General features: G+C 31.2%; 27 protein-coding genes, 1 non-coding gene and 1 pseudogene across 28 annotated transcripts; 15 read left to right on the forward strand and 14 right to left on the reverse strand.

The window, feature by feature from the left end:
• Window positions 1-2933: 2933 nt before the first annotated feature.
• On the reverse strand, window positions 2934-5885 carry LOC124939611 (receptor-like protein kinase FERONIA). The gene has a single exon (XM_047480072.1). The coding sequence runs from the start codon at window positions 5649-5651 to the stop codon at window positions 2934-2936; it is 2718 nt and encodes a 905-aa protein (XP_047336028.1). The 5' UTR covers window positions 5652-5885.
• A 377-nt stretch (window positions 5886-6262) lies between these two features.
• LOC124939612 lies at window positions 6263-7202 on the reverse strand (annotated as a pseudogene).
• A 72-nt stretch (window positions 7203-7274) lies between these two features.
• On the reverse strand, window positions 7275-9274 carry LOC124939613 (transcription initiation factor TFIID subunit 8-like). Its single transcript, XM_047480073.1, has 3 exons — window positions 8393-9274; window positions 7474-7592; window positions 7275-7387 (listed from the first exon to the last, which is right to left on the reverse strand). The coding sequence occupies exons 1-3, from the start codon at window positions 8944-8946 to the stop codon at window positions 7275-7277; spliced, it is 786 nt and encodes a 261-aa protein (XP_047336029.1). The 5' UTR covers window positions 8947-9274.
• An 11693-nt stretch (window positions 9275-20967) lies between these two features.
• Window positions 20968-22334, forward strand: LOC124938440 (ninja-family protein AFP3-like). The gene is made up of 2 exons (XM_047478881.1): window positions 20968-21672; window positions 21756-22334. The coding sequence occupies exons 1-2, from the start codon at window positions 21090-21092 to the stop codon at window positions 22049-22051; spliced, it is 879 nt and encodes a 292-aa protein (XP_047334837.1). The 5' UTR covers window positions 20968-21089; the 3' UTR covers window positions 22052-22334.
• A 42-nt stretch (window positions 22335-22376) lies between these two features.
• LOC124939614 lies at window positions 22377-23332 on the reverse strand. The gene is made up of 2 exons (XM_047480074.1): window positions 22656-23332; window positions 22377-22566 (listed from the first exon to the last, which is right to left on the reverse strand). Exons 1-2 carry the CDS (start codon window positions 23330-23332, stop codon window positions 22377-22379), a joined length of 867 nt encoding a protein of 288 aa, XP_047336030.1.
• Window positions 23333-27077: 3745 nt separating this feature from the next.
• On the forward strand, window positions 27078-30471 carry LOC124938439 (serine carboxypeptidase-like 25). The gene is made up of 8 exons (XM_047478880.1): window positions 27078-27363; window positions 27803-28006; window positions 28080-28258; window positions 28325-28624; window positions 28691-28821; window positions 28892-28987; window positions 29068-29173; window positions 29267-30471. The coding sequence occupies exons 1-8, from the start codon at window positions 27081-27083 to the stop codon at window positions 29408-29410; spliced, it is 1443 nt and encodes a 480-aa protein (XP_047334836.1). The 5' UTR covers window positions 27078-27080; the 3' UTR covers window positions 29411-30471.
• Window positions 29533-35331, reverse strand: LOC124938438 (protein RIK). Its single transcript, XM_047478879.1, has 12 exons — window positions 35049-35331; window positions 34630-34855; window positions 34311-34409; window positions 34152-34186; window positions 33997-34072; window positions 33317-33412; window positions 33149-33235; window positions 32582-32675; window positions 32366-32495; window positions 31671-32085; window positions 30050-30305; window positions 29533-29944 (listed from the first exon to the last, which is right to left on the reverse strand). The coding sequence occupies exons 1-12, from the start codon at window positions 35126-35128 to the stop codon at window positions 29814-29816; spliced, it is 1725 nt and encodes a 574-aa protein (XP_047334835.1). The 5' UTR covers window positions 35129-35331; the 3' UTR covers window positions 29533-29813.
• A 1616-nt stretch (window positions 35332-36947) lies between these two features.
• LOC124937480 (UDP-glycosyltransferase 83A1) lies at window positions 36948-38517 on the forward strand. The gene is made up of 2 exons (XM_047477745.1): window positions 36948-37449; window positions 37520-38517. The coding sequence occupies exons 1-2, from the start codon at window positions 36969-36971 to the stop codon at window positions 38395-38397; spliced, it is 1359 nt and encodes a 452-aa protein (XP_047333701.1). The 5' UTR covers window positions 36948-36968; the 3' UTR covers window positions 38398-38517.
• A 59-nt stretch (window positions 38518-38576) lies between these two features.
• Window positions 38577-41580, reverse strand: LOC124937479. The gene is made up of 8 exons (XM_047477744.1): window positions 40573-41580; window positions 40423-40471; window positions 40241-40336; window positions 39895-40014; window positions 39453-39551; window positions 39285-39344; window positions 39089-39183; window positions 38577-39008 (listed from the first exon to the last, which is right to left on the reverse strand). Exons 1-8 carry the CDS (start codon window positions 41403-41405, stop codon window positions 38888-38890), a joined length of 1473 nt encoding a protein of 490 aa, XP_047333700.1. The 5' UTR covers window positions 41406-41580; the 3' UTR covers window positions 38577-38887.
• A 9572-nt stretch (window positions 41581-51152) lies between these two features.
• LOC124937895 (UDP-glucose 6-dehydrogenase 2) lies at window positions 51153-53430 on the forward strand. The gene is made up of 2 exons (XM_047478225.1): window positions 51153-51278; window positions 51779-53430. Exon 2 carries the CDS (start codon window positions 51804-51806, stop codon window positions 53244-53246), a length of 1443 nt encoding a protein of 480 aa, XP_047334181.1. The 5' UTR covers window positions 51153-51278; window positions 51779-51803; the 3' UTR covers window positions 53247-53430.
• Window positions 53431-53849: 419 nt separating this feature from the next.
• Window positions 53850-55322, forward strand: LOC124938414 (BAG family molecular chaperone regulator 8, chloroplastic). Its single transcript, XM_047478848.1, has 2 exons — window positions 53850-54470; window positions 54547-55322. The coding sequence occupies exons 1-2, from the start codon at window positions 53913-53915 to the stop codon at window positions 55177-55179; spliced, it is 1191 nt and encodes a 396-aa protein (XP_047334804.1). The 5' UTR covers window positions 53850-53912; the 3' UTR covers window positions 55180-55322.
• An 806-nt stretch (window positions 55323-56128) lies between these two features.
• On the forward strand, window positions 56129-58115 carry LOC124938415 (chorismate mutase 1, chloroplastic-like). The gene is made up of 6 exons (XM_047478849.1): window positions 56129-56377; window positions 56841-57060; window positions 57150-57236; window positions 57307-57450; window positions 57540-57632; window positions 57701-58115. Exons 1-6 carry the CDS (start codon window positions 56178-56180, stop codon window positions 57935-57937), a joined length of 981 nt encoding a protein of 326 aa, XP_047334805.1. The 5' UTR covers window positions 56129-56177; the 3' UTR covers window positions 57938-58115.
• Window positions 58116-59844: 1729 nt separating this feature from the next.
• On the forward strand, window positions 59845-60566 carry LOC124940629 (lamin-like protein). The gene is made up of 2 exons (XM_047481150.1): window positions 59845-60040; window positions 60225-60566. The coding sequence occupies exons 1-2, from the start codon at window positions 59857-59859 to the stop codon at window positions 60554-60556; spliced, it is 516 nt and encodes a 171-aa protein (XP_047337106.1). The 5' UTR covers window positions 59845-59856; the 3' UTR covers window positions 60557-60566.
• A 1614-nt stretch (window positions 60567-62180) lies between these two features.
• Window positions 62181-62810, forward strand: LOC124939615. Its single transcript, XM_047480075.1, has 2 exons — window positions 62181-62319; window positions 62485-62810. The coding sequence occupies exons 1-2, from the start codon at window positions 62181-62183 to the stop codon at window positions 62808-62810; spliced, it is 465 nt and encodes a 154-aa protein (XP_047336031.1).
• A 721-nt stretch (window positions 62811-63531) lies between these two features.
• On the forward strand, window positions 63532-65886 carry LOC124938744 (probable WRKY transcription factor 3). Its single transcript, XM_047479243.1, has 4 exons — window positions 63532-64195; window positions 64286-64950; window positions 65031-65192; window positions 65328-65886. The coding sequence occupies exons 1-4, from the start codon at window positions 63770-63772 to the stop codon at window positions 65608-65610; spliced, it is 1536 nt and encodes a 511-aa protein (XP_047335199.1). The 5' UTR covers window positions 63532-63769; the 3' UTR covers window positions 65611-65886.
• Window positions 65887-66240: 354 nt separating this feature from the next.
• On the forward strand, window positions 66241-68802 carry LOC124938743 (protein IMPAIRED IN BABA-INDUCED STERILITY 1-like). Its single transcript, XM_047479242.1, has 5 exons — window positions 66241-66858; window positions 66965-67249; window positions 67328-67870; window positions 67956-68111; window positions 68181-68802. The coding sequence occupies exons 1-5, from the start codon at window positions 66379-66381 to the stop codon at window positions 68415-68417; spliced, it is 1701 nt and encodes a 566-aa protein (XP_047335198.1). The 5' UTR covers window positions 66241-66378; the 3' UTR covers window positions 68418-68802.
• Window positions 68803-69612: 810 nt separating this feature from the next.
• Window positions 69613-73054, reverse strand: LOC124938486. The gene is made up of 10 exons (XM_047478928.1): window positions 72662-73054; window positions 71929-72236; window positions 71762-71848; window positions 71271-71678; window positions 71067-71202; window positions 70823-70985; window positions 70611-70739; window positions 70338-70535; window positions 70135-70257; window positions 69613-70045 (listed from the first exon to the last, which is right to left on the reverse strand). The coding sequence occupies exons 2-10, from the start codon at window positions 72161-72163 to the stop codon at window positions 69932-69934; spliced, it is 1593 nt and encodes a 530-aa protein (XP_047334884.1). The 5' UTR covers window positions 72164-72236; window positions 72662-73054; the 3' UTR covers window positions 69613-69931.
• A 1299-nt stretch (window positions 73055-74353) lies between these two features.
• On the reverse strand, window positions 74354-75591 carry LOC124940560 (ethylene-responsive transcription factor ERN1-like). Its single transcript, XM_047481083.1, has one exon. The coding sequence runs from the start codon at window positions 75539-75541 to the stop codon at window positions 74417-74419; it is 1125 nt and encodes a 374-aa protein (XP_047337039.1). The 5' UTR covers window positions 75542-75591; the 3' UTR covers window positions 74354-74416.
• Window positions 75592-79836: 4245 nt separating this feature from the next.
• LOC124938082 (vesicle transport v-SNARE 13-like) lies at window positions 79837-80802 on the forward strand. Its single transcript, XM_047478454.1, has 4 exons — window positions 79837-79974; window positions 80070-80264; window positions 80344-80520; window positions 80598-80802. The coding sequence occupies exons 1-4, from the start codon at window positions 79858-79860 to the stop codon at window positions 80745-80747; spliced, it is 639 nt and encodes a 212-aa protein (XP_047334410.1). The 5' UTR covers window positions 79837-79857; the 3' UTR covers window positions 80748-80802.
• An 89-nt stretch (window positions 80803-80891) lies between these two features.
• Window positions 80892-80964, reverse strand: TRNAA-UGC. The gene has a single exon. It is a non-coding gene; the product is annotated as a tRNA-Ala (tRNA).
• Window positions 80965-81060: 96 nt separating this feature from the next.
• On the forward strand, window positions 81061-82692 carry LOC124938081 (uncharacterized protein At5g39570-like). Its single transcript, XM_047478453.1, has 2 exons — window positions 81061-82051; window positions 82318-82692. Exons 1-2 carry the CDS (start codon window positions 81137-81139, stop codon window positions 82402-82404), a joined length of 1002 nt encoding a protein of 333 aa, XP_047334409.1. The 5' UTR covers window positions 81061-81136; the 3' UTR covers window positions 82405-82692.
• Window positions 82693-86555: 3863 nt separating this feature from the next.
• Window positions 86556-87194, forward strand: LOC124939616 (early nodulin-75-like). The gene has a single exon (XM_047480076.1). The coding sequence runs from the start codon at window positions 86556-86558 to the stop codon at window positions 87192-87194; it is 639 nt and encodes a 212-aa protein (XP_047336032.1).
• On the reverse strand, window positions 86975-88753 carry LOC124938475 (SPX domain-containing protein 4). The gene is made up of 3 exons (XM_047478918.1): window positions 88390-88753; window positions 88126-88294; window positions 86975-88044 (listed from the first exon to the last, which is right to left on the reverse strand). Exons 1-3 carry the CDS (start codon window positions 88660-88662, stop codon window positions 87572-87574), a joined length of 915 nt encoding a protein of 304 aa, XP_047334874.1. The 5' UTR covers window positions 88663-88753; the 3' UTR covers window positions 86975-87571.
• A 172-nt stretch (window positions 88754-88925) lies between these two features.
• Window positions 88926-92104, reverse strand: LOC124938274 (cystathionine gamma-synthase 1, chloroplastic). The gene is made up of 11 exons (XM_047478693.1): window positions 91529-92104; window positions 91336-91439; window positions 91196-91269; window positions 90936-91104; window positions 90786-90845; window positions 90507-90710; window positions 90334-90420; window positions 89848-89955; window positions 89550-89645; window positions 89349-89467; window positions 88926-89267 (listed from the first exon to the last, which is right to left on the reverse strand). The coding sequence occupies exons 1-11, from the start codon at window positions 92019-92021 to the stop codon at window positions 89144-89146; spliced, it is 1638 nt and encodes a 545-aa protein (XP_047334649.1). The 5' UTR covers window positions 92022-92104; the 3' UTR covers window positions 88926-89143.
• Window positions 92105-102174: 10070 nt separating this feature from the next.
• Window positions 102175-103265, reverse strand: LOC124939846 (NAC domain-containing protein 100-like). The gene is made up of 3 exons (XM_047480299.1): window positions 103089-103265; window positions 102732-103009; window positions 102175-102650 (listed from the first exon to the last, which is right to left on the reverse strand). The coding sequence occupies exons 1-3, from the start codon at window positions 103234-103236 to the stop codon at window positions 102195-102197; spliced, it is 882 nt and encodes a 293-aa protein (XP_047336255.1). The 5' UTR covers window positions 103237-103265; the 3' UTR covers window positions 102175-102194.
• A 2753-nt stretch (window positions 103266-106018) lies between these two features.
• On the reverse strand, window positions 106019-106728 carry LOC124939617 (casparian strip membrane protein 1). Its single transcript, XM_047480077.1, has 3 exons — window positions 106529-106728; window positions 106318-106441; window positions 106019-106234 (listed from the first exon to the last, which is right to left on the reverse strand). Exons 1-3 carry the CDS (start codon window positions 106726-106728, stop codon window positions 106019-106021), a joined length of 540 nt encoding a protein of 179 aa, XP_047336033.1.
• A 2689-nt stretch (window positions 106729-109417) lies between these two features.
• Window positions 109418-110150, reverse strand: LOC124940653 (probable calcium-binding protein CML45). The gene has a single exon (XM_047481185.1). The coding sequence runs from the start codon at window positions 110019-110021 to the stop codon at window positions 109419-109421; it is 603 nt and encodes a 200-aa protein (XP_047337141.1). The 5' UTR covers window positions 110022-110150; the 3' UTR covers window position 109418.
• Window positions 110151-115482: 5332 nt separating this feature from the next.
• LOC124938742 (aquaporin NIP2-1-like) lies at window positions 115483-119224 on the forward strand. The gene is made up of 5 exons (XM_047479241.1): window positions 115483-115734; window positions 115841-116065; window positions 118505-118699; window positions 118786-118847; window positions 118922-119224. Exons 1-5 carry the CDS (start codon window positions 115582-115584, stop codon window positions 119196-119198), a joined length of 912 nt encoding a protein of 303 aa, XP_047335197.1. The 5' UTR covers window positions 115483-115581; the 3' UTR covers window positions 119199-119224.
• Window positions 119225-122505: 3281 nt separating this feature from the next.
• Window positions 122506-123865, forward strand: LOC124940509 (zinc-finger homeodomain protein 8-like). The gene has a single exon (XM_047481031.1). It carries the CDS (start codon window positions 122673-122675, stop codon window positions 123510-123512), a length of 840 nt encoding a protein of 279 aa, XP_047336987.1. The 5' UTR covers window positions 122506-122672; the 3' UTR covers window positions 123513-123865.
• The last annotated feature ends 8602 nt before the right edge of the window (window positions 123866-132467 follow it).

Raw genomic sequence — 132467 nt, forward strand, 5'->3', positions numbered from 1 at the left:
TCCTTCGACAAAGACATTGAAGAAATCATATCCCATAGGGAGGTTAGAAAGAGGGGCGTTCCACCTTACACCGAGTACTTCGTACGTTGGAAAGGCCTACCAGATGCCGAGAGTAGCTGGGAAAGTGAAGATCACTTATGGCAATTCAAGCAGAAGATCGAAGAGTACCGGTCCAAGGTCGAGACGAGGACGTCCACGACTTAGGTGGGGGAGCATGTCACGGCCCACTTAAGTTGGATGGAAAAATAAGCCCATAAAAGAGAAATATCTAGAAAGTTCTCTAGAACATTCTAGAAGTGTCCAGGTTTTTCATTCCAAAGAATTCTCTAGAATTCTCTAGGAAGTACTTAATGTAAATAGTCCAAAGATGTGTCTAGAATTCTCTAGGACTTGCTATATGTAATTAAATATTAGAAGTCTCTATAAAGACCTAGGATAAAGGAGTATCTAGAATGATCTCCTCCCTTGTATATATAAACAAGCCTTGGTCATTAAGCCAAACACCAAGTAATTGAATACAAACTTATACTCCAAGCTCTCACTCTCACTCTAAAGTTTACTTCTTGCATTCTTAGACAGGCTGACTAGTTAGCATTGTGGCAATACTAACCTAGTACCGCACAAGTCGAGGAAAATCAAGCATTCGAAAGTTAGCCCGTGACACTAAGCTTCTTGTTGTTCTTGTTGCTTTGTGTGCAGACATCCCATATCACATGTAGTCTACTATCTTTTCTCTATCCTCCAATTCTTGCAAGAGAACTGACTGAATTAGCATAGCACACTGCATGTGTTAGGCTTCTCCAACCGGGCTGTAAACGCAAACGCAGCTCCAATTTTTGCTCTAACCGAACGGCTTTTGTAAACTCTCTTTCTAAAAATGATTTTCGGTTCACCCTGTATAATTTTTATAAAATGTTAATTTATAAATGTTAATTAAATCCTTGAAATATATAATTATATTAATTTAAATATTAAACTTGTTTATATAAATTATTTAAAATATTTTATTAGTTCTTTAATTTTTAATTTTAAGATAAAAGATTATAATATTTTTTAAATATATAATTAAATCATTAAATTATATTATACTTAAAATTTTATCTAATTTATTTTATTTTATATTTTTACGTTATATTTTATAACTTAAATTTTATAAATTATAAATTTATAATTTTAAACCTTACGAATAAACATAGAAAATAAAAAAAAAAAAGCAATTATCCGTGAAAAATATATAATTAATTTTATCTTAATTTTATTAAAGGAATAAAAAAAGATTGGGGTTAAATATGTAAAGTTGATAAATATATAAATAATATTAATAAGGTTAAAATGTTAGTGTAAAAAAGGAATATTCTAAGAATGTTTTTTTAAGTTTGGAAATGAGTTTTAAGTTGGAGATGAATTAATGTTGATGTGACATTTACTGCATTTTGGATTTAAGAATGAGTTTGTGAGTTGAAGAAAAAGACCGAAGCCGAAGCCAAGATGTCGAGATCAGTGTGAATCGGAGAGTCGATTTGATGGGTGAGAAGGTGGAGGTTTCGGCGGACCACTCAACCGGTGAATTGATGTGGATTAAAAATAAAAATATCTATGTATGTATTTTTTATTTGGTATAGATAAATATTATATAATTTACAATATATACACAATTTATTTTGAAGTGAGAATAAAATTAAGAAATGGTCCCAATTTCATGATTTATAATTGTATACTAAATCATTCTAATTACATAAAAATTACTTAAAGATTCAAAATTTAATAAAAAAAAATAATTTATAAAATAATAATAAATTAAATATTTCTTACAAATACCATCTATTTCTAATAATTAACCTTGATAGTATTTAAATTTTTAAAATTTTTAAAAAAATATATTTAACTAAGTTAATATATTAATTAATATATTAAATGAACTTTACTCTTTTTTAACTGAATTAATAATTGATTTAGAACTGGTTAATAAAAAAATATTCAAAATCAAAATTTAAATTCCTACAAATTAATAGCACAAAATATTAAAAAAAAGACATATAAACATTATCTTTTACATCTAATAGCACCTAAAAAAATAAAAAATAAAATAAATAAATACATACAAACAAACATTCTTTAAAATGATTATTATAATGTTATTTTGTTTTATTTCTTTTTATACATGGATTAACTTAATCACACCATTGATTGTATTTAATATATTTAACTAACTCTGATTGTATTTAAATAATTAAATATAAATTATATAAATTAAATAAATGTTTCATTATAAAATTAGAAGATTCAATTAATTAAATAAAAAATATAATTAAAAAACTATATTTTCTCATAAAAAAATCCATTACTTTTAATTATATATCCTAATAAATATCATATACTTAACAGTTAGAGGTGTAAATTCATATTTAATATTTTAAAAACGATAAAATTTTCAAATTTATTATATTTAACTAACTTAATTTATTAAACTAACTTAAGTAATTTTTTTAAAATAATTATTTCTAAATTTTAATCACATTTTAAATTATTATTATATATATATTATATATTTTCACAAATTAATCAAATAAATAATTAATAATAATAATAATAATAATATAGACATAAATAAATAAAACAAGATAATTAAATTTAAATACGATTTAACAAGGAAGGAAAGATTAACATAATATTTAGAGCATGAAAACGGGTATAGACTCAACACGATTAGGTCGTGTGATTGGGTCCACACGATGATCATCTCTAATCAAAATAACACGAATTAAATACGAGTTAGCACGACACGAATAAATTTGTATACACGAATTAACACGACAATAAAAACACTATAGATGATAATATTTTTAGTGCATCGAGACATGATATAACACATAAGATTAAAACACAAAATACGAACCTTTTATGTCGGATGTTGTAAGCATTGACATCCACATTCACATGAGTCTGCAACTGTTGGTGTTCTCATCATTAAAGGCGTGCGTGAACGGATCCGGTGTTGGTGTCGGTGGGTCAAAAGTGTAAGGGTACCTCGGCATATAGTTGACAGCCGGCGGCGGCCGAGCGTACATCATCGGATGAAACCTCTCGTTCCCGTTAGCTCTTTGTTGGAGCATCATCGCCATCATCATCTGCTGCTGCTGTTGTTGTTGTTGACGGTATGGATTTTCACCACCCATCGAACCATCTACTCCGCCTCCATGAAAATATCCGCGAACAATCTCGGGAGGGCCCTCCATGGCCGGGAGGCCGTGGGCGGCAGCGGAAATTGGCATGCCACCAACACCCATCTGACTCATTTGACCCATTCCACCACCATCAGGACTGATGTTTCGAGGAAAGCCATTGCTCAAATTGTTAAACCCACTGTCATTTAAGTTATTATTACCATTTTGACCATCTAATTGCATTGGTTGAGAAGAGATGGAAGAGATTGTACTAAGTGGAAGGGAATTACTGATTAGATTTATTTCATCGGTATCATTATATTCTCCATCTGATCCAAAGTCACTAGTAGCATCGCTCTCCTCTTCCTCAACTTGAGAAGTAGCAGCAGCCAATACAGTCTCAAGACCATGTGCGACTTCAGCCATTGTAGGTCGTTCATTAGTCTGGTTATGCAAGCATTGGTTTGCAAGATCAACGTACAATTTGAGGGAACCTGTTGATATTTGTCCCCTCAAACTCGAATCAATGATTCCATCAACTATTCCTAACTTGAGGCAGCGTTGAACCCACAAAACAAGGCTGCGCTGTTCCCTGTCTAATCTATTATCAACGGCTGGCCTCCCACATAATGCTTCCCACAAAACCACACCGAATGCATAAACATCAGATTTTTTGGTTAACCTACGCGTCAAGAAATACTGGGGATCTAGGTAACCAATAGTACCCTTTATATCGGTACTAATATGGGTGGGAGTATCAATCGCAGTTCCCACTTTGCATATGCCGAAGTCTGCAATTTTGGCAACCCAATCCCTATCCAACAAAATGTTATCACTCTTCACATCTCTATGTATCGTGTCATTGACACTATTGGTGTGCAGGTAATCTAACCCACGAGCAGCACCCAAGCATACATTGAGCCTTTGCTCCCAAGAAAGAGGAGTCACGTCTGCATTGCTACTACCATCACGTTTATTCTTGTGAAGGTGATCTGCGAGAGTTCCATATTCCATGTACTCGTAAACAAGAATCATCTCACGACCCTCGTTGCAATATCCTACGAGAGAGACTAGGTGTTTGTGTCGAAGCTTGGAAAGAATATCAATTTCTGACCTAAATTCTTTCTCTCCCTGCTTAGATTCAGAACTTAACCTTTTAATTGCAACTGTTTTGCCAATAATAACTCCTTTGTAGACCTTACCAAACCCCCCTTGTCCAATCTCTAATTCTTTATCAAAGTTGTTGGTTGCAGATTTTATCTGCACAAATGAAAATCTACTGCACAACTCCTCATCTATTAGAGATGGCGAAACGTTTTTACTCCAACTTTTTTTTCTCCATTCACGAATTTGATAAAAGATGACATTCAAAAGAGAAACCAAAATTATAACAATAGTTGCAATGCCATTTCTATATGTTGACAGCATTTTAAGTCTATGGTTTATTGAAGCGTGGGGATTATAGATCACTGGATTTACTCCAGCAAGACTATCATCCAGGTTGCTCAGTTTGAAAACCTCAATTCCTTTAAGAACCGCATCGATGTATTCAGTTGACTGCTCCTCGTGACAAGGGTACAACGTCACTAGTAGATCTTTTTTTCCCATCATTTTGTCTCCTCTTATTGTCACCAAGTAATCTTTAAGAATTGCAACCCCGATTTCACCACCCCATCTGATCAAGTCACCTCGAGACTCAACCATTTGATTGTTTATGAGAATGTTGAACTCTTTTTGTCCACTCTCTTTCACCTCATAATCAAGCTCGCAAAAATGCAATCTGATCAGATACCTGAAACCCAAATCTACGGGCAATTTCCATGTAAAATTAACTCCTTCCCCAACTTGCTTATTTCGGTTCATTGACCAAGACGTCTGGTACAGTCGCTGTGGTGCGCCATTTTTTGTTGTTTCAGTATACTTGATTCTATTTGTTGACTTGATGGGAAAAACACTGGATTCTATCATATGGTTTGAATCGCCAGTCCACTCCCTGAACATACTTGTGTCATGAGCAGACGAAAGGGAGCTGCCACCAACGCTTAACCGATGGGTCATCTCCATTGCAGTGGCTTTACCGATTGGAAGTCGATAGTTCTGCCCTACAACATGCACCCCTGCATCTCCCTCCATGGTGTAGTAAAGTCCAAGCGGCATGGGAACGACTTCAATTCCATTTACAAATGCAAATGTCTCATCATCAGAAGGGATTGCTCTTGATGGGGAGAAAGTAATTGATAAGGGCTCGTCGTCAGGGACATAAAGGGTGAATTCTTTTACAATGGATTTGAGGCCTAGAGAATCGGCTGTTAGGAAAGCACTGAAATTGTTGAGGAGTGTATACGGACCTGATTTTACGGTTATGAAAGCTGCGGACGTCTTGAAACCAGAGTATGAAACTGGGTAGAAGTGAAGGCGGATGAACTTGTAGCCTGAGCCAACTTGGAAGGTGTAGTTGAAGGATGACCGAGAAGCTCGAGCTGTCATATAAGGAGTGGGATCGAGGAGGTTGTCAATGGAGTAAGGGCTGACTGATTTACTTGCAGGTCCATGAAAAATGATCTTGGTGGCAGAATCTGTTTCTCCAACCCATTGTCTGCCGTTTAATGCTGTGATGTTGCGGGGGAAACCGCAGTTGACAGCGATAGCATGGTGTGAATCGTACTGAACAGGTGAGTTGCCTGCGGTTATCGATCGGAGAAGAATAAGAATAGGGAAGAAGAAGAGAGCCGAGCAAACCAATTCAGCAAGCTCCATTTTTTTTTCAGCTACCCAACATAGACAGCCGAGCAAGCCCACTTCAGCAAGCTCCATTTTTTTCAGCTACCCAACATAGACAGCCGAGCAAGCCCAATTCAGCAAGCTCCAAATTTTCTTTCGAACTACCCCATTAGATAATTCAATCTTTATTAGTCCAATCCACAACAATCATCATGAATGGTCTTTTCTTCATTAGCTGTCAGTTTTCAACCTTTCCAGCTTTAGTTTTTTCTTTTCTTCAAAGAAAGCCAATTTAGCATTATTATGGTATTGACGAATTATGTCGACAAATCCATTTCTTTCGGTTATCGCGAGAGAATCTTTATCCACGGCTTCAATCAATTCAATAGCCGCGAAACCGCTCTCTCCAACGACATCTTCACCGCATCAATCACAAGCTGCGTTTTCCTACTAATGTTCACCCACTTCATCTCCGGCTTTGAACCCTCAAATATGATATCAGAAACCAACCTAGAGAATTCCCTCGCCATTAAAGCTTCTTGAGGAAGTTCCGTCTCCACAATGCACTCACTCGGCATCGGTTCCCATCCCAGAGACAAATTAGTACCAATTCGAATCAGAAACTATATAGAACGATGCTCTTTTCTCCTCAAACGGTATTACAAAATCATGAACACGTAAATCTCCTTTACTTCCTAAAACCCTAATATCCATCGCATGATTAGCAAGAAAAGAGCGGTAGAATGTAGTTGATCTCCCATCTCCCCAAGTCAACGAAGCAGAACAAGATAACAGAACGCCTATTTCGTTGAATTTCGGATCTGGAATAGCGGTTACCTTCTTCGGGAGATCGTAGTTCATACACCAAAGAATCGCGCGAATACAATACCAGCCGACATCTCCAAGTACACCGAGAGAATCAAGGTCAGGTTGAACTCGGATGTCGTTCTTTATAAATTCGGAATCGCCTTTGTAAGTTAATATACAGTGAATCGATTTGATTTGGCTGAATCGATCTAGATCGGAGAGAAATTCGTTCATCTTCATCGTTCTCGGATGATGCATCCACATCGTGGAATCCATATCATCTTCAAGAATCTTGTCAAGCTCCGCCGTGTTAAGAGCCACCGGTTTCTCCAATAACACATGCTTTTTCCGATTTGCAGATATTGTGGCCCATTTTTTCAATCTCTTCAACTCTCTCCACTTCATTGTTGATGACAGGGGAAGAAGAGGCAGCGCACAGTAATGAAGAAGGGATGAAGATTTTACCTTTATTTCAGGAACAGCAGGTAGAATCTCATCTTGATCTTCCATTTCAGAGTCACCACTTACTCTTCTCCTTCTCATCTTGATCTTTTTCACTACTTTTGCGAACTTCTTTCTTCTCTATCTTTTTGTCACCATTCTTGATTGTATCATCTCTATTATCAATGTCAACAAGCACCCAGTTAAATCTGGATTACTAACATCAGCATTCTTGATTGCATCATGACCCATATCTTCAACAATGGAAAATCTCTCAATTATGTGCATTCAACTAATTCATCTTTCATTTATTTCACTTCTTCTTCAATAGTAATAATACAATAAAGCCCTCCATCAATGGCTGTTCTGGCCATCGACAGAGGCAGCGAAAAACCTCCAAGAACCTTAACCTTGAAGCTCTGATACCATGTTACAATCTTGAAGAAGAAGAGGTGGAAACTGAAATAGTATTATTCAAAAAATTGTTATTCAACATTACATGTCTCCCTTATATAGAAATTCAATACTAACTAATTAACCAAACTAACTAATCAGTTACTAACTAATTAACGGTTTATTAAACCATTATTTATTATTTTTACAAAGACGGAGCTGAAAGTATTCGGGAGAAGTACTAGTGGATGCAAACCCATGATTATCACGGGGGTATTTTCCGATGTCGAATCGATTCAGCGTTGTAGATACAGAATCGAAAGAAAGACGCCCCTCCTCTTCCTTCCTGCGCACTAAAGAGATCTTGGGTGCACTGTTTTACCTTCTTCCAAATTCCACGCGGACGACTTCGTTACCCCCTATAGTTGACTTCCCAATCCCCCCACATGCTGCAGTCACTTAAAAATTTGTTCTCCAATTTTCAAAAACATGTCTTTCTACAAATTCCAAAATAAAATGACATCTAAGAAAATTGTGTTTTCTAATTAATTCGGATCAATACATAATGTCTTTTGAGTTTTGAGGCATTACATTTTGAGATAAAATTAGGAACTATTGCTCAAATAGTGTCAAAAAGAGCATTAAGTTGATTATGTATTGAAAGTAGTAGGCCTTATAATGAGTTCACATAAGGCTAAGAGACTAGTTTAGAATAATCACATCAGATTAAAAAGTCACAAGAATTTCAATCAAAAAGAATAACAATGTTTCATTTCTGTCCCAATGTCAAACTAATCTAAAATCATCATCTGATTAGTTTCAAGTTAAAATTATACAACTACCTACATCAAACTGACCTAGTTTACATCTGTGGCAATTCATCAATTCTTCTCTTCTTTTTCTTTTCATCGTCATTCTCGCTATCCTTTCCAGAACAGGAAGACATATTGCCATTGGGTTGCTTCTTATTATTATTTATCCCAAGCTTAAATCGAATAAGAGGTCTCGGGCTCTGTAAAACAACGCCTTTACTCCTTTCTTGTTCTTCACATTCATTTGTTGTGGTTTTTTCTGCTCCAGTAACTGGGACTAGTGTGTCGAATAAAGGAATATGATTACGACCCGTATTTTCTTGTACTTCTTTCTCTCCAAATTGAAGAGTAGTAAGAAAAGGATTGCTCTCGACAACTCTTTTTCCTTTGGCAGCATCTCCTGATTCGACAGCTGCAGGAAATTCAAACAACATTTGTTGAAGATTTAAAAAAGACTCTGGATTCTTGTGTTTTCTAACAAGCTCGACGATTTCCCCATTTGTTTCAGCTCCTCCTTCGTTAACCACAGGTGATTGTGTGATGATATCGGGAAATGCTGGCAGCCAAGCAGGTATGTGTTGGTCAGGCGGAGTTTCTCCCAGTTGCATAAAACTTGATCTGATCTTTTGGTCTTTCGAAACAGGAAAACAGGGAACTGAATATGCAAATGCAATCTCACCAGCATCGTGAAAGTATTGAATCAGTTCCCTAATTATACCGGAATTCGCAAGGCAATGATTCACATCTGAAGCACCGGAAAACCCATGTGATGATCCTAACTCTTTCAATGCTTGAATAACATCCAACACATCACAGTCATTCCGATTGGCTAGATTTTAATAGAGATTAGAGGTTTTTCCAATGTCACGAATATACCTAACTGCTACATCTGACATTACATTTAGGGATGATTGCTGGAAGCCCTGAAATCCTAGAGAATCGAATACCTGAGCGACAGCTATCTTCGCAAGCGCTTGAACGAAGTCGTCAGCTCCTGATTTCTTATTAGTGAGATTACATCACGTAGAAAAATGCCATTGCCCTTCAACTCCTAGTTCATCTCGTCTGATAAGAAAGACCAGAACTATTACAATCCAAAATAAACCCTAAATCGGCACAAAATATAGTCAAATTTCGAATACTGAATTAGGAGGGAAAATTTTACAAGATGTCCCTAAAAAGGCTATTAAATGCGAGCGCATAAATTTAATGGTGCAAATGAATTCTTCAAAATATTCTGACGAAATTATCCTATCGCGTAACGCGAAGAGGACAGAATCGTCTCGCGAAAGAAAAGCCTGTGAAATTACTTTTTCACGTAACGCGAATGGCACAACCATTTTGGATTTTTCACAGGTTTCGCTCGTATCAATATATTATATTGACGATTACTCTCTCGTTAACGTTACATTTTTATCACAAATTATTTTAAAATAATTAATAGCATATACGATAAACACATAGTAAAGAGATAGATAATATGACAAATCGTTAAGTTAAAAAGACATATAAGTTATAATTTTACACTTTTATATTTTATTATAATGTCAACCCATAAATACTATTCTTGACAACCAACATTGGTATAGACCAACATTGTTGATACTTAATAAGACCTATTGATATTGATTTTATTTTAAATAGTTAAATTCACATGTTTCAATTAAATTTGTTTGGTTGAGATAAATAAAGACAAATTAGATTTTAAAATATTTTACTTTTTAATTAATGATAAATATATTTTAATGTGACAATAATTAAAATATATAAAAATGATACATTATACTAAAAACTGGATGTTTTTGCTCATTTGAGTAAAATACCAATACCTAAAATTATGATAATTCATCTTCGTATAATATAATTTAAAGTTGATAAAAATGACTCAAATTATAGTCTCAAATAACAATTAAGCCAAATATATAAAGATGAAAATAATATTAATTTGAGGTTACTTGTTACAAATATTTTTTTTGGGGGTTAAAAATCAAAACTAATAATATTTATTATAAAAATTTGATCATTTTATTTTATAACTTAATTTAAAATTTAATAAAAAAAATCAAATCTGAAACTAGGTATGAATTTATAGTACACCATTTCTTAATGCCTCCATCTAATACATGTAATGTTAAAAATATGAGTATGAAGTCAGGCCCATCTAGAGTTGTATCCATTTTAGTAATATAGGATTTAAATTTGATGGGATTTGGGAGTTCTAAAACAAAGCATTATTTAATTAAGAGATGTTAATGTATTAATTTTTTAGTTTGTCAAAAAAATAAAAATCTTTGGTAAAATAAATGTTAAAAAATTATTTAAAAAATGGTATAAAATTATTTTTAATTAATTTTATATAAAAATATATTAATATAATTATTTTTTAAATAAAAATAAAATAAGATTACTCTGATAAAAATAACATTTTTGAATAATAATTTATGACTTTTATTTCTTAAAATTAGTTTAAATTATTAATAGATCAAAATCGAACAAATTCTTAAAGCTCAATGTATAATTATTTTGTTATATTTAATTAAAATAATTTTTTTTTAAATAATGTTTTGTTTATCATAAAATTAAATTACATATATTTTACAACTTAATGATAGAAATTTTATGAGAAACATTTATTAACATAAACACAAAATAAATAAATAAAAGACCAAAAAGTTTAAAAATCAAAATAAGAAGATTCATATGAATAAATAAGAAAAAAAAATATGGTAGGTTAATGATATGAATATATATATAAAGTAGGTTAATGAAAATAGTAAGAACTTATAAATAAACAAATTCCTAGTTGTACAATTATAAATACACAATTTAAGAGTAAATCTATACTATTCAAAAACAAACAAAAATTACACCCAAAAAAAAAAATACAAACAAAGTCTAAATATATTAATATACAAAATATATAAGATTAAGATCTATTAATTCAAATAAAAGTAATTTCTTTATTTCTCTAAACTAAATTTATATTGGATCATGTAAAAAAGATTTTATAACAATTAATAATCTAATTACTCTTTTTTATTCTTAACAATCTTAAGTGTTTGAAATTAAAGTAAAAAATCATATATAAAAAACTTCACCCACTAAAAATTTAGATCACATTACTTACTAAGGCATCTTTAATTTAATAAAATTGAATTGTTAAGTTAGGATTAAAAAAAATAACTTAAGTCTTAAAATAATTTATTTTATATTTTAGAATTAATGATAAATATATTTTTATATGTCATTTTAGGGCTTGTATTTATGTATAAGTAAAAATAAATAGTTTGATTTCGTTGTTGTCAGTCCAAATACCTGTATTTTTTTTTATGGTTCATTGACATAGAGTTAGTGTTATCAAACCGAATTCAAATACAACAAATTAGAATTACTTTTTTGGTTTTTGAGTTGAGTTTTAAACAAATTTGAATTCAAATAAATTTTTTGATTTAATATTCGAGTTAGGGTTAAATTCGAAACCAACTGAAAACTGAATTCATTTTTATTATTTATTTTAATTATATATTATATATAATTATATAAAAATTGTTATTTTGATAACTTAATTAAAATAAATAAATTTTAAATTCGAAATGATTCAAATAATTAATTTGGCAATAAACTAAAAATAAATGTTCGAATTCTTCGAACCAAAAATCAAATTTGAATTCGGTTGAAAATGAGAAAATAAAAGTTCAGAAATTCAAACCGATAAATTCTAATAACCAAAAATGGAACCGATTAACACCCCTACATAGTATCAAGTTATACTTTTTTTAATTACTTATATTTTAATAAAATAATTTAATACATCTCAAGTTATACTCTAACACCAATAAATTTAAAATTAATTTTATTATTTAAATTAATTTGGCGATTATATATAGTCCAAAACAAGAATGATTGTGTTAGTACTGCAATCATTGTTTATTCGCATCGTCGTGTTAGATATATAAATAAATTACGATACAATGATCGATAATCTTATTAACCCCTCAACGTGTCGTGCACTTAATACCCAACCCTATAATTAGTAATTACCTATGGTCATAATAATTTCTTTCACATTTAGAATTTGAAAGTACTTAAATTTATAATAAAAAATATTGAAATTTTATTTTTCTCATTCACAAAGATAATAATATATAGAAAAATGAAACCAAAACAATGTACATTAGAACACAGAAATGGCTAAAACGGTTATGAACTCTTAGCTATATATGTCTCTTACCATAATATATTTGCTTTCATAATGTACATTTTTATGAAATCAAAATTTATATTTCACCGCTTAAGTCGAAATCTCTGCAAGTTACAACTTGACACGTCACTACACAGACATGCAACTTATAACTTGACACGTCTCAATTCAGTTGCGGTGGCAACCCATAACATGGACTCGTGGCAACCAACATGCATTGGGTGCCGACCATCATGGTCTGATTTTAAGCAGCAAGTTGCTCAAAATGGGGTCCACCCTGTTATTTTTTTTTTATTTGTCGAGAAATTCTTTATTATCCCACTTGATCAGATAATAATAATAATAAATCTTCTGATGAAATGATAATTTACTGTGTTTTAGGTTATTTCAATCATTTCAAATTATTCAGTCCATTTGTAAAAATTATTCTTAATAAAATACTAATATATATTTTAAAAAATAATAATTTTATATTATTTATCAATGTGATATAATGTTTTTAATAAAAAAAACTTAACTTTTAATAATATTAATCAAAACAAAATATTTAAATAACTTATAGATTTTACGAAATAAAATTATAAATTATTTTATTTTCATATTTATTCAACATACTATGTTACTAGCAATATATATATTTATATATGAAAATATCAATTTAAATGAATTTATTTATTCGGATTTGATTTCACTAAAAAATTTGTCTTCTTTATAAATTTATAATACATAATTGTTTATTATTTGACAAAAAAAAAATAATAATAATTACAATGAAATAGATTATGAATTATAATTATATTTAAGAATATTAATTTTTTCAATTCTAACTTATGAAGTGTAACAACTAAGATTATTAATAAACTAAAGTAACTGTTGGGTTTTTTGTTTCCTTAGTCCATGAGGAAAAGCCCAGCAAATAGGCCCATTTGGGCCCCCACTTGATTCACTTATTTGGGAGCAATATAAAAGGGGAGAAATCTTCTTTTGCAAGAAATAAGAGCAAAAGAAAGAGAGAGAAAATCAAGAAAGAAAAGAGGGGAAAAACTTCAATTTCAGCAGCCTTAGTATTTTGATGATTTCCGGAGTTTGCACCGTTGGATCGTTCTAATTTTTGGACAGCAGCTTCACAACTTCTGGGCCAACATTCTGAACGGTGGAGATCGGATTCTGAGGTCTGGAGGTCGGGGTTTCGTTGCCGGAACAGTAGCAGTTGTTTTTGGTGATATTCTTCTTTTCTTGTTCTTTGATTGTTTCTATATCCTTGATGTGAATGTTTCCAAGGGTATTATGAATTTGTATGCCTCTAGTATTGTCTAGAGAAGATTTTTGTATTGCTCTCTTACTGGTGATAGTGGATTTTAAGCGGCACTAGGTGTCCCGTGGTTTTTACCCATTGAGGGGTTTTCCACGCTAAAATTCTGTGTTGTTTGTGTGTGCTTGCTTGGTGTGTTACTCACTGTTTTAGGGCTGTGTTGATTGCATTTTGCATACCTATTTGTTAGCTTCCTCACAGGTTTAAACGGTTTGGGAAAGTGTTGCCAAACAGGATAAATTCCGCATTTGTTGTTTACTGTTGTGGTGCATTTCCATCAAAGTGGTATCAGAGCCTTGGTTGCTTATTTGTGAATTGAACTGTTTGAACGATGGAAACTAATACAAGTAGGATGATTAATTTGAATGGTTCAAATTATCATGTTTGGAAGGCAAAAATGGAAGATCTCCTATATGTGAAAGATTATTACTTACCTGTTTTTGCTACTGATAAACCTGAGAATAAAACTGATGCAGAATGGACTATTTTGCATAGACAGGTTTGTGGATATATTCGGCAATGGGTGGAGGATAATGTGCTGAATCATATTATTGGGGAGACACATGCTCGTACTTTGTGGAACAAGCTTGAACAGTTGTATGCTCGGAAGACTGGGAACAATAAACTGTTCTTGATTAAACAATTGATCAAGTTACAGTACAAAGATGGCACTCCTGTTACAGATCACTTAAATGCGTTTCAGGGCATTGTGAATCAGCTTTCAGGAATGGGTATCAAGTTTGATGATGAGATTCAAGGTCTATGGCTACTTGGTACATTACCAGATTCTTGGGAGACTTTTAGGGCATCCTTGTCCAACTCTGCACCGGATGGTATTATCACCATGGAATTGGCTAAGGGCAGTGTTATGAATGAAGAGATGAGAAGAAAGTCACAGGGTTCCTCTTCACAATCAGATGTCTTGGTCTTTGAAAAGCGGGGGAGAAGTCAGAGTAGAGGTCCGGGTAACAAAGGAAATCAGCGTGGTACTAGCAGCTCCGGTAAAGGGAAGTATGCTAATATTGAGTGTTACTATTGTGGTAAAAAGGGGCACACAGTAAAGTTCTGCAGACAGGCAAAGAAAGAGAACAAGAAGAAAAACTACAACAACCAGAACAACAATCAAAGGAAAGATGACGATGGCAGTGACAAGGTTGAAGTGAATACTATCACTAATGATTTCTTTGTTTGTTGTGATGATAATTTGGTGAACTTTGCACATGATGAGGCGAGTTGGGTGATTGACAGTGGAGCTTCGTGTCATGTTACATCACGAAGAGATTTTTATTCATCTTACACTCCAGGTGATTTTGGGGATGTCAAGATGGGTAATAGTGGGCTATCAAAGGTTGTTGGCATTGGAGAAATCTGTTTGAAATTTGATACTGGAATGGAGTTGGTTTTACAAAATGTAAAACATGTCCCGGATATGAGATTAAATTTGATTTCTACAGGTTTACTTGATGATGATGGGTACAACAACTACTTTGGTAATGGTTTGTGGAAACTCACTCGTGGTTCTTTGATTGTGGCAAGAGGTAAAAGGTGTTCAAAGTTGTATGTGGTACAACCGAAGATATCTAAGAGCATTGTTAATGCTGTGGAGAATGCTGACATGACTGAGATATGGCATAAGAGACTTGGTCATATGAGTGAAAAGGGCATGGCTTTGTTGTCAAAGAAAGAAGTGTTATCAGGTGTAAATGATGTCCAGTTAAAGAGGTGTTCTCATTGTCTTGCAGGTAAACAAAACAGAGTTTCCTTCAAGAGCCATCCTCCCTACAAAAGAGAGAGCATACTTGATCTTGTTCATTCCGATGTTTGTGGTCCTATGAAGACAAAAACACTTGGTGGTTGCTCATATTTTGTCACATTCATTGATAATCACTCCCAGAAAGGTATGGCTTTATACTTTGAAGTCTAAAGATCAAGTTTTAGATGTGTTTAAGCAGTTTCATGCCTCAGTTGAGAGAGAGACTGGAAAAAAGCTCAAGTGTATTCGGACAGACAATGGAGGTGAATACATTGGGCCATTTGATGCTTACTGTAGAGAGCATGGTATTCGGCATCAAAAGACTCCTCCAAAGACACCACAGTTGAATGGCTTAGCAGAGCGGATGAACAGAACACTGGTTGAGAGAGTCAGATGTTTGCTTTCACATTCAGGGTTGCCGCGTTCCTTTTGGGGTGAAGCGTTGAACACGACAGTACATGTTATTAATCTAACCCCTTGTGTTCCTTTGCAGTTTGATGTTCCTAACAGGGTTTGGAGCGGCAAAGATGTTTCTTACAGTCACTTGCGAGTCTTTGGATGCAAGGCATTTGTGCATATTCCCAAAGATGAAAGATCAAAGCTTGATGTGAAGTCTAAGATTTGCGCGTTCCTCGGCTATGGCGATGATGAGTTTGGATATAGGCTTTATGATCCAGTTCAGAAGAAGCTTGTTCGAAGCCGGGATGTTGTGTTTATTGAAGATCAGATTTTGAAGGATGTTGAGAAGACAGAGACAATTCCTCGACATAGTGATGATCTTATTGATTTGGGTCCAGTTCCTCTACAACATGTTGACACACAGGTTGGAGATGATGTTCCTATTGAAGACCATGGTGCTGATAATGTTGATGCTCAAGAGCAAGATGTAGATGAAGTTGTTCACCCAGAGTTACCAGTTCTAGACATGCCACCATGTGTTCCACTCAGACGGTCTACGAGAGATCGTCATCCTTCTGTACGTTATTCTGCAAATGAGTATGTTCTTCTCATTGATGAGGGGGAACCTGAGTGTTATGCAGAAGCTATTGAAGATGAGCACAGGAAAGAATGGGCTGAAGCTATGCAAGATGAGATGGATTCCTTGTATAAGAACAATACTTATGAGTTGGTGAAGTTGCCTAAAGGCAAGAGAGCATTGAAGAACAAGTGGGTTTATAAGGTGAAGACTGATGAGTTCACCTCACAACCCAGATACAAAGCTAGATTGGTGGTCAAAGGATTCAGCCAGAAAAAAGGTATTGATTTCGATGAGATTTTCTCTCCAGTTGTGAAGATGGGTTCTATTCGGGTGGTTCTCGGTTTAGCGGTCAGTCTTGATCTTGAGGTTGAGCAGATGGATGTCAAGACTGCTTTCCTTCACGGTGAATTGGATAAAGAAATCTATATGGAGCAGCCTGAAGGGTTTCAGGTAGAAGGTAAAGAAGACTATGTGTGTAGACTTCAGAAAAGTCTATATGGGCTGAAGCAGGCACCGAGACAGTGGTATAAGAAGTTTGAGTCTGTTATGGGGGAGCAAGGCTACCGAAAGACTACTTCAGATCATTGCGTTTTCTTTCAGAGGTTTGGTGATGATGATTTCATCATTTTATTGCTTTATGTTGATGACATGCTTATCGTTGGCAAGAATGCAGGAAGAATTGCTAAGTTGAAACAGCAGTTGAGCAAGTCTTTTGCAATGAAAGACTTGGGGCCAGTGAAACAGATTCTTGGGGTACGGATCACTCGAGATAGAGCTGCCAAGAAGTTGCATATGTCACAAGAGCGATACATTGAGAAGGTGCTTTGCAGGTTCAACATGGACAAAGCTAAAGTGGTTAGTTCTCCTCTTACTACCAACTTTAATCTAACAGGTAAAGATTGTCCTACTTCAAAGGAGGACATTGAAGATATGGATAAGGTTCCATATGCCTCAGCGGTTGGCAGCTTGATGTATGCTATGGTGTGTACAAGGCCAGATTTAGCTCATGCAGTTGGTGTTGTTAGTCGGTTTCTGTCAAATCCTGGCAGGAAGCATTGGGAAGCAGTTAAATGGATTCTCAGATATCTGCGCGGTACTTCCAAACTGGGTATCACATTTGGAAATGAAAAGCCGGTGCTTATGGGATACACAGATTCTGATATGGCTGGAAATAAGGATAACATGAAATCCACTTCTGGATATTTGATGACATTTGCAGGGGGAGCTGTTTCATGGCAATCAAGATTGCAAAAGTGTGTGGCCTTATCGACAACAGAGGCTGAGTATATGGCAGCAACGGAAGCTTGCAAAGAACTATTGTGGTTGAAAAGATTTCTGCAGGAGCTTGGCTTCAAGCAACAGCGCTACGTAGTTCTTTGTGATAATCAAAGTGCAATACACCTTGCTAAGAATTCCATGTTTCATAAGAGAACGAAACATATTGATGTGCGGTATCATTGGATTAGAGAATCTCTTGAAGATGGGTTGTTTGAACTTGATAAAGTTCACACTGATGATAATGGTTCCGATATGTTGACAAAGGCATTGGCAAGGGAAAAGTTGAAGGTGTGTTGTTCGATCGCCGGGATGGCGAACCTTTCCTCATAGTCAGGAAAAGGGGGAGATTTGTTGGGTTTTTTGTTTCCTTAGTCCATGAGGAAAAGCCCAGCAAATAGGCCCATTTGGGCCCCCACTTGATTCACTTATTTGGGAGCAATATAAAAGGGGAGAAATCTTCTTTTGCAAGAAATAAGAGCAAAAGAAAGAGAGAGAAAATCAAGAAAGAAAAGAGGGGAAAAACTTCAATTTCAGCAGCCTTAGTATTTTGATGATTTCCGGAGTTTGCACCGTTGGATCGTTCTAATTTTTGGACAGCAGCTTCACAACTTCTGGGCCAACATTCTGAACGGTGGAGATCGGATTCTGAGGTCTGGAGGTCGGGGTTTCGTTGCCGGAACAGTAGCAGTTGTTTTTGGTGATATTCTTCTTTTCTTGTTCTTTGATTGTTTCTATATCCTTGATGTGAATGTTTCCAAGGGTATTATGAATTTGTATGCCTCTAGTATTGTCTAGAGAAGATTTTTGTATTGCTCTCTTACTGGTGATAGTGGATTTTAAGCGGCACTAGGTGTCCCGTGGTTTTTACCCATTGAGGGGTTTTCCACGCTAAAATTCTGTGTTGTTTGTGTGTGCTTGCTTGGTGTGTTACTCACTGTTTTAGGGCTGTGTTGATTGCATTTTGCATACCTATTTGTTAGCTTCCTCACAGGTTTAAACGGTTTGGGAAAGTGTTGCCAAACAGGATAAATTCCGCATTTGTTGTTTACTGTTGTGGTGCATTTCCATCAGTAACATTCTTTAGATTTTATTGTTTGAAATATATTCAGTCATAGCCCTAGGTATATGGATCTTATCTTTATGTCTTGAAAGTTGAAACTATAATACTAATTAGAATTACAATTTTTTGTAATACTTTATTTATACGACGACTATATTATATAGAAAAACTTATTATGCCCAATAATGATTGATTATATAATTTTATAAATATTTTTCTTTCTTCTCCAAATTGAAAAAAAAAAAATCAACTTTATCTCTTGATTCAAAATTTATCAAAGATATAAAATGCATCGAAAAACTAAACGATAAATAATAATTCTTTAAAAACAATTTGGCTCGTAGCAATATAGGTCGATTATGCTCCCCTTACCATTACCTTACTATTATAATTTACATACAGATGAAACGTCGTCGTTAGGTTCAAATGACATGCAAATTTATATTTCGACACCTGTTTATCTAGGTGTCGTGGCAACCTATAAGATGAATTACGTGGCAACCAACATGCATTGGTGCCGACCCATCGAGTCTTTAAATTTAATGAGCAAGTTGCTCGAAATAGGGTCCACATTTTTGTTTTTGTCGGAAAGTTTTTACTGTCCCACTTGATCAGTAAATAATAATAATTCTTTTATCCACTTGACTAGGTAATCATAATAATTATGTATCAAACAGTTTGATTTGGTGGCCCTGTTTGTTCTTAATCTATAAACTTTGTTATTTTTAGATTATATCATATTTTGTATATATTATAACTTAATCAATTAAATTAAATTATTGATAAAAACACACTATTAACATTATTTATTAATACCAATTCAATATTTTTATAAATAACTTAATTTTATAATCATAATCTAAACATTATTTAAATAACATCAATCCAAACAAGCAAACTTTTTCATAAAAAAGAGATTTATAAATTATATTATCTTCATCTATTCTTTTACATATTATATTCCTAAAAAAAAGCATACTATACACACATGAAAATACAAATTTAAATAAATTTATTTATTAACACCTGATTTCACAAAAAATGAGTATAATTTATGACAATCATAATGTATAATTGTTTTCTATTTCATAAAAGAATTACACTTGAATATCAGTAAATTATGAATTGTGATTATATTTAACATCATTCATTTTAAATTCTAACAAATGAAATGTACTAATTAAAGTAGTATAAGTTTACAATTCTTTTGTATTGCTTTATTTATAAAAAGGGGCTATTATTAAAAAAAATCTTTATAATTTATCTTTTAATTGCTAATTTAATTCAACTTAATATATGTATATTAATAAGTTGTTAGAGTGCAAATAAATAGTAAAATTAATTCAAATAATTAATAAATCGAATAAAAGGTTTTTATAATTTTACCTAATAAACTCATACAACAAGTTATTGTCTATGATAGGTCCATGCTTACTGGAAGACAGCTCATTCCTTTTTGTGTTAAAAGAGAACAACATAAGTTGAGTGTTTTAAAACTTGTTCTAAATGATTTGATATGTTTTTTTTTTTTAAATAAAAAATTATTTAATTTATTAACTAAAATATAAAACACTCTTAAATTACATTTCAATAGTTATCTTAAAACAATGTCAAATAACTAATTTTTTGGATGAATAATATATGTTTCTACAAATTTTTAAACAAGATTAATCAGCTTTGAGACTAAATATGGACACGTGGCTACCACAAGTTTATGTTATCGAACATTTGATGTTTCACAATTTAAAAAAAAAAGTCTTAATTGAATTATTAAAATATATTAATTAAGAAAAGAAGAACGATAATAATGTGATTAGAGATAATTAATAAAAAAATTTAACTCTTTTTTACTTTTACCCAATGACGTTTCTATTGGCGTGTCTCTTCATATCTTAACCAACAAATTCGTGACACCTGTCTACTATCTTCAACTCCACGTGTCAAGCCATCATTTTTTTGATATTTCCTTTAATTTTATTTTTTTATAATGTTAAATACCTCTCCTTTTCGTTTTCTTCATTCTCTCTCTAAGCCGGCGATAATGTATCCATTAAGAACACCGGCTAAACTCTAAAAGCCAAAACTTTTTCTTTTTTATTGGGCATTTCATAAGATCTTGAATTTCTCATCACCAAGTTCCAATCTTTGGATTCTCGCAGTTTTTCAAAATGTCTCAAAATTTTGAAAACAAAGGAAAATTTTCAATCCGTGATAAGTCTATGGAGAATAATGGGTTCTCCAGAGATCTGTTGCAGGGATTTGTAACACCGAATATGATACCAAGCAACTTGGAGGAAACATCGCAAAAAAGTAGTGAAGAAAATGAAAAGGAGGAAGAACAGATAGAGCTAACTCTCGGGCTTTCTCTTAATGGCCGTTTTGGGTTTGACCCAACGAGAGCAGAGCTGTATCGTTCATCTTCAATTCCGGTGAATCTAGAAATTTACGCCGCCGTACCGGAATCTCCTCCGGTAATGGTCCGAACCAGTTCACTACCATCTGAGAAAGGGGAAGCGTGGCGTAAGAGAAAAGAGATCCAATCGCTGAAACGACAGGAAGCAAGAGGGAGGCGTCTGGGGAAAAGGAAAATCGTAAAGACTGGTGTGATCGGTGAACAAATCGGAGTGGGTATTGAATCGGAAGGAGAGATAAGCGAGAAAATCTATACTCAGTGGCCGAATCCTTCAAGACAGGGGTCGACTGGTTCTTCAGGGGTATCTGAATCTGCATCTCCACCAACACCAGTTCAAGGTATTGATATATCTTTCCATTTCAAATTATTTCCTTTTCTGAATTCTGATTTCTGAATTCTGATGATGATAAAAATGAAACAGGGATGGTGAATGATCAAAACAAGAAGAATCGGATTGTTTATACGAGTAAGGAAGAAGAGATAAAGATGAGGAATGTGTTTCTGGAAATGCCATGCGTGTATACTAGAGGAGATGGACCAAATGAGAAGAGAATTGAAGGGTTCTTGTATAAGTATAACAGGGGAGAAGAAGTAAAGATCGTATGTGTTTGCCATGGAAGCTTTCTTTCTCCGGCTGAGTTTGTCAGGCATGCCGGTTGCATGGACGTTGAAAATCCACTTAAGCATATCGTCGTTAACCCTTTCCCTGACATGTGATGATAGTGTCGATCTTCTTTTCATAGTATACTTTAATTAAGGAGAAAGATAGAGAAAAAAAAACAAGACTTAATTAATTTTGTTGTTTGTTTTTTGTTTGTTTCTTGTTTCGTATGCAGTTTAAGTTTAGTACTGAGTTAATCAGGCAATTCAGTTTAAAAAACTGTACTGGGTTGTCTTTTCTTTCATAATTTTGTCAAAAAAGAAAAGAAATTTGGCCTCTCTAGACATGAAAATGATGCATGTTCGTCACTATCATCAATAAGAGAAGTTATTTTTCATCAGACTTGTTCAAAGTTTTAATTTTTTAATTGATATAGAACTCTTAACAACAACAAAAGATGGGTAATTTAAAAGAGGAACAACAGAACCAAGATCTAGTCTTGTCCGCCGCTATGACATCGGTTTGTGGCGGCGCTGCTGGTTGTGGTTCTTTGTGGGCTGTTATCAGTGCCGGTGGGATTTGAATGGTCAGGTTTTTCGATTCTTGCCGTCCTTGCTTATTGGCCGTCAATCTGAAAGAAATGATCAAGAAGATATTAAAGATTAAGTTTTTCTTATCTCCAAACATGAAATTAACGTTGTAAAGAGAAAGAAAGATTACATGGGGAAGGCGAAAGATGTCTTGCTGTTCCAACTAGACTCGGATAGCTGAGTGTTGGAACTGCGGGCCGTATCAGAACGCCGCGTTTCTTTATCATTATCATCATCATCGTCGGAAACGCTAGAACTGCGAACCCTTTCTTTTTCTGTCGTCGTTTTCTCTACAATTATTTTCTTTAATTCAGGTTTCACCATTTCCCCTGATTCAGAACCCACTTCTTCATCTTCATATTCATCAGCGGAGCTTGACCGGCTAGACGAAGAAGATGATGATGAAGAGATCATATCCTCATTATGATGATCATCAGGTAACGCGGGAAGGCTGAAAAATGAATTGCTGGAATCTTCAGAAATGGCAACTTCTTCCGGCTTGATCTCATTTAGAGTTATATCTTTAGTACTATTAGAAGGTCCCATACCAATACTGAACAAGGATTCGTTTGAAGCAATACTCCAATCGGTTTGATTGGATGGTTTATTTGAAAAAACAGAGGCGGGTATTCTTTCAGGATTATATTCTGCCGCCGGAGTCGTCGTTTCCATCATTTTCAAATAAGGTGTTTGCTGCTTTGTATATGAATGATTAACGGTGGTCGTTGTTTCATGAGAAGCCGCCGCCGCTTCCGACGAGATTCCTCCGATGACGAGGACACAATGAGGAGATGATGCGGTTACCATTGTGGAATATCTGGCCGGAGTTAATTTGGGTTCGCCGGAGAGAAGAGATGAATAATAATTGGGAAGGAGATGGAGTTGGTATATAAACGAATTGATTATCTGTTTATAGCCATTGGTGGCTGGTGCCAACTCATTGCTGACTGGAAACACTATTTTCTTTTCCTTTTCTTTTCATGCTGTCTTTGACTGGTCAACGCATTTCCTTCATCTATAATAAGTAGCTATTCCTAGGATGATGTTTTTTTTTTCTTTATTTTTTATTATGATTGTAATATTATTGTTAATTTATACATTGTTTTTAATTATTCAAATAAATTGTCCCTATTTTTTATTTATTTAAAATATTATTAAATTTGTTAATATATATATAATTAAATAATATTATTTTATATAAATTAATTTTAATAAAATATTTAAAAAATATAATTTTTAGTAAATTAAAAAAATATTTAAATATATAGGATTCAATATAAATTGTGTAAAATATATTCTTTATATTTTTTTAAAATTAACAGAGAGAGCCTAACAAATATTAAAAAAATGTGTAGAAAATTATGTTACAATTTAATAGATTATTTTTTTTTTTACTATTAAATTTTCAATTCATTTAGAAGGTAACACGTAATTCTCTACTTATTTTTATCAAAATTTATCTCGTTTATTATCATTTCTCAAATATTTTATGTAGAGTAATGGTAAAAAAAGAATAAATTTGGTGTCATAAACGATATCGGAAATAATGTGACAATACGTGAATAAACTTGAAAAATAAAATTTATTTGATTTATTATATTTCAAATACTCGCGAGCAATATTGTACTCATTTAAATGACATTTATAATACTAGATAAAGTTATATATAAAAAATGAGAAAAAAATAACAAAATTATAATCTAAAACTATATTTTGTGAGTTATCTTTTGATGCATGATGGGAATGTCACTACTCTACTGATGATGAATAATAAGATCTAGTCGATATATAGGGGAAGAAGATCACGCAAAATATGCAGAGGTAGGCAGAGAAAAGAGGGAAATCTTGTTGAAAATTAATAAATGCTTTATTTATTTATTAATTAATAGTTAGTCAGTAGTCATAGACAGACAAGCCAAGAAGAAGAAGAAGACGACTTCAGAGATTCAAGTATGGAAGATCTTCAATAATTATAAATAATTCAATGACCAGTCAAAGGATGCAATTACTTTATATGTTCTTTCAAATGTTTTTATTTTTATTTTTTATACATGATCAAATTCAAATATGGATTATAACTATTAATTGTCATGTAACAACACATCAGAAATCACATTATGTACCAAACTCTTATATGCATGTGCTTTTGCTGCTGCTTCTTCTTCTTTTGTTGTTGCATAAGACATTACAATCGAAAAAGTCTTTATCTAAAAATCTCAAGTTTAATTTATTATAAATATACATAATTTGTGGAAATGTCTTGTGGGGTGGGTGTGTTAATGCTCAATAAATAATTATCTAAAAAATAATTAATAATTTAAATCATTTTATTTTATTAATAAACTGTTTATATATATATATATATATATATAAATTTACCCTATAGTCATATTAAGTGTCCTCCAACTTACAACTTTACATGAAATATTATAAAACAAATTATGACAAATTTATTATATGTTAGTTGGTTTATATATATATACAAATTAAAGAGTTTTTTTTATTATTGTTTTGAAAACCGTTTCGACCGTCGACCCGGTTGTTTTGGCGAATTCATCAAACCGGACAAAACATTGTAACTCTATCACTAGCTATTATACTTTTTCATCTTCTTCCTCAATTATTTTAAAAAAACAAAACTTTTAGTCCATTTTCTCATATACATTACAAACCACCGACAAAGATCAATTTCAAGATTTCGAATCTCTCACAAACAAACTTTTTCAAGTGAAATTCTAGTTCAAAATGACTTATCAATCCAACAGAAAATCATACACAACTGTAGATAAGAATTGAGTTACTTCAAAATAATATATCAAATATTAAAAATGTGGACATAATAGGTTAAACAAATAACCGCAAACACACTTAACCAGACGCGAACTCAGGAACCTCTCAAGGAGCCCAGAGATATCCACTTCTTATTGTTGTTAGGTTAAAAGAGGGAATTATATAAAATATTAAACAATGCCCAATCCATTCAAATACTAGAAACAAATTATTTACACAATTCTTAAGGCCACATCTAACAATTGTCAAAAAAGCGTATGAATCAAATCATAACTACTATATGCAAGTTATAGTTAAATTACAGAACAAAAGTTAGCTACAAGAAACCCTCATATTAATTCAAATTCAAAACAGAGAAAATCAAGCCCAAAACATAATACTTGAATCTGCATATACAACCGTCGAGTATAGAAATCTTCAGAATCCTAAGCAGATCGCCGCGTAGCCCTAACTAGTAATAGATATTCCAAAGTTAGTTCAACGATCAACGTGTTTGTGATATAACTGTTGTGAAATATGTTCAAGTGAAAAATGATGGTTGTATTCAAATTCTCAAACCTGAAGACTTCTATATCTTTCCACCACCAATCTATAATCTTTCTAGTAAGGTCTCAAGATTAACCAAACAAGACGAGGAGTACACGATAACGTACACGACACTTTGAGTGTAAATTTGGCCGATTCGAAAGTTAACCGCATTCAAAATATTTTTTTTTTAATTTAAGACAAAAGTCTAAACGTCCATCCATATCGAGGTAAGACAGGTGGAACTGCGTATTTTAAAACTATCTTTATTTTTTTAGGAATTTTTTTAAATCCAATCATCATTTTATTCACTTTTTTTATCTATTAAAATATCAAAATAATCCTTATTAACTCAAAATATATCTGAGAAAATCAAAATATATAAGATAATTTGGTATTTTAATTCAAAAAAAACTATTTTTTTTAAACATTATCAAACAAGGTATATTTAGGGGAAAAAAAAAACCTCTTCAGACAAATCCCTTAGTGTGGAAAAAATGAATTATGCGAATTGCTTTAATAAAGACTTTAATGTATGGAAGTAGTTAGTTAGTTGGATAAAGCAATTAAATCACTTTTTTTTTTGAATTTTATCTAATGATTTATAAATAAAAAATGATGCACTTTTTGTCATTTTCAAAATTGATACAAACATGATTATACTCACCCATTTAAACATGATTAAAACCTCTGATAAACATATATTATTATAAGCCCTTAAAAAAATGGTAATATTGACCTGTTTTATTATACTATTTACTTTTAAAATCTCAAATATATATGAATAGACTAGCTAGCTAGCTAGTTTCTATATATGCATATAGATGTTTGACTGAATTGGAAAAGCAAGAAACTCAGCTGAAAATAATTTCAGTGTTTACTGTTTTATTAATGGCGGGTGGGCGGGCCAAGAGTTTGAAAGATATATTTAAATGATAGACAGTAAAAAAGAATGAATGAAAACCCATAAAATATAATAGCTGAATTTGCAGGTAGTAAAGGTAAAGGACAAACATTTGCTATAAAATTCAATCCATAGTTCAGACCCATCTCAACCTAGTTAGCTAGCATATATAGAAGCCGTGGGTGACTCTCTTTCTTCTCTTCTTATCGTTGTATTTATTTATTTATTTCAGATCATCACCCATAACGTGTCTTCCTTCAGAGAGAGAGAGAGAGAGAGAGAGAGAGAGAGAAAAACAAGAAACTGTGTTTTAATAATTCTCTTGTTTTGATTTTGATGATGATGAAGATGGGTAAGACTAGAGATCACTACTTTTGGGTTGTCTTTGTTTTGGTGGTTCTTCTTCTTCTTTTTCAGTATGTGGGTGGTTCAAATGTAGAAGATGAAGAAGAAGCTGACAGAATAAGGGCACTTCCTGGACAGCCTAATGTCTCATTTCATCAGTTTTCCGGTTATGTAACAGTCAACCAAGAGGCCGGCAGAGCTCTGTTTTACTGGCTTACGGAATCATCATCAGAACCATCTTCCTCTAAGCCCTTGGTTATTTGGCTCAATGGAGGTACTTATTAAACTGTTCAATTTTTTAGTTTAGTTCATAGATTTGAAATTATTTTCAAAAAAAGATATGGTGATCCTCTGTTTCTTGTTTTGAAAACTGAACAATAGTAACAACAACAACAACAACAGTACCTACGTACGAATGAACATTAATCCATTGTTGGAAATATATTGCGTGACCTAACCACTCTATCTCCCCCACTTTCCCCTTCTATAATGCAATTATGCATGCTCTCTCTCTCTTTCTCTCTCTACATCTTGATATCTGATTGCGTGGTGGAGACATATTAATGTGAAGTACACAGTCCACAGTACATGGACTGTTGAGAGAAAAAAAAAACATAACCCATTAATTAAATTAACCAGCTTTGATCTCATTTATTATGACTCCGACCCACCAAAACTAAGGTCTTGTTTGATTGTATTTGTAATGGTGGTAGGGCCAGGATGTTCTTCTGTGGCATATGGTGCATCAGAGGAAATAGGTCCTTTTCGTATAAACAACAAGGCTTCTGGATTGAATCTAAACCCATTTTCATGGAACTCTGTTGCAAATCTTCTCTTTTTGGAGTCACCCGCCGGTGTTGGCTTCTCTTACACCAACACCTCCACTGATCTAGTTCAAATCGGTGATAGGAGAACTGGTAATTATTGACACCAACAATCCTATGTTTGATAATTTATTGTTCTAAAATTGTGTTTGTTGATTCAATTCAGCCATGGACTCCTTGACTTTCCTTGTCCGTTGGATGGAGAGATTCCCTCGTTACAAAACCCGGCAAGTGTTTCTCGCCGGAGAGAGTTATGCCGGCCATTATGTACCTCAGTTCGCTAGAGAGATCTTGGCCTACAATGCTAACTCCGACAACCACCCAATACATCTTAAAGGAATAATGGTAGTGTACTTATTACATCAAATTAATGTATTCTTTTCTCTTCTACTAATGTCTTCTCTTCTTCAGATTGGGAATGGGGTGATGGACAACTACTATGATAACATAGGAACGGTGAACTATTGGTGGAGCCACGCCATGATCTCTGACCAGACTTTCCATCAGTTGATCAACACTTGCCATTTCAGTGGCCAACAGAAGGAATCAAACGAATGTGAAACCACTTATAACTACGCCATGGATCAAGAATTGGGTAACATTGATCCCTACAATATCTATGCCATTCCTTGCCCTAATAAGTCAAATGGAACAACAACATCAGCCATGATCACCACTCAGACCACACGTTTGCCTCATCGTCCCCACAAGGTAATAATGACCCTAAAACAAAATTAATCAATCATTTTGACTAATTAAGAACAACAACATCATCAGCTATCGAGACCCATCTCTGGATATGATCCTTGCACGGAGAGTTACGCAGAAACATACTACAACAGGCCAGATGTCCAGAAAGCTCTTCATGCTAACACTACCAGGATACCCTACAAATGGACTGCTTGCAGGTAAACTGATTCATTTTCCTTGATTTATTCTGTCTATAACCCTTCTAATTCTTCCTATGCAAAAATCCAGTGAAAAGGTCAACAGAAATTGGAATGACTCGGACATAACCATCTTGCCCATATACAGGCAACTCATTGCAGCTCAGTTGAGGATTTGGCTTTTCAGGTACTAGTTTATCCGAAATATAATTACAATAAAAAGAACTACGACTAGCTAATGAGTTGAAACTTTTGGTTCTTGGACAGTGGTGATGTGGACTCAGTTGTGCCGGTGACAGCCACTAGATATTCATTGGCACAGCTCAGGTTGACAACCAAGATTTCATGGTACCCTTGGTACGTTAGGAAACAGGTCAGTAGAAAAAATAAGTAGCTCTCCCATTTTGACAACTGATGTGTTGGACTCATTTTGTACTTAATTGTGTTGTTGGGGTGTCTTGTTCAGGTAGGAGGATGGACAGAAGTATACGATGGTCTTACATTTGCAACGGTTAGAGGGGCTGGACATGAGGTGCCGCTTTTCAAGCCAAGAGCAGCTCTTCAGTTATTCAAATCATTCTTAAGAGGGGACCCCCTTCCAAAATCTTGAAGGAATTTTCCTGTCTAGACTCTGGTTTAGGGGAAAATTAGCAGCTAATAGAGGGGGGTGGAGGGGATACCATCATTACTTCATTTGACTAGGGAAATGGTAGTTTCTATTATGAACGTTTGTTAAATCCATGAAGACTAGAACATCTTATTATTATTAAGCAAGTAATTGTCTCAAGAAAACTGATCATTGATCCATTGGAATATGCTTTCATCAAATAATACCACATCATTGGAAAGTAATGGATTTTCTAGACTAATTGTGCTGCTGCCTAAAAAGGACAAAATGAACCTTACAACAATAATAAGGGTATATATCTATGGTCTACTAAGTTTCTGAGATCAAACCAATTGGCCTAAAAGCTAATTTAACAAACCAACTGTGTCCTCTTCATGCATAAGTCTCAGATAGCCCAAAACGGTTTAGGAGATACCATTTGGCTTGAGTTACTTTTAGAAAGTTCAGTGGATTTGTCAAGATCATCATCTTCGTCGTCATCTTCATCCCCGTATTCGACCAGCTTGAGTAAAGTATCTGAAACACATTATGAAATTAAACCAATCAAATGAAGTGGGGTGCAATCATCTTTTTTAACATTTTCATAACAAACAAAGAAAATCGGGCTTAATAAAAAACTACCAGTTGTGGTCTCGGGTTTTGTTTTATGGATGACATTGTTATGCTCTTGCACTTTTTTACTATGCAGTAGTGATGCATTGAACTTTGGTGGAGGAGGCGGTGGACGCATTGCTCTAGGAGGCGGTGGAACCATTGTTCCATTACTCGATTGCAGTCCCAACTCTTTTGGCGGCGGCATTGTTGAAATATTTCTTACCCCAAAATCTCTGCTTGGCTTCGGCTTCAGGAATTCTGATGATCTCTGCAGTTCTACCTGCTAAAGTACAATTATTCTATAATTTCAAATATTATAATAGTATATCTAAAGGAGAAGTCAAATCTTTGCTGTCATTTTGTATTGCTACTGTAAATGGTGACTAAGGAGCTCTAGTGTATGTGCTTTTGCCTTTTGGTAATAAGGATAGCAAAATTTACTAACAATTCGTGCCCCTTCAGACCTGCATCTCTAATTGAGCAACTACTGTAAGTTGGAAACTTGTGCATGTGTGTGTGCCTAAACAATTCAGTACATATTTAAAACTAAGGAAGCTTTGAAAACCGCCTCTCATCAAGGTATTTGATAGAGCAGGCACCAATTTAATGTCACACCCCTTATGTATAAGAAACCCTGTGAAACACACAAATGATCCAACAGAAGTCCAGTATCAGCGTGTTAGCTTCATACAAGGTGAGAGAAAATACCTGGAAGATTGAGTAAAACAAGTCAGAACTGAAAATTTAAAAACGCAAAAGAAAAAGAATGAAAGGATATAACAGCAATGAGAATATGTTTTGCATAAATAGTTGAATAAACAATTGTAATAATACTATCAGGTCTGATCTGCTTATCAATAAATTGTACACCACCAAAATTCCTCAAATAGAGGTCATTTATCTGAACTGATTATCAAATTGTACTAACTAGAAAACAATCAGTTTAGACAACAACATTCAGTGAGTCCATTCCATAACAGCATAAGTTTAAGAACAATCCAATAAATACTTCACAAAGGTCAAATTTGTGACAAATAACCTATCCCCAATGTTCTTCCACATAATCTGTTGGAATTTCAAAATGGAGAGGAGAGACTTATGATATATTATTCTCATAATATGTTGAACATATTTATAAACGTTCAGAGTTGATTCTCCTACATTAGGATAAATCAGAATCCCTATAATATCTAAACCAACTTATTTTAATATATATATATATATATATAAATAAAAAAGTTAGAGAATTAAATAATAAACAAATATAAGCCTAGATTGACTATTTCCACATAATCCCTCCCCAAATGATGTGTAAACGAAAGACACAAACTCATCAGGGTAGTTTATTGCATTATATAACTCTTGATATCCACACAGCCAACGTGGACGGGTTATTTTCTTAGCCATGCACAACAAGAGCATTAGCGAGCAGGATGTTCATTGAAGGATACTTTGAGTTCGCCTCTGCACAAGCAGGACATACCACCCTCTACTTTTAACTTTTTAAATTATGTTATTCAAACTACAAGCAAGTTTTCTCATTTCCAGTTCTCTTTTCAAGGACTCTCAAATTGTCTTGAGAGGGTACTTTTTCCGTTAGGAACATCAACAGCATAACCCTTAATACGAGGTCAGAAAATGTTGATACCTGATGGAGGTTTGCAAGCCCTTTTGAAGCCAATGGTAATTCCTTGAATTTCCTTTTCTGTGGAGGACGTCTCTCCTCAGATGATGAGCTTTCACTTTTCTGGCCAGTCATTGCCGCAACAAGTGCTGGACTAGTAACTGTTGAACTGGCAACAGATGGTGACTGTCTAAGTGCCAATGCAACTTGCTGTAAAGGTGTGGCTTGGGGATATATTCCTCCATATCCAGCATAGCTTGTTCCACCGGTTAGTGAATGCTGGGGGTAACCAGCTACATGCGGCTGAGAAGGGACCACACTATTTGGACCAACCGACAATGAGCTGACAACTGATGGTACCAGATTAATAGGATTTAGACCTCCAGGCAACAGATGCTGTGGCGGAGGAACAGCACCATAGACATTTGATGATGAGACTCTGCATAAAGTGGCAGTTAGTTCCTTGACTACATCCAATGAATTGATATAATGAAACAAAATTGAGGAAAAATATTTCTGTTTTAATGAGCAAAAGATGGAAATTTTAAAATAACGTAAGCAACCATGCTTTATTCTGCAACGGAAGACAAACTCACAAACTTCTGTGTGAAAATGGGAAATTTTGAATGTGACCCGAGGTTGAAATAAAATGTTCAAATTAATTTATTCTTTTACAACTGCGTGAAAAAATGAAAAAAAAAATATTGACATAAACTAACATATTATTAAGCCTGGTTGCACCAAACTCTTGGCTGATTGTAGCCAAAAGATTCTCTGCCAAAAATTTGGCACTTTCAAGACTTTTCTGATTGGTACTTGAAAGGAATAAATGCAGAGGCTGCTGTCCTTCTGTAAGAAAAGGGAGAATAACATTAGCTATAGGGAAATGTCTGATCTAATTGTACGCTCTAAAAAAAGTATAAGCAATTTACAACCTTCTCCCAGAGTGACGTCTAATGTTCCGGACCCACGTCCTCTTAATACAACAGTTGCTCCTGTTTCGTTCGTAATGTGATTTACATACTGATCCTGCAAATACAATATCCAACCACCACACAAAAAACAATCTCTCCCAATTGTACGGAGATGTCAAGGAAAGCTTCAAACGTTAGTGTCTCCTCTTTGTTTCTCAACAACATTAAACTAAGCAAATTAATCAAATATTATAAGCATAAGAAGACATTATAAAGATGCAGAATTGTAGGCATAAACTAACTCTAACAGAGAGAAATATAGAACTGTTTTGCAACATTCAAAAGAATAACTATATTACATGTAAATCTAATAACAGTGGATGAAAGGCACATGCCATGCACTTGTTCATTAACTTTCAATTCTATTTGCAATGTTCATATTTTTATGCTGTTCCGAAAATGAAGCACAATGAAAAACAAGGGAGTATGTGGAAAAAACAATGGGCAGTCAACATGTTAAAAATTCCAGCATGGAATCACAAAGCTATTTGTTTTTATTTCACTTGCTACAAAAGTAATTGAGCTCACATTTGGTCCGCGAATTCTTGCAGCTATATTCAAAGATGGGTCTGCTTCAAAGCCCAAGTACACACTTGTACTGAGTGGCTGATTAAGCTGTCCATATAATCAGATAATATTCTATCAGGTATTTGATGTATGAACCATCATTCAGTACCTAAACTAGCATAACGTTACCGTGGAAACACTTCCGGCAGAACCATTTTTAAGCATTTCTTCCACCATGGAAGCTGCACGATCAACAGCTTTAATCCGATCAACAGTTGTTTCCAACTACAGAGACATGCAACATTAAGAATCATTTCCTTCTCAGTAGACATACATAAGGAAATATAATAGAGGAAAGGGCATATAAAACAGTGGGCAGAAAGCAATCCCCTCAACTCTCAAGGCATGAGCGATTAAAATGAAATAACAAATGGAAATGCCTTTATTAAAGGTATAAGCAATTTTTATGAGTAAATTGATGTCAACTGTCAACCTAAGAAGTTCTCTACTATGGATTAGTACCATTCTGACCAAATATCGCCAGCTACCTAGGAAATCAGCTATGAAGAGCCCGTGGAATTCAAGAGCAATTGTATCTTTTCATGATCAGTTGCATAATATATAAGGAGACACATAAGAAAATCAAAATTGAAACAATGTCTTCACATGTTGTTTAGAATTATCCACTGCTCTATGAAACAACAGTTAAGATGAATGAAAAAATAAAGTTCATTTAAAAACAATTTCAACTATTTTCAATAAGTTTCAACCATTTTCGTAGTAAGGTTTTGTATATATCAATACTTTTTTTAGGGGAAAAGTATATATCAATACTTTTTTTTTGGGAAAAAGTATATATCAATACTTACGTGTGCCCCAGCAGAGATATGCAGATAAAGTGGCCTTTCACCATCATTTGGTGCATTTGGAGGACGATACTTGCCCCTGTAAAGGTATTAGAGATCTTTAATTCAAACAATAAGGTGGTCAACTGGTTATATAATCACAAGGTATAAAAAACAACCTAGTTATCACCACAGCACCAGTGCCCCTTTGGATCTGCAAGATCAGAGCAACCAACAATCTATCAATGCTAAAGTTAACTATTACCAATTAATCACTTATACATAACCAGCACACTCTTCTTAACAATTTGTCGTAAAGGAAATGTCACTAGATTCACCTCTTCTTGAGCCTGACGTTTTGTGAGCTTGTAACGGACCAATGGTTCTGCATCATTTATGACAATTTCTCGAGCTATCAACTCATCTTGAATTTTTTGCTAGAAGAGTAGAAGAATGTTATCCCAAAAACAAGTGAAGAAAAAGAAATATCAATGTTAGGAGAAGGAGATTGATGAAAAGAGAAAGTTCATCAGACCATTCAATATTTAATTTTCTATAGCCAGTGGTATCTCATAACAAAATGTTAGATACAGAAGAAGCACCCGCTTAATGGAAGGAGAGTTTTAACCAAATGGTACAGTCAGAATACTCCCATACCTTTGGAATCAAAGCTGTTGTCAGTTGCTGTACCAGAGGAGCTTGAAACACCTGCTGTGTGGTAGCAGAGTTGGGAGCTAGAAAACTTGGAGATCCAGAAACTAAAGGAAGACTATACAGAGATGCCCCTGCAAGTGATGCCATATTACCCACAGGCAAAATCCCTGGAATAGCTAAGCCCATTGAAACCAAGGATTCAGCGGGCTGATCCCACTTTCTCTTCTTCCTGAAAATGATTGAATCATGAAATGAGCAGAATCCTATATCTAATGTAATTTTCTATGCCAAAAGGCAATTAACTGTTTCTTTGAACTTAAGGTTTACTGACAAAACAAGAAAGAACCAAGAAATCGTTTCTAGGTTACAGTACAAAAAGTTAAGTCTAGCTAGCAATCATGGTACAAGAATTAAACAATCACCTTTGTTTGGTAGTGGATGAATCTGAAAAGTTCGCGACATCATCAGGCGGCGATACCGTAGAGCAATTATCATCCGCCATGACGTCTATGTTGCTGTAAATTTTCCTTCCGCGGGAGAAGATAATGTAGTGTAGGTTTTGAAGCAGTTTTTTTCCCTGATTTTGAGCCGATCAAATGTAATTGTCTTCTTCTTCTTCTTCTTCTTCTTGAGGGTTCTGCTAATTCGTGGATATGTGATTCTAATCCAGATTTACGAAGCGCTGAGAATTGAGAAGGGAAGGGGCATTCAAGAAAATTGGCAAGAACACCGATTTAGGGCTATCTCCTGATAATATATTTTTCTTAATTATATTTCATTATTTTAATTTAAAATATTCAAAAAAAAATAATAATTTGAAATCTCAAACTCTTTTCATTGTAGTTAATTAATAATTTTGTACATAAAAAAAAACAATCATGCCAAACTAAATATCATTGTTAACATCAATTTTAAAATTTATAAACTTCTAGAACACTTTCTTATAATTGAAAAAAAAAAAAAACATACTTACTGTGAATTAAATTGTATTTATATAACTGTTTTAAGAAAGAAAAAAAGTTGTTCATTTCTCACAATTTATGATATATATTTGCACACATTTTCCTATTAAACTTTATTTCATTTTTGTTTCTACCTTTCATTTCTATATAAAATCTCAAATCAATTGGTACAAAAGTTTCTATAACCCTATTTATAATAAAAAGTTTGACACCAAATATCTTCAAATAGCTTAATAGAGTTCATATCAAATTATACTATTAAGTAACAAATTTGTAATCAAACCTTCACTTATATTATTAAGTTTCTTGATGCGAATTTACAATGAAACTAATCTAAAGATGAGATTGATCCCGAAATAACTTATCCTAAAAAATTAGTTCTTAATTCCTTTTTATAACCATTATTTATTCTCCTATTACAAATTTTTAATTAATCATTTTTTTTTTTGAAAAATGTCAACTTTTTATTAAAAATAGCCCAAGATGCGTTCAAACAGTAAAAAAAAAACAATAAATAAGAAAACAACAAAAAATTTTAAATGTCAATAAGATAGAAAAATTCTCATCCCGTTCAAGTCTTTATTTTTCGGATTGAAACAAACGCGTGTAACATAAATCTTTTGAGATACTCGTATCATAACTTTTTCCTTCGAAAATTCTTCTATTTCTTTTTTTCAAAATTGTTCACCACATAATGAGAGGAATTTGTTTACAGTCGTCTGCGATTTCATTATTAAAACTCCATTCAATCTATTTGACTTATAAGTCGACGACTTTTTGTTAGTGTAACCCATTAAAATTGAAGGAGATTTTGCAGAAGATGTCATAGAAGATGTCATATGTTCTTGGCAATGTCACAGTAAAGAAGAATATGATCAATGAATTTTTCACTCTTCAAACATATGCTGCATTTATTAACTAGATGAAATTTTTTCTTTTTCAGTTCTTTAATGTCTTTATTGATAGATTTTAATGCAATTTTTTATTTTGAGTATTTTTCTTAATGTTATAAATGACACTTTCATTGGGTCTTGTCTAGTTTTTGTTGGCGCAGAACATATGTCCTGTAATTGATTTTGATAGGCAAATAGAAACAATAAACAATGAGAATTCATAGGTTATATCTCTCAGTGTTGATGATCGATGCTTCCATGGATAAAGAACGGCATACACAGATATGAGACAAACAAACAAGACAACAATAATATCAACTACTTCTACTACACAATTAGATGCTACCATTACCATATATAGATTCCCGCCGCCGCAACAGTAACCAACCAATTCGACAAACACTTTGACATGGGTTTCTCCAAACTCTATATTATATATAACCAACCAACACTAGTATCAATTTACAGTCTAATCTAATTAAGAATCATGGGCAAACCACATGTTTTAGCCATACCATATCCTGCTCAAGGACATGTAATTCCCATGATGGAGCTCTGTCATTGCTTAGACAAACAAGGATTCAAAGTATCTTTCGTCAACAGCGATTACAATCACAAAAGGATCATTAATTCATTTACAGATGACAACAACGTTGGAGATCACATTCACCTTGTCTCAATTCCAGATGGGTTGGACCCATTGGATGACAGAAACGACTTGAAGAAACTGACGGAATCCATTTTCTCCTTCATGCCCGAAAAACTGGAGGACCTCATCAATCAAATTGACGACTCCGACGACGATAAAGTGACATGTGTCGTCGCCGATCATTGCATGGGTTGGGCGATCGAGGTTGCGGCGAAGATGGGAATCAAAACGGCAGCTTTCTGGCCGGCCACGTCTGCGCTTCTCTCTTTGTCGTTCAGCATCCCGAAGCTTCTAGAAGACGGAATCATAAACCAGAATGGTTCGTAATTCGTAAATGAATTCCATTTCAGATTTTCAATGACTGATTTTGAACGTATTGCAATTTGCAGGAACTCCGGTGAAGAAAGAAATGGTGAAGTTATCTCCGACGATGCCTAGTATGAACCCGGTTCATTTCACATGGGCCTGCATTGCAGATTTAGAAACCCAAAAAACTGTGTTCGATACATTCAAAATATGCAATGAGACTGTTAAGCTAGCCCAAACAATAATATGCAACACAAGCATTGACCTAGAATCAGCTGCCTTTTCTCTCAGGCCTGAAATCATACCCATAGGCCCACTTCTAGCCCACAACCGTCTCGGAAACCAAGCCGGACACTTTTGGCCCGACGACTCCTCGTGTTTAAAATGGCTCGACGATCGACCCTTGGGCTCAGTAATTTACGTCGCTTTTGGTAGTTTTACCATCTTCGACGAAACCCAATTTCGAGAACTAGCGATCGGGCTTGAAATGACTAATTTTTCGTTCTTGTGGGTCGTGAGGCCCGACTCGACCAATGGAATCGATTACCCGAAAGGGTTCATTGAAAGAGTTGGTGATCGTGGGCTTATGGTGAGTTGGGCCCCTCAACAAAGGATATTAGCTCATCCTGCATTGGCATGTTTTGTGACACATTGTGGTTGGAATTCTACTCAAGAGGGTGTGGGGAATGGGCTTCCTCTTATTTGTTGGCCTTATTTTGCGGATCAATTTCTTAACGAGAGCTACATTTGCGACGTTTGGAGGGTCGGGTTGCGACTTGATAAGGATGAAACCGGGATTATCAGGAGCGAAGAGATTAAGGATAAGATAGTTCAATTGCTCGAAGATAAAGATCTCAAGAGGCGAGTTTTGAATCTGAAGGAAATGGTGATGAAGGGTGTGAAAGAAGGAGGAACTTCTCATAAGAATTTGAATAATTTTATTCAGTGGCTAAAGACATGAGAAATCAATTTCTTGTATTTCTTTTGTCATGCTATTTTAAAATCATAAATAATTTATAGTCAGTTTCATCCATAATTGGATGGAACATGCCTAAATAAACAAGACGTGCAAACATGTCATATAGATAATGTATTGTAAGAAGTAATTTGCAACAATCACATTTTGTGACTTTTAATATATATGCAAGTTTGAACAAATATCACCAAAGAATGAGGTTAATACAGAAGACATAAAAAATTCGTTTAAAGTACATGCATTGTCGTGACAAAGAAATTCTTCATCTAGTTCACCCAACCGACAAAGAAATACAGTAGTAGTAAAAACGTACAAACAAAAACAGGGGAAGGTTTGTTTTCTGGTCAAGCATTTTGCCATTGTCTTCTTCTTGAATCTTGAGATTCTTCTGTCCGTCAAAAACCTATATACTTCTTCTGTCTCATTTTAAGGAGTTGTCCGATAGAGCAAAAGAGAAGTAGACGTGTCTGTGTTATTACACGGCATTGATATTATTGCACGATGAACAAGATTTGATTCTCTTATGATGATGGTTATGTTTCGGGGATGCTAGATGGAACTTTGGCTCTTTCGGTATGGTTGGTTGTCTTGTAGACCTTTTTTTTAAAATAAAACAACTCTAAGTTAAAGATGAATAATCGAACAGACATCTACATATAGAACAAATAATTATTACCTTCTAGGAACGAAAGGCCTGTCGAAATATGGAAGAGGTTGAGCTCTAGGAACAAGCTCCTTCCTAATTCTTTTAATTTCTTCTTCTTCCTCTAACTGTAACAACAAAATATATTGTATATGATTATATCATTATTAAGTGAAAAAATTATAAATAATACCATAATTACATTAATCAATCATTTTTGTTATTCTACCTTCTGCTGCTTTTGCTTCTCCATTTTGTACTGTTCAATCAAGTTCGTTTTCTCTGTTACCTGCCAACGAACAACAAAAATTGAAGGATCCAAGCCCAACAAATATCAGTGCCCAAAAAACAAGGATACCATTAATCCTTAAAAAGCCAATTTGATGAAAAAATCTACCTGATTATCAAACTCTGCTCGTTCAACAGCCCTAATGTCACTATGCAATTTCAGATCAACCGGGATTGTGCTTTCTTTGACAGGTGGTTTCACAAGGCACTGTAAAAAGACAAAGTCAATCATTCACTTCATTGTTATAAATGTGCAATGAACTCATTCACTTCTCTCATAGCAAATGTGCAATGAACTCGTTCACTTCTCTCATAGCAAATGTGCAATGAACTCATTCACTTTTCTCAGAACATTCACTTCATAGTGTCCACAACAATTATTAACAGAGATTCAACAATTGAACTGATATAGCCTATCTTTTCTTCTCATAAACTATCAATGAACTTTTTTTTCTCATAAAAAATGTGTAATGAACCCATTGAAATCATCACAAGTCCATTAAAAGCAGCAGTCTTTCGCACTAAAACTCCAAACAAATCAATAGTTTTACCTGTGGCTCGTCTGTTGTCCAGGGAAGACCTTGTGCAACAGGTATCCGAAGTTTCTCTTCCTCGATCTTCATCTCTTGCAATTTCTTTGTCAACGCTTCTTCCTTACATCTTCCCCTTTGCTATAATACAAGAAACACAAGAAAATTTGAAATTAAACCATTGAATATCCAAATCAAGTATTCATGCATAACTAAATTCATTATGTATCAATATTTAGTGAAAGAGATAACATGAATCACAGAGCAAAGTATCCTATGAGGGCAAATAAAACTCCATGTTAACTCAATTCAACTGATATAACACATTCACAGAGTATTAGCATTTTAAGAAAAGCCAAACACTCACTTCAGTCCGAAGGTTGAAAGGCTGCTGCCTTGTCAGTTTGAGCTGCCTCTTCTTCTTCCACTTACTTCCACCAAGTGCTCCATGTGATCCAGAGCTCTGCAAATTTGATAAAAATTACATTCAAAGAGACTTTCAATTGTCTTTGCTCGAAAATAAAATAGGGTTAAGGGTAAGGAATTCACATTTCTTCGGCTCCTTCTACTCCCACCAGAAAATCTGTTTGACATGAAGCTACAATTGCAATAATTGAGCATATTAAGAGTGAGCAATGGAAACATATTTTACAACAAATAAAAAACTATAATCGTTTTTGATCGATCAATGTTTCATACCTTCCTTGAATGCTGTTAAGGGAAGAAGAAACCCGAGAATCTAGACCCAAGCTCTCAGAAGTCACCATAAAATCTGATGGACAGAATGAAGAGGATGATAATTGTAGAGGCACATCGGGCTGCTGCATGCCTGGCAATGCCCATCTGATAGCTTTCTTCTTTTCATCTTGCTCATTTTCATCTTTCTTCTGATCAGAATTCTCGGATTTGGGTATGGTGAGAAGTCTCTCAAAAGCCTTAACCAGATGTCTCACACTGCCTGATCCAGTCTCAGGCACACTTGTCCTAGCTTCTTCCAGTACTTTTTCTCTCCTCCTCTTAAGCCCCATTTCCTCAGGTACCAGCTCGGTTGTATCTTGGATTAAATCTTCATTGGAAGATTCAACTTTGTCAAGCTCTCTGTCTTCTCTATCAACGTTCAACACTTCCGAATCAAGTTGATTATCATTGATGTTTCCCTGCTTGAAAAACTCCTCTTGAGAAACTCTCAGACTCTCGTAAGCAGCACAGAGGCATCTCTTCGAATTTCCACCCAATGTATCCTCGCATTTACATGTGATGTTAGGTTTTACGTTCTCCTTCTTCGAATTCCTCTTAACTACCACGAATCTTCTCTCCCGAAGCTTGTTCCTTGGAGAAGGCAAAATGACGGGTTTAGGGTTTTTGGATGCGGATCTGTTAAATTTCGTAGCAGATTTGGTTACTGGTGACTTGGATTGCTTCAACAAAGGACTTCTTGTGTTTGGATCAACATTCTCACAATCCTTGAGATTGGTGGCTTGAGGATTCTTTGATGGTGTCAACACTCTTGTCCGAATGCCTTTCGACTCCATGGACGAACCAAACAATAACGAAACCTATAGTTGATATATATATAGATAGATATATATATAGAGAGAGAGTGATCGGAGTGGTTCTCTAATGGCGAAGAAACGATGGAGTTGAAAAGGGGATTTGGAATTGGGGAAGACGATAACGAAAGAACGCTCCAGGGTTTGTACCGGCTAGTTTTTTCCCTGCCTTTTCAATTTGATTAAGGTCCGTTGGATTGGATTGCCTTCTTAAATTGTCTGATTCATTTTTTATTTAATTAATTCAACTTCTATATAAGATGGAATAATCTAAACCATTATAAAATAACATAATTTAATTTAATATTAAATTGTTTCAACTTATTATTAATATCACAACACTCAACAAAACATAAGATATGAACAAAAATAATGTTATGAATTTTATTTTTATTATTTTTAAAATAGTTGAAATGGTAACACTAATTTTACTAAGAAATAAATATCAAATGATCAATTAAATTTTCACTTAAAAAACAATTTAAATGAAATAAAGTGTCGAAAGGAACGTGCTACCGTCTATATTAAAAATATATATATATAATGTTATTATTCCTCTGTAATTTAATAACTTGAACTTTTTATAAAAAAAAATAGTTATAATTTTTTTTTATAGAAAAGTCAATCTCAATACATTAAGATATAAATGATAATCATTTACCTAACGATAAAAATTAAAAAAAACATGAATGTTCATCTTGTCACAAAATATACTCGAAATTCAATGAGATTAAACATCTGTGAAAAAATAGAAGACATAAACAACAAATGATCACCAAAGAACAAATATAACATAAAATTTAACGTTAATAAACTCTCAAATCTAAAAAATGATCAATAAGTTCACAAATTGCCTTCACCGGTTTTTCAGAATAAATCTCTCGTATCGTTATATTAATAGTGTTGAGGAGTAAACATATCGGTCAACTACGATCACTAAAAACTTACGATTTCTTTTGAGTAAATAGTCTACCTGAAAATAATCGGGATAGAGACTCATCGACTCAATCCAACCGAGCTCGCAGTTTCTATCCAAACATCCTAACAACCGACAATTGATTTAGACATCACTCACTAAATATCAATCATATTCCATAATAAGTTTTAAATCTCACTCACTCATAATAACAATAGACCTATATAGTTATAACTATTTAGTGCTATTGTAATTGTAGGAATTTAAAAACTATGTTTAACCAGTTCAAGATTTATAAATGAACCTAATGCTTTTATCCATAGCAAAACTATAGTGTGCTTGAACTGACTTGTTGATCTAAAAAAAATGTTGATATTTTTTAAGAAGCCTTAATACTATTGATGAAGTTGATTTATAGAAGAATAGGAACTTTGGTGAGATCTAAGTATTGCAATTCAATATACAAATGATTGACTATTTGTATGATTTAGTCACACAAGATTGTAAGTTCTCAAAGATTGCTTTGTTTGTTTTTCACATAATCTAATTTGTACTGATTTATGAGAAATGAAGAATAATATTTGGTAGTAACATAATTAAAATCACCAACTTGTTGTTAAACAATTATCAATCATTTGGCAAATTCTTCAAGCTATTGTACTGTGATTAAGGTTGATTAGGTCAAAGTTAAAATAAGATAGAAATATAAACAATGAGAAAACGTTTCTACAAATAAACATTTTAGTATTAAGATATTGCTCTAAGACTTTCTAAGTTTTTTTAGGACTAAAAAAGTTGTTCAATTTAACTTAAAATAATTTTTATTTTATAAAATTAATTTTTCAAAATCACATACCATCGGGGCGGAACCACGCATGGGCTAGATTGGGCTACAGCCCCACCTAAATTAAAATATTAAAATAAAACATTATATATATATATATATATATATTTATATATATATTTATATATATATTTAACAGTCTCATTGGCTATATAACAAAACTGTGAACTCTAACCTCACCTTTAATTTATTATATTTTAAAATATAATTTATCTATAAACTAATTCATAATTATATTATTTTAATTTTAAATATAATTTTATTAAAATAATAATTATTAATATTTTATTTTATACTAACAATATTTTCTAGTATACAAATATTTATAATAATACATAAATTTTAATTAATATATAGATCAGATTTATTTATATAAATAAAATATAAAAAATTATATATAAAATAATGTAAATCATATAATAATATTATTTATTTTAAAATTATATTTATATAAAAATTATACATTATTTTTATTTATTTCAATATAATTAATAATACAAATTATTTATAAGGATAAAATATAAAAATTAAAATAATAATAGTGTTTTATATTTTTTAATTTTAAACTATTTCAAATATTTATAAGAAAATATAAATTAATATCAATAAACAAGTTAAAATAGTTACATTGGTTTGATTCGGTATTTAAATAAAGAATTTGATATCCCTGTTCAAGAACTTAACAAATCTTCTAGAATTGATGTTGATGTAAGTTCTCTTAAATTTGATCCAGCATTACGTATTCCGATATGGAAATATCTTTTTAATCAAATGGATGAAATTAGACGAGCTTATATCAAGATGGGTCATATCAACCTATTAAGGTTGAGTACTCGCTGACCAAATTTGGAAATCAAAATCGACGGTTCCAAAGTCATTGGTTTAAGAAATTTACTTGGTTAGAATACTCTTCTTTAAAAGATGTTGCTTTTTGTTTCTCATGTTTCTTGTTTGAACATAAGCAACCCCCAAAACCTATATTTACAATAGATGGATTCAAATATTGAAAGCGAGTTAATGATGATGATATATGTTCTTTTGTTATGCATATATGATGTAATATTTCACCACATAATAGGGCAGTTGAATATTTTGATAATCTAATTAATATCCTTGTCATATTGACAAAGTACTGAATGCACAGTCTTCAGATAAAAAACAAAATAACAGATTACAGCTTACAACAATTATTGAAAGCACTCGGTGACTCACTTTGCAAGTGTGTGCATTGAGAGGGCATAACGAGTCTACATCTTCTAATAATCGTGGAAATTTTATTGAAAAAAAAAGCGAAGCATAGAAAGTTAAATCTGAGATGCAAGTTGGAGTCAGCCCCAGGTAATTTTTCATCCTGGCTCCACCCCTGCATACCATCGTTATTTTATAAATGAATTTCAATTATTTCCATGATATGAATAAACCCAATTTTATATATAAACCAAATCACAACTAACAAGATATAATTTATATAACAAAATTTTATCTTTGTTTGTTTGGTTATGGTTATTTAAATAACCAAAAAAATACATCTCATTTATTACTTCACTTAATTCATTAATTAAATTACTAAAATATTTTTTATTTTATTATAATATATTAATACTTTTTAAAAAAAATTAACTATCCTAATTTTTTAAATAATATTATTTTCTCATAACCCCGTTCGAACAAGCCTTAAAATAGCCATATTATAAAAGAAGGTGACAAGCTAGTCTATAATTTAAAAAAAAAAAAAATTAGAACAATTAACCAACTATAACCCAATTTGAAATTGTAAAACAAAAGCAAACAGACCTCAAAGTATGACAAACCAGGACAACCTACCATTTTCTTCAATAATTAGATTTCTAACTTATTAAATAATATCCTTTATAAATTGGTTTTAGGTTATTACGGAACAACTTAATAAACTAATAGGGTAACTTTACTTAATAAGTTTAGATAAAAAATTATAATCAAATATATTTTTACGTTTAAACTCAATTTTTTCTTTGTCTCCCTCCCACCTCATCTCGTTTAAACTTATAATATCATTATTTTTCTCTTTTATCACTATTAAATATTTTTGTATTTATTCTCTCTCATTTATTTTATTCTTTTTTAATTATTTTATTTATTCTATCTCTTATATTTAATATCTTTTTAATTATTTTATTCATTATCTTTTGTTTATTTCATTATTTTATAATTATTTTATTTATTTTCTCTCATATATTTAACTTCTTTCTAATTATTTTATTAATTATTTATCATATATTTCATTATTATATAATTAGTTTATTTATTATCTCTCATATATTTAATATTTTTTTAATTATTTTATTAATTATCTCTCATATATTCTATCTATTTTTAATATTTTTTATATATTTATATAAAATTATTATAATAATAAAACATACATTTAAATATATTTTTATTTATTATTTATAATATATATCTTAATATATAAAATAATTAAACAAATTATGAAATATAAATATACTAATAATTTTTTTTAATTTATAATTGTAATTTTGAAAATCAAACTAATTTTAATAAATTATCTAAAAGTACTTATTACAAGATTAATCAAATTATAATAATAAAATATTTTTTATAGACTATAATCAACTTATATGACCATCAAATAATAGGTAATCATCTAAATATTTTTAAAATAAAAATAAAATATAAATGGAGACAAAAAAAAATTAATATGTTTATGAACACCTCAACTAGAAATCACCCTCACGTTTAATTAAATTTAAAATATATATTAATAAAAACTTATAAAAAATAATATATTTATATTATTTATTTAATAAACTATTTTTTAGTTTAATTAATTTATAATATAAATGAAAAAATTGATCATAATATTATTAAATATTTATATATATATATATATATTATATCATTTTTATATTAAATATATTTAAAACTATATATTTATAAAAAAATGAGGGATAGGAGGAGAGAATGACTTGTCACCACATTTCTGATAAAAGATAAAGGTGAGTAAAGAGAAAATAGATAAAATTTGTTATTTTTTCAGTGCGTCACACGTATTTCTTCTCAAATTCTATCTCAATAATTTGGGGAATGATATGTTACCACATCATTGATTGGGAAAATGATATAGGCAGTGCCTGCCGTATCGAATTAATCAAGAGAAAGACATAAATTTTGTTATTATTTCAGCGAATCCACATCATTCTCTCTCTCACTCATTTCTCAAAATTAATATATATTCATATCAATTGTTTTAGAATATATTGTTTTTTTAATTTAAGTTATTTATTAATATTTAAAATTATATATAAACAAAAACTTATAAAAAATAATATATTAATATAATTTATTTTTTAATAATTTATTTTTTAATTTAAATCATTTATTAATATTTAAAATTAAATTAATAAATATATATATAATATTCATTATTAAATAATATTATAAATATAAAACATAAATAAACTACGCATATAATCTGAATTAAATATAATCAAGTTTAACGAATAAATAAGTTGAATATATTCATATCAATTATTTTAGAATATATTATTTTTTTAATTTAAGTTATTTATTAATATTTAAAATTATATACAAACAAAAACTTATAAAAAATAATATATTAATATAATTTATTTTTTAATATATTATTTTTTAATTTAAATCATTTATTAATATTTAAAACTAAATTAATAAATATATATATATATAATATTCATTATTAAATAATATTATAAATATAAAACATAAATAAATTACACATATAATCTGAATTAAATATAATCAAGTTTAACGAATAAATAAATTGAGATCATATCAACATAACTGTAAATAAATTAAATAAATTAACGTGAATAAATTGAATCAAACTAGCCCATATTTAATGGTTAATGTTATTATTACGTCTTGAGGCCAAAAATAAAACTACTTGAAAATTAGTCTAACGTCAATAACTTGCCTAAAAACATTTAATGTAAAATTAATTAATAGCTTAATAGGTAATAATTGTGGTTTGTACACCCAACAATATAGATGAGGTGACTTTAATTATTTCCACATAGATATTTAAAATGAAATATTATGTAAATTAACATACAAAATCTCATTCTTATGTACACATTTTATTTTTAAAAGAATGATAAAAGTATATATATTTGTTTAATAATGATACATGATGATAATTTTTGTATAAAATTTTATAGAAATGATAAATATATCATTCCATTAGTGGGATGAATGGAATGAAAATTGATTTTTTTTTATATGTTGTATTTGAATTTTAATACATTCATAAAATGCCTATCATTTCTTACAAAAAAAAAAAAAAAATTAACTGCATTTTATTTATTATAATATTATAGATTTACTGAAAATTTTATTTTAATGTAAATATTATATCAAACAGTAATTTCTTAAAAAAAACATTTTTTTAAACCTAAAAATATATTTTTATAATATTTTTTTCTTACGTTAACTATTATAATTTTTTAATATCACCCATATATATTTTATAATGTTACAAATTACACCACAATATTATTTTAAATTTGATTATAAATTTATTATAAAATAGTAAATTTACATTAAAAAAAATTATAAATGAAATTTCATTACACAATAAAAAATTACAATATACAAGCTAAAAAAATACAATTATATATTAAAGTAAAATAAAATTATAAAAATAGTATTAATAAAATTATTTATATGCTTATAAAAATATCATTTTGTAAAATTATTATATGTATTAATGTAAATATAAAAATACAATAAAATAATGAAATCTAAAATAATTATATAATATTTATATAATTTATAAATTAGATGACTTAAATATAAATTTGGAAATAGAACAAGGATTTAAATATATTTAGATCATATCTTTGTGTTTTATTTTTCACAATCGCAGTTATGAGTCTTGATCGGGAGAGAATATCGAAAACTCAAAGTAATGTGTTTGAGTTTGAAGTTGATATTATTGGATTCTTTCATTTTTTTTTTTAGTTTAGTTCGGATGGAGTTACTTTTAAGACTGGTTCGAATTTGTGTTATTTTAAAATTTAGAGGAGAAAAAAAAATAATGAGTAATGATTTTGTCGAAATATAGTTATATATATATAATATAATGATGCTTAATTTTTAAAGTGTTCGGATTATCGGGTCGAGAGCTGTGATTAATTTGGATATATATGTGAGAGTAAATTGATATTTGAGTCGGATTGTAGGTTGACCCGCCCATAAACTTAAAATGGTTAAAAATAAAATAAAAAATGATATAGGTACAATCTTTTAACCAAATCTTTTAACCAACTAAACTAATAACACTTTATATTTTAAATTAACACCAAATCTGATGAACGCGATGGTTCATAAATAATTTTTAACCAGTCATAATTATCTTTTGACTCTGCGCTATAGATTTCACTATTATTAGTGAGCAATAATAGAAAATTTCTGTCATATTTATAGAGATACGAGACATAATTCATATGAATATAGTAAATTTTGTCTGAGTTATTTTAATGATAGTCTTTACATTTTCCCTTTATTCGTAATAAGTATGGGGAAGAAGTGAACTTTAGAGGTCAAACTAATTTAGTTGAGAATCAAATTGTATCAATTGTTTTAGAGATCGTTCTGGAATGTGAGAGTAAATGGATACTTTAGTCGGATTGTGGGTTGACCCGCTCATATAAAACAGTTAAAAATAAAATTAAAAATGCTATCACATTTTTACCGTAATATTTTTTTACGTTATTTTATATTATTACTCGTGCATATGCACGTGTTACATGTTAGTTTTTTTTGTAAAAATACTTAAAATGTATTGATATATAAATAAAAAATAATAATAATTTAAAATATATGATATTTTAGTATTTTAATTAATAATTTAAGTAATACAAGGAATGAGATGAGAGTGAAATTATGTTTGATTTTATTTAAATTATTTAAAAAATCCAAACTGAACCAATCCTTAAACATGCAAAGAGTTTGTAATCGACTAAGAGAGCTTAATCGATATAAATTATCACAAAGTCAAACTAGCTTAATCTATATAAAAATTACTTAAAAGAGCCTCTTTGTAAGAGTCTTTAAAGGGAGACTTAAAATTTAGGCAACCTTTATAGGAATTCCAACTCTGGTATATATATATATATATTAAATTAATAATAATTTACATATCTTGAGATGCAATTTAAAATAAAAAATAAAGTCGGCGGGCTTGTATGTATTCGATTTATTACAAAATCATTTTTTTAAATAAACTTATTTGGTATATATTAAAAAAATGAGTTTATTTAATGAAAAAACTTAAATTATATTAATATATAATAAAATAATATATTTTTAATAAAAAATCAAACAATAAACATTTTAATTGATAAATTAAATGGAGTGATTAATAAAATATGAATAAAAAAATGCTAGCTTTTTAAAAATTTATAAACAAAACTTAGAACTCATTAATGTTCTTACTAAACAAATATTTTATCATATTTTATTTTTTTCAATAGTTAAATTATTTAATTTATTAATTAAAATATTAAAAAATATTATTTTATTAGTATAAAATGTAAATATTAAAAATTCAGATAACTTATTTATTTAATTTTGTTAATAAAAATTTTTCTTTTTAAAATAAAATTAATAAAAGTCTTAAAATATATATTTATTTATCGTTGAAAACTAGTTCAATTTAAGTGAAAAATCAATTCATCATTTTTTTTCTCTTATAATTCACCGTTATGATTTCAATTCTTTGTTAAACTCCACAAGAGGAAACAAAATTATTTTTCTTATTAATTGTTTCCTATAAAATATAACAGGTCAACAATTTTTTTAAGTAGAAACAAATTAGGAATTTGTTTTCCAATAAAATAATAAAGTTAAATTTAGGCAATTCAAATTTTAGGGAAAAAATCCAAAATTTAGTAAAAGCTCTTGTCATATTTTGAATAAATTAGTCAATGATTTTAGAGAGTAAGAAATTTATAAGTGGAAATGAAACAAATAATAAGAAAAAAGAAAAGTATATTTTGATGGTCCAAACTCCAAAGGGTCGGCGTTAATCCATTGGTGTCACAAACAAAGTCAAATTGCATAACCAACGGTGGAGATCATATGATGGGTTGTCTGCCACTGCCAGACCATCAAATACCGCGTAAATTTCATACACTTGGAAAATGGAATTCATAAACTTATAATATATTAAATTATTTATATTCATTTTTTTAATATTAATAATACCAACTTTAAATGAAATAAAATATATTTTAATATTTTGATTTACTTATTAATTAATAAGGTTATATGTGAAAAGATTAATGAGATAATCTATACTTTCTTAAGTTTGATGTAGGAGATCATTTTAAGTAAAAATCAGATTTTTTTAGATATATTTATTTAAACTTTTTAAAACTGACTTCCTTTTTGTTTTATCAAATTTTCTACACAAATATTAATAAAAAGTGATACTTATATTATTTTTAAATATTATTAAAGTAAAAAATAAAAATATTTTTATTTAGATTTAACATGAAACTTTTTGTTTAAGGTAAAAAGAGAATAAAAAAATAAAAATAAAATATATATATCATGTTACATTTTTATAAAAAAAAAATGTACCAGCAACATGATTGAATAAGGTGCGCCAAACGTGGAACACGCGTAAACTCCATTTTCATCTTTCATTATTTTTTCTTATTTTTTATTTTCATATATAATAATAATAATTAAGTTTTCAATTAAAAAATATATATAAATTACTGGGTAATGTCACCTTTAAATATAAGCTTATTTATTACACTTTTTTTTCTTTCATTTTTTATAAATTGATCTAAAATTTTATAAAAAAATTAATAATTTTTTACTTAAAAAAAAAGTTTCATTTAATTTAATAAAATCTTTTAAAATTATTTTTATTTGTGATGATAAATAATTTGATGACATATTAATCTTATAGTAAAATTTGGATGACCTATCCGTGAGTTTAGCAGAATCTTGGAAGGTAGATCTGAAATTCTGCCAACGGGTATATAAACCCCCCCTGCTTCTTCTTCTCAAGTAGTTGTTTGGTCGTGACTCTTCTTCTCAGCAGGTACTCTTCACTTTCCTTTCTTCATCTCTCTTTTCAGATCTACTTTCAAGCATTTACTTGCATTTTGTTTGCTTTTATGTTAAACTTTTAATCTAGATCTTGCATCTGAATTCTTGCTCTGTATAAGCTCATATAACTTCGATCATATCGACAAAATTGTGGACTAAATGAACCACGATTTGGGTTTACTAGCATTTTATGTTTATGTACTGGTTGTTGTTTTTTATTACCTGGTGGAATTGTGTGCTTGATCTGTAAAATTCTCTTGAAAGATCGGAACATGGTTGGATATGATCTGAATCTGTTTACAGGAATCTCATATGCATGTTCATCTTTCTCATTCATTCTGTGATGCGCTTTTATGCTAATTTATGTTTCATGGGATTTGATCAAATCAAGTATTCTTTATCATTTGCAACCACTGAACCTAGATCTTGGAAATTCTCTGTTGCATCTATTGTTTATTAACGATGCTGGTTTTGTTTCTGTTCATTGTGTAGGTGTTAGACAAAAAAGAAGTACAAAATGGTGAAGATTTGTTGCATAGGAGCTGGTTATGTAGGTGGACCAACGATGGCAGTCATTGCCCTCAAGTGTCCAGATATTGAGGTAGCTGTAGTTGATATCTCTGTTCCTCGTATTAATGCTTGGAACAGTGAACAACTTCCAATCTATGAGCCAGGTCTTGATGATGTGGTTAAGCAGTGTCGAGGAAGGAATTTGTTTTTCAGCACTGATGTGGAGAAGCATGTGCGTGAGGCTGATATTATTTTTGTTTCTGTTAACACCCCAACCAAGACTAGGGGACTTGGAGCAGGGAAAGCTGCGGATCTAACTTACTGGGAGAGTGCAGCTCGTATGATCGCTGATGTATCTAGATCAGATAAGATCGTTGTTGAGAAATCAACAGTTCCTGTCAAAACAGCTGAAGCAATTGAGAAGATCTTGACCCATAACAGCAAGGGAATTAAGTTTCAAATCCTGTCAAACCCGGAATTCCTTGCGGAGGGGACTGCGATCGAGGATCTCTTTCAACCAGACCGTGTCCTAATCGGAGGCAGGGATACTCCTGATGGGCAGAAGGCAATTCAAGCGCTGAAGTCCGTTTATGCCCATTGGGTCCCAGAGAGTAACATCATATGCACCAATCTCTGGTCTGCAGAGCTGTCTAAGCTGGCTGCGAATGCTTTCTTAGCCCAGAGGATCTCATCCGTCAATGCCATGTCTGCCCTCTGTGAGGCCACCGGAGCTGATGTCACCCAAGTGTCTTACGCTGTGGGTAAGGACACTAGAATCGGTCCAAAGTTCTTGAACGCTAGCGTCGGTTTTGGTGGGTCTTGCTTCCAGAAGGATATCTTGAACCTGGTTTACATCTGCGAATGCAATGGCTTACCTGAAGTGGCGGAATACTGGAAACAGGTGATCAAGATCAACGACTATCAGAAGAGTAGATTCGTTAACCGAGTGGTATCCTCCATGTTCAACTCTGTCTCAAACAAGAAGGTTGCGATTCTTGGCTTCGCGTTTAAGAAGGACACTGGTGATACTAGAGAGACCCCTGCTATAGATGTTTGCAAGGGTCTTCTTGAGGATAAGGCTCGCTTGAGCATATACGATCCACAAGTGTCTGAGGACCAGATCCAACGTGATCTGACCATGAAGAAGTTTGATTGGGACCATCCTCTTCACCTGCAACCTATGAGCCCAACTACTGTGAAGCAAGTGAGTGTGGTGTGGGATGCTTATGCTGCGACTAAAGATGCTCATGGCTTGTGCATACTGACTGAGTGGAGCGAGTTCAAGACTCTTGATTATCAGAAGATTTACGATAACATGCAGAAACCAGCATTTGTTTTCGATGGAAGGAATGTTGTTGATGCTGAGAAGCTAAGGGAGATTGGTTTCATTGTTTATTCAATTGGTAAGCCTATTGATGCTTGGTTGAAGGACATGCCTGCTGTGGCCTAGACAGACAGACAGACAAACTCAAAACAAATCTATGATGGGTTCTTTGATATATCTAATTTTCTAGTTTCTCTGATTATTGTCTTTGTTGATTAAGTAAAGATACTTGTTTTATAATATGGTGATTTCTGTTTTGTTTTTTTAGTGCACAAGTTTACTTGTAGCATTGAGATTAAATTGATATTAAATACACCTTCTTTTTCTTCTTCTTCTTTTTCTATTTATGATATTTACCATTTGATTCCAATTAGTGATTTATTTGTTAATCTCCATATTTTGTTCATCATATTTGATCATTTTGAAAAGAAAAATAAATTATTTGTAAAGGGTTGTTTGTCAGACACCATGTGCGTCAAAACATTGACAGGAACTTGCTGTCCCAAAACCTTAAAGATTCGATATTCTTGATTTAATTTGAGTAATTAGGAATGGGTTATTGAAAATTGACCATTTGTAGCTAATATTTTTGTAGATATTATGCCTAATCAACTGCTAATCTGAGATCCTTTACAAAATAATCTTAATTTATTTTTTTTAATCTAAGATCCTTTATTAAAAATGGGTTTCGTTTTTATCTTCAAATTTAAGCACAACTTGGACCCATTTCCCTTTTCCATTTTCCCTTTGCTCTTGACTTGAAACTAATCACAGAAGAAGCAAAAGGTCCCGATGGCGTCTCACCACCACCACCACCCTAACCCCGCCGTCGCCGCCGACTGCTGCCGTCCTCATACCTGTTGTTGCCATCCTCCTCCACCGCCGCCGCAGCAAACCCATCTGTATCCCTCATGTCATCAATATCCATCTTCTCAAGTCGATCTATACCACCATCTGGAATTGGAAGCTCAAAGTTACCCACCTCCGCCGATCCGTCATTCTCAACAACAATTCATTCACCTGCGTCGCAAGCCCACGCCGGAGGAGACCCATCCCAGCGTATCCTCTCTCATCCGCCGCATTGCCGCTCTCGAATCTTCCCTCCTCCGACATCGTCTCTCATCCGCTCCCGTCTGGAATCTTCGTGATATCGCAGCTCGTACGATCCAGACTCACTTCAGAGCATTCCTTGCTCGTAGATCAAGAACCCTGAGTCAACTCAAAGAACTCGCTTCCATCAAATCGGCTCTGCACTCTCTCAAAGACTCAACTTCAGGAAATGCTCAATTCGATCCTAAGTTAATTTCTCGCAAGTCCATGGCTTTGCTTCAGAAACTTGAATCCATCCAGGTAAATAGTTTCATTTGTTGATTATAATCTAGATGTCTCCGTCAATTGCCGCATCTAAGCCCTAGATCGTTTGCAGGGCGGTGATCCGATGATTCGAGATGGTAAACGATCGATTAACAGAGATTTGATCAGGTTCATGGATTTAATCGATAGGGTTTGCTTTAAAAGGGTTGTAAGATCCACCACTCAACATCATCGTGGTAACAACAACTCTAGGGTTTACTCCCGCGTTGATGCCGGCAAATTGTCTGAAGATGGTAGAGAGTTAAGAGGAAGGTCAAACGGCCCAGCTGATAAAACTCGTCGCTTCGTCGGGGGAGACGAAGAAGGTTGCGACTTTGACATTGGGGATCATCCGGTTAAGGGATTACTGAAGAGGGTCGGTGGAGGTGAAAGCAAAGTGAAGAAAACTGTTACCTTTGCTGATGATAATGGGAAGCTTTACAGGGCTACCATAATCCCACGAGAGACAAATTCGAGTGGAGAAGAGGATGATGATGATGAGATTGAGCTTGTAGACAATCTTGACAGGAAACTGGAAGCAATAGAAGGAGGGAGCGAGGAAGATGAAGCTGAATTGGAGGAAGAAGATGATGAAAATTATAAAGATGATTTAGTGTTTTCTGCTCCATTGCCAGTGAAGATGGATCGAAGAGGTGATCTGATGAAGAAGATGAAGAGGAATGCTGCAGGCAATGAAAATAGGTGATGATTGATGAGATGATGATTTTAATAAGAAAAATTGTTGTGATTTTGGTGTTTTGTATTGTAGGTCCCAATTTTGAACCCCTTATTGTTATTGTGGAATAATTAATTGTAACATTTCATGTCTAATCTAATTGAAATTTGATATATTAACTTGTATTTGATTCAAGGATGTCGATTTTAAATCATTTTAACCATTTTGTTCCGATCAAAATAAACCCCGAAATGTGTTTGACCTATTTGAGGTGGAATGATATTTATATGTTTCATATTGAATCTCCGAATCCAAATTTTGTTTTAGTATAGTTGTTTAAAATAATTGAAATTTTGTTTTAGTATAGTTGTTTAAAATAATTGAAATTTGATCTATTAAGTGAATAGATAATCAGATATTGCTAAATTTATTATGAACATTCAATATAAGTATATATAACAATGTGTTTTCAAATAAACCTAACTATATAATCATTTCTTAAACTCTTATTTTTGTTGGGGTACCAAGCTTCAATATTAATGCTGCCTGCTGGTCAGTTGTGTTTTTATTTCAAGAATAGAAAACAGTACAAAATATTTTTAATCCATTTGTGTACTTACAATCAAATTATAGTATTTAATTAGAAAGCATACAAGTCTAACTTTTCTATTTCCCCATTAACACATGTTTTCTAAATCTTATAATCATTCTAATTTGGGTAAAAAAAATGGGATTTTTTTTTTCTTTTATTTATCTGTACTAACAGCTTTAGTTAATATAATTATTTTGTAAAATTAATATTTATTTCATTATTAAATTTATTTTATATATATCTTTTTTTATAATAAGGAAAACTGGAGTAATCAGTTGGTTTGAAATGTTTGGTGCCGGCTCCAGTGAAGATTAAAACATTAAGACGGCTGAAATCTGATTTGATTAAGCTAATCTCCCTTTCTCTCTCTACTATCTCTTATATATATAGAGAGAGATTCTTTGAAAATCTCGTCATTTTGATTTCTTCTTCTTCAATGGAGACGACGGTTTTCTTGAGAATTGACCAGCAGCTGCATGGATATGCTGGGGCTGTGAATACCACTTTCGAATCTTCAAAGCAGAGCAGTTACTTTCTCTTGCACAAGAGCATCCGCGGTGCCAGTTTCAGATGCTCCAGTTCCAGTCCTTCCAATCGTTTTGCTCGATCGGTTCAGGCTTCTTCAATGTCGATCCCGTAAGCTCTCTCATCTCTTTCTTAGGATAAGTTCCGATCAGTTGCTTTCTGATACAGATTGATTGATTGATTTTACACAATCTGCGTTTGCGATTTGAGATTTTCTCAAGGCGGCGCCACAGCTTTCAGCTTTTAACTTATTTTGATTTTGACTATTTTCCTCGTTATGTGTAGCAGTGAGTAAAACATTTCCTCATCAGATAGGTTTTTGATTTTCTTCTTCACTGAGAATGGAGCAAATGCTTAGTTATGAGTTTTGTGTATGAGGATCACTATTTGTGAGGATTTTTTGTGTGCAAATTATGAATTTTTGAACCATTTGCACTGTTCATGTCTTAATTTGACTTGTTCAATAAGACAGTTCTTGTACATCATTTAACAATGATATGGGTAGATAGAACAAGAAGGAAGAGTAAATTCCAGAAGATTTTATTAGCTAAATTAAATTGTGTTTCTTCTGTAGATTGCCTAAAGAAAGGATTGATGAGACTCAGAGCTACACTCTAGAGGGTATAAGAAATTGTTTGGTTAGACAAGAGGACAGTATAATGTTTGGTCTCTTAGAAAGAGCTCAATATCGTCTTAATCCAGAGACATATGAATCTGATGTTTTTGACATGGATGGCTTCAAGGGTTCTTTGGTTGAGTTTATGGTGAAAGAAACTGAAAAGCTTCATGCTGGAGTATGTCATCTTCTACTTCATTTTAGCCTAAGATAGAACTTAGGAGGAATCTTATAATTGTTATTGACGTCGGCTTACACAATCATCAGGTTGGAAGATACAAGTCCCCTGATGAACATCCTTTTTTCCCAGATGACCTGCCTTACCCAATACTTCCTCCTCTGAAATATCCCCAGGTAAGTTATAGAATGATCCAAACATATATTATAGAAGCTCCAATTTAATTGACTTCTTTCTATTTGATAGGTTCTTCATCCAGTTTCGGATTCAATCAACATTAATAAGAAAGTGTGGGATATGTACTTTAGAAATCTTCTTCCAAGATTAGTTCAGAAAGGAAGTGATGGTAATTATGGATCAGCTGCTGTTTGTGATACAATTTGCCTTCAGGTATATAATTGCTCTCATGTTCATGTTCATGTTCAAGTTCAAGTTAACCTTTTCTGCTGTTAAACACTCTATTAGCTACTTGCTTGCAGGCACTTTCGAAAAGAATTCATTATGGGAAATTTGTTGCAGAGGCAAAATTTCTGGAGTCGCCAGAAGCTTACGAGACATTAATTAGAGAACAGGTGGGGGTGGTTAATATAGATTAAGTTGAGGAATGTGGGTGATTGTTGATTGTTGTTGAGATTTACAGGACAGGACAGGGTTGATGGATTTGCTGACATATCCTGTTGTGGAGGAAGCTGTAAAGAACAGGGTGGAGATGAAAGCGAAAGCTTATGGTCAAGAAGTGATTGGAGTGGCTATTGAAGAAGAGACAGATCCGGCCTACAAAATTATACCTAGCTTAATTGCTCATCTGTTTGGAGAATGGATCATGCCCTTGACTAAGGAAGTTCAAGTTCAGTATTTGCTTAGAAGGTTGGACTGAAAAGGAGGAAGTGAGTACTTTATTAGATACACAATCAGTTGTTGTTTCTTTGTTTCATACATGACCTTATATCTTTCTTTCTTCTTTGTTTGATAATTTGGGATCTTATCTTTCAATGTTTGAAGAATTGCTAAACAAACACCTAATGCTTGAATTTCCTACTCTTTCTTGGGATTTTGCCTGTGTTGTGCTGCTATCTTCTTGCCTGATTGTTTGGCACATTTGCCTGAAAAGAAATAATTGTTTTTTTTCCACTCATCATTGATAACAAAAAAAAATTATATTTATTTTTGATAAATGGTCTGTATACTTTTTAAGTTGAACGACAAAAGCATTACAAACATAAATTTTAACGAGCACGGAGATGATAAATGAGTTCTCCAAATAGTTTATCCAATGAAATTTCTTTGATTGTCATAATAATAGAATTATGAATTAAACGCATGAGTAATGATAGGGGGAGCGAAAAATTTGTAGCGAATGGGGCAGCGAACGACGTGGAGAGCTGATTAGATTGCTGACTAGGTATCTATTTATTTTTATCTTTTATCTTCATTAATAATTTTCTCTCTCATCTTATTACTTACATTTTCTCTTTCTATTTTAAATAAGACTGGTTCAATAAAACAAATTCTTAATAATTTATCTTATTAATTTTTATTATTATAATTTTTTTTTAAATTATTATAAACACATTTTAGTTATTTCTCTCTCAATAATTTATTTTCTTTTATTTTTAAAAAAATTAAAATTCATAATTAAAATGACTAAAATTAAAATAAATAATAGTTAATTGTGTTATATTTAATTAAAAACATTTACTTGAGTTAATTTACTATTTTATATTAATAAATTTCATAATTTAAAGAGTATAAATAAAATAAACTTACCAAAAAAACATGATCCAAAATGTAACATAACATCTACTTTTACAAAAACAAACAACATAATATCTAGTTAATTTTTTGTAAAAGTAGATGTTATGTTACATTTTGGATCATGTTTTTTTGGTAAGTTTATTTTATTTATACTCTTTAAATTATGAAATTTATTAATATAAAATAGTAAATTAACTCAAGTAAATGTTTTTAATTAAATATAACACAATTAACTATTATTTATTTTAATTTTAGTCATTTTAATTATGAATTTTAATTTTTTTAAAAATAAAAGAAAATAAATTATTGAGAGAGAAATAACTAAAATGTGTTTATAATAATTTAAAAAAAAATTATAATAATAAAAATTAATAAGATAAATTATTAAGAATTTGTTTTATTGAACCAGTCTTATTTAAAATAGAAAGAGAAAATGTAAGTAATAAGATGAGAGAGAAAATTATTAATGAAGATAAAAGATAAAAATAAATAGATACCTAGTCAGCAATCTAATCAGCTCTCCACGTCGTTCGCTGCCCCATTCGCTACAAATTTTTCGCTCCCCCTATCATTACTCTAAACGCATTGCTCGATAATGATCACGAAACATTCTTTCCAGTCAAATTGTCCCCTACAAATTGTTCTTAATAATTTCTTTTTATGGGTAAATAACTCTAAAACTAATTAATAAAAAAATTAATTTTTAAAATTATATTTATTAGTTTTATTTTTTTTTTAGTTAAAAAAATTAGATGCCCCCTACTTCTTCTATTTAAAGTGTTATATAGATATTATTAATTCTGGGTGACTATAATTAATAGGAGATAGCTTATTAATAGATTATACAACATTTCAAATGATCCACTGGGTCACGTTAAATAAAAATAAAAATGCTGACTGGCCCACGTTTTACTTTATTTGCTTATATATTGCGTGTGAGCGTGACAAAGTAATTATTTATTTATATAAATTCTATGCGTTTCTTCTATTTTATTTTATTTTAACCTGCCAAGAAGAAGACGAAAACATTCTTAGAGAGAGATGGACTGGCTGAGAAGATGCACTCCGACGGCGGCGGCGGCGATATTGGTGGTGACGGCGTGCGTTCTTCTGCAGCAAGTTTCGGCGACGCGGTATACCGTCGGAGGGAACATGGGATGGAACACCAACGTTAACTTCACAGTTTGGGCTCAAGGCAAAAACTTCTATAATGGCGATTGGCTATGTACGTATATATGTTCTTCTTTACGTCTAATTTCTCTATCTATAGATCGATTGATCTATCTTACGATAATCTAGTTTATCGCGTCTGCATCTGTTCGTCTTACATTACCCTAGCTAGCTAGGGTTTACGTTAATGATGATTGTTTTACTGATCAATCAATCAATGTATGGCTCCTCTCCTCCAGACTTTGTTTATGACAGAAACCAGATGAACGTATTGGAAGTGAATAAAACAGATTACGAGACCTGCAACTCGGATCATTTCCTGCAGAATTGTACCACCGGAGCTGGAAGAGATGTGGTCCAACTTAAGGAGACCCGACCTTACTATTTCCTTAGCGGTAAAGGGTTCTGCTGGGGGGGCATGAAGGTACTGATTGACGTCCAAAACCTACCGCCGCCTCCTTCAGCTCAACCCAAAAAGAGCAAATCTGCTTCTACAAACCACCCTTCATTTCTTCTAGGACTCATTGTAGCAGCAGCAGCAGCCGTTCTTGGCATCGATATGATCAATTAATTGAGACTCATTATTTCCTGATCAGGTTGTCTGAAATACTTTGATTGAATTATATATGATATGACTATTCACCAGCCTTTCATTTTTATTGTTGCTACCTTTGCTTTGCTTAACTTACTTAGCTTGATTTTAACAGTTTTCAGAATATTTTATTCAGTTCATTATATATATATAACCTTTTAAAATTTTATGTTATATAATATCACTTTTTCATTCATAAATTTATTCTATTCAGTTGAAGATGTCACATATATTGGCTAATAGATTAAATGGGCTAGGTTTGATTCCCATTGTCATTCATTTTGTATTTGTTTATTGGCTACCTTGGACATGATTGTCATTCAATGAGTGATGTCTGAGTCAATTGTCGATTGTTGGAATGTTTTTTTTTATAGAGATTATGAGCTCAATTGGATTGAGTCGATGTGTCACTATTCCGATTATTTTATGGTGAACTATTTGGCTCGAAAGAAACTGTATGTCGTTTAGTGACCGCGTGTTCACTCTGCAACTCTATTATTATTATTATTATTATGATATGAGAGATCTCTTTTGAAAAATCGATGCAAACGGTTGGTGAACTCTGTGATCTCCTTGAGAAATTTCGAGGTCGTTAATGTTAGATTTTATGTTAGGTTTGTTTGTCAATGTTTTCATTATTACTCTCAAATGGTTAATCTTGTTGTGTTTTGGGTATGTTTGGTGACAATGTGAACGCTGTATTTTTTGTCGATATGTATAAACGACTATCATATTAAAAAAAACTGTTTTAGGATTAATTAATTCTATATGATTTAATTTCCTTTTTATTAGATTGTAATCAATCAGTCAATGACTAAATCAACTTGTTATATGATAAACTTAATTTGTTATATGAAATGAATTGCTTTTGAAATTTGGTATATGGACAATTAAGAACTTTTTTATTATTTTATTTTCAGTACCATACAACTTTCATAGTCAGTAACCAAACTTGTTGGAATTTTTGTTCAGATTTAAGAAAGACTTGTAAAATCGGAATCAATTAGGTTCTTTAATCAACGTTAGGCTGATTTGTATTTGGGTCTTTGTCCATAAATACTTTCAAATGCAAATACATTGCTCTTGAGGATCAATTAATCTTATGCAATCCCCATAAGTCCAATTCCTTCTCTTTTAATGAATTCTCAAACAAGTATGAAACAAATGAATATGAGCACTATTTCAAAAATTCAAGATTTTCAAAAATAAATTGAACTCTTGACATAGATCTGAACTAAGTTAATTAAAAAAAAAAAAAAAAAAAGAGTTAATTTCATTGTACACCACTCAAATCATGATTTTATTATTAGTAGGTTTTGTTTGATATGGGTTATTTAGATATATAATTTTTTTCAAATAACTCCTTAATATATAGTTAAATTATTAATAAAAATACTAAATTATTTTTACTTTTCTATTTAAATAGTGTAACTCAAAACAGATTTACAGCAATGAACACACACACATAGTACTTGTTACTTACCTTTTACCACCACGCTTAACCCGTTCATATATTATATAGTTGTCTTCCACTTCACTTTAACCGTTTTCATATAGTATATATTATTTAACTAATTGAGATCAGTTAACAAAATAAAAAAAAATGGAGTTTGGACGTAGGGTAAGATCAGCTGGCGGTGGAGGGATGATGATGATGGAGATTGCGGTCGTGTTGGGGATGTTGATAAGCGTCGGGGTCTGCCAGGACCCGTCTCCTCCTCCGACCCTACACAAGGTCGGAGGTAACAAAGGCTGGACCCAAAACATTAATTACACTGACTGGGCCTTGCACGACCATTTCTTTCAAACCGATTGGCTATGTAAGTGTCATTTCTTTATATATATATATGTCATTTTGAATAATCATAAATTAAACTGATAAAACATTTCAATTATGTTATGTGTAGTGTTTAGATTTGACAAACGTTATTACAACGTGTTGGAGGTGAACGAGACAAGTTACAACTATTGCAATGACCAAAGTTTTATCACAAATATAACTAGGGGCGGTCGGGATGTCTTCCAGCTAACTGAGGCCAGGACATACTATTTTCTCAGCAGCGGCGGTTATTGTTTTCATGGGATGAAGCTGACCATAAATGTCACCCGTTATTATGCTGCTGCCGCTGCTGTTAATGCAACCTCTACTCCTCATTCTTCTTCTTCTTCTTCTTCTTCCGAACAACCATTGTTGTTGTTATTGTTATTGTTCTTATTGATAATCCTAGTTTAGTAATAAATATTGTCGCTGCTAGCTATATGCAAATATGCATTATGCAATGAAATGGGAAAAACCCATTATTAGTAATTAAGAGACAGTTTGCATGCGTCATTGGCAAGTCAGAAATGAATTCAAATGAAATAGTGTCAATTTGAACATGTCGACCCACTTTTAGATATTTAACAAAATTAAAGTTGGTTGACATTGAATGAACATTTGGTACGAAAAATATGATATAATTGCTGGTTGGTTGGTTGGTTGGTTGGTTAATTTATCTTGTATGTATGTATGTGGTTATTAAGTAATGTAGAGGCGTGGCCGTGGCCTAGCTTCTCAAACTCAAGGATTCAAGTTTAACTTTTAGGAGATTGTAAAAAAAGTAATTTGAGTAAAAAAATTATTTTAAATCAAACAAGGCCTAGGCAATTAATGTTTCTTCTTCTTCCTCATGGGAGCTGTAGATATGGTGCAAGTTGGTCGCCGCCATGGCCCATTGCCAGACACTCAATGCCTACCTTGATACAGACATAATTTTTTTTTAACTATGAAATTTGTTTTTAATTATCAGATTAATTAATTAATTAATTAATTAATATTCATGGATGGATGGATGGATGATATGAGGAAAACCCACATGATATCTTCTTCCTTTCTATTGGATGGGCTCCACATCCATTGAAGAAAAAGATAAGACAGAAACTCTAATATTAAGCGGTCTCTCTGGAGAAGAAGAAGAAGAAGAAGAAGTAGCTAAATAGTGGGGTGAAGAGGTAAGAGAAGAAACTCATAAATACATATTCATGAATCTCAACCTCAAATACACACACAAAGACGACTTTTTTTAAACTAAACTCCCTCCCACCCACCTACCTACCCAGAGAAACTTGCAAATGAAGAAGAACCCTTAATCTTCTTTAGTCAACTCAGATTTCTCCAATTGAACATAGATTCACTGACGACTGATACTTGAAATGGGTCAGAAATCTGGCATCTCGAAACCGGATCATGGACCTCCCTTACCGGCAATCTCCGTTCCATCACGGGCTTCCTTTGACTCCCTCTTCGCCTACGGGACTGGCTGCAGCCCTGGACCTATGACTCTGGTTTCCAACTTCTTTTCTGATCATTTTCAAGACGTGGGTTCTGCTTCCTTCTCTCAGCTTCTGGCTGGCGCCATCGCCAGCCCTAAGGTAAACTTTCTGGACAACAACAATACTAATAATAACAATTCGTCGTCCAACGAAAGGAGTTCTGAAAGTGTAAGCGAGAGGCAACTAGGGTTTCAGCAAAATCGTCCCACCAGTTTAATGATAGCTCAATCTCCTCTATTTACTGTTCCTCCTGGTTTCAGCCCTTCAGGTTTACTTGACTCCCCTAGTTTCTTCTCTCTATGTCAGGTAATTGATTAATTCAAAAAGACTCTTCATTTTTTGTTAGTAAGATTTGGGGATCTATGAATTTCTCATGCATCTATCTTCATACAACAGAGTCCATTTGGGATAAGCCACCAGCAAGCTCTAGCACAAGTTACAGCGCAGGCAGCATTGTCACAACAGACTTACATGCCTATCCAACAAGACAATCAACAAAATCAACAATCATTTGCATCCATCGAATCTTTCTTAAGCAACCAGTCCTTTGATTTCGATCCGACCATGGGAAAAGAGATAACAATATCAGATCCCGAAAGTTCAGTCATGGAATCTTCAGAGGTTACTCAATCCGATAGGAAAACACTGCCACCACTGCCTGCAGTCGACAGACCTGCTAACGATGGCTACAACTGGAGAAAATACGGCCAGAAACAAGTCAAGGCCAGCGAATATCCTCGAAGCTATTATAAATGTACATATCTGAATTGCCCCGTCAAGAAAAAAGTGGAGCGAAATTTCGATGGCCAGATAACCGAGATTACCTATAGAGGCCAACATATTCACGAGCTTCCTCATCCCGATAAACTAACAAAGAGTAACTTATATACAGAAGGTTCGATGGATGAAACAGAAACCAGAAAGTCAATTGGAACAGTCCCAGCATCTTCTTCCCAATTAGTTACGAGTTACAACGAAGTAGGTATTCGTCGAGATGAGATACGCCTGGATGAGGATGATGACGAAGACGAAGAACCTAATCCGAAGAGAAGACAATCTGGGTAAGGCTTGTCTTATTAAGTGTATTTGATTTTTCTTGAACTGGAGATGTTTTATTTAATTATTATTATACATTGAGCAGGAATGGAGATGTTGGGGGAACATCATACGTTGTTTCGTCACAGAAAACAGTAAACGAGAGCAGAATCGTTGTTCAGACTAGAAGTGAAGTTGATCTTCTGGATGACGGTTACAAGTGGCGTAAGTATGGGCAGAAGTTGGTGAAGGGAAATTCTTACCCAAGGTAATCGAACAATCAATCAATCATCAAAATCCCTCCTCTCTGTTTTGAGTGTCGTATGTTTTATAGATCATGATTCATATTATTTTGCTAGATAGTAATGTAATGTAGTTTTTCGTATCATATGAATAAATGTAGGAGTTACTACAAATGCACGAGCGCTGGATGCAATGTTAGGAAGCACGTGGAGAGGGCTTCGGCTGATCCAAAAGCGGTTGTGACAACTTACGAAGGAAAACACAGCCATGATATACCTGTAGCAGGCGCGAGAAATGGTGGTGGTGGAGGAACAAACAGCGCAATGCAGTTGAAACAGAAAAGGGCGGCGGCTGGAAAGAAACAACAGATGCTGATTGGGGATATTATTGGAGGAGGAGGGGGACAGCTCCTGCTTAAGGAGGAGCAAATAACAACAGCTTGATAAGGTTTCTGTCTCAGAAGAAATATGTTTTTTTATCCGATTTTTTTTTGTGTTTTTTGTGTTGTTGTTGTGTTGAATGTGGCTGGTTTAAGTAACTAAGTGTCTGTTGGTATATATAGTATATGTAGTATGTTTGTTTGTAGGTATGTATACATCTTTCTATATATATATATATTTATATATATATACAACTGATCTAAAGTTATATATTTTTTTCTGGGTTGTAAATGAAACTCCTCAACCATGATAAATGTTGTATGAAGATATGTTTTTGAAAACATGTCTATTATTATTAGTTTGAATTTCCATGAATCCTTGTTCTTAGACTTGAATGCTGTGTGAGGGTCTTCTATTTTGTAGGGATCCCTCTGGTGTATGGCATCCCAAGTGGAAAAATAAGGTGTGTTTGTTTTAATTTTGTTAATTTGAAGGTAAATAAGTGGGATATATTTTATGCAAATTGATTCTAACGGTCTTGAACTTTTTGCTTGTCCAGAAGGAGTTCCCTAAAATTAGCATATCCCTGGCGAGAAGGGATCTCCATCTGATGGTAGAGAAACAAGGGGGAGAAAATGAGAGACAGTTTGGGCCTCAGATTTGAATTATGGTTATGGGATTTTCCGCAGAGTTCTTTCTTAGGACCTGCTAAAGATAGGAGAAAAGGGAATGAAAACCTCTTTCATTTGTTGACAGACTCATTTGCACCATATTTTGGGGGAGGATTTGTGTGTTTCTAGTGGATGGGCGGTGGACTTTGGGGGAGAGTAAATGGGTTGCGTTAGCTCCAAATGGGCGGCGTCCCCTTCTCCTCCTCCGTCTCACATTAATTCAGGAGGAGCAGCATTAGCTCTTCGCAAACACCACCGCCGCAGCAGCTCTAGATCCAGCAGCTCTTCCCGTAAGAAGGGTTCTTCTGCATTTCACAAACGAGGTGAATTTGTAGAACTAGAAGGAATAAAGGAAGAACCTGAAGATGATGATGAAGAAGAGGTTCAGGAGCTCAAGAAGGCTGTTGAATTATTAGAAAGTGTCCCCCGCTCTCGTGAAATAGTACTCAAGTCCAAATCTTTGAAGAATGTAGGTGTTGTTAACATTGAGAGAAGGCCTTCCTTCGGTTTGAGATTCGGTAGACAAACCCAGGCTGAGCAAATTTCTGCCGGTTGGCCTTGTTGGTTGAGCGCTGTTGCTGGTGAAGCCATCGATGGCTGGCTTCCACTCAAGTCCGACTTGTATGAGAAAATGGACAAGGTAAACAATAGTATCTGTTTTCAAACGTGATCTCATCGGAGATACTTGATTAGAATCATTGGCAAATTGATAATCTTTATGATTCTTTTGTATAAAATTTGTGCAGATTGGACAAGGCACATACAGCAATGTGTACCGTGCTCGCAACAAGGAAACCGGAGGAATGTTTGCTCTAAAAAAGGTTCGATTCGACGCTTTCCAACCGGAGAGTGTTAAGTTTATGGCACGAGAAATAGTCATCCTCCGCAAGCTCAATCATCCCAACGTCATGAAACTCGAAGGGTTAATTGCCAACCGATTATCATCCAGCATCTATCTCGTATTTGAATACATGGAACACGATCTTTCCGGTTTATTATCCTGTCCCGACATCAAGTTCACCGATGCCCAGGTTAATTCATTGTGTCCTATCATTTAGTATCACTTTCTGGATCTCTGATGATGATGTTTTCGGTTAATCATTTTCCAGATAAAGTGCTACATGCAACAGCTATTACGTGGTGTTGAGCACTGTCACTCGCGAGGAATAATGCACAGAGACATAAAGACGTCCAATATTTTGGTGAACAACGAAGGGGTCTTAAAGATAACAGATTTCGGATTAGCCAATAATATTTCAGAGCAGAGGCAGGACCTAACCAGCCGTGTTGTGACATTGTGGTATCGTCCACCCGAGCTATTACTTGGATCGACGAGCTATGGTGGATCCATCGATTTATGGAGCGTTGGATGTGTTTTTGCCGAGCTTTTCATTGGGAGACCTATTCTCAAGGGCAGAACAGAGGTTGAACAACTTCATAAGATCTTCAAACTCTGTGGTTCTCCACCCGAAGATTATTGGACCAAGTCTAAACTTCCTCTTGCAAGTATGTTCAAACCTCAACAACCTTATACAAGCACACTTGAAGAGAAATGTATCCAATTCCCACAAAGCGCCGTGAGCCTACTACAAACGTTACTTTCCGTTGATCCTATTGATCGCGAGTCTGCTGCATCTGCTCTTGATTCCGAGGTATAAGTTTGTTTTCTAAACATTTTGTTTCATCTAAAAAAAACAGGAACATGAAGGTGGTTGTTGGTCTTGTTTTGTTTTGTAGTATTTCAAGGTGAAGCCTTTTGCAAGTATTCCATCTATGTTGCCAAAGTATCCACCGAATAAGGAGATGACTGCTAAAATTCGCGAAGAGTGGAAAAGAAAGGCTGCTCATGTTAGATCACGAGCTGGAGAGAGATTCTACCAACAAGATCAAAGGGTAATTAATTAATTTCAGGAAAATTGATTCAGAAAGTAAAAAGCTTGACAATTTATGTTGTGTTTGTAGGAGGAACTAAAGTCATATGATACAAGATCAGAAGTCTCTCAAGTGTCGGATGTGTCTGAAGCAGACAGCGTTCGTTCAGTTCCCCTTGCTCAATCCAGTAGCTTCAATATGACGAGATTATTAAGAGAAGAGGAAAGTATCTTCTCCAGAAAGTTACAGCAACAGGAAGAAGGACACAATAAAATGGTAAGAGCTCCATTCTCAGGACCCATACTGTACCAGGCTGAAAGATTTTGAAGCTAGTCAGTCAGTGAAATCCTGCACGTTTGTAAATTGGGAAAAAGCAGAAAAGAGTGAAATCGCTCTATTCTTCCTTCTTCTTCTATGTCAATCATGAATTGAAGAAATTGAAATAGTTGATGCAGGTTAATTTTTCCCCTTTTTCTTTCTTTCTTTCTTGCTCTAGCTCTCCTTGTTTTTTTATCTTGGATGAGTTGAATCAATCGAATCCCAAAAACTATATATTTGTTATATATATGGTTATGGCGGTAGCACATCGGAGAGGATGCTGCTTTTGTAGTGTTAAAGCTTCTTTATGAATACTAACTAACTACTACTTCTAGTACAGTATTCTCAATCTGTCTGTAATCTTATATCAATGAATTGTGTTCATTTGCATTTACATTTTGGCCTCATTTTTAACACGGTCTATCCCAACTTTCATCGTAATCTCCCAGTTTACATCTTAGCACACTTTCATATTTTTAAATAAGAACAACAATCAACTGCAAATGGAGAAATCAGTTCTTCCTTTAAAAGCACTTAGCGACAGAACTGAATCACGTTCTTCTAATAAGAACAAGAGACCTTAATTTCTCGATTAATCTATTGCCCCTCATTCTTTGAGAATCAGACAGATCTAAAAATACACTCAGTATGTTTTTGGATTTAACAACACAATTTGTGCCCATTACTATGCCTTATGGTATTTCTCTACCAACATTTTAACGACGATATTTTTCCTGTCATTGTTTCTTTCCAATCTTCTTTTTTCACCAATCAACTTTATTGCTAAACAGGTATAACAACTTGATTCGCTACAGCCATTAATGACTTAAGGCTGTTTAATCAATATCGACGATATCTACTAACCGTAGTTGTAGGGCTTAGTTTCGGTTTAAATTAAATTTGACATTATGTCTATTCAAATATTCTTAATTTGTTTGCATCTATAATTGATTATTTAATTTTTAATTTTATACTATATAAGGTGAAGAGAGAAGTTATGATTCAAATCAAATGATAAAATACTTGTTATTTTAGAATAAGCAACATAAAAACTAATTTGCTAACTGTGCATATTATGGGCAACAACACCGACTAAAAGCAATAACTTAATTTGTGATAGAATAGCTTAAAAGGAACAAATCATCATAAGATGATGAACAATGAAAAAACAAACTAATTGTTGAGAAAAAAAAGCATTCAATCGTTCTATCAATATATTCATTGTAAAATGCACATTTCAATAGAGAGAGACCTCATCAAAACAATTAAATGTACTTTCTGAAACATCTCCTCCCCAAGCTATTTGATATGCATAATAACATGGGGGGAGAGAAAGAGACAATAGAAAGAAAGAAACAAAGAAAGAAGCAGAGAGACATTAATAACAGTTGTTGTTCTTGTTGTTGTTGTTGTTGTTATAAGAGAGAGCATATTTAGTTTTCCATACACTTCCATGTCTTATGTTATTTACATCAAACATTATTCTCCCCCAAGAAACAAAATCTCTGTTTTTGATTAAACAATCAATTATCTTCTGGGATCACGAGTGTAGGGATTTGACCATGATTAACCAAATCAATCTTGTTTAGTCTCATGCAGCAAAGCACTGTCTCTGGCAGCTCTTCTGGTTTCTGTGCCTGTTTATTTTTTATTTTTTTTTGTTCATTCCCCAAATTAATATACAAAACACGACAAATACAACACCAGTTTATTTATTAAAACCTACCTGCATCGTTAGACCCAAATCAATTATTCCATTCCTCAAACGTTCTCTAAACGATTCAATACCCTTCCTTGCCAAGTAACTGAACCGATGAACATCCAGGTCAATCTCAAAGTAATTAGCTCCCTGCACCCACCACCACCCCCATTTAAAATCATAAGAATAAAAACATTCATTTTTAACAAACAAACAAATAATACTTCCACCTGATAGAAACTGTGCTGGGGCCTTGAAAGAAAGGGCTTTTCGTTATATGAATTTACAAGCCTCCTTTCTGTAGCACTTGTGACAAAATCATCAGGATTCACAAAACCAGCCAGAATCTTTAACCTTTCTCGGACAGAGACTAGTGTTTCTTTTTTAGTATACCCTTTAACCCTTTCCATCTCATCATCAACCAATTTCTGTTTCACAACACAAACAAATCATCAACAAATTTCTGTTTTAAAAAAGGGATGTATGCATCATGAAGTACTTACCTTGATACTATCCTGAAATGCAACTGAGACGTCATTCTCATAAGTTTCAGACAGTCTGAAATATAGGACGAGGCTTAGGCCTTCACCATTGGCATCACCAACAAACATAGGTGCAGGATAAGTGGGAATCTGCAGTAATCCATATATAGATATAATTTTATTTCATTAACAAAATTTTATTCCAAAATTCTATATGGCTGCTGAAGTTGCACCTGAATGTTGACGATTAGGAGAGAAGGCAACTTTTCACTTGCTTTTGCTGAAGGAAGCTCAAGATGCTGAGCAATGTGATTAACCTTTCTTGGGCAAGCGAACAAATCCATTCCAATAGGTGTGTAAGCACTGAACTCTGGAGCATGGGATTTCTTCTTATCTCTGCAAATTTGAATTTCAAAAAGCATAAAATATACCTCTTCCAATATTCCATATGTAAAACCAATAATAACATCAACGTACAAGAAATAGCTATCGCCTCTAAGCTTAAAACTTGACGGTGCAATCTCAGACCAAGTTCCAGAAATTGGCTTTCCATCAACCGCACAAGGAATCAAGAGTCCTGCTTTGGGACGATAATAAAAGCTTTTTGTTTCACCTGTATGTGGAAAGAGAAGATGTAAATTTTATTTCAAAAAAACGTTTGTTATAATTAAAAGTACTTACAATATCCAGTGGTCTCTTCTCCATCGACAGACGTTCTCTTCAAGGAGAGTCTTATCACAGTGGATTTACGAGTCTGAGTTTGTTGACCTAATATAATTGTGTCATTAAAACTCATGGAAGAAACTAACTGAGGTAAGTTAGATTTGGTAAAAGTCTCCCCAGTGTTATCTTCAAAACCTCCATTGTCAAGCCTTAAGTTAAAGCTTCCATGAACAGAATCTAGGTTCTTTATTCCATTCATTTGGGAACTTATTAACGTATATCCTTTTGACTCCGTTGACATCTCGTTCCCATCGATTTTCACATAACTCTCATGGTATTCTTTGTAAGTTGAATTGTTGTCAATAAAGTGTGATGAGGTTTCATACTGAAAGATTTGTTGGCTACTTGTAATGCAAGGGGGACAATCTGCATTGAGAATAATAATAATAATAATAATAATACATCGGCTTATTACAACAGCTTGGTCGGAAACACAAGATATTCATTACCTCCATCATGAACACTGCTAAATTCATCATCACCATCAGAGTCCATTAAGCTAAGAGAATCAAACCAAGTTTCCTCTTGACAGATCACTGGTGGAAACAAGAAATTAGTCCATAACCCAAATTTTATTAGTTTATTTTTATGGAAATTAGAAATGGAGAATGAATACCTGAATCAATCTGATACTGCAACTGTGCGAGTTGAAACAAAGAATTGGAGACTCCGGTTCTTCCGCAGTTAGCCGTTGCTTGAACAAAGTCGTTAACAAGAGTTCCAGACTGATTCTTCCTCTTCCTGATTCCTTCAGCAGCAGCCTTTAGAAGCTTTCTCCTTCTTTTACTAGTCCAACTGCGTTTGCTCACTATTTTAATGGTGCGAGAGGGCATGGATAAACAAGCACCCATTTCCCTGTAACTTATCTATTCGATCCTAAAACTCAAGGATGATCTTAGTGCAAATGCAAACCTCGTTGATAAACTGCATCAACAAATTTGAAAAATGGACAGTGAATCCTCATTCTTTTCTCATAAAGCTTTTCAAGGATATTGAATCACCAATTCCATTGCGGAGAGCATTCAGATAATAAAGCCAATTCAAATGTCCAGTAAAGCTGAATACCAGCTAATAAGTTTTTTTCTTAAAAAAACACAAGAAGGGCCATAGACAGGTTCAATTCAAGTTAAATGGAGAAGACAGAAAAATCCTATAAAATAATCAATGACGAGATATGCACTCCTTGCTTCCCCAATAACATAGGCAGCTATCAAATAATACAAAGCAAGCTTAAACAAACAAACAAATATAGGTTCAATCCAAAATACGTAAATCGGAGAAAACGAAGGAACTGGGTAACAACAAATTAGGGTTCTTCTGGATTGAAAATGAAATGGGTTTAAACAAACCTTAAAGATTGATCAATGTTGCGAGAACGAGGAAGATCAAGAGCATTGGAAACAGAGAACTTTCCAATTCCTCTCTCTCTCTCACTCACTCTCTCTCTCTCTCTCTGTCTCCCTCTGGGTGAGGAAGAACAGTGAGGGATTGGGAGAGAGATGGAGAGGGAGGATGGTGGATCCTTTTGTGTGGGCATAGAAGAGAAGATTGAAAACTCCATTTTGGCCATTTTCTGTTACGAGCGTGGGAGGGAGAAGGCGATTGGTGTCCCCTCATTCCAGCTCTAGAGGTCCGTAGAGCTAGACAAGCCTTTGCCGGTCAGGCTAGCAGCCGATCAAACCCAACATTTTCGATGGTTCAAAATCTCTCCCTCTCTTTCTCCTCCATATCAATAACTAACCCTCTCCATCAAAGAAACAGAAGAACACCTTGTTTCATTTTTAGTTACATAAATAATCTTTTAATATTTCGATAAAATATTTAGAAATAATTTCAAATAATACATCATAGGCAAAATATGGTTTTATTTTTATTTTACCGGTTTATTGGTAAATCGAATCTCACTTTTCGGTTAACGATTTTTTTCGATTCTCACGACTCCGGTTAAATAATTTTCGGTTGAACTTTTTTAAACGGTTTAAACGATAAACCGGTAATAATTTAATTATATATTTATATGAGTTATTTTATAAAAAATATTAAATATATTATAAATAATATTTAATAATTTATATATTAATTCTTTTTAATAAAGACTTTTAAAATATATTATATTGTTACAATAATAATATAATATATTATAACATATTTCTAAAAAATAATGAAAAATAGTATGACACAAACAAAAATTTTGAAAAATAAAATTGATTAATAAATTTAATACTTAATTTAAAAATTGAATTATCATTCACGGTTAAATCGGTTAATCGACCGGAACCAGTAGAACTAGAACCGGTAAAACCGATATCAATATTAATCGGTTAACTGTTTTATAAAATATAAGGGAAACTCAGACTTAACTAGAACCGATTAATCAACCGGCCTATATCCCTACTCGGGTTCAACACATATAACCTGGTTAATAAAGCCTACATCCCTACTCGGGTTCAACACATATAACCTGGTTAATAAAGCCTACATCTCTACTCGGGTTCAACACATATAACCTGGTTAATAAACCTGTCAAAACGGGTTGACTTGAAATCATTAAGTGGCTTTAATTCTCCTTTATTCTTATTTTTTAGTTCATTAATTATTTTTATTTTTTATTTTTTAGTTCATTAATTATATTTTAGGTTATATTAAATAAATATAATATGTGTATTATTTTAATAAAACTAACATAATTTAGTTATTATAGAGTAAATTAATATTTGTTGGTGTTATTATTATTATTTTTATTATTTTAGCTGAGGATATTAGTGGTCTGAAATGACCCAAATAGACGGTAAATTCGTTTAACATAATTTTTTTTATTTTAAAATGAAATAGAGACTTATTATTAATTAGATTTATTTAAATTGGATTGGATTTAATTTAAGTCGGTTAATTACATATAAACATAATAGGATGAACATTAGAAATTTTAAAATGAATTACTATACCATTAAACCCGACAAGTCGAAAAAAACATAAACAAATATCTCTAAATAAAATAGAAAAAATTGGTAATTAAATAAGAAAATCATGAAGTTCTTTATTTTTTAGAATTATGAAAATAAATGATTGTGACGAAAATAAAATAGAAATGTTTCTCAGTATGATCAGTTGACAAAACAGATAGGTTGAAGATCAAGAGAATTCCAGAGCGAAGAATCGTCAGAATCATCATCATCTTCTTCTTCATCACTTCCAGTTCCTGCAACTGAAAAATTAGTATTATCTCCCACAACCGTCTCTAATTCCTCTCTTCTTCCCACAGTTTCATCGCTCTCTAATTTCTTCTTCTCCTCCTCCATCTCAACTGTGTTATTATTCTTCCTGCAAGCTTTCCATAAACTGGTAATCAAGTTATCATCAGACTGTAATCTCCCGCTCATCTCTACCTTTCTGTTCCCATTCTCTATTACAGATCCTGCATCAGGATCTTTTAACTTGAGTAGACATTCATGTATACCATTAAAGGCATAGAGAGAAGCAGAGAACTTCCTCTCATATGATCTCATCCTCTCCATTGCATCTCCATCTCCAAGCTCTGTCTTCTCATCATCTATTATTATTGGATCATCAGCAATCTCAAATGGAAAATAAATACTTGGAGATGATGTTGACCCCATTATTAAATCATCTGTAATATTTTCATAATCCAAACCCTCTTCCAACAAACTCATGTTAACTAATTCCTCTGATTCTACTTCTTGATCTTGATCTTGATCGTCAGTTTTAGTGAAGTCCTCTTGATCATTGTTTAGAAGAAACTCTAAATCGGAAAAGTTGGCTATTTGGGTTTGATCTGTTGCAGACTCTTCATCTTCATGATGATGATTAATGGGCATACAAGATGAAGAAGAAGAAGGGATAGAGTTGTTTCTGGCTTTAAGCCTGTGAAGAACAAGATTAGTGATTCTTGAGGAAGAGAAATCAGAATTAGAAGGCCAGAAATTAGTACGAGTGTTGGAGCCTCTAAGCAAACAAGCAGCTTCATCATAAGCTCTTGCTGCTTCTTCAGCCGTGTCAAAAGTTCCTAACCAGACCCTTACTTTTTGAATTGTGTCCTTAATCTCAGCCACCCATCTCCCGGAAGGCCGCTGCCGGACACCCACAAATCGTTTCTGGGCTCGTCGGGATCCGCCGCCGGCTGCCACCTTCATTTGATCATCATCCCATTCAAGTTTTCCTTCAATCCCACAACCCTCTTCAATATCTATAGATTTTCTTTTTCTTCCCATTCTCTTCACCTATCTCAATTCAACTTTTTATAAAGTGGGTTTGATTGTTTTGGGTTGTGAAATTGTGAGAGTTGATATTTATAATTATCATGTTGTGTGGAAATGAAAGAAAATGAAGAAGTTGAATGGGTCTTCTAATTCATACATAATATGAAGACAAATGGAGCTAAGTATTTGTTTTATTCATAATTAATTAATGTTTTCATAACTAAAAGAGACTATTTCCTTCACTTCATAGCTTTTGCTCCAAATACCCATTCTTTTGTTTTTATTGACCTAAGAGAATAAAAAGTTGTTTGTACTTAAAATGTTATTTTCTATTTGTCTTTTAATTTCTTCTTCATCAAAGGGTTACTTTGACCAGGTCAATATTATCCTAGGGCAACATATGGACTATATATGCATTAACATCTCAAATATTAGAAGAAATTGTATTGTTAACCTTTATTTCAAAATAATGTAAACAAATTTATTAATAAATTAAAGATTTCAAGTTGGATTATTTAATCACATAACAAATGGCAATATTTTTCTTAATTTTATTATAATTTATAGAGCAAGAAAGTCTATGGAGAATGTCCTATTTATTTTCCTTTTACTTTTACTTTTATAATTTGCACTCATTTTCATATATCTCTCCCAAATTCTAGAAAGTTATCATTTTTTTTTCTAACTAAGAGTCACTGAATAAGAATTTTTTAGTCGGAGAGGGTCCCTCTTACCTGTATTCTCATTATTTTTATTAGTTTTTTATTTTTTTACTATATATATAATCAGTTATAAAATGACATGACTTTTTCCGGGGTTATTTACTAACCCTAGGTCAATAAAAAAAATTCAATATCGTTCAGAATATTTTGTAAAAATTCTTTCGAAATCATTTGATTGTTTTGTTCGCCTTACTCTATTTCATTACTCATCGTTACGGGTCTTTGGAGTCGCCTTCGAGAAATTACAAGAGTGTTCGATCTTCATCGTTAAAAATTTAATTATTGTTTATTGTAAATATGTCATATTGTTTAACACTTAGATTTTTATTTAATTGTTTTTAATTTGTTGACAATATGTTTTCCACAATTTTTCTGAAGAAATAGCCATGTAATCTAACTTTCAATATATAAATTCTTGTTTGAATTAATGCAAATTAATTTCTTTAAAAAATTAAACAAAATGAATAAGTTTATTGACAATCATTTTTTATTTCAATCTAAGTTGTTGTTAATGAGAATTAAATATCAAACATTTAATTTCTTAAATAAAATTCTTTACATTTAAATTGCTATAATAAAATATTATTATATAATGATTATTTTTGTTCTAACTGTTTGTCACAAATATACCACTCAAAGTTAAATTGATTGGCTGAAGAAGAGAATTAGTACCGAGTTGTACTATAGTTTGGAAGCAAGAATTAATGTTAACTAGTATTCATTGAAGTGATTCATACGAATGAGACGGTGTCATTATCATTATAATTAAATTATTAAGTAAGGGTTTAATTTAAAGTAACGGTGAATACAAGGTCCCACTACAAGAAAACTTGTCCAGACCGCTAATAAGCCTATATTGATAATGACGAATTACTTAATAACTAATAATATTTTTCTTATCAATTTTTGTTTTTCAGCTAGCTAGCAACCCCGTGAACAAGTTATTGCAAAATTTTATTTTAATAATATTGATCTTTTGATGAATCATTTATTAATGATGCATATCAATCATAACATTATTATCATTAAATTGTCTAAGACTAACATACAGAATCATAATGATCTATTACATTTCTTGAAGATCTTCGTGTTATCATATTTTGGGCATATTTTACCATTTTTTCTACACCTAATAACTTTGTCAGAGTCAATGAATTATTAATTTTTCTTTATGCTCTATAGATTCATTTTCTTAGCTCAAATTTTCAAGTAATAGGAATTATGTTTAATTTCATGGAGTAAGAATTGAGTTTGACTGGAATTGTTTCTTAGTCATCTGGATTTGTTGATCCATCTTAGTCATTGTGAATATTCTTTCACCAAGAGCTTGTTCGGTTTGGGGTTATTTTAAAAATTTAGAGAGAAAATAAATAATGATTAGTGATGATTTTGAAGAGATGATGATTATTTTTAGTAAAAAGACTTAAAGGGTATTGATATTTATAAATAAAATATAAAATAATAATTTAAAATAAAGGGTATTTTAGTATTTTGGTTAAAGATTTGAGTGATGTGATAAATAAAAAAGAGTGATGTAATAGATAAAAAGGAATGAAGTGATATTTGATTTTGTATGAATTTTTTTAAAAACCCATATCATACCGAACAAGGCCCAAGCTAACTCACAAGTTGTAAAAAAAAAATAAAAATAAATTGTTGAACAAAAATATCAATAAAAGTTTTATTGGACTATTAATTGTGTATCTATTTTATTTTATCTCAAATATTAAATGAATTGATATTTTTTGTGTGTATTCTATTTGGGTTTATTGAATATGGTCTTATTTATTGGGTTATTGGGTTATAAGCCTTGTATCAACTATTTATTTATATCTCCTAGTAACTCATTTGGGAATGATGTATTTGCTTGATAGTTGATTGTTGTTATTTATTATTTTAATAAAAAAGATTCATGATTGTTCTTAAAAAAAAAGGTTATTAATGAAAAGTATTAAATATTTTAAACTAATAAATTACACAAACTATTAATGAGAATAAAAAATGATCTGCTTACCAAAATTCATCCAAAAAAATGTTTTATCTATCAAAACAGAAGAAACCAAACTAAAAAAATGAGAATAGTCTAATATATTTTTTTAAAAAATTATAAAATATAATATAAATGATAATCAAACTTCAAACTTAAAAAAAAAAAAAAAAAAAAAAAAAAAAAAAAAAAAAAAAAAAAAAAAAAAAAAAAAAAAAAATTCAAAATAAAGAAAAAAATGAAGCTAAACCTATTAAAAAACACGGAATTAATCATTTAAAATAAGTCAAAATTCTCCCTGGATAATAAATAAGTTTAAAATAAATATTTACTATATTTAATTTCAATAAAATATATATTTCTTAATACATAAAACTAAATAAAACCGTTTGAAAGGCAATTTAAAAATTAAAAATACCAATTATAGCGTGAGAAAAACTCAATTTTGTCTATCGTTGTTCATAGCGTTCTCCACGTGGCGGCACTAGAAGGAACCACCCTGAATGGGTTTGCCAGCTGGCAGAAACCGAGTACATCTGTACAAGGAGATGGTATTATATTTATTTTTATTTTTTCCCCTTAAAATAATATTACAATTATTATTAATTAAGATATAAACACAGTTAGAGAGTTAACTTAACAATTAACAAGACCGTAACTTTATTTAATATATTTGAAATTTGATAAAATAGAGGGTTTATTAAAAAATAATTAGCTCAAAATTTATAAATATATTGTAAATAAAATCTAAAAAAAGAAAGAAGATGCAAGTTCTCCACTCCGGCGAGCGGTTTATCTTGTCTTTGAGCAGACGTATTTCTTTGAGAAGAAGAGAGGACCGGCGATTTCATCCAGATTTCACGGCGACTTTTCAGGTTCATCTTCTTCTCATTGCAATCCTATCATATTTGATTCTTTTTTATTGATGAACTTAATATTTTAGCCAGTTCTATCAATAATCTTACATGCATTCATTCATCCTTATCTATTATTGCAAAATATTACTTAATCTTCTTACCTACCTAGTGCTATGATTTGTTGATCCCGAGTCTTAATCGTTATGACGCAGAGGCAGTGGTGATTTGAACAGAAGTTTGTTCAGTATTTCAATATGAGCGGTGTATACGATGGATATGAACGTCAGTATTGTGAGCTTTCCGCTAATTTAACTAAGAAATGCGGCTCAGCTAGTCTTCTTGATGGAGGTGAGGAAGAAAACCTGCGTTATTTTTATCTTTTCACTTGATTGATGCTACTTTTCATCATCCGTGTAGCCACAGAATCCCTAATTGGATACTTTTTTCACTCATGTTTTGGTTATTATCATCATTGATCTAGGTTTAGATTTATCAGGAATGCCTAAAAGAAGATGAAACTAACCATGTAGTTTACAAAGGCTTTCATAATAAGGTCAATAATTGAATCATTCGAATGTTTTTAAGCTTTTGCACTTACCTTTTTCTTGATTGATGATGGTGTGAATCAAATCATCAATAGAGATTGATTTATGATATTTGTGCCACTACAAGTTCCACACAAATCAGTTCTTTCCATTCCTAACAGCTTTATTATCTCTGATTTTGCAATAGTAAACTTGTTTGTGGAAAGTTCTTTCCATAATGCTGATTAGGTTCCATAAGACATGGACTTTTAGCGAATCTGTTTTACGATTTGCAGAGCAAAAGAAGCAAAATGTTTCAGAAATCAGAATTGGTCTGGACGAGGCAGAGTCTTTGGTACAGTGTAGAATATGTCCTCAACTTACAATTCTTTTCAGTCCTGCAAATTTACGCGATACTCATTCTTATTGGTTTGTTTGTTTCATATGTAGATCCGGAAAATGGACCTAGAGGCAAGAAGTTTGCAGCCAAATATAAAAGTTGTACTACTAGCAACACTCAAGGAATACAAATATGATCTGAACAATTTGAAAAGTAAAGTAAAAGAAATTACTTCAAACAACTCTAACCAAGCTGCAAGTGCAAGAGATGAGTTACTCGAAACTGGAATGGTTGATGACCACTTGGTACATAATTCCCTTTTATAATCTGAACAATACAAATCTTATTGTCTTTCAGCCCATTTACATTTCATGTGGGGATTAGAATCAGGTTTCAGATGATCAGAGGGCAAGGCTTTTGGTATCTAGCGAGAAATTAAGCAAGACTGGTGACAGGATTAGACAAGGTCAGAAGACCATGCTGGAGACGGAGGAGCAAGGCATTTCTATCCTTCAAAATCTACATCAACAACGACAACCGCTCTTGCAGGCTCATGATACAGTATATAGATTATTATTAATTACCTTATAGTCCAATGAAACGCTGGACAGTTTCTAACTTAGTTTGATATATTGCAGCTTCATGGAGTGAACCATAACATAAGTGGGAGTAAGAGAATTCTAGGAAATATTTCGAGAAGGATGAACAGGAACAAGTGGATTATTAGCACCATAATCGCTGTCCTTGTTATTGTGATTTCCCTGGTATTGTATTTCAAACTTTCTTAGTTGCCCAGGTTTTATGTCTTGTCTCTACTCATGTGTGTTTTTGTTGATCTTGGAGTGTATAATCACTATAATGTATGCCTTACATACTAAATAAAGAGGCTTGGCTAGTGTTTTCAAAAAAAGAAAATTTTGCGAATGAAAAAATGGAGATGCGGGGGATCGAACCCCGTGCCTCTCGCATGCAAAGCGAGCGCTCTACCATTTGAGCTACATCCCCATATGTTAAAATATTATTACTTAAACAAAACATACAATCAATAAGAAACAACGAATGAAATGCAAACCCTATATATACGGGGATCGGAAATCATTTCTTCATTACAAGTAACTAAGCAAAGTCAACCAAATCTCTCTGGTTTCTCAATCACAACCAAGAAGACGAGCCGACCATGTCTTACTTTCCCAGAGATCATCAAGCTGACGACGTCGATGACTTTGATGATTACGATCCCACCCCTTATGGAGGCGGGTACGACATAGTTCTTACCTATGGTCGCCCCCTTCCACCATCTGAAGAAACCTGTTATCCCAACACTTCTTCCTCCAATGAAGATTTTGATTACGGTCGTCCTCAGTATTCTTCTGAAGCTGAGCCCTCCGCTTATGCTGACGAGGTATTGGAGGACGAATACAAGAGCTACTCCCGCCCGCCTAATCGCCGTCCTCAGAGTACACCTCAGCCCAACTATGGCTTCCAGCCTGGTGGTGGAGGATCCGATGAGCCTGGATTTGGATCTGGGTATGGTAGGAAACCGAGTTATGGAGAAGAGGAAGGAGATGGATCTGGGTATGGCAGGAAGCCCAATTATGGAGGAGGAGGAGAAGAAGAAGGTGAGAGATATGGATCTGGCAGGAAACCAAGTTATGGACAAGAAGAAGAAGGAGGTGGAGGAGGATATGGATCTGGGTATGGCAGGAAACCAAGTTATGGAGAAGAAGAAGGAGGTGGAGATCGATATGGATCTGGGTATGGAAGGAAACCAAGTTATGGAGAAGAAGAGGAAGGAGGTGGAGGATATGGTAGGAAACCAAGTTATGGAGAAGAAGAACAAGGAGGTGAAAGATATGGATCTGGATATGGAAGGAGGCCTGAGAGGACTGAAAATGAGGAGCCCCGTTATGGAGAGGAGAGGCCGAGCTATGTGCAGCCTGATCATGATAGCCCTGAAGTAGGAGATCAGTATGGTAGGCCAGCCTATGGTAGGCCAAGCTATGGTAGGAATGAAGAGGGTGAATATGGAAGGCCGACCTACGAAAAGCGTGATGAGGATGATGATGATGAGAGCCATGGCCGCAAGAAATATGTAAGCTCATTCTTCCAATCCCTGTTGCAACATTGTCTTTGTTTGTTTCATATCTGTTGCATTGTTGTTTCTGGTTTTGAAATCCATGTATGTCCGTTGAGAATTGGATAGGAACAGGTTTAATGGATCAAAAGATTATGTCTGAGATTAGGATATAGCATAGGGAAAACTACAATGCTAAATGATATGCTTAACTACACACTTTCATATAGTGTTTGGTCTTAAGATAAGATATGAGTTTAGCTGATTTCTGAAATATTTGACAGGGAGGTGATGATAATTCGGGTGATGAGCAAGAGGAAAGGCGTTACAAGCACCACAGCCACCACCACCGCAAGCACTATGATGACTGATCAAATTGCATGTTCAGTGTAAAAGTTGCCATTCTATTACTACTACTACTATTACTAAATAAAGAGAAAGGGCAATTTGATCACTTTTATCCTCCTCTACTGTTGTGATAACATTTGTTTGAGCTTTCCTTTCCCTGAGAAGATGTCATAGACATCTCTGTTCCTTTGTTTCTGTCAAACTTCCCTTTGTTTGTTGCTCCAAAGTGTGTGTGTTTCATGTTTTTTTTCTTTCTTATGTTTGTCAAAGAAAGACCTTTGGGTTGGTATTAATATTATTACTCTTGTGTTCAAACATTTGGTCTTTGTTGTGCTGCTTCTTTCATTGTTGGCTTTGTAACTCTTCTACCCTAACCCACCTCTAATCAACAAGAGTAGGTCACCAATTGAATGCCTAAAATTGAAGTGAGGAGTCCTAATTTTTTAAACTCATTCTATCCTATTTCAAGATATTTCTTTATTTTTATACTGATTAGCCACAAAGGGTGATTTTTTTGAAGAAAATGGTATTGCCTGAGAATGAGACAGATAAATGGAGAAGCTTCATGGATGGGACTCAAATTAATCAGAATTTGGATCGCCTCAAATCAATACCGCTGAACCTAACTAAAGAGAGTCCAAGATGTTCAATGGTCATCACCAATTCTCCATCTATCTTTGCCAAATATTCTTATGTATTGTGTATTGTGTATTTGTGTGTGTGTTTGTTTGTTTATGTGCAATAAAATAAAATCCATGTGTAATGCACTAATGTTAGCTGGTGAGCAAAAGTTTGTATTTCCTGATTGATTGGTTATTAATTATATATTATGCAATGAAATAATTATATGGTGTATTTGATATATAATTATTATGATCCTTAAAGTACTTGTTACGAATTACTAAATTTTGTAATAGGTTTATTATTAACTTATTCATACGATAGTCGGTGCTCGAACTGAAATTTTGAGGCTTGAGGCGAGCACAAAACTTGGTGCCCTCAAAACTTAATATTCATACATATATTTTTTATCGATTTAAATATAATAGTATTTGTAACATAAATTCTAGAAATAAAATATCATCAAAACAATATGTCATAAGTAATACTAAAAAAACAAAAAAGATTCAAACAAAATATAAAATTCATGTTCCAAACTAGTACATAGTCACTTGAATATTACTTGTCTCGCATTTTTTGAAACGAAAGTATTGATCAAGTTTGCGTAATCAACTTTCTCAATAGTTTTTTTCTCGATAGATAACATAGCTAACCCATTTAGTCTTTTTGCGACATAGTTGATAGAAGATAAGTTTTAATCAACTTTAATTTGGAAAAACTCTTTTCCGCAGATGTAACAGTAACTGGTGTAGTCAGCAAAACTCGATATGCGATATAGGAATTTTGATAACAACCATCCATTGTTTTCAAATTATTCAACACATCAATCGCTCTTGTTGCTTCTACAGATAATGAATGTCTTAACAACTTTAGTTCTAGAAATAAATCTGATCCATCAACATCGGAGTGCCCATCATGTGTGTTAAAAAATTTTAAGATTAACAAATGAGCTCAAGAGACTATCATCATCAATAGACTTCAACTTCTCCAAACTAAATAAAAACCCAAAGGTTTTTCGTACTTTTAAAATTGCTCAAACCGAGTTTGAAGTGAAGAAAGAGTTTGATCAATTATAAATAAGAAGTAATTAACTCAAAAAGATTCTTTAGAAGATTGAGTTACCTCTTCACTGTAGATATCATCAAATTGTCTCTTTTTCCGCATGATGCGTTTTTCTCGGAAAATAGGTTCAATTCCCACTTCACTTGCAATATGTTCGGCTTCAGCCAAGGCTTGATCAAATCCAAATTTTTTAACTCTTGGAGAAAAGAAATAAGCCCCTTTAACTGTCCGAAAGCAACATCAATATCCATTTTTTATGATTGGAGAAACTTACTGACAATGTTAATCTCATATAACAACTTGTACCAAATTATCATTCCGGTTAGTTATTCAAAATTTTCAAGTTCAAATAATGCAAGATACAGATTGTGAATTCATCATTTCACCAGACAAGTCCTCAACAACCAAAAAAATCAAGTAAATCGAACCAAAATCTTACCGAAATCGGAGGAAGAACTCTAGTGGGCAGTGGCGCAATGCCGAGAAACAAGGGTGAAACGAGCGAAAAAGGCCCAAGAGCTCGGGAAGGAGACGACCGAGTTTTCTGCTCCGATTCCGGCAAGCTGGAGGATTGACGACGGGCTTGGGGTTTGGGGGAGGTGTTTCCTTTTCTTTTTCCAGAATGCTTGTTCTTATTTTTTTCCTTAATTTTGTTGACAAATGGGAATCGTGCGATTCTTTTTTCCAAGTAAGATATTGTTTTTTATTTTTATTTTTTTGAATACAAATTAAATTAGAGCTTATCATTGATTTATCAATCATTATTTATGGGCTTTTAAAAATAAACCCATAAACATATCATTATAATTTTATTTTATTTTTGAAGATTTTGGTGCCCAAAAATATTTGGGCCTGAGGTAATTGCCTAACTTATTACACAGCAGGTCCGGGCCTGGTTTTAGTTCTGTCAGAAAAAAATATATATTACTACTTTGCATATTAAGTTATTTGAAAAAAAAAATTAAAATAAAATCCAATTTAACTTTTTTAAATATTTTTTAAAATATTAATACATTTGAAGTATTTTCACAACATAACCTAAATTTTCACAATTTAAAGGAAATAAAGTTATTTAAATAATTCTAAGTAAAATTGAATCTCAACTAACTATATTATTATTCTATTTTATTTGTTTTAAATGGTTAATGTATAATAAAAAAATTATAAGAGTAAGGATACAAACATTTACACGAGAAAAAAAAAAATAAAAGGCCACAAAATATAAAAATTAAAACAAAAATGATTCGTTTACTTCATATATATAAAAATAAAAGGCCACAAGATATTATAGCTTGTAATTTCTCCAAATAGATTATTAGTTCCCAATGAATAATCAATTTTCCCAAATGAATATAAGAAAAAGTGTAATAGTATTATGAATTAATCAATATGCATTTTATTTAAAAGAAGATATAAATAAATTATAAATATAAGAAATAAAAATAAAATTAAAGTATAAGAAATTTTAAAATAAATCAAATAATGGAGCCTTAATTCCTTAGAGAAAATTATGGGTTAACCCATATCCTAAGTCGATCCAAAGAAATTGAGTACATTTCAAGGTTGAGTTTGATTCAAATAATTTTATTTTAATTTGAAAAAAAAAAATTCAACAATTGTTTTTTGTGTTTATTATTTTTTTATAAGAACATTTTTTAACAGAAAAATACCAGAAGTCTAAGCTCTTAGAGTCGTAGACTATTAATAAAAGTTGTTAATGAAATAAATAAATAATAATATTTCATCATTGCCCTTCATTTGTCATGTCTGTTGGAATAGATTATTACTCTTAAATAAATAAATAATAATAATTCCTCACTAGCATTTCATTTGTCTTGTCTGGTGGAATGATATGACTTTAGTATTATTTATATTTAGAAAATTATTATTTGTCTAATTAAACCGCCAAGCTCACTTTCCCGTTCCTACTATAAATTTCTAAAATATATTTTCACTCATTTTCTATGAAAACCTTGAGAATTGAATTTATTATTATTTTTATTTTAAATTTTGAAAAACTCTTTCCTCTCCACATATTATAGTACAAACAATAAATAATTGTGTAATTATATAAATAGGTTTATAAACTGTAATTGTTTGTTAAATAAAATAACACATTTAATTTAATATAAAGGGTAGGTTTTATTTGAAAGCAGATGATTAATTAATTTTTGGTATGGAGTGTGAACTATACAACTTGTTGCAAAATGATGATCATTTGAATAGCTGCATTCAAAGTATCAATAAAGTCATATTTATTTGTGTTTATAATTTTAAAAGTCTACTTGAAGCCAGTAGAAAATTGTATATTTTAATAAAATAGGAGACTAAAGATAAGGTTTTTTTTTTATTTTGCTAAAAAATAATTAAGTGTTGAGATATAAAGCAAGTGAAACAAATCAAGTGGACTATATATATATATTGCATCTTCTGTAATCATATTTCCAAAACAAAACAATTCAGACCTCAATAACAATCAAAAGTATTAAGAATGGCTTTCATTAACAATGATCATTCTAACTCGGAAATTCAACGCCCTCAACAGAATGTCTTCCCGGAGTTTAGTTCCCCACAACAGAATGTCTTCCCCGAATCTGACTCGGAAATTCAACGCCCTCAACAGAATGTCTTCCCCGAGTTTAGTTCCCCACAACAGAATGTCTTCCCCGAATCTGACTCGGAAATTCAACACCCTCAACAAAATGTCTTCCCCGACTCTAGTACTCCCCAACAGAATGTCTTCCCCGACTTTAGTACCCCCAAACAGAATGTCTTCCCCGACTCTAGTACCCCCGAACAGAATGTCTTCCCCGACTATAGTACCCCCGAACAGAATGTCTTCCCCGACTATAGTACCCCCGAACAGAATGTCTTCCCCGACTCTAGTACCCCCGAACAGAATGTCTTCCCCGACTTTAGTACTCCCAAACAGAATGTCTTCCCCGACTTTAGTACCCCAAAACAGAATGTCTTCCCCAACTCTGATATTCAACACCCTCAACAAAATGTTTTCCCTGACAATAACTCAGAATCTGGGCGCCCCGAACAGAATGCCTTTCCTGACTCTGACTCGGAAGTTCCACCAGAAATTCAACCTACCTTCATCGTCATATTACCGAACACACTTTGATTCAGAAATTGGGTACCCCTAAAAGAGGATGTAGATCTGGGTACTAGGCTACACCTCAAATGATCAAATTCCTTAGTCGTGCCAAAGTCTCCATCAACAAGTATTACTAAATAAAGAGGACGATTCATCATCTTCTAGCTTTTTATGCTCTTATATTGTGATAGTCTGATTTCATGTTGTTTAAACCTTTGGGTTGGTGTTGTGTGTTGTGTAATTTGGATTCCTTTTCTTGGTTTTGTGTGAATGTATTAATAACAATTTGAAAAATATTATTGAAAAAAGTCTACTCATTCACTTGGTTGAGCATTTGCCCATTTTCCATCATCCCTCATTTCATTCATGTCCAACAACTATAAAAACAAAAACAAAACTTATCTCTACTGCTCATCATCATCATCATCATTATCATCTTCATCAACTTGGTCAGTTTCCTGCTTATGTTGATCGGTTGGTGAATTTTCAGCAGTCAGGGCACCCATGCTATCGTTATCTTGGTTGCTGCCAAAAATTGCACCAAACGACAACGGATTAGAGGTAGAGCTAGCCTTTTTAAGACCTTGTATGGTTCTGATTGCAGCAACTGTGCTCCTGTAAATGTCCATTGTTCCTTCACCAAGTGAAGAAGTAGAAGAAGAAGAAACCGAAACATTTGGCACAACATTGGAATGATTAGATTCCACAACTTCTGCTTGGATTGGAAAGAGGAGTTCCAGATTGGCTTCACATTCACGGACTAACCTAGTCAAAGGTTCTGTTGTGAAGAATGGCTGATCAAGAACAAGCTGTGTAAATGGTAGCCTGAGTAAACCCCCTGTTCTTTTGTCATATTTCTTCAAGATCTTAACTAAACCTATTCATTTAGAAAAAAGAAGACCATTCAAATTTACAAAAACTGGATCTTTCTTCTTGATTACTATTACTAAATAAATACCTGCAAAATTAAGTGAGCTGTAGTTCTTGAGAAGCACCATTTCACCATGAATCGCAACGAAATCTGTACGGATACCCATCATCTCCTCACTGAATTCATTATCGGATGAGGTCGTCCCACCAGGTTTGTTGCTAGTCTCCCTGGCACGTTCAATTCTCTCTTTCAACTCCTGTGTAAATCAAATGATAAGAAGAGGCGAGATCTTAATCTTGATCCAACTGGGTATATATATATAAAAAGATTTATATGAATGAAGGAACGAACCTGAAGACGGATGATGAACTCTTCCTCTTTGTCAACGTAGAAATCATTTAACTTGTCGAGTTCTTCGTCAAGGATCCTGACGAACAATACCTCGAGATCAGCTAAAGGAGGCGGAAGTTGATTAGGACGGCGTCCAAGTTCATCCGGAGCTTCGTCAACGGCGGGGATGTGTTGTTTGAGAAGCTTTTTCAGAGGCTTGTAACATAGAAACTTGTCTTTCCAATCCGGAAGTGTTTCCTCAAGATGGGTTCGAAATTCCTTGCCGAATTTCATACGGACGAAAGAAGAAGATGGAAGAAGAAGAAGACGAAGAGGGGATCTGAAGTGAGGATGGATATCAATCAATATATCATCATCATAAAATAGGATAGGGATATTACAAAGATTAATATGAATAATAATAATAATATAAACACTGTGTGATAGTGGCGGGGAGTTGGGTTTATTATAATCAAATTAATTCAATTTTATTATTTACTTTTTTTTTTCAGATCTTCTTCATATCATAAAATTTAATAATGCCATTGCCAGCCAGATTCATCAAAATGCAAATTTTCATTAATAAATAACATCATGTTGAATTTCACACAAGAATTGATTCAACATCTACCCACAAGCAAAAACATTCATTATTTGGAAGAAGAAGAAGAAGAAGACATAACACTGACAAGACAGACCGAAATAGAGAGAAAAAAAAGGAACAACAAAGTCTCCTTCTAAGAAACAAATTGAAACCAATACAGAACAGAACGCACTATATTTTCTCCAAAGCCTGAAGGATGTCGGTTTTCAAGTCCTCAAAGTCTTCAACTCCAAAACTGAATCGAACCAAGTTGTCCAAAATCCCATATTTGCCCCTCTCCGATTGGCTGAGATCCCTGATATATATAAACAACAAATTCTATCTATGTTAACAAACAAACATACAACAAAAACAAGGAAGGAAAAAACAAACATACCAGTAAGACATAATTGCAGGCTGATCCACTATGCTCTCACAACCACCAAAGGATGGAGCAATGTATGGGATTCTTAATGCATCGACAAACTTGGCAGTAGTCAATAAATCTCCATCTACCTGAACTCTCAGCAAGTCCAAATCATTAATGCAAACATTACAACCAAATAATTACACTCTCCACGACAATTTTTTTACTAACCTCAAAACTGACCACACCTCCAAAACCAGACATTTGTTTCTTAGCAACATCGTGTTCTGGGTGGCTTTTCAAGCCTGGGTAATAGACATGTTTCACCTGCATAATCAAATCAATTGTCTAAGTATTTATTGAGGGAACAAGAAACCATCAGTAAGTATTTATTTAGCTTTGGCATAAGTCAAACTAGAAACCATCTGCTTGTATGAAGTCTCCTTTTCCAGCTTTGGGTAGGGTATTACATGCCCTAGGCTGAAGTTTGTATAAATAATAGATGATTCTAAGATGAAAGTTAAACTACCTTGGGATGAGCCTCTAAAATCTCGGCCATCCTGGATGCCGTGGAATTTTGTTGCTGTACACGAAGATGCAGCGTCTTCATGCCTCGGATGATCAGATATGCGGCATTCTGATAAGATCCAAGAAAGTATAACATTAACTTAGAGATTTTTCAATGTTTGGAGTTTAATATTATTATTACTTTTAACTTGGTTCGATTTAAAATCACTTTTATAATCACTTTCAACACAAACAACCCTTTAATATACTGCAATATGTGTTTTATATTCAATAATAGTTACTTCATCCCACTTGAAGAGCTTGTTTGAAGTAGTCTTTTTTTAAATAAATAAATGGATTGTTTGTGTTAAATGACAAAAATATTCTTTGTATTTAACATTTAAATCCAACAAAAAAACAACTTCACAAAATCGAAGCTTTATTGTTGGACATATACTTAATAAGTTTCACACCCCAGGAAAGTTAAAGTCAAAGACCAAGAACTCACGGGGTTTAGAGTGCCACCAAGAACATGATGCAAAGTCCTGACTTGGGAAACCAACTTTTCAGAGCCACTAATGTAACCAGCAATGACCTGTAAAACATAAGAAGTTCTTCATCAATTCTGAACTAAAACAAATAATTAACTAAAAGAAGTCCTGATGAAAAGTGCAAAGATACATCATTGTGTCCGGCAATGTATTTAGTTGCAGAGTGTAAAACAAGATCAGCCCCGAACGCAAGAGCCTTCTGGTTGAGTGGTGTTGCGAAGGTTCCATCAATGCAGACAAGTGTTCCTTTATCATGGCAAAGTTTTGAAACCAACTCAATGTCAACACACCTCAGGAATGGATTGGTAGGAGACTCCGTGAAGAAAAGAGAAACCTGCATCAGATAATTATATTAGGGTTCGCATGGCCATTCTTGTTAACATAAACCTGCATCAGTTAAAATACTAACATCATTGTTAGCAAGTGTTTGTTCAAGAGCTTCATAATCCGATGGGTCGATGACAGTTGCCTACATGCAAACAATTTCAAGAATAAGGTAACTGATAAACCAAACCGATGATTTAAATGCCCTTGAAAAGTGGAAATGTAGTTAATTGACCTTAATCCCCATTTTTGGAAGAAAGGTTTCAATAAATATACGGGTTTTCCTATAGCAATCGGTGGTAGTCACCATATGCCCACCAGCCGGAACCAGTGCCATCAACATAACAGTGCTGGCACACATTCCTGATGCCATTATCAGAGTTGATTCAGCTCCTTCAAGTGCACTGTTTCAGTCATAAGAGAACATAACAAAGCTCATCATGCATTTGACCATGTGTGTGATCGAATTTAACGAAACTAGAAGGAATGGCTAACCTCAATTTCTCTTCTACAACCACAGTTGTTGGGTTTCCATAACGCCCATATTCAAAACTTTTACTGCGCTTCTCCTGCACAAAATCAACAAGAACAGGCTAAAACCTCGAACTTTTTTCAAACAAAATAATGATAATCACCTTGAAATCAATGAGGTCAGAAGTTTTCTTGAAAAAGTAGGCAGATGTATTGACTACAGGAGTGGTTATTGCATCAGTAACAATGCCGCGACCTAGTCTTTCACCTGGAAAAACACAAAAACAAAACAATTTAAAATGTAATTCAACTTGAATTAGCCAAGTTTACATCCAAATCAAACCAATTAATTAATACCAGCATGAATAGCGACGCTCCCATCGGAGGTCAAAAACGAATAAGCTTCTCTTACAGTCAGATCCTGAACCTGTACATCAGTAGGGTTAGTGGTAAAACTGTTATTATCAACAGCAATCACCTCGTCATCGTCGCCGGTCAATACAGCAGCAGGAGCAGTAGAAGCAGCTGCATCGACTGATTTGAGATGAGATGAAGCGGCGGCGGATCCCGCCTGATTGTTGGATGTAGACCAAGAAGCAGCGACCACTTGTGCGACACCGATGTTGCTGCAATTTCTACGAGCTTTGATGCTGAGTTGTCTGACAATGTTGGGAGGACATCTGAAGATGAGAGATGAAAGACCATGGCGATTAGCGGAAGATCCGGTAAAGGAAGCGACGCCGGGTTTGGAAGAGAAATGAGCTTTGGTGGAACGAGGAAGGCCAGAGAAATCTGGATCAGAACGACACTCGAATGGTGGGAAAGCGGTAGGGCAGCTAGAAACGGCCATGGGTAGGGTTTGAAAAGGCGATTGAAAATGAAGAAGAAGATATGAGATCTATCGGCGTGTTAACTTTCGCGACGGATATATATATATATGAAAGTGCGGGCGGACGGGGTGGCGCTGTCTTATTTTTATACAGAAACCAAGGCAATTAATTAAGAATAATCATTGGGTTAATATTGAAGTCCTTACAGTTATACAATATGATCAATTAAGTCCTTCATCTCCTCCTTAACCATTAGGGTTTTAAATTGGAAACCTAGTGCAAAAGATTTATTCTTTATAAATAAATAAGGACCGAGAGCGGGTCCGGCAAATTAGAAACGTCATAAATAAATAAATAAATTAATATAAAAAATAAAATAAAATTGCATTCAGTCGTACTAGGTGTTTAAGTCAGTATGAAAATAAGGGGAATGTTAGCTTTGGATGGATTCTTAGAGAAGATGACATCAATTATTATTTTTTCAAGATTCAACGAGAACATTTTTTTTATATTATCGATTTCGATCTGGAGGATCTTCTTATGTTATGGTTTTTACCTCTCTGTTTGTATTGTTGTTTGTATTGTCGAAAGGTTTATTGTTTTACATATCTAATTAGAGGTGTTGTCGGGCGATTAATCTCATATTTGCTTGTCCGATCCTTAATTAAAACCCACGTTAAGTTAATCTTAATTGTTCCTTCAAATAGTTTTATAATCTTGTTTTCGTCCTATAATCCTCATGTGATCCTTTCATTTATGTCGTTTTTACAATTAGGGACGGATCTATAAAGAAGCTCCCCGAAAATATATATATAATTTTTTTTATAGTAAAAATGTTACATTACCTCATAATTTTACAAAAAAAAATTCAATATAATTCACTATTTTGTTTGTCTAAATATTAAAAAAAATAGTAAAATTTACCTTTTTTTACTCGTTTATTTTTAAAAAATTATTATTTATTTAAGCCCACTTTAATTTTTTTTAAGTTCACCTCACCCCTGAATTCTGAGTCGTTCCTGTTTACAATTGAGAAGTTCTCAAATATTATATCGTGAAATTGTAAAATAAATATGGGTCAATTTTTTTTTCCTAAAACACAAATTCATACAGATTTTCTGTAAGACTGTATGTATAGTATAGCAAAAATTTATTGAGGATTAAGATGGATTAGCTTCAATGATATTTAGAAACCATGTAATTTCTATCAAATTCCATACATAAGGTTTATTCACTAACTTGTTTTTTTTTATATATATTTCCATATATCCTTATTATCTTCAATTCACATATTTGGAAAGAAACAAATCTTACAGAATAACAATGGTCCACAAACTCAATAGAAGAGATATTATAATTAATGGGCCATCATGGTTATTTGTAATGGGGGACAAAATTTTTGACAGGATGGAAAATTATTAATAATTATGTCAGTTACAGACACACAAAAAGTAAAGTGGTAATTGTTGAGAAAAAAACAAGACAAATGTAATTAGAATATATAATTTGTGGAGTAAATAATATTATTAATCATACTTAGGTAGTTGTTGCCTTTGGTGGTTGGATGTCGATTACATGACCCGGATAATGGTGATTGGTGAGGTCCGATGTTGACTGGTGTTTAATTTATTAAAAAAATGTCTCATGTTCAATTTTATTGATTTATCAGAGGAGTCAAAGAATGAATTTAAATAAATAAAAATAAAAAATTTGATAGATTCCATTAAATCTAGGTCTAGTAATATAACACAAGAGGGCAAGTGGGTGTTTGTTTGTTTGTATTGGGTGGCTTCAGATCACATGATAACGATATGCGTTTATTATTATGATTTTATGATTGTGGAAAGGAAATATCATGTGCAGTTATTTTGTTTATTTGTATAAATAATAATAATAAATCTATATGCATTTTTCATTGTTGGACACTTTCTAGCTTCAGCACAAAAAGTCACAACTTTATACATAATAATAATAATAATAATAATAATAATAATAATAATAATAATAATAATAATAATAATAATAATAATAATAATAAGGATAGAGAATTTGAGAGGGAATGTGTCACTATATCACTCCCTCCGTACAAAATAATAAAGTTTGAGAAGATAGAAAAAGGGAAAATTTATTATTTACCTTTCAATAATTTTTTAAATAATAATAATAATAGACAGCTGTAGTGTGTATTAATTAATTAAATCATAATAAAGTAATCCTACCAACCACTGCATTCTTATCTTTTATAACTACTTTAAATTTTCTATTAATTTGTCTTATTTATAAATAGATAAATTAGAGAGAGAAGTGAAAAATATTAGAGAATAAAACAAGAATGTGGTTTAAACAATAACAAGTTAAGAGTTAAAATAGTAAAATAAAATGGACTAATACAAAAATGCATCATAGTAAAATATTAATCTTAATTGGGTCATATGACTCGTATCCAAATTCAAATTGCTTTTCCATCTCCTCCCATCTTCCCACCACCGCTTCATTCTTTAATTAATTCAAAAATTACTTATTTATTCCTACCATCTTTATATATTTACATTTTTTATTTGATTTATTTGATTTATTTTATTTTATTTAATTATTAAGTTTTTTTTATTAAATATAATTAATTAATTTTTAATATTTTTAATTTTATTTATTTAATTAAAAATACAAAATATTATTATTTTTATATTATAATTATTTAAAATATATTAAATATTGAAATGTGTATTAATTTCATAAAATATAAATATTTAATATTTTATTATATTAATTATATATATATATTAAAATACTTATAAAAATTATTTATTAAATAATAGTTAATAATTAGTCTAATCATAATATTTTAATTAATAATATTATATATTAATAATTAGTCAAACATAATATTTTTAATTTTAATTAATAATATTATATATTAATAATTATTTTTAATTTTAATTAATAATATTATATATTAATAATTAGTCAAACATAATATTAATAATTATTAATATTTTTATAAATAAAAATATCTATTAAATAATAATTAATCTAATCATAATATTTTACTTAATGATATTATATTTTAATAATTAGTCAAACATTATAAAAAAAAAATTATTTTTATAAATATTTTAAAAATATATATATAATTAATATAATAAAATATTAAATATTTATATTTTATTAAATTAGTAAACATTTAAATATCTAATATATTTTAAATAATTATAATATAAAAGTAATAATATTTTGTATTTTTAATTAAATAAATAAAGTTAAAAAAATACTAAAAATTAATTAATTAATTATATTTAATAAAAAAAACTTAATAATTAAATAAAATAAAATAAGCAAAAATAAATAAAATAAAAAATGTAAATATATAAAGGTGGTAGAAATAAATAAGTCAGAGTTAATTAAGGAGTGAGAGAGGGTGAGAATATGAGAGGAGTAGAAAAAACACCTACCTATCCAAATAAATAAATAATTATTTTTTTAGAATTTGTTTTTATCGAAGATGGTCCGATTTTCAGTGTATCTCAAATCTAGATTCCACATTAAGAAAATAACTGGGTGGGCTTTATAGTAAGACCTGAGGACCAAAAGACACCAGGCCTATTATCTGGGTTTGGGCCTAAAAACTACTTGCCCAAGTTATTTTAGGATGGGTTTGGACAGATTTTATTATTTACTTAAAAAATATTATTTTTAATATTTATAAAATAATGTTATATTTTTTTATAATTATATATATATATATATAACAAATTTAGTTTCATCCAAATACAATTTCACTTTAACTTTAAGTATTTTCTAACGAACTCAAAATTAAGATTATCAAAAAGAAAAGTCATCAATAATAATATAAAAAATTATAAGAGGGGTCGTGAGTCTCGTGACAAAATATATTTTAAATGTAATGATCTTTAACGAAATAGTTCTTAACATTATATAACTTATAATTAATATTAGTTAAACAAAATATATTTTAAATGTAATTATCTTTAACAAAAGAGTTTCTTAATATTATTTAACTGATCAGATTTTATAATTAATATTAGTTAATTAATTATTGGGATGATAAGATGTGATTTAAAAAAAAAACAATAAAATTTAAATAGAATTAGTGCGTAAAATAAAATAATAAGAAATAGCTAGCGGTCACTATATATGTCCGTCATTCACCTGCTTTCCGTTATATGGTGCCCATAATTTAGGAATTAATTTGTTATTGCTAATCTCTCTCTTACTCCTTTTTATTTATTATTACTTTTTTTTTGTAAATTTATATTTTATATATTTTCAAATTCTTAACTCAGTACTGAGGTAGGACATGAAAAAAAAATTACTTACCTCAAAGTGAGAGGGTACTGATTTTTTTAAATAAAAAATAAATAATAATATATATTTACTATAAAAAGCAATTTATTTAAAACAATATGTTTTTTTTTATCTTCATAAAATCTTTATTAAAAAAATATAAAAAATATTAAACTAATGTTAATAATTATATATATTTGACTTCATCCATTAACTTTATTTGAAAATGTAGTACAAAACAGATAAATTAATGTATCAAAACCTTTTTCTTTTTTTAATTAAAGAAGAATTAACTTGAAAAAGTTAAAAAAATAAAAATTATTTAACATTCTTACATGACAATTAATAATAATGTTTTTTTTATATATTAAGTTCACCTCCGCCCTAATTAAGTTGAATCCGACCCCTCATGACTAACTATCTAGATCAAATTTCATGAATAGTTATTTGTATGTGAGATATAGATTAATTTTTACAATCTTGTTTTAGGGTGGTTTAAATATAACAATTAAAATATTACAAAAATATAAATATCTAAAATAACACAAAAATACGTCATAAACATAACAAGATTAACCGTTTAAAAAACAACAATGAAAATATAAAAAAATATTCACGAAAAAGCATAACATAAATTTCAACGTCATAACTATATATATGATTTTTTTTTCTTAAAACGCTGGATTTCACGATGAATTAAACATATACCCTACAAACACACTAAACTAATTAACTAATACATGTATACGGATAGGTTCAAACTTAGAACCTTAAAGAAAACTAAGGATATATAGCTAGGGGTGTAAACAATTCGGTTCAGTCGATTCATTCACTGAAAAATTAATCCCAACTGTTGGTGTCGATTTTTTCAAAATCTTTATCCGCCGGTTGTCAGTTAAAGGTCGATTCAGTTTGGTCGGTTATAAAGTCGGTTCGGTCGATTTATCAGTTTAATCGTTGGAAAATTAACAAATGTATATAATATAATAAATTATAGAATAAAAAAATTAGTTAAGTTTTGTAAACAAAAAAAAGATATATATATATATATATATATATATATATATATATATATATATATATATATATATATATATATATAATAATAATATAATGAATGAGAAAATTAGTTAGAGTTTTATAATAAAATTTAAGAAATTAAGTAATAAAATAATTATTTAACTTAAAAGAAAATATATTATAATATTAATTAAATCAAAATGAGTTTAAATATATTTATGCCAAGATTCGAATCCTGAACAAAAAAAAAAAAAAATATTAAGTTCATTATAGCTTAGAATGACATAAATTTATAAATATATAAAACACGTATGATTAAATTGCCGGTTTTTATAATATAAATTGTCAACCGAACCGGCCATTTGTCGGTACAGGAAATTATGAACCGTCCGAAACTCAATTCAATCGATTTATAATTATTTCGATCGATTTTTTATCGGTTCGATTTTATTTTTTCAATTTTTTTCTATTTTGGTTAGACCCTTTTATATAACTATTAGGATATAAGATTATGTGAAACTTGAAACTAGCTAGGTACGACATTATAAATTGTATTTAATTAGCTTGGTCGACATTCATTGTCCTTGCAATGTTTCTAGCAAAGTTATTTGTTGCATGTCAAGACAAAATAAATCAAATTAAATTAATTAGTCCAAGTATCCAACACATCTCAATCCAATTCATAGATCTAAATATTTCTATCTCTAGCATACACACATGAAAATTCTTAGGATTATGATCATCTTTAAACTTAATAATTTAACGTCATTTATAACACGATCAATACTGTTATTATGTACTATTTAAAGTAGTTATATTTTATTAAACAAATATGATTAATTTATATTATTTTTAGCAAAAATATTATAGTTTAATTTGTTAAATGGTATGTTCACAAATATATAATTATGTAAGAATCAAACTTTATTGTTTATATTATTTTTTTTCTTCTAATTTTTGGTGCTCGTGTATGAGTTAGCTGATTTTACCCTAAGGTCATCCCCTAAACACGATGATGTAGTTATGCTACTTACTTTTAGCCCTATACTTTATCACATTTTCTTACCAAAGATCAGCAGTACCATAATTAATTAATTAAGTGTTAATATGTGTGACAGTGTGAGAAAGAAGAGTTGTACATAGTGGTTTGAATAATGGCGCCGGTGTTCAATGATTCCTAAAAGAGAAAAAGTGAAGTCCGTTAAAAAGAAGCATAATTGGGAAACCATGCTATATATGCTATACAGATAGATATAATATTAAAGACAGTTTGGTTTGGTTTGCTTTTTAATTAGACTTTTAAATTATATGCATTCACCTCATTTCTAAATTCTAATTAGGGTTTCTTTTTTTTTACTATTTATGGAAAGTTTTGCTTTGGCTCTTCATCAATATGAAGAGCACTTTACCATAATTAGAAGTTTAAGATAAGTTTGCATTAATCCCATCCCATACCATATCCCCCATTAATATTATATGAATAATTAATTAATGGTATATATATATAACATCATCAATTAAACTGAAGATTATTTATTTACTCATGATGCAAGCATGATCTACCTAGTTAGCTAGCTAATTATATGTATTTATTTGCCTAATTTCGGATTAATTAATTAGCTAAGGTTAATTAATAAATCATCATCCATGATCTTCATCACTTGCTGACAAATTATTCATGCCTAATTTCCTATTTTGGACTTGGAGTATTTCATACAACCAACCCAACTGCCTAAAATCATTCTATTAATTCATTATTTCATTAACTAATACGTTTTTTTAACCAAATTAATACGCTTTCAAGGAATACTTAATTACCCTCTATATATAGTTAATCTACTATATATGCACTTAAAAAAAAAAAAATAGAATCAAAAGTCTCAGGTTCAATTTTCAAATTTATGCATATATATTTATAAATCAATTTTAACATATACAAATCCTCTAATACAAACAACATATTTTTAAATCGTAGATAAATTTGAAACAATCATCCAAGTTTATCATGAAATTTAATTATATTTAACCCCACTTTAAATTGATCTAATTATAATTCGAATGAGTTCTAACTATTACATCTAGTAAGACAATAAGTTTTGGTTCAAATATATATAAGTATAACCTAATTAAAATATTAATATAACTACTTTAATTTATTTAAATTATTTGTGTTATATATTCTCTATCTTTATAAAAACAAATATCAACTTTTGTAAAGTAAGTTGTTTATTTAAATTTTTGGAGGTCATTAGTCAGCCACATATATATCCCCCATCATTGTTCTTTCATATCCAGAACTTGAGGACTTTTGTAGAAACATCTGAGTATGAATTGATTGTTAATTATTATTCCTAGCTAGCTTAATTAAATACTTCTTAAAGGATAGATTTTATAAACAAATTCCAATCACAAAATAATGTCACATCTAATAAGACTTTTATTTTATTTTTTTAAATGGAGTTTAATTAAGATTCTCCTAAGGAAAGTAAAAGTATGTGGGTAAGGTGGTGAGGATAAATATGAACTTACATATTTAATTTTAAAATTGATGAAATATGTTAAATTTATTTATGTATTAAAAATATTTTATTTGTGTATATGAAATTTTCAAAATGTGTTGTATGTTTATATAATGATTGAATAACAATTTCTCAAACCAAACACACTAATAACATGAATTTGATCGGGTTGTAGTTTGATGAGAACAGTGTTTGACACTGTAGAGCTTTGTTTGACTCATGAATAATTATATATATTAGAATATAATAAATATTATTAAATTTGAAAGCGAGAGTAGAAATGGAATTATCCAAATTTGATTAGATTAGATTAAATTAGGGGCAGAGGAATGTGGTCTGGGACCCATCTTAATTAGATTCATGAATCCCAATTATCCCACAAGTATATTTATTTATTTATATATAAAAATAAATAGGGCATGGATGGGCCCATGCATAGAGGCTAGGCCGGCACACAAGATCGATCAGATAAGAGACGACACATATTGTACAATAATATAAAGTTGGCCATCATTTTTATTTTTAGATTAATTAATTAATTAATTAAAAAAAATTAAAAGGAAGATTAATTAACACAAATGTTATGTTTTGAAGTTAATTTAATTTAATTACTTATAATACCACAACCATCAATTATCAAAACAATCACTTTTAAAAACGTCAGACACAGACAGGACTCAATGTTTTTGTTGTTTTGAAAATATACAATAATTAATTACTTTAACAAACAAACACAAATGTTTTCAACGTGACATGCATGCATTAATTAATTCATTAAGGTTGTATAATTATTGTACTTGTGTCGCCTTTATAACTTAGAGTAATTAATATTATTTGATAGAATTGTATATAATGATTTTTTTTATTAATACTTATCCAAAGTAATGGATCAGAGCACGTATGATTCTGAGTTTTCAAATATGAACAATTAAACAATAAATAAACAAACAGAAACAAAATGAATTCAAGCACATACAAATTAAATCTGGGGTAGAGTACAAAATGCCAAATTAAAGTTTTGTTTGTAGCACATATAATGCCTCATTTTGAAGCTTATAATATAAGTTCTTAATCTCCCCCACCAAAATAATTATGATGTTATAGTACTTTCAACTCTTTCAAGATATTTTCATAATAAGTTTTAAATGGGTTCAACAAATATACGACTAAATATAAAGTTGGCTGAAGTAATTTCTAACTAATTAATTTATTTGTTTCTCATCAAAATTACAGGTTTATAAAAGTTTTGGACTAATATCACATGGATCTTATTTTATTTTACAAAAGTTTTTGGACTAATATCTCATGTGTGTATCTTATTTTATTTAGATGTTATCTAAGTTTTATTTTATTGAAAACTCCCTATACTCGATATTTTTGTTGTGGTTTCACTTTGTTATGTGCAACGGTCATATATTCATGTTTATAAGTTTATTGGTTATGGATGACAATTGGGCGGATCGGGCGAAGAATGCGTTTACCATCCCGTTCCATTCAATTTCGAATTTTTTTTACTATCATCTCCTTTCCATTCAGTTTCGGAAATCTCTGCAGGGCTCCGTTATACCACATCGTTTAAAAACAAAAAAAATCTTGATAAAATTATATAAACGAAAATTTTAATATTATATATTTTAATATATGAAAAGTTATATTATTATAAAGAATAAACTTTATTTTTTTTTTATAAATTATAAAAAATAAATAGATTGATGATGTTATATATTTAATTGTATTTATTAGTTTTCTAAGCAGAATAATGATATTGAGATTGAGAACACAAATTTCATCTACTCTCTATCTAGTCAAAATATGAAAAAACCGTTTCTAACAAATTGAAACCATTGGACGGATTATAATTGTGATCCTTTAGTATTAGGTATATTTTCAAATAAAATTAATATTTGCTAGTTATGGAAATATATGTAATGTGCTTAAAACTTTTTATATATGCCATATCTTTAATTTCTCCTTAATATTTAAGATTACTGTTATAAACACATACAAATATCTAGTATTCTTCCAATGTCATTAATTAAAACTTTGAAAAATGCACGCATCTTAATAACAGTATTCCAAAACAAACGAGCGTCTAAACAAAAACCTTCATACAGACCAGACAAATAACAAAGATAGAGAAAGCTAACTACTTAACTTAAGATATGAAATAAGGCAAAGCAAAATAACAAATATATATATATATATATAATAGAGACACAATTGTGTATGTATATATAATAAATATATTTATGACACTTACAGACAAACCCCAATGAACAAAGCATAGACATAAACGATGATGAAGACGACGACAGTAATTATAAATAATATTTATAAATTAATTAACTAATACTACTGTAAAGGCATGTTCCAAATACACTCAAGATCCACCGGTTTTGAACCACTTTCCTGCTCCAAACCCGAAACCATTGGAACCTTATTAATGTTATTCTGGAGAAGGAATCTCAGGACATGGGCTTGATCCGGCATCAAAACCTGTTCTTGGCATTGGGTATTAATGTTTCCGGAGAAGAACCGGGTCTGACCCGGAACAGAGGCGGCGGCGGCGGAAGCAGCCATTGTAGGGTAATAGAATGGAGTATTATTATTATTATTATTATTGAATATGTTTTCCTCCTCCTCTTCCTCGTCAACATCATCATCGTCACGTGGATCGGAGAAGCAGGTCACGTGACTCCGATCATCATCCAGAGGTGACGAATCCGATGCGTATCGGGTCAACCCGGAAATGTGCACCTTCTTCCCACCCGAACTCTTTTGGAACACTCTACAAATGACCCATTCGATCTGGGTCATAGCAATTATATATAAGGGTTAATTCCAAGATATCACCTTCAAATGTAATTTGTAAATAATTATAATTTATACCTTAGCAGTTTTGGGGAGATTGTAAAGGGTATAATTACCCTCTATTCTGTATTCATGCATGACCCAATTCGTCTTCTCCCCTTTGGGTGCCCTTCCTCTGTAAAAGACTAGGGTTTTCTTCATACCCACAAGGGCTCTTGCCCTGTAAATATCCTTGTCCTTCCCTGTCGCCTTCCAATACCCGGATCTCGTAGCCCGGTTAGTCCTCAACCCGGTTGGATATTTCCTATCTCTCATACAGAAAAAGTACCATTCTCTTTCACCCAATTTCGCTTTCCCTTCAATTCATTTCAATCACAAAACCCATAAATAATTGAACAACAGAAAACAGAGTAATCGTAAATCCACAAAACTTACAAGGCAATTCCCATGGCTCAACTTTATTCAAATCAGCTTCCCCGATTGCTCTAGCAGAGAAGGAAGTGTCGAGAACCTTTGGCGACAGATAATGGGTTATCAGTTCTTCGTCGGTGGGATGAAAACGAAAACCAGGAGGCAACTCCATTTGCTGCAGCTGATGATGATCACGATCATGATCTAACTGGCTTCCAATTCTCTCCATTAATTAATAATTAATGACTCTATATACTTTAATTATAAAACCCTAAACTCAGATTTTCAATGAAAAAGAGAGAATTAAGAGAAAGAGAGAAATTTGGTTTTGTTAGGAAAAGAATTGTTGTGACAAACAGAACCCCTAAATAGTGTGGTTTGGGGGGAGGGGAAGAAGAAGCGTGGTTCGTAAGGCAACCGGTGGGGGGTAAATAATAATTTATTTATTAAAATTAATTCAATTTATTTACTTTAAAAGGTAAATTTCTATTATAAATTATTATTATTATTAAACTTGGAATTATTAATATGATGAAGTATGGAAGGATGCAAATTGTGATTAAAAATTACCTAATTTGAGACGGAATGAAGAATAAAAGCCTAATCACATAAATGCTGACAATGACAGGGACACGTATGTGAATTATAAAATTATCATTTCAACCCCCTAAACTTATTTTAAATGTTCAAATCATATCCTACTCTACCCTAGCTAGCCTAGCAGCCTCCATTAAAATAACTAATAACTAATAATATTAAAGTTTTATTATTTAACTTTGCTTTTTCCTTTATATGAAAAATAGTTGATATTTTATAACACAATAAGTAAGGGCATTTTTAATTATAATTACAAAATAATTTATTTTTTTTAAAAGAGAAGAAATAGAAGACTAGTTTCTACTTCTATGGGCCATTCGGATCGATCTAGGTGCGATAATAGTCCAGATAAATTTTATAAAAAGTTTTAAGCTTGGTAAATTTTAAATTCTAATTCCATCTTTATATTCAACATTGCTGCACTGGCTGAACAATTTGTATATTATTGTCTATTCCTAAGTTAAATATTGTGTTATTTTAATATTTTAAATTATTGTTGAATTTAATAGAACAATTGGTATCATTTGCGCATGGTTTTAGAACAGTTTTAAACTCATTATTTAATACAATTATATATAATCAACAACTGTTGCGATTACTGTGTTGCATGTATTATTGAGAAAGAGACTGATTAATTTCTAAAAGTTTTTCATGGTTAGACAATAGACAGAATCTGATTTCAGCCTTTTGTTGTGTTATTATCTGTAATGGCGTCCGTCCGTTGGTAGTGTTTCGAAGTTTTTGTTTTTACGGTACTGGAACGGATCTACATAAGAACTCGGCTCCCCTTGAAAAAAATAATATTTATATATATATAACATTTTTTATTGTCAAAATGTTACCTTAAACCTCTTCATTTTTTTATAAAAATTTTCAATATACTTCGATGTTTATTTATTTAATTATTAAAAAAATAATAAAACTTACATTTATTCACTCGTTTTATTTAAAATTTTCTCATTATTTTGTCAAATTCACTTTAAATTTTTTCAAGTCCACACCAAAATTAAGAAAATATTGTTTTTTCATTAACGAAACAGAATCAAAAGAGGAGGAAGATTAAGAACTTGTTTGATGTTAGGTTATTTCGATTTGTTATTGAGTTACAAAATTATATCTTATTTTAAGAAAAATTGGGTTATTTGGATATATAAATAACTAAACCAATTAAAAACATAAATAACTTACTTTATATTATTTATCGAATAAAGTTTTTTTTTGACAAAACCTAAAACACTTTCAAATAACCAAAGATCAAACAATCTTATTTATATTTAAGGTTAAGAGATATTTGCATGTTGAGTTTTTTTATTTAATTATATATCTTATTTATATTTAATTGATCAACTAAAATATTATTATTTTATTTTTATAAAATTTAAATACAAATAGTAATTTAACTCATTAAAATATAAACAATACTTTTCAAAAAAACTAATAAAAATCTAAAATAACCCTTCAAACATGCTCTAAGCCTTATGCCCAGTTTGGTTTTAACTAACAAAAGAAAATAAGGGGAAGAAGACAGTAACTTTTTAAACGATGCCAATAAATGAAGAAGAGGTTAATTTTATTCTTCTTTTACCTATTTTAACTAGAGTCTTGTTTAATAGGTTAATTAATCAAAAAAGGAAGAAAATGAAAGGTAGCAGCAAGATATATTTTCTTTAAATCTTGTTTGTTTTTTTCTTTAAATAATTAAACTTATGGAATGTTATATTCTAATTTACCGACTTTATCTAAAGTTTTAAATTTTTGTTTATAAATTGGTTTTGAAACTTGTTTAATTAGTGTTGAATTTGAATTTTGTGAAGGTTTAGGAGGTACGCTGATTTAAGACATTTATTTTAAAAAAAACTAACAATTCACCTCCATTTATAATTTATATGAATTTTATATTAAACCTTTTAAATTATGTACAAAAATATTTAATTCAAAAACATTATTATTTGAGACTAAAGGATTAAAGATGACACACAAATATTGATGCGGAATAGTTGTGAAAACAATTATCAAAATAGAACATGACAAAAAGAATCACTAAATTCAAAATATGCCAGTTTTCTTTAATCTCCAAAAGTGAACATACTTTTACATATATATATATATAGATATAACAACTATGAAGGAGACAAATCCTAATTATAAAATTACACATTTGAAAAGTAACCAAATATGTTTGATTGGATGAATCATAAACAAAAGTAAAAGAGTGAACATGATGTACAAACACATAAAAAGAAGATACATAATCTATAAGAAATCAACACTCAATAAAAGACAAGATTCCAGAAATAAATTCAACTCACACAATTAATTAATTACACATGCACAAGTAATTTTGAAATATACATAGATCAGTGCCGGGATAGGGCGAGAGCGGACATTAAAATCAACAATATGAAGATGACAATTCCTCCAAACGATCCAATAAGAGCACCAGAGGTACGCTCGCAAAAGGAGTTATATTGTTGACATATCGCAAACCAATTCGTCCTCGTATTCCCTTTATGTGCCAAATACACTATAGCTGCTGCTGCCGATGCCCCAGCCGTTAGTAGTGCCATCATTACCTTTTTTTTCATCTCAATATTAATTAATTATGCATAATAAATTAATTAACACAATTCAACCACCTTAATGAATAAAAATTTACCGTGTCAAGGATGATTAAAACGACTCTAGGGTTTGGTGTAGCAGACCTCATTATATGGAAAATCGACAAGGCCAAGGACAAAACCAAGTAAGCACATACAACCGTGTTCGCCACCACAAAGAATCTGCACATACAAAACAAAAATATCTTGTTAATTAACATGGTGCATGCAAAGTAGATGGTGGTGATGAAGATGATGTTCATGACATACGTGAAGGTGGGCAAGTCATTGTACTCGGCCCTAAAACGGATGAACTGTGTGACGAAAGGTAGGGTTTCGGTTGTAGTCCCCATGGCAATGGCACTAACTAGAGTGGCTACAATAGCCACAAGTCTAAAGATGAAATCGAAGATGGAAAGGGCTCGGTTATTGGAGGTCTGCTTAGAATCAGCGAACTTGAAGGTTGTCATATCGGAAAATGGGAGATTACGTGATTAAATGTTATATGGAAATTAGATATAAGATGAGATGAGATGAGAAGATGAGCTTGGCAGATTTATACTAGTAGTGTTGGCTTGGCGCCCATGAACAAATAATTAATAATTAGTTGCTTGGGAAATAAATAAATAAATAAATAAATAAATAAATAAAGCACATGATGAGATAAGTTAATTGAGGGTCTAGAGAGTTCATATCTATATATTTTATCTAATCAGATTAATTAAATTAATGAAAAGATATATCCCTACACTACATACCCTAATTAAGCTAGGTTATTAAGTGTTGTACCCATGATAAACATAAATTATATTTTAATACTTAGTACTGACTAAAGTTATGAAGTTATAATTATTATAAATAAATTGGATCGAATCAATTAATTATAACCTGCTCTACTAACTTAGCCACTTGTTAGAATGTCCTTGCGATAATGTGCTGTCACAACCCATATATTGCCCATGTTCCAACTCCACAAAACAATACCCAAACTGGCAAATTGTGAAATCTTAATTAAAATAAATTATTGTAACCTAGGCAGATGGAAATGAATATTCGAGGGATCTCTGCATGATAATGATAAATAAAATGGTTCATGAGTAGTAGGTGCATATATGCTTAAACCAAATCCACTTTTTTAATTAATTTGGATCCCACAATTAATTGGCAGTTGTTCCAAACCTTTTGGGTCAACCCCACTGCTCTTATCATACATGCATGATAACTAGTAAATAGGTTTATTTTAATCTTCTTCTGTTTTTTCGAATGTAAATTTGCATTCGAGTCTGCAATTCTATTCACCAAATCATTAGGAGAATTATCTCCAATACATGTTCGATCCCTAGTGAACGAATTTGAATATTAATTTTAAACCGAATTTGAAGTCGGGATGAAAATAATATAAAAAAAAAAACTAGAAAGTTAGAAATTACACTATTTGGGTAGTCGGAAGTAGGGTTGTAAATGAATCAAATACTTTTGATTCGATTCGGTATTTGTATTCGAATTTTGATATTCGTATTCGTAATTTTGTGATTCGAATTCGAATAAAAACATTCGATTCGATTCGACTAATAAACGAATACGAATACAAAATCAAGATATTCGATTCGGTATTCGCTAATATTCGATTAAATATTCGATTATATATATATACCGTTTTATTAATTTTAATTTTATAAATATTATTTATTCTAAAATCCTAGTTCATATATATATTTCTTCGGTTAAAAACTTGAAACCCACATTTTAGTCATTATGCTGCTAATCACTCAAAACATACCACCTCCTCCATCTCATCTCTTCTCTTCTCTAGTCGACGTTACTTCGGTCGCCGCCGCCACCTCCATGTAGTTCTCTTCTTCGCTCGACGTCTTATCCACTCGACACTACTCCAGTGATTTCTTTGGTGAGTTCTTTTCTTCTCCAGCCATGTATTTCTTAACCAGCTGTAACCCATATCTAATATGACTATTAAATATTGTATATCATTTAAAATATAGATATACATTTTTAACATTTTAAGCTCTAATTACATATTTGTTATTGATTTACAAACCACTTTAATGAAATGTTCTTTTAATAACTATTGTTTATGTTATGCAGAAGTTTTAATTAATGACTTGCATTGAGAGTTGAATATTGAAATCGTAATTTGAACATTATTATTTAATTTTTATTAGGTAATTTTATTGAATATTGTTATATATTATGTAAAAATATTAATTTTCAAATTTTCGAATAAATTGTATAAAATATGTTTTAAAAAAAATCGAATCGAATACTCGAATCGGATCGAATAATACGAATATCAATTTCAAATCGAATACGAATCACATTAATTATTCGAAAAAATTTCGAATACGAATACAAATATTCGAATAGTTTCACGAATACGAATCGAATACAGTAATATTCGCTCCGATTCGATTCGTTTACGACCCTAGTCGGAAGGGGTTTGAGTGAAACCAGTACTTATATCTATTTTATTTTTTTTAAATATATATTTATAATGTATTACGAGTATTTCAATGTTTATTTAAAAAAATATATAATAAAATAAATAGATTACATCTAATATAATTTAATAAAATATATAATATCCAATAATTAAATGTGTATATTTTTATATGGATATAAATTTTGGGCTTCTTTTGATCAATTTATATAATTTTAACTAATGTATCTTAAAAAAAATACTTTATTAAATTTTCCTTTTTCAAAGATTCATTTATACTCTATCTATGATTGAGAATATATCACATATTAAACTTGTGATAAAAGACAATAATGTCGCTCAAATTGATTTGCTCAAACTGATTTGGGTAAGAGTAAAGTAAAAATGAACGATAATAAATTTGGAACTGAATTAAAAATATAATCCGAAATGATTAAGCTATAAAAAGATTCATCGTTAACCATTTAAATTGAATACTATCAAAGTGTATATGAATGTGTAATGAATAAACTGAATAATAAGATAAATAATAAAGAAGTATTATAGAAGCTAATTGTTACTTATTTATAAGGAGATTCTCATAATTCAAATTAAACCAAAGAACAAGCCAAGCCCGAAAACCATAGAAGAAGTGGCAAACCGAACAATCAAAGGAAAATTCTCAAGAATTTGTTGTTTGTAAAAGTTAATAAGAATAAAAATGATTTAAGAAAAGGCAGCCTCCATTAATTTGATGAATTCATTTAAATCAATCATTCCATCGCCATTGAAATCCCATACTCTGATCATCCTCCTGCAATTATCAAGCTGATCTTCTAATCCTCCATTAATCCCAAATCCTAAAGAACAGATAACTCTCTGTAATTCCTCTGCATCAATAAACCCATCTCTCTTTACATCAAAAACATCAAATGCTTCTTTCATTTCTTCCAAGCTCGGTTCTTTTTCCTCCAAAAGCTTCAAAAAGTCATCACGAACATAAGCTTCTACTTCTCTTTCTGCAGGGTCACAAACACAATCAATTCCCAGTTTTCCCATTACCATCTCCACTTCTTCTCTGTAAATTTGTTTCTGCTTTTGCTTTGTAGAATCAAGTTCAAACCCGTCTTTGTCATTGATCACATGTCTGAAATCACTGTCTTCTGATAAAGAACAGATGCCGGATGGACAGAAACAATCCTGAGTTCTGAAAATAATTCTGCAAAAGATGAATTGAGCCATGCAGAATGTGAAATAACAAAGTGGGGCAATATCAATTTCTAATGAAGGTAGGTTTGCAAAACAGAAGTAACTGATCAGACCAGCCATTGTTAGAAAGGAATTTGGAGCTGGTTTAGGGTGGAGTTGAGAAACGGATTGGTGATTATATATATATATATATGAAGAAGAAGAAGAAGAAAAATGGGTTATGTTTGATTAGGTCTAGGGTAGTTTCTTCTTCATCTTCTTCTTCGTTTACTCTTGTGGGTTTATTTTTTTAATGGATGATCATTCATTCATTCATTCATTCATATTCCCTAATTGTTCTTTAATTAGTTACAAGTATTGAGTCTTAGAAAGCAAATCAATTACGCTACTACTTGATAATACGTGTGAATAAAACATCCTGAATTTTCTTGGAACCCGCGGCCATTTTCATGTCTATATACAGATTACAGACTAAAGAGACGATGAAGTTTCCTGTAAAGAAAGGTGCTTTTTCTTCTAATGAATTAATTAGTTTTTTTTTTTTTAAAAAAAATAATTAAATTTTAACATTTTCAATAATAATTGAATATTTAAGTATATTAAAAAAAAAATTAATATATATGAGTTTCTAATAAAAAAAATCTAAACATCAATCCCGTTTGGTACGGGTACGGGTTATAGAAATCTTCATAGATAGACACTGTTTATAATAATATTTTTTTTTAAAGATTCTTTTTTTAATGAAATTATCTTTCTTTTTTTATTTATATATATCAGGTAAAATTTTAAAAAAAAAAAACTCAAAAAACCTACGTGAAACAAGCTTCGAGTCATTTGGTTGACCGGCCATAAATTTGCCACAATTTCTCTGTCGGCCGGGTATTTTAAATAAATAAATAAATAAATAAATAAACATTATTTTTAGGACTTGTTTCATATAATTTGAGAATTGTTGATGAAAATAGTGATGTAATAATTAGAACGATAATATTAATGTATTACAGATAGAATTTATAAGAGCATCATTAACCTTAATCTTTTAAAATAACTTTGCATTTTTGAACTAAGTTCTCTTAATTAGTATTATAGATTACACACACCATATCTTTAATTATAACTAATTGTATATTTTTTTTAATTCTTTTCAACTTCACATAAATTGCCTTAATTTGTTCCATTGATAAATTCTTTTTTGAACTGTATGTTTGAATTAAAGGATTTATTTAGTACAGATAACAATTATATATATTAGTATCTAAATTTCATAAATAAATTAAATACTCATGAATATTGGTAAATTTTTATGATTGAATTAAATAAATTAATAACTCAACAAATAATTAAAAAACTAAATGTGGAGCTAAGCGCTTCTTGTTCAAGAAAATAATAAGTTTCTATATTTGACATCATGAAAATCTTAATTAATTAACTAATTTTATAAGTAAAAATCCTTCCGAAAATAAAACTACAGCTTATAAAATCATTTTAGTTGTCACATTTTTTTTTCAACTAAATCGAATATCCGACCAAATTGGAATTAAATCGAATTTAAATTAAGTTTCAATTTAAATTTAAATTATGGTTAATTTGAAATATTTTTTATTATTTATTTTAATTATATATTATATAATAAAATAATTTTATATTATTTTTAATTTTTTAATAACCTAATTGAAAAAATAAATTGCATTTCGCTTAAACTCAAAACATTTACCAATAGAATTGAACCGTGACATTTTGGTCTCTTAAGTCGACTTTCACCACTATACTATCTTAATAGAGTTAATGTTTACACTAATTATATTTATAATTAATATAACAAAATAAATTTGATGTGAAAATGAAATACGTCTCAATAAATCTAACAGAGTTGCTAGGATTAGTATTTTCATTATTTTTGTGCAAGCAACTATCAAACTTATATTATGCCTTAGAGCAACTCCAAGCTTCAACTTAAGCTGAAAAAAAAATTGTTTTATTTTAAAAATTGAAGTTAAATTTAATAAATAAATAAAATTTTGATCATATATTATTAAATAGTATATATAATTGATTAAATATCTGGTACAAATTAAAATTATATAGTGCATTAATTATATATATATATATATATTAAATTATACTACTCAAAATTTCAAGTTCATAATATATATATATATATATATATATATATTTATATATATAATAAAAACCGTTTGCACTGCGACAAAACATTACAATTGAAAATAAAAATAATAAAAAACAGTACTTATTAAGTTATTGAGCTCGTCAATTCTCGAGAAAAACGATTAACTCTCCGACAGATTTTACTGGTCGGCTTTCTTAAACGAATCTCAGAAAATATCATAATAATAATATTATGAATGATACGCATCGGACGACTACGCGCGATCATCGAAAGTTCGACGATTTCTCTCAAACTAGATGTCCACCAAAAAATAATTGGGATGGTAACTCGAATATATAATCCTGTTATATCAACCGCATCAAATCAAACTTTCCAGGAACTACCTAAAAACTCGGGCATCACCCAATAAATCTCAGTAATACTACATAAAAGACTTTAAATACTAATCACTCATCGACAATACAAAAGTAAGTGGGTTGCTGATTCAACCTCTTTTTGACACATACGACTAACTATAATACAACATTTTTTCATGCACATATCATCTGTTAGAATTTTACAATGAATAACGCTTCATCCAAAGAACGAGATCTTAGATGAAATCTTTGACTCCCAAAGTTTTTCCCAATAAAAATTATATGAAATCATCTTAACGAACAACTTGTAGAAATGCCCCATATTGAAACTATCCATATCTTGTCAACGCATAATGTCTTGTTCAGACGATGACACTTGTTTGCGTCCTACCAAAGTTATAACTCTATTATGGGACGAAGTCTCCTTAATGTTTAATTTTCTTCTATATCTAATTCGTTAGCGAAACCACTAGATCGAGGATTAAAAATGTCCTTAAGTGTGACATTTCTACATATAATAATGGAAGCAAACTTATGATACGTCATAACTAGACTTCTGACACTACACTAAACTTCGTCCCAAAATCTAATCGAAAACCATCACCCACAATGAATATAGACTATCCACGAAAACTTTTCCACATAGAATAAATTCCCCTCCAAATGTTATAGCCCACCGAATAATTATACGTTAAATTATGGTGACTCAAATGAGTTTTGATCGGGGCATAGGCTTAAGCTCGCGATATAATAAAATAATATAAAATAAAATAAAATCATAAATGTTTGATATTGGAGCCTGATTATGTGACTAACTGACCATAAATAATAAATATATGGTGTTAGTTATAATTTTATTCACTGAACACAATTTGACACATAAAATATTTGTCATCATTATTCTTCTCTCTCTAAGTTGTAATATTCTATTTTAACTATAGTGAATTTTTATTTTATGCTCGTGGTTTTCTGTCTTGAGTTTTCATGTAAATTTTATGTTATTTATCGTGTTTTTTGGTTGATATTCCATCTATTCTTTATCCCAATTAGTCACAGATTCATATCATATTTTTTAACATTAGACATTTTGGTGAATCATCAGACCAATCATTATCATACTTACATTAAATTATCGATGCTATAAAATTATTCGGCTCAATTGTAAATCTACTACACAATTTTGATAGAAGAGCTTTATTAAAAAAAAAGATCTCAAATATCTAGACCTCCTTGATCTTTAAAACAATTTAACCTTATCTCCACTAACAATATGACAAAACGATGAGTTAGAAGATCCCCATAGAAATTTACACATTATTCTCTCCATTTATACTCTCACACTCTTGAGGAGAATGAATAACGACATCATATATGTCTGCATATATGACAACACACTCTTAATAAGGATTATCCGACCCCCTTTTGATTATTTTACTTTTCCATTTAGACGATTTACATTCCATTTTAGTGATAATCGAGTCCTAAGAGATCTTGAATCGTAATTTAGCACATAATTGTATACCAAGACCTTGAAAATCAACAATTTTGAACCCCAACACATTTTTCAACTTTATCCTTCTTATATTCGAAACATATTTAAAAAAAAAAAGATGTTTGACTTATTAAGATTAACTCGAAAATCGAAATATGCACCAAATAACCATAAAATATACCAAAGATGTTTAAAATTCTTATAAATAGCTTGAACCATGTAGAGCGTGTCATCGACGAAAAACAAATGTGATATGGCAAAATAATATTTTCTTGACTCACAACTCACTCCACGAATGAATCTCGAGTCTTTTATGAACGCTATCATTTTTTAGAAAGCTTTCATAACAATTAATGACGAACAAAAAAGAAAAGAGTGAATCACCCAGTCTGATACCTCTAGAATTCTTGAAAAATATCTGAGAACTTCCATTCACAATAACATAAAACATGATTGTCAAGCGACAAAATTCTAATCAAACGAATTCATTTCGCACTCATTCCCATTTTGTTCATTATATCAAATAAAAACTCTCGATCTCAATCCCATAAATTTTTTTTATGTTGCAACATATATTCCATCCATAAGTTTTTTTATGTTACAACATATATTCCCGTTCCAATAATTAATTAGACCTAGATATTTATATATATTCCTGCCAACTGCAGCCATACATCTTGATTTAATTATGACCACTCGGACCAATTATATTTTTTATATATATACCTGATTATTTATGCAAATTATTGTAACGTTGATGTGACCATTTAAGAAATAATTAAAGCTGACGGATGAGGAAATTAAATTAGATATAGATTAAGAATATTAATATATATATATATATATATATATATATATATATATATATAGCAATATTATAAATTAAGTAGATGATTATCATTAATATCTTTTATTCATCAATGATTCCAGAATATATTGTATATAATTATTTGTATTATATATAAGCTGGAATATTCTTGATAAATTATAAAGGCGTCCGAACAAGCTTATGAAGATAACATCAAGGAAAAAAAAAACAATGATATGGAAGACAAAAATCATTGTATTATTAAAACAAAGGTACAAGAAAAAAATATATACATCAATATACAATTATTATATATATATATATGTATATATATATATATATATATATTTCTTTTCATGAATTAAGGAATACTATACACCTATAGTCATCATTTTTTTCTTCAATTCAAAGCATTATTATTAGTGAAACCCGATTATATGACTTTTTTTTTTCCTCTTAAATCAACTTTTACCGTACCACTTAATTTGTTTGGTAATTTTATGTGAGTGATGATAGGGCGACACTAGGAGCAGCGACTCCCTAACTAACGACCCTTCACCTATCCATCACGATAGAAAAAAAGTTTATCATGTAATAAATTAGAAAAAAAAATTAGTTAGTGACAAAATTTTCTTATTTTTAATTTTTCATGTGGCAGCTAGGTTGGGATCGATTGAGATTTACTGCTCCAAACGTCGCTCTCTCATTATACATTTATATATATATATATATATATATTATTGTTTGAATGAATTAAATTGAAGGCATGGATTATTCCACACATATATATGTGTCTGCTTAGTTAAAATAGTCACTGAAACACACACGATTGATATTTCATTCCCTCTCTCTATAAATATAAAAGAAGGGTTATTATTTATTAATTATTGCCGGTGATGGAAAAAGATGGTGGTTGTGAAAACATAGTCAGCACCACCACAACCACCACCGGAGATATTGGAGGCGTCGCCGCCGCTGCCGATAACACAAAGCTGCAAGTAATTTCCAATATTTTTCGTAAACATTATCCAAGAGGCTTTCTCAGAAAGGTAGCGTATTATATTAAATCAATTAGAGATGCATGGTTTACAAGTGATATTCAAATGAAATGAAGTATTTAATAGAAAACAATTGGTTTGGTATAAGTTATAACAGGTGGTGGCGGAGTTGATAGCAACTTATCTATTGGTGTTTGTGACATGTGGGTCCGCCGCCATCAGTGCTGTGGATGAACACAAGGTCTCTAGGCTTGGAGCTTCCGTCGCCGGAGGCCTCATTGTCACCGTCATGATCTATGCTGTTGGCCACATCTCCGGCGCCCATATGAACCCTGCCGTCACTCTTGCTTTTGCCGCCGTCAGACATTTTCCTTGGAAACAGGTATATCTACCGTCTTTCTTAATTTTATCACATATTGAATTTAATCATCAACATATTAAATTTTACAATATTAAATTTCTTAATATATATAGAAGATTTCAACAATTACATGAGTTTACTCCAATATCAATAAATATTGAGGCATATGAGCATATCAAACATGAAAAACTGATGAAAGAGTGTCATAACACTTCTAAAAAAAAATCTTAAACATAGTTAAAATTATCCTTAATTTATAGTTGGTAAATAAACACCGAAAAAGTTCTGCCAAATGATAATTTATAATATACAAATATAGTGGAAAAAGTAAGAAATTTGTACAAATCATGGGTGATACTTGTAAAGGACCTTCATATTAATTATCAAATTAAATAACTCATTATCGAAAATAAGAAACACAATTTGAATTCCGATAATTTTGTCTCATTTGTTGATAAAAAGAGGACGAACACGAACTCTCGAGAAAACATCACAAACATAATCTGAATGGTCTGAACAACATATGACCCACCGAAATTTTAAAGTATTATTCGAATAAAAAAAAACGGTGATAAAAAATCGATCCAACTAAATAAAATTCTAAATCGAATAATTCAAATATTAACTCAAATTTAAGTGTTACTAAAAAAAAAAAATAGGACAACCTTCTATTTTAGAATAAATATATTTTCACCTCTCTTCAACTTTTTACAGAGAAACAATGCAACTATCCAAAAAAAAGTTATATATATAAAGATCAATTATTTTATATATAAATTAAAAATGTCATTGAAAATAATGATAAATATCACTTTATTATGCACAAATTAAGTATGTATTAATTGTATTCAATAATATTAATGCACAAATATATATATATATATATATATATATATATATATATATATATATATATCAGACCCACCTCTATTTAATTTTAAATTAATGCCTAAATTGAAATGTACAACACATGAACTTAATTAATTTTTAAAATAACAAATATATTTAATAATTAAAAAGACGTCCAGCTGGCCGCCAAACCACATGGGAAAACAACACATTCTTTGTTGTTACATTATTGTAATACTTTATATTAATTTATTCCATATATAATTACAAAAGAGGAACAGTGGATGGTATACTGATATAGCCAACTCACAAATTAAATACACATAACAACTATTTCTTACTTAAAATTATTAACCAAACAATCATTAATTAAAAATTAATATTTAATATGTAAAGTGTGATTGAACTTTGTTTAATGAAACATGTGTAAAAAATGTAAATTACTTTTCTATTATTGTAATACATTTTTAACTTATTGTATTTTTCATCCATAGTTGGAAAATATGACGTCCATAATTTTTCGTTATATTACTCTCAGCAAATTTAAAATTTTAAAATTATTCATAAAACTCTTTAATAAGGACCTAAATATATAATAAAAATTAATTCAAGATAGTTCAAGTACCGATTTCTAAAACAATAAAGGTCAAGATAGTTCAAGTACCGATTACTTAAATAAAGGTGAAATTCATGAATATGATGCCACTAACTCTATTAAAAGAAAATTGAAGTTGATAACTACATGAAAGGTACATTAAGTATTTTAAAGGCCTATAATAAAAAATTGTATTCATTTCTTCACTTAATTAATTATTTTCTCATTAAGAAGTTACTTCATACCTAATTGAATTTAGAGTGAGACAAATGAGAAATTGAGAAAGTGAATTAGAGAGAAATTGAGAAAGTTTGAACAGAGAAAAGAGTGATAATTTTTATTTTATTGGTAAGTAATTAGATTGCGACAAGTCATTCTTTTTATCATTTATCTTGAACTTATTTAAACTTTTGTTTGAAAACACAAATTTGGAGTTAAATTGGATTTAAATAATAAAATATATATATATATATATATAATTTAAATAGGAAAATATTATGAATTATATATTTTTCATTCAAAATAACTTCATTTCAATTTTTAGGTGAGTACCCAGATGAGGAGAAAGGAGAAAAACTAAATTTTTTTTTTCATAATTAGATTGTCACGTTATCTTCTTTCCCAAATTCCTTCTCCTATATATGGATCGGATGGGCTAAATCCCGCACAGAAAAAAAAATAATAATTTATTTTTACGGTAAAAATGTGACGTTATCCTCACAATTCTTTAAAAACTTCAATATAATTTATTGTTTGTCTAATTATTAAAAAAATGGTAACACTTACATTTATTTACTATTTTATAAAAAATTCTCGTTATTTTTTAAGTACATCCCAATTATTCTGAAATCTTGATTTATCCTTGGTTGGGTATACCTTAATTTTTATCGATACTATACGTTATTTCAATATATCAAAATCTCGATATAAATATAATATAAGTAATAAGTAATTTTGGTAGACATGTAGAGTATTGATATTAATATTACTAATTAATTAATATAAAATATATATAGGTTCCAGTATATGCTGCAGCCCAATTGACTGGTGCAATTTCGGCAGGATTTACACTAAGAATTCTTCTCCACCCGATAGAAAAAGTGGGAATAACATCACCTTCTGGTTCAGATATTCAAGCTCTTTTAATGGAGCTTGTTGTCACTTTCTCCATGATGTTCGTCACTTCTGCTGTTGCAACTGATACCAAAGCAGTAATTCATTTCATTTAATTATATATATATATATATATACTTTCACTTCCTTTTAATTAATTAATTAATTAATTTACCACATACAGATAGGGGAACTAGCCGGGATAGCAGTTGGATCTGCAGTATGCATTACTTCTATTTTGGCCGGGTAATTAATTATTTAATTAATTAACTAATCAAATTTTGCAATACTTTTTAAATTAAATCTTTTTTTTGGTCCAGACCCGTATCGGGAGGATCGATGAACCCTGCCAGGACATTAGGACCGGCTTTGGCTAGTTCATTCTACAAGGGCATATGGGTCTACATGGTTGGACCGGTATTGGGCACAATGCTCGGGGCTTGGACATATAGTCTCATTAGATTTACTGACAAACCGGTTCAGGCTATTTCTCCGCGTTCTTTCTCTTTTAAGCTTCGTCGGATGAGGAGCAAAGATCGAACTGATCATCAGCTCATGTCTAGCACTCGACGACTCGACCCTTTAAACGCATTATGAAATGAAAATAAATAAATGGTATATATATTTGGAAATAAATAAATTGCTATAAAATTTGGTTGAACTTGTAGGTGCTTGCTGGATGATGATGATGTAAATGAAATGTTTTGACATAAAAAACAATAATAAATATGTCTTTGTAGTCAATAGTTTGTCTCAATAAACTATTGAAATTCTTAATTACTCACTAGATCTTATATTACTCTTTCGAAAATTATGTATGATTTCAATATTCTAGCATGTAATAAAATCTTCAACTGATTTTTATCCACTAGCCCACAATAAGTTTTTTGGAAATATTTATTGAACCAATGTGATTAATTAATATTTTGTAAGATTTTTATTATTTTGTGTGAGCCCAATCCAGCTCTTTAGGTATAATAATTAAGAATGGGCTTTTAGGGGCTTGTTTGTATGTTTTTTTTTTAATTAATATGAGGGTCCATAGACATGGGCAATTGAATAGAGAACCTTTAAACATTTAATAATTTATTTAATGGAAAATATATTAGCAATGTTATGTATTTTTTTTTTTTTTGTGATATCATATTTGATCTGGTTAAAATGGGATAAATAACCTTGATAATCTTGGATAAGACGTTCAAAATCAAGAGTTTATATAAAATCGTTGCCCAATTGTAAACTTGTAAAATATAAAGTTTATTTAAAATCGTAAAAGTTTAATTTAAAATAAAATAAAATTATATAGTATTATTATTTATATATATAATTAAGTATTTTATACTAGACAATTTTAATAATTTATATTAATTTATTTATTTTAATAAATAATAATTTTATTTTTTAATATAAAATTATCTTTTAAACGTAAAATCGTAAAATTGAAATTATTTATAAAACTTGTAAATTGTAAAATCTTATAATCTTAAATTTAAAATCGTTAGAGTTTACCTTTAAGAGTTTACTTAAAATCATACTCGTTAAACTCATGTGAAATCGTAAAATCGTAAGATTTTAATAGTTAACTCGAGATTTTAACCGCCTTGGTTTGAATTCGGATGTTAATTGGTTTGATTTTTTAAATATTTTTAAATATATTATATAATAAACTATTTAATTATATGTAATACATTATATAATATATAACTAAAACAAATAATTCATTTTTTTTTTCAATTCAGACCAAATATTAATCCCTAGATTAGATTATAAAAATGAATTAGTGTAGTTAAAAGATTTAAATTATTTTTTATGTTTTTAATACAGAAAATATTTTAATTAATAAAATAATAAATATAAAAATGATGAATTATTTAAATAATTCAATCCAAACAAGTTACTAAGTAAAGGGTTATTTAAGTTGAAATGAAATAATACATTATTAAATATTTAGCTTTGAGATTAAGATAAATACCTAAAAAGGTTGTTAACACCAATAATTATGTATCAAAATAAATATTAATTGGACATCTTATCTGAAAACAAATGAAATATCACATCATACTTTTGCTTCCGCGTTACGACTCATTGCATTCTTTGAATTTATTAAATACTTTCAAATTCCAATAATATAATCAAGGTTCAGATTGATTCACCTTAATTAATTAGTTGATTTCACCGTAACACGTCTACAACAATAGATTTGATTAGTATAATTTAATATTTTTAATATGCTTAATCTCTTTATTAAGTAATATATATTTTTTAACAAAAGTTATTTTCAAATAACATTGATTTGTATAAGATATAAGTTATTTTAGATTAATTATACATTAAAAATATAAATATATAACAAATTAATATAAACTCACTAGGTAATTTAAGTGTAAAGTATTGGTGTCTAAAATATAAAATTTGGTTTGACTTTGTCAGAAGGTAGGTTAGTAAAATTCTCTATATTATGATAAAATTATCAATAACACCCTATATACACTAGTTGAAAAAATATATCATTAATGATTTGTATGTCTTATTTCAATAAATAAGTTAAATTCATTTGTGCAAATTAAATTGTTCATTATAGACTAGAGATAAAATTAAATATTTAGGTTGTTGTGTCACTTTAAGTTTAAGGATGCATCCTTTAGGATTCAAGAAAGCCAATCATTCTCTCCTACCTAAACATGTTAAAACATTAAAATTATGTTGTTATTATGATTCAAGTGTTGATGATCTAGATTAAAATTAAGCTAAGTAATTATGATTCAAGTGTTACAAATTTAGTAATTAACACTATTCATTTTACCTTTAGAAAGGCTAAACAATAATGTTATTTAATAAAAACAAATTTCTCAGTTTAATTTAAGACGTTTTTAATAAAAGTCAAATAAAAAAATTTGGATCTATGTGATAATATTATTATCAATTCAACTATCTATGTTTATTTCTTTCTTAAAAAAAACTTTTAACATTGTAAAATTGTTATGACCAAGTCACAAACTTACTAATTCGATAACCACAAAATAAAATGACAATTTGAATCAAATCGATTAAAGTGATGAACAAATCAACATCACCCAACAAAACCAAATAAATGAGAACTAAGTGTCAAAACGTAAACCAAATAAATGAGAACTAAGTGTCAAAATGTTGATAAAAAAACAACGGGTCATCATACCCAACACAATGAAGAGAAACCGAGTTGATGTACAAACTGATAACTAATCACCGGTCATATGCCAAATGCGAAATAGAAAAAGAGAGATCTACCCTAATTTGTTATAATTATAACTAAGATTAAAATGATAATTTAGAAAGTATAAATTTGTGTCTTCTGAAGATAAGAGTACAAACTTGAAATAGAATGATTCTTCAAAACACAAGTGATATGAACAAATTCTTTCACAGTTTTAATAATGAATCAAGTAAGTGGTTGCTTTTCACTTTCACCAAACTCACTGACAACTTCTACCCCAAATGGAAATAATGTTATTACTCTCCACCTCACAACACTCAACCCCCCACCCCATCCCATCCCATCCCATCCCCTATCCTCTTCCTTCATTCCTCTACCAATAAATAATTCATTCTTTAATAACTCTACTCAAAAACAAAATTTAGAATTATAAGAGCCTTCACATATATCACGAGACTTTGTAACAATTATTATTCAAATTGGATTATTTGAAAACAAATTCAAATATAATTAATTTACCCATGTTTTATTACCAGATAAGTCTAGTTTGAATGGAAACATCATATTCATAGGGATGGAGTAGTGGGGCTACCTGTCAGAAAGGGAGGTGGGTTGTGGGGGACGACCACAAATCCCTAGATTTTTATTTCACCCTTCAATTATCATTATCATAATTTATCAAATCCCCCAATAAAAACCCAATCTTTCCCCCCCTCCCATTCCTATGACTCGGACTCAACTCGACTCGGACTTAAGTAACTCGGACCCTCTCTGTTTTTCTGTCGGAACAAACCCTAACCCTTCACATACTACTAATTACTAGCTCTCTTTCTCTCTAAAGCTAAAGCTAAAGCTAACCTGTTCATGGATCTTTAACCATGGACATATCAAATGCATCATCCACTGCCAACCTTCTTAATAATAAACCCACCACTCAACCAAACCTCCCTACGCCGGCAGCCGGATCCAATGGTTTCCTCAAGCGCCACCACCACCACCCACCAACACCACCCCTGCCACCAGCCGTTCCTGTTTCCTACAAAGAATGCTTAAAGAACCACGCCGCAACCACAGGAGGTCACGCCCTAGATGGCTGCGGCGAGTTCATGCCTTCTTCCACCTCCTCCCTCAATTGTGCAGCCTGCGGCTGCCACCGCAATTTCCACCGTCGACGGGAACCCGATGACCCACTTCAACCCTCACCCACATCAGTACAACATGTGATCGAGTACCAGCCACACCACCGTCACCACCCACCGCCGCCGCCTCTCGGCGGCGGTGGTCACAGCAGCAGCCCTGATTCAACATCTCCACCGCCGATTTCATCCTCGTATTACCCATCAGCCCCTCACATGCTTCTAGCCTTAAGCACCGGTGCAGCCTTGGCTGTTCGAGCGCCGGAGATGAGTATTCGGGGAAGGAAGAGATTCAGGACGAAATTTAGGCAGGATCAGAAGGAGAAGATGCAAGAATTTGCTGAGAAAGTTGGATGGAAGATGCAGAAGAGAGATGAAGAAATGATATCAGAATTCTGCAGAAATGTTGGGGTTGAGAGGAATGTTTTGAAGGTATGGATGCATAACAATAAGAACAATTCCATCAATTCTTCTTCAGATGGGAAGAAAGAAAATGGTGGGATTGACATTCATGATCATTATCATAATGATGATCCACAACTTATGATAGCTGCTAATAATGGATCTTCTTCTTCTTCTTGAATCAATCTATCTATTCTATCTAATTAATTACTTTATGTTTGTTGTTTAATTAATTAGTTGATCATCCATGTTGGAATTTGGATAGATCAATAAACATTAATTAATTAATTAATTAATGTAGTTAGTCTATTCTAATTAGGATTAATTGAACTTCCTTGGTTCCTTTGACTACTACATTTAGAATAATAGTATTAATTTATGTTCAATTTTACTACTTAATTACTTATTAGTTAGTGGCTAAAATAGAAATAAAAACAGTTGATTTGAGTTTGGGAATTAATTGTCAAATCAAATAGTCTGTAACAGCTTCAAATTTATTGGTGGTTGTGCCTACCATTATTATTATTATATTACTGGTAATGTTTCATTTCAGAATTAGATGATGCCAGTTTTCAGATTTTAGATTATTAAATTTCAATTTGGTTTATGTGATCTTATATAATTACTAGTTACATGCTTAAAATTAGACATTGATCTCATCTTTAATATTGTATTGATGATAAAGATGTTTTGTAGATGACATAATTTTAGAGTACCAAGTTGTTTTAAGCATAGAGAAATAGAATTAGAAAATAAATTATCCTATAAACAGTGGCTTTAATCATAATCCCTTAGATTGCATTTAGGAGGGTTTTTAAGGAAATGTAATTTTTTTTTTGGTAAAAATATTTAAAAGGGTATTAATATAATAATATTTTTTTATTTTTAAATAAAGAGTATTTTAATAATTTGGTAATGAATGGATGAAAAGATAATAGTAAAATTATGTTTGATTAAGTTGTAAGTCCAACATTTATACTTATTTATTTATCTATATTTTATCCAAAGTTTATTCAATTAAGCTTTTACTTCTCTCTCTATATTTTTTTTCAAATATAGCTCTCTATGTAAGGTTCTAAAAAGTGAAATAAGGGTTTTTAAGGAACAAGTTTTTAATGGATTTCTCACTTTCCAATTATAAATCCTCCTTTTTTCTAGTAATGACTCAAGGGTTTGTCATCAAATATGGGAAATGATTCATCAAATAATTGGTTTTTGTCATCACTTATACCTTGTTTGATCTTGGGCTTTTATAAAAATATTCTTCATCAAATTATCTATTATTTCAACCATCAAGTTACTTGATATATTAAATAAATATCAAAATACATTTATTTTACTAAAATTATGAAAGGGTTTTAGTAATTTAATCTAAATCTTAAGAAACTTATTTTTTTCATTAATTTTTTTTATAACCTTAAAAAACACACATCAAACAAAGGTCTAGATAAGGTCAAACATAACCATTAAGTTCAAACTTAGTCTTGGGCCTGGACTACATTTGTCTTTTTTTTGGGTAGCCCAGAATTCTTTTAAGCAATGGGCTACATTTAACATATTAAAATATTACTTTTTTTAAATGTTAGAAATGAAATTAATGTATTTTAATTGAATCCGTGATATTTCATCTCAACAAATCTTCAACCTTTTAGTGGGAGTGGGGGTAGAAACACATTACATTCCGTTTTGTTCTATTCACATGTACTTTATTACAAAAAAAATCCTTTATTCACATACATTTTCCAAAAATAAATATGGCAGATGTGTCCACACAAGATGTGTCAACACAATCAAACGAAGACAACTATAAAAAAAAAAAAAGTTATTTAAAAATATTTATTATCATACAATATTTACAAAACATGCTAATAGTTGAACCCGCACTTGGATTGTGATTTGGGCAAGATAAGTTTTAAGTAACTTATAATATATATATATATATAGATACAATACAACAACTTAGTGTTATAAACCCATTTCAAATTTTATTTGTAAAGTGTAGAACATCTGTTAATCCACACACAAGTCACCTATCCTGGTAAAACATTTAAACCATGCCAAAAAAACAAATTAATAAAAATTAAGACATAGAATATCAATCATAAGATAAGAACATATATAGAACATCCACATATCTCTCAAAAACTACAAATCAAACATGAAACATGTTCCTATCTTGAACCCTAATATAGGTTAATTATAGGATTATAAAATCCTACTCAAAATAAACCTATTAAGATATGAGATGTAAACCCATAACCTAAAAAAACTAATAATTAATTTTGAAAGTATAAAAGTTTTCATTATTCAACTAATAATGATATTTCTCTACTAATTAATCATGCAATTAGTTGAGATAATCCATCCTTCCTCGTCTATCAGTCAGTCAGTCAGTCAATCAATCCCTCTCTGTTTAATTTACTCTATATAAAAAAGCTTTAATTAGTGCAATAATTGATCACGTGTATTACGTACAATTAAAGTCATTAAAAAACCTAATCAAATAATTTAACAAGTTAACAACCATAAAGACCATTTTATTGCATATGGGTCCCTAAGTCCTAGCTAGCTAACCATGCTATATATATATATCTAGCTTAGCTGCTGATTGATCATTTTACACGATTCTGGCTTTCAATATGTAACTAATTAATTAACCAAACCAACCCATAAATGTATTTAATTCAATCAAATCCATGTTTAACCTTAAATTAACAAAGTCTATACATATATCTTTTCAGGAATGCTAGCTAGCTAATTAATGACGTCCAAGGATAATCTTCTCCAATTTTGTTAATTAATTTTATCTAGAATTTTCTTACGTCTATATCTATCCAATCTTTTCATAACTGCCTATCTACCTACAATAATCTTATATAAACAAAATTACACAATTATATATATATTTTTTTTAAGTATAATACTTGTTATTTCACTTACCCATTAAAAAAAATTAATAAAATTTATGATCAAGAAGATTAAAAAGACCGCCGAGTCGAAGGAGTTGATATTGATGTCTTCATGACAATTAAGAATAATACAACTTACTTAATTAATCGGATTGTTTGTTTCTTAAGACTCTTCATTCAAACCAAACTAAACCATTGAATATATATAGTTCTAACAAATACTTGTCTATAATTCCCCTTCTAGAAACTAAGTAATCGAGAAGACCCGATTTCATTCATCACAAGCCAACATCGAAACATACCATGCAATTGCATAACAACTATAGACAATTCTTGTTTTAAGAAAAATTAGGTGCATATACTAATTTTACAATGAAAAAAATAAAAAAAAATCAATGAGCATATTTATTAGAATATTTATTCTGTCCTAGTTTGGCAATCTAATTTCTGTCATGGATCCAACTAGTACAACTAAAACAAACGTCAATGAAAAGATTTAATTGTACAAAATATATAGAGTAATAGAATTTAGAATAAAGCTTGACAAATAAACATTAGTACAACAATTGATTGGTAGGCCAATTTGTGGAATATATATACATAAATACACAACTTTTACCTGTTTTGTTTTTGTCTCTATAAAGGATTATAAATAACAATAATAATACATATATAGATTGATCAAGAACATGGACGGACGGCCAAGATATTCTCATCTTCTTCTTCAACTATATTACACACATATTAATTTTAAGCAAACCATCTCCACTCTTTTTTTTTTTCTTTTTTTTTTCCTTTTCCTTTTTCTGGGTTTTCAAATTTACTATTGAATTATTGATGGGTGAGAATTATTAAGGGGAATAATGATCGGAATCATGGCAGGTTACCTCATGAGTTTCAAGTAACCGGCGGTGGAAGTTGCGATGGCAGCCGCAGGCGGCACAGGCTAGACCGGAGTCGGAGCCATCGTCAGCGGTCGGCATGAATTCACGGCAGCCGTCGAGGGCATATCCTCCGATTCCGGCTGCATGATTCTTTTGGCACTCACCATATCTGACGGTTCTCATGGTAAGTGAGGCTGCTGATGTTGAGTTTCTTGTTGATGTTACGTCGTCGTTTCCTTTCATCCTTGTTGAACGTTTCTTCCTCAGTTCCATTTCCTTGTATCAATTGACAGAGAGAGAGAGAGAGAAGGGAAAAAGAAACCCTAACCCTAGTTTGTGTAGGGAAAGCATATAAATAGGGCAATAAGTTTTTCTCACTAGATTATCCCCCCAAAAAAGTGCTTTTTCCAACTTAATTGTTGACTTTCAATATTATTTTTTATTTCCAAGTTTCAAATTAATTAATTAATTAATTTTATAATTAAGATTTATTCTAATTATTTTAATTATTCGGGGACAATGAAAATTCGAATGTTTAATCAGTGGCGGGCAATTGCGCGTGGGTGATAATTAATGTTGTCTTTTGTTTTTTTATTTTTCTTAATTAATTTAATTCTGTTTTTGGGTACTTAGTGAGTGTCAATGAACTGATTTTCCAACTGCCTAATCAACAATTAAATCAATTAGCTTAATCTAGGATGCTCATGGAATCATAAAACTAAACCTTAATTAGAAATGGACTGATTAACATTAATTAATCAATTAGATTTAGGGCATCTTAAACTAGCTAGCTAGGATTTTAGTCATCTTTTTATTAGTTTATTTGTTGTACGTGGGGGCTACTTAATTAATTAATTAATTAATTATATACATTATAATTATAATTAGTATCTTTAATTTCATTCATAACCTAACATTAGGTGGTGAACCCCACTCGGTTATGCATGCCAATTAAAGTTGTTAATTAATTAGTTGTAATATATAGCTTTATTTTTTTTCTTTTAATATTTTCTTTTGTGGGGTGCTTTGATTCGATGCCAACAACATTTGTCTACCCATGTTTTACGTTAATTTTCACCTAATCACGTGACCACACATGTATACACTTGCTCTCTCATCCTTCTTCTATCCCCTCTTTTTTTGGAAGGGGCGGCAAAGTCTTGTACAATTAAGTGTCATGGAAATTAACCATTTACAACAACTCTCTCTTTTTCTATTTTTTCTCATAATACACTTTTCCTTTTAGATTATATATTTGTGTTAAGGAATATGATAGAACAAACCTATGAAGTGCGAGTTTACTCTTAATGAAGTGAACATATTATGTATATGATAAGATACCAAACACATGACTAGGTATTAGTTGTGAATAGGTTAGAAAAATGTTTGAGGTACGTTTTATATATATATATATGAAATAATTTTATGGTCAATTGAGGCAATCATTTGCTATATTTGATTTTGATTGACCAACATAGTTAGAGACCGATTAAAAAATTAGAGTTATGGTGAGTGAAACTTTTTTATGTGTGGGCATAAAAGAAATGAAGAAAAAATAATGAAATGTAATTAGTGAAAATCAAACTAAAATATGATACAAGAAAATTAGGTCACACTAACCACTAGGCAAGTAACATAACTAATATTTTTTTAAACATTTGAGATATACAAATATTTAATAGATACATATATTTTTGGACTTCAGCCAAATATGTAAATTCGTCTCTGAACATAGCCAAAAATTTAACAGGATTAGTCGGGTTGAAGTTGATAAAAGTCCTAAAATTAGTTTGATTATGAAAGGATTTACTTAATATTGTTTTTCTTTTTAAAGTATATTACATCGAATTTATTAAAATAAACTATACAAAATCAGAAGCAAAACAATTTATTACGAAGCAAATTACTAATAAAAACATTGACATCATGTCTACTCAACTAACATAAACTTAAAAAAACATAAATACAAAAGAAATTTACAAAGTAAATTTACCTTTCTATTAAGATTTTAAAGAGGGTAGAAAAAGGAATAAAGGAATCCAAGAATTGGGCCTTATAAGATGATGCAAGTCTATATAAAAAATTACCGTACCACTAACTCTGAACGTAGGATTAGTGCTGCATAAGGAAATTAAGGAATTTGATTCGGGCCTAAAAGGAAGTGAAAATGAAATATATAAAAGTAGTAAAATGAAAAGTTAGATTTTTCATGAGTATTAGGAAAAAAAACATATAATGATTGATGTTATGTGTATTATAATTCTTTGTATCAAAGTCAAATCATATTTTGTGTTGAAAAGATACTGAAATCTAACTTCATATTAGGAGAAATTATGAAAATTTAAGATTCTTGTAAAGTTTTTGTTATTTCATTGGATTAATGTTATGAATAGTAAAATTTTTGAACGATGACAAATGTATAAAACGGTTGACATTATTCTGCACGTGGGTGTCTTTTAGGTGGGAAGACTTGAAATTATGATAAGAGAACGTGAATTACTCGACTTTGCCACGTAGTAATAGTCTCCAAGTATAGCCTCAATTGTTGGGTTAATATCCCTTCTAAAGTCATGACTTTTATTTTAGGCGTCGCCGAATGACGGATATATGTAGGGTTGGTACTATGTTTATATTCGGTAAAAAAAATATTATTGTTATTTTTTTTATTTTTTTTTTAAATAATTTAGTGTAAAATCTCGATTCGTAACCTAAAAACTTTAGTTATGTTTTTAAATAAATAAAATTATTATATTATATATATCAATCTTTTAATAATAATAATAATAATAATAATGAACAATTGATTGTACTTTTGGACTATTATAGGCTTATAGCTTTTGATTGTTAATTAAAAGTGATATGAGAAAGTCGACATGGATAAGCAATGTTGTCCCTTCTCCCAGGTCAGTCCCTCAACTTTCCTTAATTTTAATCTTTACCTTGTAGTCTCGATTCCTTATTTTTGACCTCTATGTTTCTCTTTTGATCAATTCTACCCATATTATATTCTCTTTTTTTTTTTTTCAAATCTACCCCCGGTTCTTTTTTTAATTCTTCAAGTTTTACCCTTACCTTCTAAAATACATATGCACCTTACCCTCAAACAAAATATTCCTTCTTATACCGCTGATGAAACTTTTGAGGACACAAGAGTTTTGATGGAATTACTATAAATAATATTAGATTTTTTTAAATTATAATTAATTTTAAATTAAAATGTCTTCAATTAAAGTAAGAGATCATCGCTTTACAAAATAATAGTTGTTTTGTCAATTTTTTATTTTATTGAATCCGATAATTTAAGTTATCAAACTCATGGCTGACCTCAAACATCTCCAAAGTTTGAAGGCTTATGCCAAAAAAAAATTATTCTTATTTTTTTTGTTTAACTTATTATTGTTTTTTAATGTTATATATATATATATATATATATATATATATATATATATATATTAAAAGATTAATATTTCTGTAATATACTTAACATAAATATTTTATTGTTAAATATTTTAGTTTAGTAAGTTAAATGGTATAATACTTTCTAGAAGGTCTTAGGTTACTTCTACAGATCTTTCCACAATTTTAATAGGATACATCATCAAAAAGTCGTTGATTTCTAGGTCAAATGGATTGAATTGTATTCTAGCAATAAAATCACGGACGATTAGAAATCAATTCTCCTCATTATGTGGTGGATAATCTGGAAAAAAAGAAATAGAAGTGTTTTCGAATGGAAAGTTATGGATACGAGCGTCTCAAAGGATTTATGTTACACGAGTTCGCCTCAATCTGAAAATGAGGGGCTTGTGCGGGATATGAATTTTTTTTATCTTATTGACATTTAAAATTCTTATGTTGTTTTCTTATTTATTGTTTTCTTTTTTCCTTCCCTTTTGTAACGCTTGAATACATCTTGCATTCTTTTTAATAAAAGTTGACATTTTAAAATAAAAATAAAAAATAAAAGGTCTTAGGTTCAAATCTTACTAAGGGTACTCTTTTTTTTTTAAAAAAAATCTTGAGCATATGCGGCTGAATTGATTTCCTTACCCTAAGGTCGCCCTTACACTTATCAAACTAACCATGAATTTAATATTAGAACTGGAATTAAAATTATATATATTTTTTTTTTATAAAGGTGAGCATTTAGAAACTCATGCATATAAACACATGAAACACCTAATTAAGTGACCTTTACAAACATCTCATGCATGCGCTTGGGTGAGTGGAGCCCCCAACAATTGGAACTCCCATGTCCTAATCACTAAATTATGACTCTCTAATAATTAAGAGGCTTTCAAAGATTTTTATGTCCGATGATCTTAACAGCCATCAGTGTTTGAAATTAAAAAAGAAAAAAAAAACATCACTGTTCTATCGATCTTTATATTCAATCAAACCCACATGAGGTTAGTTTAATTAAAGGCAAATAATTAGTGGGTAAAAACTAAAAACTTCTAATTTTGATTAAAAACATCTACTTGAATTGACAAGAAATTGGTTTAATTAGATAGGACCAAACGGTCCAATAACTGCAACTTTTGACTGGAGACAAATAGTGATGGTGAGGGCCCATAATGGAAGCTGGTAGGGGTGGTAGTGGGGATGGTTTTGAGTAGTTAAGATGGATAATTTGAGTTAGAGAGGAAGATGATTAATTAGTAATGGAAGATGAAAGAGACTTAAAGTGTAATTAATTAATTAATTAGTAATGGATTATGAATATGAATATGATATGATATGAAAGAAGGGGCGGCCTTTTGCATCATACCAACCGATCCCTTTGTTTAACAATTGTGGTTAAGTAGTCTCACTTCACAAAGGAAGAATATGTTTTTGGAAAATAGTGTCCTTTGATTAAGCATCTATTAATTAATTCATTCATTAATTATGCTTCCACAAAGTTGAATGGGAATTTTGACATAACAAATCACCAAAAGAGGGCACTAATGAGCATCTTTCAAATTAAAAGATCAACACACTAAATGTTTAGTTTACTTTGGAAACTAGTTTTTTTAAATTGATTTGATTTTATGCTACTTGGGTGTCATTATTTAAATCAATTGATGCTTTTCCTATCTTTTCTTAATCTTGGATATTTTGTGCCTTATTTGGCTTACCTTTGGGGTTAGGGGCGACGCTGACTCGATTCGAAGACCACGAGATTTGTTATTAGAACGATGTTTGGGATCCAAATGAGGTAATTTTCAAGATAATTAAATTTATTGTGAGATTAATTTAACTAAAGAAGCATGAATGTGTAATATGCATATCTAGAAAAATATTGCAAAAGATATTTTTTTTTATGAAGCAATTTCAATGATAAACTTATATCAAGGAAT

The sequence above is a fragment of the Impatiens glandulifera genome, chromosome 5 (genome assembly GCF_907164915.1).
Source record: "Impatiens glandulifera chromosome 5, dImpGla2.1, whole genome shotgun sequence".
NCBI classification, from domain to species: Eukaryota; Viridiplantae; Streptophyta; class Magnoliopsida; order Ericales; family Balsaminaceae; genus Impatiens; species Impatiens glandulifera.

Excerpts from the sequence above, each read along its gene's own strand:
- LOC124939611 (XM_047480072.1), bottom strand. The coding sequence starts at position 5,651 with ATGACAGCTCGAGCTTCTCGGTCATCCTTCAACTACACCTTCCAAGTT.
- LOC124939613 (XM_047480073.1), bottom strand. The coding sequence starts at position 8,946 with ATGCAACTGGGAGAAACTCCGCCTGACCAACACATACCTGCTTGGCTG. Across the intron at positions 7,593-8,392 it reads ATTGATGAATTGCCACAGAT|TTTCCACCTCTTCTTCTTCA; the intron begins GTAAACTAGGTC and ends ATACTATTTCAG. Across the intron at positions 7,388-7,473 it reads CATTGATGGAGGGCTTTATT|ATATGGGTCATGATGCAATC; the intron begins GTATTATTACTA and ends CCATTGTTGAAG.
- LOC124938440 (XM_047478881.1), top strand. The coding sequence starts at position 21,090 with ATGTCTCAAAATTTTGAAAACAAAGGAAAATTTTCAATCCGTGATAAG. Across the intron at positions 21,673-21,755 it reads TCCACCAACACCAGTTCAAG|GGATGGTGAATGATCAAAAC; the intron begins GTATTGATATAT and ends AAAATGAAACAG.
- LOC124939614 (XM_047480074.1), bottom strand. The coding sequence starts at position 23,332 with ATGGTAACCGCATCATCTCCTCATTGTGTCCTCGTCATCGGAGGAATC. Across the intron at positions 22,567-22,655 it reads ACATCTTTCGCCTTCCCCAT|ATTGACGGCCAATAAGCAAG; the intron begins GTAATCTTTCTT and ends CATTTCTTTCAG.
- LOC124938439 (XM_047478880.1), top strand. The coding sequence starts at position 27,081 with ATGATGATGAAGATGGGTAAGACTAGAGATCACTACTTTTGGGTTGTC. Across the intron at positions 27,364-27,802 it reads GGTTATTTGGCTCAATGGAG|GGCCAGGATGTTCTTCTGTG; the intron begins GTACTTATTAAA and ends TAATGGTGGTAG. Across the intron at positions 28,988-29,067 it reads TTGAGGATTTGGCTTTTCAG|TGGTGATGTGGACTCAGTTG; the intron begins GTACTAGTTTAT and ends GTTCTTGGACAG.
- LOC124938438 (XM_047478879.1), bottom strand. The coding sequence starts at position 35,128 with ATGGCGGATGATAATTGCTCTACGGTATCGCCGCCTGATGATGTCGCG. Across the intron at positions 34,073-34,151 it reads GGTGCTGTGGTGATAACTAG|GGGCAAGTATCGTCCTCCAA; the intron begins GTTGTTTTTTAT and ends ATACCTTTACAG. Across the intron at positions 32,086-32,365 it reads GCAACCAGGCTTAATAATAT|AGTCTCATCATCAAATGTCT; the intron begins GTTAGTTTATGT and ends CACTTTATGCAG.
- LOC124937480 (XM_047477745.1), top strand. The coding sequence starts at position 36,969 with ATGGGCAAACCACATGTTTTAGCCATACCATATCCTGCTCAAGGACAT. Across the intron at positions 37,450-37,519 it reads CGGAATCATAAACCAGAATG|GAACTCCGGTGAAGAAAGAA; the intron begins GTTCGTAATTCG and ends TGCAATTTGCAG.
- LOC124937479 (XM_047477744.1), bottom strand. The coding sequence starts at position 41,405 with ATGGAGTCGAAAGGCATTCGGACAAGAGTGTTGACACCATCAAAGAAT. Across the intron at positions 39,345-39,452 it reads GAGCAGAGTTTGATAATCAG|GTAACAGAGAAAACGAACTT; the intron begins GTAGATTTTTTC and ends GTTCGTTGGCAG. Across the intron at positions 39,009-39,088 it reads AGGCCTTTCGTTCCTAGAAG|GTCTACAAGACAACCAACCA; the intron begins GTAATAATTATT and ends TTTAAAAAAAAG.
- LOC124937895 (XM_047478225.1), top strand. The coding sequence starts at position 51,804 with ATGGTGAAGATTTGTTGCATAGGAGCTGGTTATGTAGGTGGACCAACG.
- LOC124938414 (XM_047478848.1), top strand. The coding sequence starts at position 53,913 with ATGGCGTCTCACCACCACCACCACCCTAACCCCGCCGTCGCCGCCGAC. Across the intron at positions 54,471-54,546 it reads AGAAACTTGAATCCATCCAG|GGCGGTGATCCGATGATTCG; the intron begins GTAAATAGTTTC and ends GATCGTTTGCAG.
- LOC124938415 (XM_047478849.1), top strand. The coding sequence starts at position 56,178 with ATGGAGACGACGGTTTTCTTGAGAATTGACCAGCAGCTGCATGGATAT. Across the intron at positions 57,451-57,539 it reads GTGATACAATTTGCCTTCAG|GCACTTTCGAAAAGAATTCA; the intron begins GTATATAATTGC and ends ACTTGCTTGCAG. Across the intron at positions 57,633-57,700 it reads AGACATTAATTAGAGAACAG|GACAGGACAGGGTTGATGGA; the intron begins GTGGGGGTGGTT and ends TGAGATTTACAG.
- LOC124940629 (XM_047481150.1), top strand. The coding sequence starts at position 59,857 with ATGGACTGGCTGAGAAGATGCACTCCGACGGCGGCGGCGGCGATATTG. Across the intron at positions 60,041-60,224 it reads CTATAATGGCGATTGGCTAT|ACTTTGTTTATGACAGAAAC; the intron begins GTACGTATATAT and ends CCTCTCCTCCAG.
- LOC124939615 (XM_047480075.1), top strand. The coding sequence starts at position 62,181 with ATGGAGTTTGGACGTAGGGTAAGATCAGCTGGCGGTGGAGGGATGATG. Across the intron at positions 62,320-62,484 it reads GACCCTACACAAGGTCGGAG|TGTTTAGATTTGACAAACGT; the intron begins GTAACAAAGGCT and ends TGTTATGTGTAG.
- LOC124938744 (XM_047479243.1), top strand. The coding sequence starts at position 63,770 with ATGGGTCAGAAATCTGGCATCTCGAAACCGGATCATGGACCTCCCTTA. Across the intron at positions 64,196-64,285 it reads GTTTCTTCTCTCTATGTCAG|AGTCCATTTGGGATAAGCCA; the intron begins GTAATTGATTAA and ends TTCATACAACAG. Across the intron at positions 65,193-65,327 it reads AAGGGAAATTCTTACCCAAG|GAGTTACTACAAATGCACGA; the intron begins GTAATCGAACAA and ends GAATAAATGTAG.
- LOC124938743 (XM_047479242.1), top strand. The coding sequence starts at position 66,379 with ATGGGTTGCGTTAGCTCCAAATGGGCGGCGTCCCCTTCTCCTCCTCCG. Across the intron at positions 67,871-67,955 it reads CATCTGCTCTTGATTCCGAG|TATTTCAAGGTGAAGCCTTT; the intron begins GTATAAGTTTGT and ends TTTGTTTTGTAG. Across the intron at positions 68,112-68,180 it reads TCTACCAACAAGATCAAAGG|GAGGAACTAAAGTCATATGA; the intron begins GTAATTAATTAA and ends TTGTGTTTGTAG.
- LOC124938486 (XM_047478928.1), bottom strand. The coding sequence starts at position 72,163 with ATGGGTGCTTGTTTATCCATGCCCTCTCGCACCATTAAAATAGTGAGC. Across the intron at positions 70,258-70,337 it reads CCCAGCACAGTTTCTATCAG|GGAGCTAATTACTTTGAGAT; the intron begins GTGGAAGTATTA and ends TGGTGGGTGCAG. Across the intron at positions 70,046-70,134 it reads ATTTGGGTCTAACGATGCAG|GCACAGAAACCAGAAGAGCT; the intron begins GTAGGTTTTAAT and ends AAAAATAAACAG.
- LOC124940560 (XM_047481083.1), bottom strand. The coding sequence starts at position 75,541 with ATGGGAAGAAAAAGAAAATCTATAGATATTGAAGAGGGTTGTGGGATT.
- LOC124938082 (XM_047478454.1), top strand. The coding sequence starts at position 79,858 with ATGCTGATTAGGTTCCATAAGACATGGACTTTTAGCGAATCTGTTTTA. Across the intron at positions 79,975-80,069 it reads TGGACGAGGCAGAGTCTTTG|ATCCGGAAAATGGACCTAGA; the intron begins GTACAGTGTAGA and ends TTTCATATGTAG. Across the intron at positions 80,521-80,597 it reads TCTTGCAGGCTCATGATACA|CTTCATGGAGTGAACCATAA; the intron begins GTATATAGATTA and ends GATATATTGCAG.
- LOC124938081 (XM_047478453.1), top strand. The coding sequence starts at position 81,137 with ATGTCTTACTTTCCCAGAGATCATCAAGCTGACGACGTCGATGACTTT. Across the intron at positions 82,052-82,317 it reads GCCATGGCCGCAAGAAATAT|GGAGGTGATGATAATTCGGG; the intron begins GTAAGCTCATTC and ends AATATTTGACAG.
- LOC124939616 (XM_047480076.1), top strand. The coding sequence starts at position 86,556 with ATGGCTTTCATTAACAATGATCATTCTAACTCGGAAATTCAACGCCCT.
- LOC124938475 (XM_047478918.1), bottom strand. The coding sequence starts at position 88,662 with ATGAAATTCGGCAAGGAATTTCGAACCCATCTTGAGGAAACACTTCCG. Across the intron at positions 88,295-88,389 it reads AGTTCATCATCCGTCTTCAG|GAGTTGAAAGAGAGAATTGA; the intron begins GTTCGTTCCTTC and ends TGATTTACACAG. Across the intron at positions 88,045-88,125 it reads CAGCTCACTTAATTTTGCAG|GTTTAGTTAAGATCTTGAAG; the intron begins GTATTTATTTAG and ends CTAAATGAATAG.
- LOC124938274 (XM_047478693.1), bottom strand. The coding sequence starts at position 92,021 with ATGGCCGTTTCTAGCTGCCCTACCGCTTTCCCACCATTCGAGTGTCGT. Across the intron at positions 91,270-91,335 it reads CTGACCTCATTGATTTCAAG|GAGAAGCGCAGTAAAAGTTT; the intron begins GTGATTATCATT and ends GATTTTGTGCAG. Across the intron at positions 89,268-89,348 it reads CCTGCAATTATGTCTTACTG|GGATCTCAGCCAATCGGAGA; the intron begins GTATGTTTGTTT and ends TATATATATCAG.
- LOC124939846 (XM_047480299.1), bottom strand. The coding sequence starts at position 103,236 with ATGGAGTTGCCTCCTGGTTTTCGTTTTCATCCCACCGACGAAGAACTG. Across the intron at positions 103,010-103,088 it reads TGAGCCATGGGAATTGCCTT|GGAAAGCGAAATTGGGTGAA; the intron begins GTAAGTTTTGTG and ends AATGAATTGAAG. Across the intron at positions 102,651-102,731 it reads ATCTCCCCAAAACTGCTAAG|ATCGAATGGGTCATTTGTAG; the intron begins GTATAAATTATA and ends GCTATGACCCAG.
- LOC124939617 (XM_047480077.1), bottom strand. The coding sequence starts at position 106,728 with ATGACAACCTTCAAGTTCGCTGATTCTAAGCAGACCTCCAATAACCGA. Across the intron at positions 106,442-106,528 it reads AATGACTTGCCCACCTTCAC|ATTCTTTGTGGTGGCGAACA; the intron begins GTATGTCATGAA and ends TTGTATGTGCAG. Across the intron at positions 106,235-106,317 it reads TTTTAATCATCCTTGACACG|GTAATGATGGCACTACTAAC; the intron begins GTAAATTTTTAT and ends ATGAAAAAAAAG.
- LOC124940653 (XM_047481185.1), bottom strand. The coding sequence starts at position 110,021 with ATGGCTGGTCTGATCAGTTACTTCTGTTTTGCAAACCTACCTTCATTA.
- LOC124938742 (XM_047479241.1), top strand. The coding sequence starts at position 115,582 with ATGGAAAAAGATGGTGGTTGTGAAAACATAGTCAGCACCACCACAACC. Across the intron at positions 118,700-118,785 it reads TTGCAACTGATACCAAAGCA|ATAGGGGAACTAGCCGGGAT; the intron begins GTAATTCATTTC and ends TACCACATACAG. Across the intron at positions 118,848-118,921 it reads ATTACTTCTATTTTGGCCGG|ACCCGTATCGGGAGGATCGA; the intron begins GTAATTAATTAT and ends TTTTTGGTCCAG.
- LOC124940509 (XM_047481031.1), top strand. The coding sequence starts at position 122,673 with ATGGACATATCAAATGCATCATCCACTGCCAACCTTCTTAATAATAAA.